The 121896-nt window shown below is 36.8% G+C and overlaps 7 protein-coding genes across 8 annotated transcripts; 3 read left to right on the top strand and 4 right to left on the bottom strand.

Annotated features, from left to right (window-relative positions):
- Nucleotides 1–10394: 10394 nt before the first annotated feature.
- Nucleotides 10395–27754, top strand: LOC134740609 (facilitated trehalose transporter Tret1-like). Its single transcript, XM_063673144.1, has 7 exons — nt 10395–10527; nt 18282–18417; nt 20257–20485; nt 20703–20859; nt 25829–26218; nt 26568–26854; nt 27172–27754. The coding sequence occupies exons 1-7, from the start codon at nt 10462–10464 to the stop codon at nt 27476–27478; spliced, it is 1572 nt and encodes a 523-aa protein (XP_063529214.1). The 5' UTR covers nt 10395–10461; the 3' UTR covers nt 27479–27754.
- A 787-nt stretch (nt 27755–28541) lies between these two features.
- On the top strand, nt 28542–30302 carry LOC134748309 (uncharacterized). The gene is made up of 3 exons (XM_063683068.1): nt 28542–28586; nt 29733–29874; nt 30130–30302. Exons 1-3 carry the CDS (start codon nt 28554–28556, stop codon nt 30300–30302), a joined length of 348 nt encoding a protein of 115 aa, XP_063539138.1. The 5' UTR covers nt 28542–28553.
- Nucleotides 30303–48150: 17848 nt separating this feature from the next.
- On the top strand, nt 48151–61716 carry LOC134740632 (facilitated trehalose transporter Tret1-like). Its single transcript, XM_063673177.1, has 8 exons — nt 48151–48446; nt 50013–50148; nt 55930–56158; nt 58073–58229; nt 58509–58729; nt 59326–59497; nt 59828–60114; nt 61128–61716. Exons 1-8 carry the CDS (start codon nt 48375–48377, stop codon nt 61402–61404), a joined length of 1551 nt encoding a protein of 516 aa, XP_063529247.1. The 5' UTR covers nt 48151–48374; the 3' UTR covers nt 61405–61716.
- Nucleotides 61579–69895, bottom strand: LOC134740592 (antichymotrypsin-2-like). Its single transcript, XM_063673122.1, has 7 exons — nt 69737–69895; nt 68750–69444; nt 67523–67696; nt 66555–66771; nt 64025–64239; nt 63045–63227; nt 61579–62347 (listed from the first exon to the last, which is right to left on the bottom strand). The coding sequence occupies exons 1-7, from the start codon at nt 69747–69749 to the stop codon at nt 62066–62068; spliced, it is 1779 nt and encodes a 592-aa protein (XP_063529192.1). The 5' UTR covers nt 69750–69895; the 3' UTR covers nt 61579–62065.
- Nucleotides 69896–71141: 1246 nt separating this feature from the next.
- Nucleotides 71142–76544, bottom strand: LOC134740674 (uncharacterized). Its single transcript, XM_063673227.1, has 5 exons — nt 75843–76544; nt 75563–75702; nt 74984–75217; nt 73380–73618; nt 71142–72452 (listed from the first exon to the last, which is right to left on the bottom strand). Exons 1-5 carry the CDS (start codon nt 76453–76455, stop codon nt 72254–72256), a joined length of 1425 nt encoding a protein of 474 aa, XP_063529297.1. The 5' UTR covers nt 76456–76544; the 3' UTR covers nt 71142–72253.
- Nucleotides 76545–77744: 1200 nt separating this feature from the next.
- LOC134740620 (ovalbumin-related protein Y) lies at nt 77745–98858 on the bottom strand. Of its 2 annotated transcripts, none has more exons than XM_063673165.1 (8): nt 98724–98858; nt 98172–98223; nt 83027–83145; nt 82045–82756; nt 81349–81554; nt 79177–79362; nt 78630–78768; nt 77745–77931 (listed from the first exon to the last, which is right to left on the bottom strand). In XM_063673165.1, exons 2-8 carry the CDS (start codon nt 98185–98187, stop codon nt 77756–77758), a joined length of 1554 nt encoding a protein of 517 aa, XP_063529235.1. In that variant the 5' UTR covers nt 98188–98223; nt 98724–98858; the 3' UTR covers nt 77745–77755. The 2 variants fall into 2 exon arrangements, with proteins under 2 accessions (XP_063529235.1, XP_063529226.1); XM_063673156.1 differs by having other exon boundaries at nt 98733–98850.
- A 4955-nt stretch (nt 98859–103813) lies between these two features.
- Nucleotides 103814–121579, bottom strand: LOC134748323 (uncharacterized). Its single transcript, XM_063683092.1, has 14 exons — nt 121307–121579; nt 116437–116654; nt 115150–115332; nt 114479–114692; nt 113570–113781; nt 112677–112856; nt 112177–112327; nt 111685–111859; nt 109605–109627; nt 108310–108587; nt 107557–107770; nt 106959–107173; nt 105321–105506; nt 103814–104184 (listed from the first exon to the last, which is right to left on the bottom strand). The coding sequence occupies exons 1-14, from the start codon at nt 121338–121340 to the stop codon at nt 103843–103845; spliced, it is 2625 nt and encodes an 874-aa protein (XP_063539162.1). The 5' UTR covers nt 121341–121579; the 3' UTR covers nt 103814–103842.
- Nucleotides 121580–121896: the final 317 nt, after the last annotated feature.

Here is a 121896-nt window from a genome sequence, read left to right on the forward strand (position 1 = left end):
AAGCGGATTAGATGAATGAAACAGTACAGATGTAGTGCATAATGTAGTTTTCTATCGACAGCCGTTTAGTAAACTGTTCTATAACCGAACAAACAATTTTAAATTAGTCTTTACGAGCTGATGTGGTGCAGAAATATTAATATTTTAGGTGATTTTTTTCTCCAGGCTTCAAATTTCAAATTAAAACCATGTTTTTGTTTGCTTCGCGTCCAACAAGCTTCGATCCCTCGTAATACCATCTAGGTTATTATTATCGCATTGTAAATGAACATTTCACTGGGCTATCGGACACCGATATCGAGCAGACTGATACGGTGACACGTGACAGCAGATATAACGGTGAATATTAGTGTCTCGTTAGATTTATCAAGTATGGACCCTCAAAATTCTAAAATTAGTTATTCAACAAGGTTAAACAGGACAAGGAGCTGAAAACGAGCATCCTGTTATTCGCTCGTAAACAATTTTGACAAACTGGTAGTCAATTGCATATACAAACACATGAGTGTGAGTGGGCGGGACCTTTGATTCGGGAGCACGTGGACGTGGCACGTGAGGCGTACGCGCACTGCTATCGACCTAGCTTGCTAACTATCTATTCACAAAACATTTCGTCTAGAAAGGTGGGCCTGTTCCTAGTATAGCTTGACCTAAAAATTCTTTACGACTGTGTACAATTTGGTAGTCCGACTTACACCGGCCCAACTGTGGTTATTCAGTAAGCCTAAGCTTTGAAAAGTGCTGCACACTAGCGTACTTAGGGGAAGTGAAGATAATACGGACCACTTAAGGAAATATCAATGTATAAAAATGAAAAACATCATTATTCTCCTTTCTTTGACGTTATATAGGTAATTAAGCATTTATTAAATCAAACTTATTATTAAGTAACACTTCAGTCAAATCACAGATAGATAAGATATTGGGTGATTTCCAAAACCCTCGATTTGGTCCATTTTGCCCACACGTGAAGGTAAAACGAACCAGACTCAAAGGCAAGATATGGCACATATAACATAAGAACAAATAAAAAAAATCTCTACATCTTCATCATTGTCTTCCACACCGCCACAACTACAGTAAAGCTGCCCATAAATAACATGTGGGGCACTGAATCCAGCCTTCTGTTGATTCATAAATAAATGAGAATTATAATTATATTGTTATGTCGCTATAGAAACATCGCACGTCTTCTTCATCTGCGCTAGACGAGTCATTGCTTTTCTTTTCAGTGCTCTTTTTTGCAATTTTACCTTTCTATTTTCTTTTTGAGTATTTGCTGCTTTCGCTTCTTTCCAGTAAAAATATTTCAACTTTTTCAATGGCATTTTTCATGTCCTCCTCACACTAAGATTGTCTGTCGGACATCGGACTTTCTTTTGTAGTTGTTAACCAAATAAAATGAAAACAACTATATAAATATCGAATTTCATAAATTAAATTACAGATTAAAAGTATTGAAGGAAAAACGGACCACGTGGTCCATTTTGCCCGTTCCGTTTTGCGTTTTCGGTAGGCAGGTAAACAATAAATTATTTTGAGGTTAAGATTAATCAGAACCTTGCTTATTTTATCGTTAATATTAAGCAAAATAAACAATAACTCAAAAACCCTGATATTGTTAACGTAATAAAAGTGAAGGTTGATCAAAACATGCTGTTTTTACATCAAAATACACAAAAATAAACTTACTTAGATAAAAACTTACCCACAGGGTCCGTTATACCTTCCGTTCCCCTAGTTGGTTTGCCTTCAACTGTGTTACTTGTTTAGTATAAAAATGATTTAGATGACCATTTGTAATAAACATTTAATTATAATAATAATAAATAAATAAATAATTTCTTTATTCAGATACGGTGTTCCAAATTTGTTAGTTTGTTACTTAAAAGCTAGGATATTTATATTAAAACTATTTTTTATTACACACTAATTTAAAAAATATATATCCCCTGAATGGGGGTTTATAAGTGAGGACATCCAATGTCTTTGTAAAAGACTGTCTGGCCTGTCCGCTAACATATTTAGTATGCTGTTGGCACTCCCCTGTATTCTGCTTCTGATGGATTATACTAGACAAGGTCTTAATGATAGCTAATAAAGTGTGAAGTTTTGTCGGTGAGATTCTTTTCTCTTTCTACTCGAAAGTACCTACCTACTTGTTTGTTACCTATTATTACAAATACAAATAGCAAAATACACTTTATGTCGAAAATGTCTACTAAAAAGTCCATCCATCGGATAGCAACGTGTTTTTTAAAGTGAAACTTTTATTCTATCGCCCCAAATTTTTTGGTCCGTCTTTAGCATGTCGCATTACAGAATTACAGCATTAGTAAAATTCCACTTTATTTTTAGTACTTAGAGTAAAGTTCATAGTCTAACTAAATAAGTTTCATTATCGGACTAAGGTTACAATACTTAATTCACGAAGGCTGATATTTGCTTGTCATTTCATACAACATTTTAAGGACTGTAGTCCTTATTAACCTTAAATACGGTAAAGTTTTACGTCAAACTGTCTATCTGTCAAATTCTACGGTGAATGGCAAATAGTCATATCATAATAAGAAATTACAGTCACATACGACTTTTTGTTTTCGAACGTCACGGACGTCACGATTCCGTCAAACGTAGATTGAACACCTCGAAAACCTCAGTTGGTATAACGTGACCGCGAGATCCTTTTCATCCTATGCGTAATCGGAGAGCTTACTTATACCGGTTTCTTTAGTCCTTGACTCGCGTATGATAAGTAAGCTATACTTATTAATAACTACCTAATTACAGATAACAGCGCTATTCCATTCCGTGTTGAGTAGCTGAATTACATTGGCGTTGGGCAAGCTTTTGTAAGATAATTAAAGAGGTTATTTATTAAAAGTTAAGATTAAAAACGCGACTTTAATACCCTAAATCGAATAATTTTCCGAAAATTTTTAGTTAAATGCCTACAATCCGAAAAAAGTTTCACTTGCATCGTGGTTTCATAAAACCACACAATAACTTTTTTATTTCCGTTAATTTCAAAGGTGCAATCCTGAGCTTAAATCATGTAACTTTCTCAAAGACTCCGGTATTCTAAGTAACTCCATTTCGGAGATAATCAATTATTTTTTCTGATAAGGCCCCTACGAGAGTGTACACTTGCCTTAGGGCCTGTTTACATATTGATTAGTGTTTAGTACGAATTCATACATTTGGTACTAAGCTTAAGTAGGTATTACTATCTCGGAGGATCGATATTCGAATTGATATTGATATGTCACAGTTTTCAATTATTTGGTTGAGTTAAATGTAATGCCCGTGTGCTGTATGCAACATTTAACTAAATATATGTTTTCTAATTAACTATGCCATTTAGTTTTCTTAAACTAAGTAGGTACGTTTACCCCAAAAGTTAACGGAATTCAATAAAAACAAGGTTTATAAGTAAGTATTTGATGTTTCAAAAGTACAAGCGGCCTGCTAGTGATGGGCGAGCGGAAAGTTTCCTTTATGGGAAACTTTCGGTAACGTAATTTACTGAGAATATTTGCGCAATATGCTCCTGACGTGAAAAATAGGGAAATTTTCATTTTTTGATGATTATATTGCACTTTTCTTAGTGAGTAGAGCTGTTAGAGCTGAGCTGTCAGAACTGAGAGAGCTGTGAGAGTTAATTAGTAATATTACAAATGAAAAATATAATACATACCTAAAAGGGTTTCTAGCTTAGGGATAGGAATATTTTAAAAATTTAAATTTAATAGAAAAATTAACGTACATAAATTTGTGCCCCATCATTCAATAGGGTTTTAAAAATGATTTCAAGGTATTTAAGATCATTTTTTGCTTAAATAAATACTTTGTGAGATAATCGAACTGAATCAACAGTTTCCTAGAATTTTTCATTATTTTTCTAGCTAAACTCTATTTGTTTTGCTTTCTTATACTTGTATAAAATTTAAGAATATTAAAAAAAACTAAGGAAACGTGTGTACAAGAAGAGCGTATGTTCTAAAGAAACTTACGGTAGTTATGCCCTTTTGACGGTACCACTATTGTACCAAAAAAAAGTTTGTAGGTAACTAGGGATATTATGTGACTTCAACAATGAACTTTCGAAGAAACCAGTCTCATCGAGGGGACTAATTGATGCATTCACATGCAGTTATAATTTGATTGAACAAAACTCTAGCACTTAAATATATGCCAATCACTAAAATGCATTTTTTTGCGAGAAACAACATACAGAAATGTTATTTATACATCATATTTCCAAAATAAAACATAAATTACCATGGAAATTTCCCTGCAATTTATGAGAATTTTACGGCAATTTATGGAAAATTACGAAATATTCATGAAATTCAAGTGAAATGATCCTAGTTTCAAAGTAAGGATAAGGAACCTTGTATTTCTAAAATATTTCATCATTAGATCAAATCTAGGTTTTATACAAAAATCACGAGCTTTTAGATAAATTGCCAGTTTTGGGAATGTTTCCGTAACATTACCGAGAATATTCTCTCAATCGGAAATATTCTCGGCAATTTCCCAACACTACCTGACCTCAAACCTGACCTGGTCTGGCAAACGATAGAAATTGATAGAAAACGCCAATTGACTCTTAAATTTATAAATTTAATATGGAAATAGTCACATAAGTTTCGTAGCATCTGTCATTCCTACATTTTTAGGGTTTCGTACCCAAAGGGTAAAAACGGGACCCTATTACTAAGACTACACTGTCCGTCTGTCTGTCACCTGTCACCAGGCTGTGTCTCATGAACCGTGATAGCTAGACAGTTAAAACTTTCACAGATGATGATTTGGCGTTTGCAAAATACCAATGACATTAAATGGGTTTCCTTAGTGTAGGTGTCTGTGTTTAAAAGTAGTCAACGCTTCCTAAAACCAACTAAAACCTTAACAAGTGTCCCTATGTAGATGAGCTAAGATTTAGGTCATATTAAATTAGGCACCGCTCTCTCGGTATCGTTGTAAAGTAACAGTTTTAGATTAGCAGTTTACAAGTAACAGGTATATTTTGTATTTACTTGCACTAACTAGTATGGAATATCTTAAAGATGTGCGATTAAAGTAGGTATATATATCTAACAACATAGCAGCATCATATAAGTATCGAGACGCTTCACGCTGGCTATTGAAGAAAAAATAGGCCTATTCTGTTCATATACGCCCCGCCATACATGAGATATTGAAAAGAAAATATTCAGTTTGAGAAATGCATATATTATTAATTAACTTACCAACGCAAAATAGACTTTAGGATCATATTTTACATTGAGAACGCGTTGCATCTTTTGCAATTTTGGACACAATTAGAGCGCAGTCACCGATTTTACAAAAAAATTGCCGCGGAAAAAATAAAGATCTGTATTCAAAGTAAAGGTACGGTACGGTTAAAATACGTTTTGGAAAAATAATTAACTAATATATACGTTATATAAATACGTTCATATTGACTTGGCTAAAATCTTCGAACATTTAATTAGGTATCAGGGTGCGTTGGTTTTCTTCCGAGCTTTCGCAAACTCGGGGACACGATTTTTTCATCACATTGTACCCAACGTGAAACTTTAGTATTTAATTAATGCTTGATGAATGAATAGCACTGTTGCTGCTTTCAATGGGGTTGGCCGGTCGAAATAATTAGCAGATGGCGCCTGCATAGTTTGTCCTGTCAATCCCATGTCAATCCCTAGAATTGTGCCAATTTTTTGTTTTTTTAATGCCCTGGATGCCAGCCCTTTAAGCCAAATCTCATAGAAAAAGGGGCAAGTTATGATGGCGCCATCGCTGCAAACCTTTGACAGTTGCCAACGCCATTCGTCCTCGTATATGCCATCTCTCGACGAGTAGCTAAATTAACACAATCGTACTCGTCGTGAACGTGATTTCCACTGAGGGGAGAGTCAAGTAACCGGTTATTTTAGTCTACGCTATTGCCGTTAGATGTCATAAAAAATATTCATTCAATTTGTATTGTATTTATCGGATCGTTAAAAAATCTCACAAAATACTCAACTTTAGTACGTCTATTTGCAATACTGACATACCGAATGGTAGTTATTCAAATATTAATATAATTATCTTAATCACCTGCGATGCGGCTACCTAGTAATATGTAGGCAATACCTAGTAATATGGGCTAACTAGGCAAGTACTAACATATTCCATTGCACAGGTTTGAGTAATTATTCCTTTACAATTACTTCAATAACGTCATCTTAATTACAAGCAGTTAAGAATACCTTAATGACATATTCTTAGAATCTTCATTTAACTACGATAAAACGAAAACTGCATACTTAACCAAAACAAACCAATCATCAGAACTGGAACTTGCGTAACATATTGTCGTTCTAATTGTCATCGTTTTTTAATTGTTTTAATTAAATTTTCATCTTCGGATGGTAATTAGGTCGGAGCACCAGTAGCCGGCAGTCATCGCGCGACAACCGTGACCACCGCCGCGAGCGGCCCGGGAAACAACGTGATAAAAAAAAACGTTAAACCAGTACAGAAAATAAAGTGAATCTTTTAAAACCCTGTGAAATAAGAGCAGATTATATAAAGGTTGGGAACTCTTGACACATTTTGTCAAAAAATACTAAGCTTCTGGTCAACACTTTTAAGTTATTTATACATAATATTAATTATGGTAAATCTAACCATCTTTCTTGCGTTAATTTAGTATGATTTTCAAAATTACTAATGTAAATTGTTGTGAATTGTGATTGACTGATTGTTGATTGAGAGACCCTGGTCACTTTAACCTGGTAATGCTAAAAAAATTCATCGCGACTACTTACTTACTAACTTTTCTGTTCCGATTTCAATATCATAATAATATAATTGAGAAGTCCGATTTTAGGTCTATTGTTAAATGATTTATATCATGCTTAAGACATGTCACGAGATAAAAAAAACATGTGTATATTATACAGGGTGGCTTTAAAATAAGTGCATTCCCGTTGTCAGGGAGGTTTTGGGATCATAGCATCATTATACTGAGCAACTTTTACTATGGGACCAACCACGAAATCGCGAAAAAAAAATTTACCCTCCCATAGGACCAGCTAAAATGTATGAAGGAGCCAAATTCTTTTTCGCGATTTTGAGGTTGGTTCCTTAGTAAAAGTTGCTTAGTATAATCCCAAAACCTCCCTGGCAACGGGAATGCAGTTATCTGTCAGTCATATATATGTGTGTGTGTATGTGTGTGTGTGTGTGATAGAGTACGTATGTGTATTCTGTATGTATTTATTTTTGTATTTGTAATAGCCTTCCTAAGCGGGCTTAAGTACTCTATCTTTATTTTCTTCAATCAGTGTGCAAATTTGCAGTTTAGGCTCTAGAGTGTAAAATAATTTAATGCAAATTGTGAGCCATTTCTTCATGTTAGCTAGTGAATTTAGCTGATATTGTATGATAAATATCTATTTAAAAGCATTATTTTGCATTACATTGAATTTGTAAAGCGTATATTTTTTCTGCCCAAGGTAATAATTTCGTATTATACTGTTGTACATTTGGTAGCAAAGTTTGTTTGTCTCGCGTGCCCTAAAACAACGCAACGCTCAAGATTCCACTACATGAACCTACGCTCGTGCATGATTCAATTTTCGAAACCCACGATTAGTTTGCTCACATCTCAGTCTCAATTATAATAACCACGAGAGGTAAACTACAACATGGGCAAATTGTATAATGCTTGTATAATGATTATAATGAATATTTTGAGCTTAATAATAATTAGGATTGTGTTGACGAATATGTACATAATATATAAAACCAGTAAAATATTTTTTCCTTTATTTAAGCTTCAATTGGCGCCATCGTTATATAATGCTAGAATGCTACCGGTCATAATTAATGGTTTTTTAATCGACCGTAGAGGAGATACGAAAAAATGCGGCCAAGTGCGAGTCGGACTCGGACTAGCGCTCCGAGTTTCCTGCACGTCCTCTTACTTACTATAACATTATTTTTCAAGCGTTTGTTTAATTGAGCTCAGACTCTAAGATCCCAAAATGTACTTATGGAAAACCTGTGACAATTCAATATTATTATGATATCAAGCTGATCTATTGTTAGAGACCGAAACTGTGATAAACCAACGCCTTTGGGTTTGTTTAGATCACTTTTAAAAGAAAAGTACAGTCGGCGATAAAAGCTTGTATCAAAAATGAAATTTTTGGCAAATGACAGTCAACACTTTAGGTTGTCTGAAAGAGATCACTCTTTAGCGATAAGATGGCCTGCTGCCTATCATAGTTTAATTTATGCGCTTAATTTGTATGTACTGTTTCTTTTGTTATTTGTGTGCATTCAAAAAGTTTCGTATATGCTGTATTGTAAATGGTAAGAGTTCTTTCCCACTTATCTACGTCCAGTTTTTTGCGGGTACGGTTTCTTGCACTTACTAGTTCCCACCCTTTAGAAAGCATCACGTGATCACCGATCACCCGTCATATCATGTCCGTCATAGAAAACGAATACTCGGACGCGTCGGCCCGGACCTGGGCCGTACTAGCATACGCCATCCTTTAGGAACCACAAAGCCAATATGTTGATGCTCTATTAACCTTTTATTTTAATGCTAAGGTGCTCGGCGTGCTTTCAATAGCCTTGTATTTTTATATTTTTTTTGTAAACTTATCTAGTATTTTATTTTTGATTGTATGAACATGCCGTACATCTCACTCACTACATGTAGAAATACAGATCAATGATTCTTATATGGATAAGGTAAGATTAATACGAGTAAATAACCTAGGGAGTAAATACTTAACTGCCGCTTAAAATCCCTTAACATATATTAGGGGACTCTTATGTTGAACTATTTATATGTATATTTTGGTAGTATCATAAAAAGTATACTTAGGTAGGTATTGCATATTCAGATTTTTGTCTTATTGGTCATAAAATAAGTGCATGGCCTACCTCAACTGGCTATCATTAAGACATAATAATCACTTGTCGTCTTTATATTTTTTTTGTTAATGATGTACCTGGATACAAAATCAATTAAAACCTATTTTAAACCGGCTCTTCCAAAATTACTCATTGTATGATAACGAATTAATCAACAAAGACATTAAAGGGACGCTTTGTAAAATTACTTGTTGTTTGATTATTTAAAAAAAATTAAAATAGTCATTCCTAAAACCTATCTTAGATATTTATTTCTTATTTATTACCCTAAAACACTTTGTTTATTCATAAAACTTTACGGGCCTGATTTAGTTAAATTATGTTTTATCTCTTTCTTACAAATACATAAGTCAAAATGACAGATAAAGACAAACGATTCATAGCTAATTCAGGCCAGTAACGCGTTTATGAATAACGCCATAACAATATTAAAATTGTAAACTCCCAGAATAATCAGCTTTCATATCTATCGTAAAGTCTAGACAGATTAGATACATTTTCCTACCTAGTTTATTTTGATAACTAATATTTACGCACTAGAATAACAACGCATTTTTTACTTTGCTTTAGATAACTAATCCCTTGCTGTAGGCACAGAATATATAATAGCTCTTACGCTGCCTGTAGGTAGGCCTAATACCTACTTCGGTTAAAGGGACTTCATAAAAGTAATATTTTGTATACAATCTACAGCTTTTAGTATCAGAATCTTTTTATTTATTAAAAAAACATGTAGGTAAATAATTATAAGTCTACAAATAAACTACAATTAACTAAACTAAAACTACTATAAAACTAAAAATCTAAATCTAAAATGGGCCCCCGTGGCATGGTGCCGAGGATGCTGGCAGCATTTTTTCGCTGGATCGCTATGCTCAAGCGTTGGGCGAGGAAGCTGCCAGCTCTCTTATCCCCGATCCCATTCACCAGCCGTTTCGCCAATTGCCGGTATAGGCCCTGTGCTGCGGGGCCCCACGGACCAAGAGTCTCGAAACGAAGTTGTTGGTGTCGAGACTCCCGTATTTGCGCCTTTATTATTATCAGGCGACTAAGGCCCATAGATACTTTACAAACCTTACAAACTAACATATACATTCAATAATAAAAATCTTAAAAGCTAAAAAAACTACAGTAGAAACTTTCCGATCGCACGTCGCAGACGGGTATAGCTACCATTTAAATACGGAATTAATTTATGGACCAATAGTTATAAAATAATTTAACAGGTTTGACCGAGAACCACAAAGATGCTCGATAAAAAATCATTATTAATAAGACAACGCATGTTTAAATTAATGACATAAGTATTTTTAAAAGTGTCAGAAGCGCCCGCCTTAAGTTTGTTAAGTATTGCAAATACAGCCTAGATTATTGTAATTGTTCGGTAAACTTGTCGAGTGTGCAATAAAGTATTATGTTTAGTATATGTTGTTTAGTTGCACATAGAATAAGTTAGACGTTGTTAAAAGTGTGCAAGATTTGGTGTGAAGTGTCGTGTGTGGCACAGCGAAAAAAATGACACAAACACAGATAAGGGAAAACAAAGCTCCGATCAGCAGGACGAGAGTTGTCGCCTCACAGGTGTGTATGTGTAGATGTTAAATATTTATATTTGCATAATTTAAAATGTTTTATATTATGCAAAAATAAATACCTATTATTCTATTAAATTGCGTGGGTTTACGTAACACGATGATCGTGGATAAAACGCTTTGCATTTTTGCACATCTAATATGAAGGGATGGAAAATGAAATCATAATCTACCAAGTACGTGTAGCACGCATAATGTATGGTTCCGTTTCTGCAAAGAAAATAAAAATAATAAAGCAAAAAAGCAGGCATTGACGGCACTTTAGCCAGGGAGGGTGTCGATAGGTAACCGATCGTCTTCAAAATCAGTTTCGTTGATATTTGCAAAGATATATTATGTAACTCCGTATAAGATGAGTAGTCTAAGAAAAAAACGGGCCCTGGAAAATCAAAAAAAATTTATGCTCAAACAGATGGCGCCATACCTTTGACCTATACTCGTGTAGATGGCGTTGGGGACACCGTTTGAAATTTAACAATTTTAACACTTATCAGTGAAAGAACATGGGTCAAAGTCATATGGTGTTATAAAAAAAATAAAAAATAACAAAATCCTTTATCCATATATACATTGTTTGATATTTATTTTTATGTTTAGTTTTAATCATGTGGCAGCTGGCAGTACTTTTACTGTGACTACAAAATTTACTATGACAATAACGTTAATAACCCTTTATACACTCTATTCTCTTTGATATTAGTATTTTTTAAACATTCCTTACAATATTGTTAATATAGAAGGTTATGAATTTATTGAACAAGTACGTAATGTAAATGAACATTATTTCCTACGTACCATAAAAAGAAGAAAGTGGCCCCTCTTTTTCTAAATTATGTTAAATTTAATAAAAGTTTGATCGTGTTTTTTTTCTACAGTGTAAAAAACACAACACAAAATATTTTAAATAAAATATTTTACATGATTCCTAGTTCTAGTTTGTAGCCGTTCATAGCGAGCCCTCTAATTAGATACTTACTTAGCCTGACCTATAGTTGTGGCGAACTTATTTTTTAAAGGATGTCAATGTCATGTCAAAAACTGCAGTCAGATAATTTTCCGTAAATATTTATTTATTGAATTCAAATGAGATTTTAACAGTTTATTGTGTGCATATTTTCATAAAAGAACGTCATGGATAGCAACGTTTCGATCTTCAGTGATTCTTTAAAGTACTACAGCTATTAGTGGTTATATGGTGGCGATGAATGGTGTCATCATCATCAATCACTATTGAGTGATTTGTGGTTCGTAATTACGGAGTGCAGTATGGTCTAGTATTGATATGGTGATAGCTCCGAGGAAGATAGCTTCCACCAGGTACAATGTTGTTCCATCAGAAGTACAAAAAGAAAAACAAAGCATGGACGACAGATTTCAATGCAAATACGATAATGATATCATAGCATTTGCGAAGATACTGTGGTTTCATCTACAATTATGGTTCGTAATTACGGAGTGCAGTATGGTCTAGTTGATATGGTGACAGTTCCGAGGAAGATAGCTTCCACCTGGTGCAATGTTATTCCATCAGAAGTACAAAAAGAAAAACAAAGCATGGACGACAGATTTTAATGCAAATAAGATAATGATATCATAGCATTTGCGAAGATACTGTGATCTACAATTATGGTGTTTCCCCTCTAGTGGTAATACACCGCATTAACATACTACCTTGCTTTTTGCATGCAACCGCGTAAGTTGACTAACCAGACTGTTTCCCAGCCGCGCTTCATCATACATGAATGACGCTTATTGTGTACAGTGACTGCCGTGTGTTTTTATTATCGTTAATAATAATTATAATTTTAGGTATCTACTATATTTACAATAACTTTTATATGCCACCTGTACAAAACCTTTTAAATGCCGCCCCTAACCCGACGCCTGCACCAATCCCGACCGATTGCCCTTACTGCCCCCAAAGCCGCCAATTTAAGGGACAAAAAGGTCTGAACATCCACATCAGCCGTGTCCACGCTGACTTGGCCATCGAGAACAGGCCGTCTGTATGTCCCAATCCCAACTTGATAGTAAACCCCGTAGGAGCAACGATCTCGGCAACTACCCCTGATCCAACTTCAAAATTAGAAGATTTACCTGCCCTAAAAGCTAATGTGCGTGTACTGAAACATATACCCAAGGGAGCCAGGAACCTTGCCGCTGGTAAGCTTTGCGATATAATAGGCAACTGTTTACGTACAAACTGTGTTGAAGATTGGTTTTCCTTTCTCTCATTTTCATTCTCAGCCCTAAGAGTACCTGAGAGCGAGGGAAGCAAATCTTTGACAACCAAAGTAAAGGAAAATATCGTGACTATCAACAGTATCAACAGTTCAATCAATTCAATCATATATTTCCCTGAATGCATAAACCATAAATTACGCCCGAAATACAGAACTATTGAAACTAAAGTCCATGACGGTGATTTCAGGGGCGCAGTCCGTATACTTCTGTCCGACTCTGCACTAGCCCCTTCAAATGAGGCCACACTTACCACACTACATGAAAAGCATCCCTCACCCTCAAGACAACTTCATTTACCTCCTGAACCAAACCGTAATAGCGCCTTTCTATCGGTGACCGTAGCTGACGTATCCAAAGCGCTGAACTCTTTCTATAATGGCTCCGCAGCTGGATTAGACGGTTTGCGCCCACAACATCTCAAAGAACTCACTTCACAATCTGCGGGTAATAATGGAATTAGATTATTAGAGTCCTTAACCGACATGTGCAATTTCTTATTAAAGGGTATGCTTAACCTCCAAGTAAGGCCCTACCTATATGGCGCAAATTTATGTGCGTTATTAAAGAAGGATGGTGGCATAAGGCCCATAGCGGTGGGTACTGTTATCCGACGTCTCACTGCCAAATTGTGCTGTTACGCTGTCAGGGATGATATATCAAAATACCTGCAGCCAAAGCAGATTGGATTTGGGACAGCTAGAGGTTGTGAGGCAGCAATTCATGCCACTCGGTCTTTTGTTTTAAAAAATGAAAACACAGACAACGCACTCATCAAAATTGACCTTAAAAACGCATTCAACTGTGTCGAAAGAGACAGCATATTAAAGGAGGTCCTCGACCTGGCACCACGTCTCTACCCTTTTTTATATCAGTGCTATTCTGATGCCACTAATCTTTACTTTAAAGATAATACAGTGTTGTCCCAAATCGGAGCCCAACAGGGCGATCCTTTAGGGCCTCTGCTCTTTTGCTTGGCCATACATAAGTCCATCATTACATTAAATTCTCCGCTCAATGTATGGTACCTTGACGACGGAGTCATCGGCGGAAGACCCGAGGCAATAATCGAAGACCTGAAGAACCTCATACCCGCTTTCAAAGAACTTGGGCTAGAAGTAAATCCCACGAAGTGCGAGCTCTTCTCCTGTGGGTCAATGTCTGAATCCTCCTCTTTGGCTCTGCAATCATTCTTGCCGGGAATCAAAAGAGTTGACAAAGCAGCTCTCTCTCTATTAGGTGCGCCCATCTTCCCCGAGGGTGTTCGTGCCGCCCTTCGAACTAAAAAGGATGCTCTTGTGGCAGCTCGGAACCACTTGACCAATCTTTCATCTCACGTGTCTATGACACTACTACGTCATTGCTTCGCCACACCCCGGATGACCTACATCTTAAGGACATCTCCCTCATGGCTATTCCCTGAAACAGCAAAAGAAATAGATCAAGAGTTGAAGTCGACCCTACAACTCATTCTAAACGTCGATCTAACCGACATACAGTGGATCCAGGCGACCCTTCCCATACGATATGGCGGCCTTGGAATTCGTCGCGTCGAAGACATAGGACTCATTGCCTTTTTAGCATCTGTGAATGGAACTGTGGATCTTGTCACTCGAATATTAGCTCTTAATGGTGGCAACTCCCCGGTTCCATTTATCTCAGAAGCCATGGCAAAGTGGTCCACATCTACGCCGGGCGACGCACGGCCTGACGACCCCGCCGTACAAAGACAATGGGACGACATCTGGAGCAGAGGTGTGTATAACTCGTTGATTTCTGGCGCCTCGGGTGTCGATCTCGCGCGCCTTAAAGCTCTTGCACAGCCAGAGTCAGGGGCCTGGATGCATGCACTGCCCTCACCCCAGCTTGGTACATTGCTAGATAACGACTCCTTAAGAATAGCAGTGGCACTCCGATTGGGGACCAGTGTGTGCGAGGCTCATCGCTGCAGATGCGGAGCAATGGTAGAAGCCAACGGACACCATGGTTTGAGCTGCCAAAGGTGCGCGGGGCGATTTCCTAGGCACCAATCCATCAACGAGTTAATACGAAGGGCAATGGTGTCGGCTAGCGTGCCATGCATATTGGAGCCCCCTGGCTTGAGCCGTACGGACGGGAAAAGGCCGGACGGACTGACCTTGATTCCATGGCGGGGGGGGCGTTGTCTCTTGTGGGACGCGACTTGTGTAAGCACCTTTGCCGCGTCCCACCTGAGGCAAACCTCACGGTGTGCTGGCTCGGCGGCGGAATCCGCCGCTAAGCTAAAGCACACCAAATACTCCGCCCTGGAATCAAGCTATGACTTCGTGCCGGTGGCAATAGAAACCGCGGGGCCCTGGGGCTCTGAGGCTCGGCGTCTGATTGGTGAACTGGGGAGGCGTCTACGGGAGAGGGGCTGCGACCCCCGCTCTGGATCGTACCTGGTTCAACAGATCTCAATTGCAGTGCAGCGAGGGAATGCTGCAGGCATCATGGGGACTTTTGAGCCGGGTACGATGCAGGGTGGAGGCGCATATTAGACCTTTAGTTTATTAGTTTTAGATTATTAGTTTTAATTATTGTTTGTAAATGGATTATATTGGTTAAATTAAATGTTAATTATTAATATTTCAGGGAAAATACAAAACCGCTTGTGAACCTGACCTGAATACAATGTGGAATTATCGCTCGAATAACTTGTACGGTTAATTTTTTTAAACTAATGTTGATGTAATGAACAAGATTCGTCAGTTTTATAGCTTTGAGTTTGCGTTATAATTTGCTGTATGCTGTAAAGTTTTGGTGGGTAATTTATTCTATTGAATATTTAAACATTTTAAACTTATCAATAGACCATCAATGGTTTCCTACAACATATATAAATATTTTCCGACTAAACTAGTTTAATACCATACGCAGCAGGTATAATTCCAGATTCAATTCAGCCTAATTTATAAGAATTATCGTAAGTTATTTTACATTTTCCTAAAAGGCGTTTGGTACGTTACCTACCATCAACTGCAAAAAAGGTGCAAAAACAATATTTGTATTGGTTATTAATTTGTTTAAGAGATTCAAAAGCCTGAATTTAACATAATTTATTTGTAATAACGAAATTTGGCGTTTTTTCCATTACGTCACGGGAAAATGTTTTTAAATAAAAAAGTTCAGGTCAAAGCAGGTAGCCAATAAACCTTGTTTTGTTTGTTATTTGTTTTGTTTGTTGTTGTTTCGTGTTTTGTTTTGTTGTGTTGTTGTTGTTTTTGTTTTGTTGTTGTTGCCTTAGTAAAACTAAAAATGAAAATGTATAAAAATACCAAAATATGCATATATATACCGGGTGTTTCCTGTAACAGGAGCAATAAATTAAGGTGTGGCTGTACTCCTCAAACTGACCAACATTAGTTCAGCAACTCCACCCACCCCCGAGGCACCTTTTTTCATTATCTTACACGGAGTTAGGTAGATATATTTATCTATCTTAAGACGTTATTAAACCTGGTGTACACATAATCAAGACAAGATTATTGTAGGTACATTGCTTGCATCGTGATTGCATCCATCCGAAAGCTGTTATATCAGCCTCCAGAGACGTATTTCCTCCACTTATCATTATTTGTCTAATGGGCATAAATGGGTTAATAGTACAATCTACAAAGGCCATTTATAGATGTGAAATGGTAGAAGGTCCAGAGGTCAATGCTCCATCAATTCCGTTCAATTTAGCAGTGTATTGACAGATGATGCCTAACACTCTTGCCTAATAAAACATTAGTTTTACCTTCAAAGCGACTTAACTCTCGTGCTATAGCATATTGATAACAAACCAGACTTCTACTATCAGAAATAAAAACGAGAGAAACGTAGGACATCAGTAATATAATTTCAATATCAGGTAAATAAAAAAGCAAGAAAATTAAAAATTACATTAGTCACTTATTCTGGGAATGCTCCCGGTACTGAGTTTGTATGGCGAGAACCAGGAATTCCCGGTTCCGGTACTGTATTTATATAGAAAACCAGTACCGGGAGCACTCCCTCTGCCGAGTTACGGTCATAGCGCTACGTCGTAGCCGATAACATGAGTTTCCCGGTGTGTAGCGGAAATGCTTCGTAGAGGCAAAACGACAACGTGTCGTGATTAGCGCTGAATGGGTTGCATCTCTTGTAACATCATCCGAATGACTAGGTTTTACCAAAGAGTCTAGAGACAAATGTTAAGATAAGTACGGAGACCACCATATAACAGATTTGTAAAAATTAAACGCATTCACTGGGTCATTAACCAAATATGTAAATGTTGTCAACCTAACTAGTTTTAAAATCGGTAATTGAATAGGTAGTAAAAAGTTTGTAGTTATATTGAAAATCAATTACAAAAGCGTCCATCAAATCAATCGCTGCCCGCGCTTAACGCCCTAGGAACTAATGGACGCTGCTTTAGTCACTAACCGTTCGTAGGCCCTTACGTATGAAATACATAAATCTAAAATGTATATTCTACAAAAATGCGACGTATTTAGACATCATATTAAATTTGTATTGCTCTTAAAAGTATTTCATTATATATATTTAACCATAGTAGCATCTAGACAAAGAAAAACAAAATAGGTAAGTACCTACTGCATTGTACTTACAAAACTAATATAAAGCGATGCGTATAACATACGCAAAACTACAAGAATAATTATTTCAGACTTGTCACACATGCTTCCGTAAACAAATAAAAAATAAGTAAATAAATAATTCATTCATTTAAGTAAGTTTCCCTTTACCTATTAAATTGTTGGTTTATGTATTTGTAACTTCCCTAATTAGGGCAAAGAAGCCCTTGATCTGACAACCAGTTGGCGAACCGGTCGCGAGTCTGTCCATTGCCTTGGGTCTATTAATTGACCTCTGATATATTAATCGGTTTTCTGTTTGATGCATACCAATTGTTTTGTAATTTAATCACAATGAAACATTCACTGTTAATAGGTTCATCAGAGCCGAAGAGAAAGTTTAACATTACCTCATTGAGCTCATCGCCCTTATATGTCGTAGATGAATTATGATATTAATGAGTTAATCACCAATGAATCGGTCATCGGTCTTTAAACTCTTTCAATTACGCTTCAAAAAACAATGAATGCCACCTTTTTATTTAAACAATGGTTTAGGTACATCGCTCAAGAAGAATATGGAGCAAGCCATGCAGAATTGGCAATTTTTTCGCTCTAAAAGCATTTAAATGTATTGGCTATAAACTTTAAAATTTGTATTTTTATGTTTTACGCGCCGGATATTAAATTAATTTGTTTGTTGCTTAGTCATGCAAAACAGCTCATTGGATTTGGATCTTAGCACACTGGTTACTGACGAGATTAAACTTGTAATAAGATATATAGGTACTCAGGATACTTTTATCCTGGATGGCACCACGAAAAAGGGTGCCATCCAGGCAGGCTAGTATTAGCAGGGAAGTGTAAGTCCGCGAACGTGGCGTGGTTTATTAAAAATATACTCGTATTTGTATTCCAGGTTTTAGCATGCCTGGCGCTGGATCTGCTACTGGTGGGGCTCGGCATGTCTATCAGCTTCGTGACAATGGTGCTGCCAGAAGTACTGGACGCCAAGGAGGGGCTCTCTATCAACGAGAAACAAGCCTCATGGTTTGGTAAGACTCTACTTCTACTCCACCTATAAATCGGCCAAGAGCATGTCGGGCCACGCTCAATGTAGGGTTTCGTAATTACTATTCTGTCAGAATAGGCTAAGCGGGAGCTATTAGTTTTGAAGCAAAGAACCTGTTACAATAATTACAGCGATCGACAAAATTATCACCTAACGCAAACAAAAAGTGAACCGCAAACTAATCCAGATTATCCATTGATTAGGTAACTTGAGTCCAATATTATGTTTGAGTGCGCACAGTAGGTATTCTTGGGTGTCAGTTCGCTTCCGGCAGAGAAGCCATGTCAGTGTCTTCTACGCTTGGCCTGGTTCGGACCAGACCTCGAATATCTAATGAAACCAAACGCTACTGTAAGCGCCACAGAGAAGTTAATATGATTTCAAACCTTGACAAATATATTTAGTTCAAATTACACCTAAGAAGATAATTAGGTAGTAACTTTTCTCACATGTTCTTACAAAATCCTACACTTTCAATGATCAAACACTATTTAGGGTCGGTTTCACCAAACCGTTTGTTATCGTCAAAACGTTCACTATTTTTTGTATGGGAAGTTTCATAGTTCACTGTTCAGTGACGTTGATCAGTTTGTCAAATGCGATGGGTGCCACTGGCCCTTATTTACCTAATAATTGGGGACATGTAGGTAGGTATTGCTTTTCTACTTGTTTACATACAATTTATAATAATTAGTGACAGAGTGTGACAGTTAAGTAAAAAGATAAAGTTATTGTCTGGAGCACTGACTGCCCGTGCCCGTGGCCTATAGGTCAATACTCTTTTAATTGATAACTGAGAAATATTTTTGCTACGTAAGATTTGCACTCTCGGATTGTGAGTAAAGTCTATTGTATTTTATGTCCTGATCGTATTGATGGTAAATGCTCACAGACCTCCTCAACACTAGATGTACCACATAAGACAATCGAGGTCACCTCACATAAGCGTTCCTATACAAATTTAGTATGGGAGTGCGATCGCTTATTTCAGTTGCGCCCTACTCATGTAATTTAAAAAATATGTACAGTCGCCATCAGATATATCGGAGCGGCCAAGGTGCTCAAATATAACTGAACACGCGCTTAACGCCTTAACAATAGAGGCGTGTTCATATATTTGTGAGCACCTTGGCCGCTCCGGTATATCTGATGGCGACTGTACAATACGAGAATTAAGGTTTGGTGGTAGGGTTAACCTGGGTTGTTATAGTAGGTACATACCTATACAATGTTGTAGAATATGACTCAGTTTTGCTGCTCGAATCGTAGCAATTTACAAGTAGGTACGTAGGTAAACTTGTGGTGACCTCGTGCCAGTGGCGGATTAGGCACGTGGCAAAAGTAGCAAATGCCACGGGCCCCGTCCGCTTGGCGTCCCCGCGCACCTACGCATTGTGGCTGTAAAAAACCTACGTTTCACTTCATTCACTTCGTCCGAAAAATTTAAAACAATCCATGGGCCCCATGATAGAATTTGCTACAGACCCCGCGCTGGCTTAATCACTGCATCGTGCTCTGTGTAAACGTTTCATAATGCGGTGTCTGTGTAGTCTGTGTAAATAAATACTTGATCTAGCTTGTTTGCAATACCCTAATGATACTGAAAATGAACAGTTTTCCTTTCCAATTCCGTTCCGATTCCGATGAGTGCAAAAAACGTTACGAATGAAACCAAGGAGACAATAAACAATAACACCGTATTTTGTCTACTTACACTACACTACTTGTGCTGCACGTGACGACAAATTTTAGTTGCCTTGTGAAATATACTCTAAACTTTAAGTAAAAATATCTTAAATGCATATTATTCTAAATCTTTCAGGTGGAATGGCATTCCTCTGCCAGCCGCTCGGTAGTATATTCTCCGGACCGCTCCTGGACCATTTCGGACGAAAAAAGGCCCTATTCCTGGTTAACATACCTCACCTTGTCGCGTGGCTGCTCATGTACTACGCCTGGGATGTGCCCTCGTTGTTTATTGCGAATGCGTTGTTGGGCATCGGTACGGGCATCATGGAAGCTCCGTCCATTACATACGTCGGTGAAGTTAGGTGAGAGACAAATACATATATCTTTTTCTAAAAAGCCGCTTGCTTGTCGCTTTTTGATTTTTTTGCCATTCATTTACGCGTGTATCATTCACGTACCTATTTAATAGTGGTGTTCGACACGCCAAGTACTAAATATAACTTGTGTTTAGGAGCACTTTTTTGTCATACGAAATTATATTCCAGGAGCCATTTCAACATAAACATTTTATATTTGCAGCGACTCGTCAGTAAGGGGGATCCTGACGACGCTGACCAACAGTTTCACGTCGACCGGCATGTTTCTGTCCTACCTCCTTGGTACAGTGCTGCCGTGGCGGCAGGCGGCGCTCGTGTCGCTCGCTGTACCACTTACCACCATGCTGGTCGTGCTGTTTGTAAGTATACTGTAAATACAGTGTCTCGTCAGTCAGTCAGTCATATTGACCGGTATATTCCTGTCCTACTTGCTTGGTACGGTGCTGCGGTGGCGGCAGGCGGCGCTCGTGTCGCTTGTAATACCACTAACAACCACGCTGGTCGTGCTGTTTCTACGTATACTGTAGAAGTCAGTAAGGATAATCCTTTCTTTTTTTTTTCGTATGCCTGAGCACGGTCGCATTTTTATCGCCTGTCACCATACCTGTCACGTTCTAACAAGTATGTAAGTGCGAAAGTGACAGGCATAGTGAACAGGCGATAAAATTACAACCATGCTGCCACCGCTGACCTCGTCTGATTACCTTGATTTATTATAGCCATACAAAAAAAAAGGATAATCCAGACAACGTTGACAACAGCTTTACATCGACCGGCATGTTTCTGTCCTACCTTCTGAGCACAATGCTACTCTACTTTGCAGAAGCAAGCACGAGGTTCTACATCAGGTACTAGAGAGACTATGCGGGAAAGTTTAGAAATGAACTACATACTTATTTCTGCAGAAAATTTTCTAATTATATATACGTATAATTCATATACAACTTTTTTTAACAACGTAAAACAAAAATAATATAAATACTTTTTTAGGGTTCCGTTTCCGTTTACCAAAAGGTTAAAAACGGGACCCTATTACTAAGACTCCGATGTCCGTTCGTCTGTCTGTCTGTCTGTCCGTCTGTCACCAGACTGTATCTCATGTACCGTGATAGCTAGACAGTTGAAATTTTTACAGATGATGTATTTCTGTTGCCGCTGTAACAACAAATATTAAAAACAGAATAAAATAAACAAACGTGATTTTTTTGCAGTTTTTTCGTAATTGTACGTAACCCTTCGTGCGCGAATCCGACTTGCACTTGGCCGGTTTTTTTATAAGAGAAAGAGAAATTTTACAAAAAACTAAGATGTTTATCCTATTATGTACTTACTCAAAAACGTCGTGTTTAACTTGAAGATGCGCGTGATATTACTTATTAAGAGCAACGGCATTAATCAGCTGCAGGCTGAGCATGGTCGCATTTTTATCGCCTGTCACCATACCTGTCACGTTCTAACAAGTATGTAAGTGCGAAAGTGACAGGCATAGTGAACAGGCGATAAAATTACAACCAACCTCGTCTGATTACCTTGATTTATTAATCAATCACGTAAATAACTCAGTGTCACATTGCATTACACTATTAGGAATTTACTAACTATGATAGTAAAAGTAGTAAGGTGTATTGGGGTCACTTCGAATACGGATAGTTTTGAATATTTCTAATTCTACTAAACCAGAAGCACTTTGGCAAACTTTGGCAACTGCAACATTTACCCACACATCTTGCTTCCTGTTGCTACAGTACAGTAGACATAATTGCTTCTAGCTTAGTAGATATTTTTAATTTTCAGAATTATTCCGCATTCGAATTTATCCCTATGCACGTCACGTCTAAGTTATTTTTCTTAAGCTCGAATATAACAAAACCCACTAAGGTATTTGTCACATTATTTTATGTAACTTCATCATTTACTATTTACCGACCACCTGGCATCTTACATGCTACATCTTAAACGTTGTCTATTATTAAATCGCACTGAAAGCTACTCTCACCTATCAGGTCAGGTAGTACGTCATGGAGATTTAGGTTCGGATCTTTCTTTTTGACATTGGCTTCATACATTACTTACATTATGTAGTTGTATGTTCGTGTAATACTAACTCTATGGACAACAGTCTGAAATAAAGGATTTATAGTTTGACAAGCTATTTCCGTCAGTAGAAAATGGAGGCAAATTAAAAAAAAATGTATAGTAGGCGCGAGGGGTTGCCTTCCCAGAGAAAATTTGAATTTACCACCTTTTTCTACAGACAAAGTGGTTTGCCAGAGTACATTAGGTACTTATTATCAGGCATCGTAAACTGCGAGAGAAATCCATTGAAATGAGGTACTTTGACTTGACAACTACCCTAGTACTACAATGGATTTTGCTCGCAGTTTACGATGCCTGCTTATTATTATTTGAATGTCTTACCTAACCATATCTCGGGACCATGGGGTCCCGGACCTTTGGGAGGCGTGCGGGGGCTAAAGCCAACATCGCAATAATAGGCCCTTTATTATTATTAGCATTAGCCAAACTTTTGGTTTTCTACTTATAATCAGCCTAATTGGCGCCTGCCTTTATACAAATTCAGACGATAAGATATACATTGCAAAAGAAAATACGATTTTCTTTCTATACGACTCGTATAGGGTATACACGGTGTTTTTTTTAACTCCGTTAACTTCGGGTATGGCTATGTACATTTAAGAAAAATTGAATGGTATAGTAAATTTATTTATTTTTTCTATAATAGTAGTTTATGTGACTGCTACATAATGAAAGGCACTAAAACTCGAGTGTGGGATTATGAAACCTAAGAGGATAGAGCGGTACTGTCATAGTAAATTTTGTAACCACATTAAATTCACTACCATCTATCGACACACAATTAAAATTAAAAATGAAGATGTATAAAATACGATAAAATGTATTTATTATATATGGATAAATGATTTTTTTTATTTGCAATAATTATTTTTTATGATTTTGACCCATGCTCTTTCACTGATATGCGTTAAAATTGTTAATAACAAACGAAACCGTTAGCGCTATCTATCCGAGAGTAGGCCAAAGGAAGTGGCGCCATCTGATCGAGAATCAAATTTTCTTGATTTTCGAGGCACGGTTTTTCCTTAGACTGTATCCATCTATTACGGAGTTATATCTATCTTTGATGAAACGAACGAAGTGAGTTTCATAGTAGAATCACACGAAACTTTCTATGATATATTCACTAACTTCATATTACAGCCGACATTGGGGCATAGTTGTTCTCTGGCGGAATTCGCGGATATGAGGTGGCGTCTCCGAAATATCTTCGCACGTTTTACATGAAACTTTTGCTAGGAGTTACTTTAAAAACAACAAAACAAATTATTTTTTACTTACAAACTATACAATGTAATAATGTAAACAGGCCTTCGAAATATCTTCGCACGTTTTACACGAAACTTTTGCTAGGAGTTACTTTAAAAACAACAAAACAAATTATTTTTTACTTACAAACTATACAATGTAATAACGTAAACAGGCCTTAAAGCAAGTGTACACACTCGTAGGGGCCTTATCAGATAAAAACAGGGACCGGCCCGCTATCCCTTATCGGGGTTTTATAAGGGTATTGCATAAGGCTTAACTCACCATACCCTTTGCCAGACGAAACCCTTTGTTTTGCTTTTAAAAACTCTTATATAAAGCTACCACATTTGAGTAATCGGTAGCCCAAATACCCTTACAAAACCCTTATCATCCGCTCACCAACACCTTACATATTGCTTATAAGGGTTAGCCTTATAAAGGGCTTCCATTTTAGCATATAAGCGTGCTAATTTAAATCGTCTACCTTGTTCATAAAGCACACATTACTCCGAATCCGAGCGATCGTCGGCGGCGACGGCGGCGTTCTTTGACTAGGCACGTATTTTCTTTCCTTTTCATACACTACCGTAGATATATACTAATCCTGTCTCTTTCACGCAAAGGGAAACCTTTATAAAAAGCGCTTAAACATAAGGGTAACCCTTATTAGGAGCTAGCCTTATTTTTGGTTAGCTTTTCGATAAGGGTTAGTCAAAGGTAAGGGTATGAATGGGCTTGCAGTTCAAAAGGGAAAGTCTTTCAATGTGTTAGCCTTGTTTAAGTGTCACCCATTGAAAGGGTTTTATCGCGGAAAGGGTTGTCCGGTCCCTGGATAAAAATAAATCATTGATTTGCTGGGACGTCAGTTAGCCGCGAGTGCCGCGACCACGACCAGTGAAACCTGTGTCGAAACGTCGGTAAATAAAGGTAACAAAATAAATTCGCGATAGACCAGTTTGTAAATGTGATATGTAATATGCGTTCAAAACGCGAAAGTTTTAAATGTTATAAATCATTGATTATCTCCAAAATGGTCAATTGACCGAAGCGTAGCGAAGGTCTACGGTTTGACTCGGGCATTTTGCTTTTGTATGTCCGGATGTTCTCCTCTACAAGGTCGCAATTCTCAACCGATTCTCGTGAAATTTTGTGACCAAATTCTAATATTAAATAGATTTTTGGAAATGAAGATGGATTTCAAATTTATGAAGATTGGGGTTTACAGATTTTAGAAAAAACATAGGTACCCACAGGATGCGAGAAAAAGGTCATTTTTGACAAACTTTTTTGACGTGAAACGTAAGGTGCACGCACGTCTTTAAAAACCCGTAGCTCGGATCGAAAACCGATATTAAAGAAAAAGTGTTATGGCGCGGTGGCGGTATATTATGAATGGTTTCGATATTAGTGTATCAACGAAAGTAGCCATTACGTGCTGCTGACATAGATGGCGCTGATTCTGCGCTAGAAACGACGCATTCGGAGCTGAAGTGACCCCTATTTGCACTGTTTATTTATTGATTACTTATCAGTCCATTAATCGATTTCGATACAATTATTGCTATATTTTGCAGTCTTTACACAATTTTGATGAAGTGTGACTGTCTCTACTGTTGAGTGTAAATATATTTCGAATTAGACGTCATATTTTTGTTGCATGCGTAAATATCAACACGTCTTAGAAAATGTTTGAGTTTTGGATACGATGGTGATAATTCGCAAATTGTGCACAATCACTTTTTGTGGTTAGTCGGCAGTACAGCACACATCCATCTTCTCCAGCTATGCTCGCGAGGTCTACAGCTCACGGAGCCACTAGTATAATCCAATAGTTAATTAGTTAGCGGTTTCTTTGATTAAGTTACTTAATTTAAGCTCAGGAATGCACCCTTGAAATTAACGGACTTTAAAAAACACCATGTCTATTAGCAGTAAATACAAAACTTTACTTATTACAATTCGGATGTTGTTGATTTTTAGGTACCCGAGACTCCGATATGGCTGCTTTCCAAGGGGAGGCAGAAAGAGGCCTTGCGGTCGCTCTGTCAGCTACGAGGATGGTGCAAGCCAGAAGATGTCCAGGAAGAATTCGACGAGCTCCTCAAATACAACGACGCTATCCACCAATGTGTCGTATGCCTTAAAGAAGACAAAACTGCCCATCCATGCGAACACATGACGGCGCCCCTCATTAAGAGGATTGTACTAAAATACAAGCACGTTTTTCTTGTGAAAGAGACTATGAGACCGTTCGCCCTAGTGATGTCATATTTCTTATTCTACCTGTTTAGCGGACTCATGCCAATCAGGCCGAATATGATTAATTTCTGCAAGGCCCTAGGGATGAAGTACGAGACAAAAACTATAGTGGTGAGTCTAATTAAATATAATATTTATAACTGTAGTTTTTAGTTTTAGTATATCCACTTATGGATGCTAGTTCTAAATTATTGGTTGCTACTCTTACTACTGTAACCAATATTTTTTTTTATTTAAGATTTCATAAACCTTAAAGTAGAATCCCTCATTTACGAATTAATTTTTAAATCAAAACTGATATGTCTAATACTACACTGGGGTGTGTAGCCCCTAAAATAATAAACAGTGGATAGGTTACATTTTGTAAAACATTTCCTTAGAAAATGTTAATTACTTCTATGAATTTCTGACTCAATAATTATCTGCGTATGTTATTGACAAATATATCATTTATTTTCAGGTTCTAGTCGGCGCAGTATTCATTGTCATGAACTTGCTATCAGCGGTAATAGTTAAATTAATTGGCAAACGCAAGCTGGTCATCGGCTCCCTGTCGGCAACAGCTCTTTGCAGTCTCTTCATCAGCATATACGCGGGGATAAACCTGCCGCGAGACCTCTTCTCCTACGAACCTCACACGTTCCCCGAGGCGACGGACACTCTCCCAGTAGTGCTCTTCATGATGCTAGTGTGCTTCACAAGTCTGGGAATACCTTGGGTGGTGCTTTCTGAAGTATTTCCATTCAGGTATGTATTTCATACTATTTAGCGCTACTATTTGATTATAATGATTATTTGTTATTTGATTGTAAATATGCAGTAGTTAAGATTCGTATTTTACTAGTAGTGTTTGGTATTTGGCTCCAGAACAATTGTTTCTATACCTAATAAGAAAATCCAGTTTCATAAAACTTAACACAACTGAGTCGCAAAAATTAAGTAAACACAAACGTACATTACAAAATTTACCTTCTACCTATTTGGAGAGCATAATAATGATAATGGAAATGTAAAAACAATTTCTATTAATAATCTTTATTAATTAATTTGTATTTGGTTTTCAGGAGTCGCGGAATGGCGACGGGTTTGGCTGCAGCGTTGAGTTATGTCATTCTCTTCGTTGCAACTAAGACTAACTACAACATAGAGTCAGCATTTCATCTCAGTGGGGCATTTACAATTTATGCCATATTTGGCTTCCTTGGTAGTATGTATCTATATTTCTACCTACCAGAAACAGAAAACAAGACATTGGTAGAAATAGAAGCCTTTTACAAGGGAAATCGAAAGATTTTCGCTGATGACTTTTTGATTAATGCTTTCAAAAAGAAGTCAAGTAATGATGCTAATGCTCCTATGCTAGTCAATTAAAAATTTAGAAAATGTTAGTTTAATAATTTAGGATAATTATATGTAACCATATTGTTTAGTTCAAGAAATTGTATGAGGCATAATGTGTCAAATGTCGATATGATAAAATAAAATGTTTTGGTTGAGTTATTATTTAGTGTTTTTTAAAGTTAAGGTTAACCTTGACCGGAGCGAGTGGTGTTTTTTATTTACACCTTTGTTTTAATGCACGAAACACATTTTGTATCAAACTACTCAATACACTGTCCTTTATCATCCCGGCTGGCTTACATCCATGTTATGAATGGGTTATTATTAAGTATGTATTTTTATACTGGCTATTAGGCCCATCTCTTATGTAATCAAAGCTGAGTTAATTAAAAACCTGAGCTATGAAACCTTGTTTTATTGGGAAGGAGATTGGATTGGATCAGTCCAATCTCCTGGATCAATCAAAATATGTCGAGTTTGGCCTGGTAGTGACCGGCCAAACTCGACATATTTTGGTTAACTACCTCTATTACGCTATTACGATCATCTTCTAGAGATGCCAAGTTCATAATAAATAGAATTTCGTTTTATTTTTATTTATCTTTAGATTTGGCGAATAAAAAACCTGCATACTTATTTATTAGTTAGATTTATTTACACCGACAAAACATGTTATGTTTTTATTGTTATAGCCGGCTTTACTAGGCACATAGCCATAAAAAGCATTTCAAAACTTAGGCGCGTGCGTGTTGTTGTATTGCGTGCGAATACAATGTGTCGGTTTATTGTGATATCTTAGCCGAAAATAATTGATTCTTTTAAATAATCATCACAATAATAATCATATAGGATTAAGGGGGCATAAAAACATAATGCAACCGATAGCAGGATTTTTATTGTATTAAGTTAGGTAAAAAAGGCTTCATCGAAAGTTCAGTACCAGAAGGATTTGAATGATTATTATGATACAGATACAGAGGATAACTCTTAGTAAGTAAAGATATTTTACACATTCATGCCGAATTTTGTCTTGAGGATTATTTATTGATTTCGTATCAAAATATATTTATTATTCAAAACAAACATTATTACATTTTCAGCCTTAATGATTATTCGCTGGGCTTCGACTCACTTAAAAGTAAATATCAAATACAAAATACATTGAAAAGTAACTACACCCGTTACCAATTATAGTGATTACTTACATTAAACCTACTGTGCCTATTCAGAACCTTTAGTCACCAAACCTAAAATAAATATTTACTCTGTTAGCAGAATATAATTATGTATAGTATAAGCACCTAATCCTAATGAAATACACAAAATGCAAAAGGCATGTGCACCCCGATGGCGTGCATGTGCGCAATCTTTATGAGAGAAGGAGGCGATCAGAATCTGACGCACCGAGCGAACAAACAAAGGGAAAGAATAAAGATAAAGAACAAAGTGCATAAATCCACAAAACCAACGCATTTGACTATATGAAGTAATAGGGTCCCGTTTTACCGTTTGGGTACGGAACCCTAAAAAAGAAAGAAGAAGAAAATAAATGTATCCATAGAATAATAATCCAAAATGTTAAATATTCTGTCCGACTAAAGGCTAAAAATAAATAAAAAACCGGCCAAGTGCGAGTCGGACTCGCGCACCGAGGGTTCCATACTTTTTTGATATAAATTTCAATTTAACCTCTACGCGTTCATTTAAAATTATTAAAAATATTTTTATTATATGATGTAACTAAAAATTTACGATTTTCGCAATTTTTCATTTATCTGTGCTATAAGACGTTGCTTCGTACCAAATTTCAAGATTCTGAGTTCACGGGAAGTACCTTGTAGGTTTTGATTCCCTTGCGAGTGTCGAAAATTTGCGGAAATTTGCGGCATAAACGGTTGTATCTTTTGATTGCGTTGGCTTAGAAGTTTGATTTTTTCACAGCTCCAAGGGACAGTAGACCAGAGTATTTGATATAAATTTCATCTTGATACCTCCCCACGTTCCTGAGAAAAAGGGTCTTGACAGACAGACAGACGGACGGACGGACAACAAAGTGATTCTATAAGGGTTCCGTTTTTTCCTTTCGAGGTACGGAACCCTAAAAATAAATATTTGAGAGACGGCACACCGTTTGCGTGATATGTGCGTGCACGACTCCAGTTTTCCACGCACACGTGCATATCAACGCAAGCATTCCAGCTAAAGGGATAAACTCATATTCGCCTGACTTGCTTTCTGGTAACTGATTGGCTCATAAAACATATTAAACCTTTGGATTGCCAAGGACGAACAAGACTATTGCGCACTGGCGATGACATGCACGCACGACGGTGCGCCGGTGTACGGCATCGCGCCGGACAACCGCACCGCACGCCTCTTTCTCGACACTTGCGACGTTCACGAATATAATTGTGACCACAAAACGAGTAAGAAACGTCTACTTTATAAATTATAATAAGTACCTTATATTGTCAAGATTGTGATATGTATACAACATCATCTGGCAAAGTCACACTACGCCACTTTTATGATTATTCAAACGTTCATTAGTACAACTGTGACCATACCACGTTTTCTTCTTCAGGCACTGGCCGTTTCGATTAGTTAATCTTTGTTGTACTTATGAAATATTAATATTAATTCGAATCCTATATGGGTTAACCTTTGTCTTAACTGCACAGATTACAGGCCGTGCATCGAACACCCAGTCACAGAAATCTCAACTCGTGCAGTCAGAGATTCGGACACAGAAGAATTGTTGAAAATGAAGTTGTCGACATCGTCAAATAGTCCAAACAAAATAGCAACGATAAATGCCAAGCGTCGACGAAAAAAAATACAGGGTTTCTCATAACTACAAAACTTAATAAAAACAAGATTAGAAAGGGATAAAATATTAACATCCAGGAAAAACACTTGTTGGTAAAGCCCAATGTATGATTAAGATTTAGTCAAGAACAAAACTTATTTGATTACATTTACATAATGAAATCCAATTTAACTTTAGTATTTTATTTAATTAATAGGTTGTTAACCTAACCTCGAAGAACAGTTTTTTAATGAAGTTTACATAGTTCTTAGGTATTACAATGGATTCTAATGATATTTTGTTAATTCAGCAAAAAATAATGTAATTAATGAACATGAAGACACTTAATATTGTCTTCGGTTACCGCGATAGTTACTCATGAAATAAAACTATGAAAACGGATTATATCGCGTATATTGAATTTGAACGGGTGACCCGTTGACCACGAACGCTGTAAAGAGTTCGAAACGTCGGGATGTATTATAAATTCAATATACGCGATATAATCCGTTTTCATAGTTTTATTTCATGAAGACACTTATTTCAAAATATGTGTCGACACGCCAAATATTGGTTGATATTTGTACTTAGCGTAGAGCTTTTACCTATACTGTTTAAAAAGTATTTTATAATTTACTTGCCTCTTTCCCGTAGGTACCTACTCCTCCTTAATGCTTTCATATTACATACTTAATGTTAATACCTAGAAAGCGACTGCCAGGGAAATCAGGCCTTATCGGTATTAATCTGATTTTCTCCCTTCTCCTCTAAAAGCAACCGCTAAATATCAAATTATATAAAGTATTACATAACCTTACCTAACCTAACACCTAACAAGCTACTAGAATCTCTCCATGAAGCCATAGCTACACTTACACCAAAATCAAGAAATACATGACGATAGGTTAAATACCTAAACTTTAATGAAGATACAGGGTTATCATTGGACAAACCCTGAAATCCCATGTAGGGTTACTTCTCAGGAATGCTCTAACGATATTTTTTTTTATTAGAACAAAAGAAAAACAAATGTTTTTCAAACAAAAATTAATTCCAATGATCGACAACAAAAAGAAACATACAAAATGTGCGGCAATGATGACATTTGTCAAAAGTCAGAATCTTATTAATGTCATAAATAAAAAAGATAATCAATAAGGTCGAAGAACGTTTCATACTATTTATTACCTCAGGAGCTATTAACACATACAGGCTGCTCCAAAGTAAAAAATCCTAATTTGTTAATTTCTTCGTAACCGCTACACCGGTTGTTATGATACTTTGTATACTGATTCTAAATACCCTAATGCATATGTACATTTCGGCTTTGTCCGATGGCTAAGGACACCCTGTATAAACACTGTATTATTGAAACCTGCCACAAAAAGTGGTGGTATTGTTCTCAATCTATAAATAAGTAGGTACCTATGTTAGAACATGCTGAAATCGGTTCATGTACTTAGTGCACCCATTACAAAAGAAAAAAAATAAAGGCAAATTATTATTTTTTCTCCTTTTTTCTCTCCTAGGTTAAACTTAAGTTAACCAGAAGAAACTGTCAAAAATGCGTTTCAAAAATCCAGACAGCATTCATAATAATTTTAATTCACACTATGCCATTTTAAAATAGTAGGCGTAAGGCCGTCGAATAAATATTTACGACTCAAATACTTATTTATTCCAGATTGTATTTTTAGTTCGTTTTTATTGCTCACTACATTTTTTGAGAAAATAATTTCACAATTTTTATCCCAAAGTAGTATGCTGTTCATCAATGAACGCTGATTAGAAATGCTTTATTTTTAACCGACTTCAATTTCATAGAAGGAGGAGGTTCTGTATTCGGTTGTGGCTATTTTTTTTTTTATGTATGTTTCGTTATCTTTTGCTCATATACATTCTATACTATCCCGAGATGCATTAGAGACAAACGAACGTACTTAATATGAAAAACATTTGTGCAGCAGAAAATGATACAGACTTTTATTACCAGTAAGTACTTACAGGGAATGAAAATTCTACTAAGTTAGGTCAGTGTTATTAGGTATTAAAAAAATTAAAGGTTTATTTCAATAAATAAAATAAAATAAACTGACGTACGAGTATCAGCTTAAACTGAATAAAATAACTACTAATAAGCAGTGAATAGAGTAAGTAGTTATTGAATTGTCCTGAGCCTACTTGCTAAGTATGACAAAATATCATGTCAGAATAAAACTCCTAGCACCTTGCACCATCCCACTAACCCGGGGTTAAGAGGGAAGAATAGCTTTGCGATCTTAACGAAATAATGGTTCTTTTTCTATGAAATTTCCATTTCGGGAGAAAACGGTTTCCAAATCTTAACAAATCACTTTGATTTTGATGTCGATCGCTTCAGCATTAAATACTCTAGGTTAGGTATAGGTTTCGTTTTTTCTTTGAAACGGAAAACCTTTAAACCTAGTTTTTCATTGTGTCAATAACATACTAAAAATTAGGGACAATGAAAAATATTTAGAAGTGGCAAAACATTTTCTCTTTTTGTATGGACGAGTACGTGGTCCCTCTTAACCGGTTAAACCGTTAACCCAGTATCAAATTGTAGGTACTGGTAAACATGGTAACTCCAGGTTTAACCGGTTAAACCTGGGTTAGTGGGATGGTGCAAGTGGCGCTTAGTATTTTTTTACTGTATTAAATTCAGTCCCTACACCTACACCAAACGTATTCCTCGTTTTTTTCAGCCATGACCATTTGGAGTTGGATTCAGGCGCATGTGTTAAACGTAAATATTTAATTATTAATACTTTATTTACCCTTCGGAAATTAAAATATATTATGTACCACCACCATCTAATTCTCATCAAACGTGCTCTCACTTCTCCCTTCTATGGTAAACCGATGTCAAATATAACGAATATGTTGACCAACCAAACCATATTTTTGTCCCGACTAGTGCGATCAAAATGTTTAGTTCTTCCAGACTCTTCTACATAGCCAAAGTAAAATGTATATCGTGTCTTCTATAGGAAGATCACTGCTCACTGGCACAGTCGTGTCTGCATGACGGCGCCGAGGCTCGCGGCGTCGACGGCGATGGCCGCACCGTCCGCCTCTTCCTCGACGCCTGCGACCTGCACGAGTACAACTGCGACCACGGCACAAGTAGGATTCCCCACATACCTAATTATATTGTCCCGTCAAGGTCATGGACCGCTGCTCGCGAACGTACGTCTGTGTGCATGATTGTACTTACGTTTGGCTAAGCCCAAATACCTTTCGCCAAATTTCACTTCCTAACAAACATCGCAAGAATAGTTTCATTTCCCAAATGAATCCTAGGCAAAGTTACGCTTTGGTCAAATTATCGTTTGGCATGATTTCACTTTGTCAAATGTTACTAAGGCAAAAACTTACTTAGCAAACGTTTTATATTGGCTAATATTATATTCCAAAAAGATGTTTGATCAAATTGTCACTTCGCAAATTTGGTAAATAGGCATCTGTTAGAATTTTGAATTTATATATTATTTCTACTCAGAATCAGTAGCTATTACCATTTTTACTGACAAAAAATATCCCCAAGTTTTTGGTCTATTTCAGTACAAGCTTCTATGATCATAACATAACGGACAAGCAAAAATTGTATGAACTTTTGGGGACACCGATTTCTCGTATTAGGGTCGAAAGAGCTCGTGATCCTGACTGGAAATAATTTAAAAATTCACGATTCTTAAATATAGGTTGTGGGTTATTTTTATTAATAAAGTCATAGTACAGTACAGTACTAAAAAAAATATGTTTTTATTTAATTTTCAATCATCAAAATGTCGAAACCATACCAGTTAGACGCTTGATAGGAACAAATGGCAGTTCTGCAAACGTGAACCAACACACATAAACACAGAATAACTAATACATAAATACATTTCAAAATTAAAACTTCATACTTATATATGTAGTACAAATGTTATCGTGGGCTGGTTCACGTTTGCAGAATTCCAATATGCAGATATTAAACTATATGGGAATTCCAAGTGTAAAATGGAAAAACGGCAGATATATAATAAATTGCATAAATAAATAACTGTTTCTATAACTCAGTACCAAAAAGTGCTCACTATATTTTTTTATCAAAATAATGGTAGAAACATGTATTTGCAGCAATAAAGTCATAGTAAAATGTAGTACCAAAAATATTTACTATGTTTTTTTTACCATCAGAATGTCAAAACTCAATTTAATTAAGCGGTTATTAGATCCACACTGGCCAACGGAGCCCGAACTCGGGCTCGATGTCAAGCCCGATCATTTTTTGCAAGGGTCGTTTCTACAGTTGTGCCGTTCCCGGTAACATTCCCCATTTTGTATGGGGAATGTTACCGAGCGAGAAATTTCCCCATACAAAATGGCTCGGCTCGGCACAACTCTAGTCGTTTCCGATTCGCGAAATATTGAAATATCAGACGGAGTGTGAATGCTAAATAAATAGCCAAATTATTAATGATTTAAATTCTGTTTTTCTTGCTCTCAACTCTTAGATATGTTAATTGTATATAACTTGTGTACATATTGCATGTTGTGAGAGATTTTAGATTTAGGTGTATATTTTGCATGCTGCTATTCAGCTAAATGTGTGATACCTTTTGTCAAAGAAAGATACAACTCCGTAATAGATGGATACAGTCTAAGGAAAAAACGTGCCTCGAAAATCAAGAAAATTTGATTCTCGTTCAGAGGGCGCTACTAGTTTTGGCCTACAGTCGTATAGATGGCGTTGACGGTTTCGTTTGTTATTTAACAATTTTAACGCATATCAGTGAAAGAACATGGGTCAAAATCATCAAAATAATTAATGCAAATAAAAAAAATCATTTATCTATATTTAAATATATTTTATCGTATTTTTACAAATCTTCAATTTTAGTTTTAAAGTGTGTCGACAGATGACAGTGAATTTACTGGGGTTACAAAATTTACTATGACAGTACCGCTCTAGCTTTTGTTAACCGCATTTAACGCAAATAAAGAGCTTACATACTTACTTAAAAAACACTGCGATTATGGCGCAATGAGCACAATTTAATTTAAGATTCGTCACATATCAACCGAGTTTAGTAGGGAAAAGTTAAATAAATCATTGGTCCTTTTTTTAGTTAGGTATAGGTTATTTGTGTTAATGCTTGATATTATTTCTTTGCAGATTTCCAATTAATAACTGTAACAAGCCCGTGTACAGAAGATGAAGTTACGGAGAATATGGAAACGGTTACAGAAAATACAGAAATTGTACATTTACAGGACTCGAATCAGTAGACTCCAGACGCGGATGATTATAATTCCATGAAATTGCCACGCGATGATAACAATGTTGCCGAAGAGGGTCCACAGGATATTCAAAAATTAGACTTAAAAGAATCGTATTACAAATGAATTAAAAACAAGAACGCTATTCAAAAGCGTCTTCGCTGACCGACCGAGCGAATCGCAGTCATTTCGCAGTAATTACCTGATTTCGGCAAAGCTATGTTTGCTCAGTTTGTTTACTTAGTTTGGTGAATTTCATTCTATGCGTGTCGTACGAAGTACGAACATAGTGGGTGGTTATACTGGGTGCCTAGACTGCCTAGTCAACATGCGTTTACGCTCCGTAGCGAACGAAACGCAACTGTCTCTGTCGTACTAATATGGAGGAGTAACAGAGACGAGAGATGACTACGCTACGCTACGGAGTACAGAGCGTCAACGATTGGCACGTTGGCTAGGCACCTTCTATTACATACTACACAGTTCTTCACACCGAAACGAAACTATTGGACCGATTTCGTTAAACGGGGAGATTAATCACTTCCAAAAAGGAGCTATTTCTCTATATGAAAAAAAGTATAAGACGTAGTCGAGTCAGTTTTTAAGCTTTTCGAGTTAATATTAAATTTTAACTAAAAGTTTAAAAATTTATATTAATTAATAATTATTAGATTTTATTTTACCGCGTTGTCAGTGTTTGATTTATATATCCAAGACAAATTGCAGCTTTCTAGCACTAACGATCACGGAGCAAAGCCTCGGATGGACAGGCAGGCAGACGAACATGGCGAAACTCAAAGGATTCCTAATAGTTGACTATACGGAACTATAAACAGAAAATTTTACTTCAATAACGATAATATAAATTTTTATATGTTATATATATATTTTATATACCTCTATGTGCTAGCAACATATATGTTTGAAGTCGGTGCCAAGGTGAATGTATAATATTTTATTTTTACGTTTATGAAGTCTGTTCTTCTTTTTTTAAGGTACCTAATTTAATTTGTTAATTTTTTATTAGAAAAACATACCAAAACTAAGTAAATAATTTATTTACTTGTATCTTAAATAATATTATGTAGATTAGGTACGAAGGCATCTATCCAACAACCTTGTTTTAATTTATTATCTCATTAATTAATAACATGTTAGTGAAAGTATTCAACTAATAATAGATATGTATATATTTTGAATAAATTGCCAGTCACACAATTTTTGTGGTTGTGAGACCTCCATTGTTTTACATGTAACTTTTTAAAGGAATTCTTTATTTTTTATTTTATAGGATTGTAAGCATATGTAAAAGGCATGCACCACAACACTTTGCTGAAACAAGAAATGAATTTCAACGGCGACTAATTTTGTGTAGCCGGAACGAGGGGGCTCATTTCAAACAATTTATCAGTTAAATAATTTAAGTGTAACAAATTGATAGTAAAATAAAGTTAATGTTAGATTTAACGATCATTTTTATTTTTTAGACCAAAATAAATGTTTGTTAGAGAAATTTTATCCTGAATAATAATACTATCGATTAGTATAATAAAATAGGGAGTGTTTGTTTTTTTAATTTTAGTTGGTTCGAGTCCCGGGCGAGGCAAGCGAGTCTTAGAAAATCTTTGAATGCAGTTTTGTTTCTTTTTAAAAATAAAGGAATGTCTCCTTTAAGTAAAATGAGCCAGCTTAAGGATTAAAGGTAGTTTCCCTCCAGGGCCCGATTTATCTTTCCACACTGTATATTATACAGGATGACCTTAGCCATTGGACAAACCCTGAAATCCTCAGGACAGGTTACTCCTCAGGAATGCTCTAACGTTAATATTTTTTTAATAAGATAAGAACAAAAGATAAAAAAAATAATTGCCAAACAAAAGTTATTTTCAATAATCGACAACAAAAAGAAACATACTCTATTGGCAGTGCTTTTGACAATTTGTTCGAAAATATGCGGCAATGATGACATTTGTCAAAAGTCAGAATCTTATTAGTTTCAAAAATAAAAAAGATAATCAAAAAGGTCGAGAAAGTTTCATACAATTTATTACCTCAGGATCGAGCTAAAATACTAACACATAATATACAGGCTGCTCTAAAGCAAAAAATCGTAATTTACACCAGCTGTTATGATACTTTGTATACTGTTTCTAAATACCCTAATGCATATGTACCTACATTTCTACTTTGTCCAATGGCTAGGGATACACTGTATACCCTCTTGCTCACTGAAATTTCAGGCTTCTATCCGCAATTCAGATACAGGGGATCGGAAAATGTCCTGAATAGTGTTCTAGAAAGCGGGTAAAATTCATGACTCATACAAAACTCAAACCTGTTTTTTTTTTGCCTACATCATACAACATACAACATATTGATGCTTGTGCTTCGCTGACACTTGATTAAATACATATTTAATTTAGTGTATAGAGCACCATCTCTCGGTTATATGTTTAAGTAACCGTCCAGTTAATTGAATAACATGTCTGTATTTGCAGTATCGCGTTGACGCGGAGATAGCGTATAGTATGGCTTGAGAGTTCCAGCAAATGACAGCAGATGCCGTTATTAGGGCTGTGCTGTGCGCTGTACAGTCAAGGGCATAAATATATATACATTTCCAAAGTTTCAAAAATATGTGTTACACCTTTTAGTATGTGTACCTACCATTATGTTGTATGTAATAAATATAGTAGATCGTTAAAGGCACCCATTTCTGTCGAGGTAGTTTGGCGCTCGAACGCAATGGTGCCTTTCACCCGAGTTAAACACTACTTTTCATATCGAATGCGAGGAAACCAAACATTTATTTACACTTTCGACTAAAACACCCAGACTTTTAACCAACTGTGGAAATTCTCCGCTCTCGGGTCGCTCGGGAGGGGCCGCAGTCATCGCAGCACCATATTCGCGGCGTTCGAGGGGAGCCCGCGATATCGCGGCACCATAGTCGCGGTGCACAGTCGCTGTCCGCGTAGGGGATGCGACATGCGCGCGAGGGGCTTCAGCTTCCAGACCCCTGAAAATATTATTATTAATTAATTATATAATGTATTTTCATGATTAAAGGCAGCTTTAGACTTACGGGGCGGGCCCACGGCGTTCGCGTTCGCAACGAGATCGCCCACGTAGGACACTTCTATAGGTATGAAAGGATTGATTCACCCGGCGCCGCATCGCTTCGCTTCGCTTTCGCGTATTGTTCGCCTACGTAGTACGCTGTGTAAGTAACATTTCAAGACATTGTTGTCACATTTATCTTAATTCTTATTTTAATTGTTTAATTGGGTAGGTAAAGTTTTTTGAAGATAGGCAAATTATATTTTTATCCGATAGTATGCAGCTCTTTCATTTTTATTTCGTATTATTTATTAAATATATTTTTTTAAGTGACCGAGATGACGTTTGTGAAATTTAATAGCAGATCAGGCACTGCAATGCCTGTGCACGTGATTTAATTGATGAGATAGAAAAAAAAACGATGTCAAGTCAACTGTCAGTGTCACTTAGCTGTCATTGCCGAAAAATAACCTCAGAATAATAACTAAAGCATATTCTGATGCGATTTAGTGTTATCATATGGTTATCATTGAGATTTTCGACGACCTCAGCACGAGCCACGGACTTCTGATTCCCCACGACATCTGCGAGTATTTGAACAAAGATTAAATCTACTTTCGACAACTTGGCACTGCATATTGGACGTTTTCTTGCCTTCACGACGACCCGACCCTTGCGCAGACCCTGGACTGAGTTTTGCAAGAAGGATGAGCGAGTTTATGCGAGCAGATTGTACAAACTTGACCCACATGGACCTAGTTATGATTTTAAATTATTATCATAACAGTGATAAGCACAATGCCGCCGAAATTAGAGGAGCGAAGGCCCTCCTGTACGTATCAGTGAAATACATACATTAAACATTTTGGTATTTATATTTTACCTGCAATGTTTAGTCTACATATACACCTTAAACCTTAACTTCATTCATTTTTTATTGTTTTAGGCATCAAGGAACGGATATGTGGAAAATAATGTAGGCTATGTCGAAATAAAAAGAAGCAACACAGAATGTATTCTTCGGGCTAAAGTTGTACCGGAGACCAAATTAAGAAAAAAAAAATTTTTATATTGTGACCGTTCACTTAGACGAAAAAAATTATATTGTCAATGATGCATCATTTGATAGTGAGGATTGCCCTGCATCAGCTGGTAAATAAAGTCTTATAATAAGTGCCCAAAGGCACACAGAATCGGTTATCGAGACACCCCGAGACAGGCCGAGAACGAGTGTGTACAGCCCACATTAAGGTTTTGTGTAACCCGTGCGAAGCCGGGGCGCTATAAATGTTTATTTAATTTTACCCATTTACCAAAAATCCTAGATCTTATAAAGGAATACCTAGTGCCTAAATGCCTGAATCTCAGAATGTATTTTTTTTTTCAAACTTCAAATCATTGTAGTGTAGTGATACCTAAATCTTTAATTAGGGGAGAGTGGGTCACAGTGAATTACTTTTTCAGACGGTTAATAAAGTGAATATTAAGTACTATAATAACCTACGTTTTATTCTTGTTCTTCATTTCTACAAAATATTTAGATTTGTATTAAAATGGCCCTTGTTTGACGCAGGTATGTACATACCTTACCGTTCGAAAAATGGGCCCCTGGTATTTGTGTGTTGAGCAATCGTTATTTGTTTTACAAGGGGGCAAAGTTGTTGTTTAAAGTGGAATTTTGAGCGTAGCAAGGGTTTCAAAGCACGAGGATTAAACAAATTTTGCCCCCGAGTGAAACACAAAAATTTTCACCACACCAACCCGAAGAAAATATTAACCATCAAACAAGACCAAATCCAAATGATCATTCAAAATCATCATTTAAAAGTCAATTCCACCAGCTAACCTAAGGAAGCAACTCAAAATTTGCATCTGATTACTTTGCCCCACATGTGGATAAAGTACAACTTTCTCATCAGTTTTTGAATAATCAAGAGAGATATTGTTCCTGACTCATGGGTGTTTTCTATGTATATGAGTATGTATTATCTATATTGGTATGTTGTATATTGTCTCCTAGTACCCTTAGTACAGTCGTCATCAGATATATCGGAGCGGCCGATGTGCTCAAAAATATCTGAACACATACCCTCACGCCTTGCAATAAAGATGTGCTCAGATATTTGTGAGAACTTTAGCCGGTCTGATATATCTGATGGCGACTGTACTTACAAACTTTTCTTAGTTTGGGGCTAGGTCGATCTTCGTGTTTCGTGTAGGATGTCCCCTAATACTTATTATATGATTTATTTGATAAGTGTTTGTTTATTATAAAAGGATATTCATTTGTGGATTTATATAATAAAACGAGACAAAAATTACTTGATTTTTATTATACTGCTTTGCAAGTTTACTAGAGCACATGCTATCAAAACGGCTTCATCTACATACTTGACATGATTATGGTTTACAGTCGAGTGAGGTTCCAAGAATGCGGATTCCCTCAACCGCCGTATGACATGTTCCATGTGTACCCGCAAGCTGGCGATCACTTTGGTTTGTATTACCTCGGCTTTGGAAGGTGTCTCTTTCGAAGTAACAGTTGCAAGCAGTTTCCTGAAACGATAAAACTTTTGTTCAATAACATTTAAAAATGTTTACTTATTAACCTTAAGATCAATACTGTCACTAACACAAAATGATCCAAGGTGGTTGTGAGTAAATTAATAACACAAGCCTTAAAGAACTTGTTTAAAGTGATTTTAAGTTTTTAAACAGCATTCCTTAAACTGCAGCTAGAGGGTTATGATTTTAGACAGTAGTAGCAATGTGTAAAAAATATGTAATATTTGACAAATGAAGAATAATGATGTTAACGAAAGAACACGGCAACTTTGTAGCCAAAAAGGACCTACATTAAAGACTACAATCATCTACTATGGGAAATTTTCTATGAAAAGGGACCTTATTGTCGATGGCGCTTACGCCGCACAGCGTCGCGCGGCATTGTATTTTTATCGGAGCTTCGTTTATAATGGCGTAAGCGCCATCGACAATAAGGTCCCTTTTTATAGAAAATACCACATATGTAGATTATTATAAACAATACTTACATTGATATGGTCCTCACATACATATAAGTTGCGTTTTGGGCAATATATCTCTAATGCTTGGCACCAAATCGCTTGTAAAGACTTTGGTATGCTTAAATAAGCCGACGTGGTAAAGTCTCGTCTGCGCTTCTTACACGACGGCACAAAACACTGAAGTTCATCCCTGTAATATTGTAGATCCATTCGTGCGTTTTCAGATTCTGGTTCCATGGTGTCTGTGATCTTTATTTACTAATTTATCAGTCCAAGGGTCAGCGCAGGGGTCGGGTCGTCGTAAGGGAAGAAAACGTTGTCCAATAAGCAGTGCCAAGTTGTCGAAAGTAGATTCAATCTTTGTCCAAATACTCGCAGATGTCGTGGTGAATCAGAAGTCCTTGGGTCGTGCTGAGGTCGTCAAAAATCTCAATGATAACACTAAATCGCAAAACGCAAGGTAACAGAAAGGTTGGGCCGTTATTTTTATTTTTTCGGCAATGACAGCTAAGGCTAAGTGACACTGACGCTGACAGTTGTCATCGTTTTTTTTTCTATCTCATCAATTAAATCACGTGCACAGGCATTAGTGCGATCTGCTGTTAAATTTCACAAGCGTCATCTCGGTCACTTAAAAATATATATTTAATAAATAATACGAAATAAAAATAAAAGAGCTGCATTTCCGTGATCGTTATGACGAATACTATCGGATAAAAATATAATTTGCCTATCTTCAAAAAACTTTACCTACCCAATTGTTACTCATCCTACAGCATATTTACAAAAGAATTTTCTATCTGTAAATCTGACTTAAGACAGATAAGACTTATCATTTGTTTTGATGCAAGACGTAAAGGAGAATAAAGGTTTCAAATACCTACTTTAAATAATTATCTAAAGAATGGAGTTTAGTAAATTTTATGTAACTATATCTGCCAATTTCACTTTAAGAGTTTATTGTACCTACATCATTTGGGAAACGAACTGATACTCTTCTAATTAACTTAACAACCACCGCAAGGAAACTTGCTTTTACGTAAACTCATCGCATCGAAATCGGTCCATCCGTTTGAGAGTTACGATGCCACAGACAGACACACAGGCATTAGTGTCAATCATATAGGTAACACCTCTTTTTAGACTAATTTTACGGTTTCACTCACGCTTTTTGCTTTTGCTTTAATGTTAGTAGGTAGGTAATATCTCTCACGATATCTTATACCCTTAAACGAGCAATTCTTGTATATATCTATGAATGAATGAGTATAAACATATATTTCTATATATTTCGGGGATCTCGGAAACGGCTCTAACAATTTCGAATATGTCGCTCGGGGGCGAAAAATCGATCTAGCTAGGTTTTATTTCTAGAAATGTTTCTTTTTTGCGTCGGGGGGGGGGGTGAGTAATGTATGATAAAACTATCATTCCGAGATGTGGGAATCACCCGTATCTAACCATAAATAATGACTCAGGCTAGGTCCGGGCCCGGGCCGAGGTTTCCGGCACTTATTTTTCTATGACAGGTGATCAGTGATCCCATGATGCTTTCTATAGAAAACTGAAGTGTCGGGCGCCCCAGCCCGGGCCCGGACCGTTGTAACGTGAGTCATTCTTAATTGTCATAAGTACCTATATACGATCTACTGATGACTGACAACAAGCAATACAAGCATATTATAACAATAAGGTATGTGTCATAATGAAAAGAACAAACATCCGTGGGTGAAACACATCGTATGAGTATTCATATATGTATTTCCCCAAAACAATTAGGTCATTTCGGTTAACAAGAATAGTAATAATAAAACATACTGTTCAACTTAAGTAGTAGTTTAGTGCTAAGTAGCAGTTTTTGGTACTACAAATAACTGCAAATAATATGAATAAAATATTGTAAAGAAAACTCACTAGTTACCTACTCATATATTAAATACGAATAGGCAACTGTATTTTAATTACGCCAAAATTTAGACTCGTCACTCGTTTATATCCCCCAATTTATAATATCTATTCCCAACAGCTATATTCCTTATCGTATTTATTTATTTAAATTTTGTTTCAAACAACTAGACCCATATTACAAATACCTTATAAACTAACATACATAAAAACATTTCATTAAATTAAGCAATTAACACTATTTATAACGGCGCGCGGCGTGGCTCTAATGTAAATTAAGCAATTAACACTATTTATAACGGCGCGCGGCGTGGCTCTAATGTAAATTTGTGTCTAAAACAATACTTTGAACACTATCTTGTATTATCGAAATAAAATGTGTAAAAATAGTTTTCTGTTACCTACTAAAATATATATAGTCATACTTGTTATGAACAAAATGCTGCACTTCATGATAAAAGCAAGCCGCTTTGCACAGTGATAGTAGGGACCAAACTGAGCGATTTGACCCGCAGCAGCGGCAGTTTCACCCCTTAGGAACAGAGATGGCGCCACTTCTTTAAAAAATATTTCAAAAAATTCTACAAGCTAAACCAATGAACCGATTTAAATGTTTAATATCTCAAATGAAAGCGCATTATATACATTACTTTTAAAAAAATACTCAAAAAATATATACTGATTATTTTCGACAAAAAACGGCATCTTAAGTTTTTTTTTTTACTCGATTGATAGTTTTTAGTTGGTTTCTCAAAAAAAATGTATGGAACATGAATAGCTTAATACATGTATATATTACTGAATAAATAACAAGTATTATAAAAAGAACCCGACACCGATACCTCTCATACTTCACGAAATATAAAAGTTTTAATGTGAGTGTAAATTTCTTCAAAATATATTTCAAAAAATTCTACAAGTTTAACTATTTGACTGATTTCAATGTTTAATATCTCAAATAAAAGCTCATTATATACATTACTTATAGAAAAATACTCATAAAACATATACTGAACCCTTTTGGCAAAAAACGGCATCTTAAGTTTTTTTTTTACTCGATTGATAGTTTTTACTTGATTTCTTAAAAAAAATATTATGGAACATGAATAGTTTAATAAATATATATATAGTACTGAGTATATAAAAGTATTACAAATAAACCCGACACCGATACCTTTCATTCTTCACGAAATATTTAAGTTCAATTATGCACGTTCTTACAAATAAATTCTTTAAAAGAAATCTTCAACCGCAGTAAGTGCACTGATTTTAATATGAAATGTGTCAGATGAAAAGAAATCACCCAATTTATTTTAATAAATAAAAAATTAATAAATAATACTGAATAAAGTTTTTTCCTGGTGCTGAATTACAAAAAAATATAACAAATCTAAAATTAGGAATTATTTTTATTTAAAGTGACTACATTTGTAAACAAAAAACTTAAATGTCCTCTTCGGGTTCACCGGTAGATGTAGAACTGAAAAAAAAAAGTCGTTTTGAGAAGTACTCGTACCATTTCAATACTACAAAATCACCGATCATACATGAACTGGTTGCTGTAGATTACTGTTGGATAATTTTTGTGCCTGAAGATTTACTGTTGAATTATTTTTGTGCCTAGTTGATTACCATTAAACCTATAATTTTGTGCCAGACCTATAATCAGTGGTCAGCATGCAAAATAACTCTGGATTGAAAATTACATTAACTTACTTTTGATTTGTACAGGCACCTTTGCATGATTTACACTGGGCTGTGCATGCTAAGCTGACGCGACGACACTCACAACGCATAGTTTCGCAGCCAGATTTGCAGCCACAATGGTCCAAGAGGCTTAATTGAAACCAAATCGCTGAAACTGCCGACCATTCCAGAGTCCAACTCTCTTTTTCCTCAGTCCATCCCCAAGAAGATGGATATGGTATGGAAACTTCTGGTTTCATAGCGTTTCCCCAAATATGGCCCGCTTGGTAAGCCGCTCGAAGTGCATGTTTATAGAGAGCAGCTGATGTAGGTGGCAGGCTTGTCACAAGCTTGTTTTTTGAAGCAAACAAATATTTGTGAACTTCATTTACGTTTATGTGTTCCGTTTGGCCAAACAATAAGACAAATCTAGGGTTACTTTATACTAAAATTAAAATATGTAGTTACACACCTGACAACTGACAAAATCAAAAACTTAAAAGTTGACATACTCCTATTTTCCCGTCTTTTTATAGTGGCCAGAAAAAGGCAGCTTGATCTGAACGAATTCTTCCAGTACGAAAACCAAATTTGTCCACCTTCGTTGTCAGTCAATGGAGGGCGTCGTTCAGGGAACAAATCTGATTTGGCCGAGAAATTAGAACCTGCCAACCCTGCCACCTACATCAGCTGCTCTCTATAAACATGCACTTCGAGCAGCTTACCAAGAGGGCCATATATGGGGAAACGCTGTGAAACCAGAAGTTTCCATACCATGTACATCTTTTTGGGGATGGACTGAGGAAAAAGAGAGTTGGATTCCGGAATGGTCGGCAGTTTCAGCGATTTGGTTTCAATTAAGCCTCTTGGACCATTGTGGCTGCAAATCTGGCTGCGAAACTATGCATTGTGGGTGTCGTCGCGTCAGCTGGCCATCCACAGCCCAGTGTAAATCATGCAAATGTGGCTGTACAAATCAAAAGTAAGTTAATGTAATTTTCATTCCAGGGTTATTTTGCATGCTGACCACTAATTATAGGTCTGGCACAAAATTATAGGTTTAATGGTTATCAACTAGGCACAAAAATAATTCAACAGTAATCTACAGCAACCAGTTCATGTATGATCAGTGATTTTGTAGTATTGGAATGGTACGAGTACTTAACAAAACGACTTTTCTTTTTCAGTTTTACATCTACCGGTGAACCATATAATTTGACATCACCTAATAATAATTAGTTGCCCCATTATTTTTGTATTTAATACACTGACAATTATCTGATTCAATTCGGCTTATATGTATAGAAACTTTACTACTAAATTGACCTACTTTTATATTATACACATAGATTTAAGATTAGATCCTAAGTATGCATGTAATATTGCTATGCCCCCACGGGGTCCATGTGGAACTACCAAGAATTTGTTATACCTATAAAACCATGGTTGCAATAAATAAATATGAAATATGAACCCAAAGAGGACATTTAAGTTTTTTGTTTACAAATGTAGTCACTTTAAATAAAAATAATTCCTAATTTTAGATTTGTTATATTTTTTTGTAATTCACCACCAGGAAAAAACTTTATTCAGTTTTTATTTATATTTTTTTATTTATTAAAATAAATTGGGTGATTTCTTTTCATATGAAACATTTCATATTAAAATCAGTGCACTTACTGCGATTGAAGATTTCTTTTAAAGGATTTATTTGTAAGAACGTGCATAATTGAACTTAAATATTTCGTGAAGAATGAAAGGTATCGGTGTCGGGTTTTTTTGTAATACTTTTATATACTTAGTACTATATATATATATTTATTAAACTATTCATGTTCCATAATATTTTTTTTAAGAAATCAAGTAAAAACTATCAATCGAGTAAAAAAAAAACTTAAGATGCCGTTTTTTGCCAAAAGGGTTCAGTATATGTTTTATGAGTATTTTTCTATAAGTAATGTATATAATGAGCTTTTATTTGAGATATTAAACATTGAAATCAGTCAAATAGTTAAACTTGTAGAATTTTTTGAAATATATTTTGAAGAAATTTACACTCACATTAAAACTTTTATATTTCGTGAAGTATGAGAGGTATCGGTGTCGGGTTCTTTTTATAATACTTGTTATTTATTCAGTAATATATACATGTATTAAGCTATTCATGTTCCATACATTTTTTTTTGTCGAAAATAATCAGTATATATTTTTTGAGTATTTTTTTAAAAGTAATGTATATAATGAGCTTTCATTTGAGATATTAAACATTTAAATCGGTTCATTGGTTTAGCTTGTAGAATTTTTTGAAATATTTTTTAAAGAAGTGGCGCCATCTCTGTTCCTAAGGGGTGAAACTTGCGCTGCTGCGGGTCAAATCACTCAGTTTGGTCCCTACTAGCACTGTGCAAAGCGGCTTGCTTTTATCATGAAGTGCAGCATCCGGGCAAAAAATGGCCATAACAAGTATGACTAATAGTTGGATAGGTCTTTTTTAAACGAATAGGTGTCTTTAACTACAATTTTTTCATAAAGTGAATATTTTCAGAGCAGCCCCGTTTAAGGCAGCCTATTGCGACGGACGGGTAACTACTCTACGGAACTCTACAATGAGCATGGCCCGACATGCTCTTGGCCGGTTTTTTTTATTATACCAAATTACTTCACATGTCTTTGTAGCTATACTTACATGCTGAAAGTGAACGTGGACTAAATAATTATGATATTAGATCATTCAACATCCGACATGCTTTAGTAAACAACGTAAACAATGCTTTCAGGTGAATGGGTAAAATTCCCGTCTTAGGTTTTATGTCTGCAATAGTTAGGTACAGTATCTTGATTGTATTCATTTAACACTGGCTAACAGTAGTGAAACAACAACATCAACAACCTATTTAATCTTATGGTTCAGCGTAAAACTTCATTCCAACAGCGCCGGGCTACAGTGAACGCGTGTCTTGCTCGCGTTCCATCTAAAATTAATCTTTTCTACTTACCTTCAAGCTTTAACTACTATGACAAAGTGTTTATCATTTATTAACACATTTGGGATAAATGTACTTTGAATTTTATTATTGATAGTACATTAAAAGTATTTTATTTATTTATTTATTTAAATCAGTCAAATATATATTTAGTTGTGTGAATTACAATGGTGCACAAGTTAAAAATTGAATCTGCGGAAGGACCGGCAATAAGTCAATTGAGATCAGTCACATCGCAGGTATTAGTTGACCAATTGTTTATTTATTTTGAGTGATAATTATCTACGCAAGGCTATGTATAAATAAATAAATACAGTTAAACTAAGAAGGGACATTTTAATTCGGTCTGGGAAAAAGATTTTCTTGTCAAAAACATAAAAAATACCCAGTTGTGTTTGGTTTATGAGTGGTCTTGAAGTTATCCATTGTAATTACATTTTCTGCCAAACTGACAAAACATTTCAAAATGGCTGACGAATGTTTGAAATGTCACCGTAGTATTTAAGAATGATTTCGCTCGAAATTTAGTTTTTTCTTCGCAAGTGTGATGAAAAACATTGTGTGTAAGTCTGGGGGTAAGAAATGTAATAATATTGTTACTCAAGTCTTTAATTCCCTCCAGCCCTAATAAGACTCTCGTGCAATATTTCACTTACCCCCCACGTTGCACAATGTACCTACTATTGTTATACAAGGGTGCAAAGTACGAGCAAGAGAAAGGATTCTATAAAAATTTAATCCTGAACGTAGAGTGTCTCAACACACGAGAAGTAAAATACATTTGCACCCGTGTGTAACACAAAATTTTTCACCTGACTATAGCGAGAAAAGTGCAACATGCAAAAAGACAGCTCATAAAAAAATAAGACTTTATTTGTACACATTATAATCATCATCAGGTTAAATATAATCATCAATATCATCATCAATATAGTATAACATTATGTAAAATTTTTGTTGACATTGTTGACATTTCTGACGATGCGTTTTGAAATTGTATCGACTCAACTTGTGCGTTCTGAATTATATTCAGCACAAAATGTGAACCAGTTTAAAAATAAATTAGACAAGCATAACATTATATCTAATACTTGTTCATGACAACTATATATCTTTATGATTATAGTTAACAGTGTGTTTTAGACCTTGAGGGGAAATTACGTTTACAATGCATGTGCTCGAAAAGTGCGTTTCCTACGGAGCCATATCATGCGGAAAGTACTACTTTTCCGCACTAGTGCTTTTCGTTTTCAATTTTTTTTACAGTACATATGGTGCTACTTTCTCGCACTAGTGCGTTTTGTTTTCAATTTTTTAATAATTAAACTTATTTGCCATTATATGTTTTTTTTTATTTACTCGCACAATGCATAGTAAAACATTGTATGATACACGTGCGTAAAGATGATCTCGTATTCCTTTATACACTCGTCAGAAATCATACACTTTCCGCACTTGTTGCATAAATAGCTATTTTCGTGCAGGTATATTATACTGTTAAATCGTACTATACCTACAAACAGCTGTTGCTGTTGCTCCTAACTGTACATCGGTGGACCTTATAACAAAAGGCATAAGGTCCAACCGATGTACAGTTAACAGTGTGGGCTATGGTACTAAAAAAGTGACGTACTCGGAAAGTGACGTCCTCAGAATGTGACGAACTCAGAAAGTGACGTCCTAAGAAAGTGACCTACTCCGCCCGAACCATCTTCGTAAACTCCCTTGATGAAAACTAGTGTTCACTAATTATTCAAAATTAATTTCAGTTAAAACGTAATAGCAACATTTCTATGAATTTCCAGGTGGTAGCATGCATGTCTCCATATCTGCTGCTGTTGGACCTGGGCATGGCCATCAGCTTCTCAACTATCGCTGTGCCTGATCTCCTGAACGCTTCGGAAGGCCTTTCTTTAGATAAACGTCAGGCTTCATGGTTCGGTAAGTTTTCGAGGCCACGTCTTCGATGCTTCTTATCCGCCAAGACGAGCAAAGCGAAGCGCAAGGGCACTACCTACCTTTTCTCGAAGCGCTTCGTCGTTTTTTGAACCCTCATAACTTGGGTTTGGATTACACCAGATAAACAAAATTCTCGGAATATGATGCCAATAGTGGTAAAGCAAAAACAAATTCAATTGCATAGCTCTTATACTTTAGATTTTATTCATATCTAAAAAAATCCGTTTTCTTCACTCATTCACTCACTTACTAACTGATGATCATCAAAATTTTTAGGGTACTTCTTGAAGTCCTAGGAAGCTGAAATTTGGTATGTAATGTCTTAGTACACAAACAACAACAAAGTTCAAAAACTTTAAATTTGGTATGTAGGTAGTTTTTGTTATGGAGAATGATATAGAATGGTTTTCAACCCCAAAATCACCCTGTAAGGGTGAAAAGGGGGTGGAAAAGGGCGATAGGGGGAAAAGGGGGTTGAAGTTTGTAAGGGAAATCAGTAAAAAGCAGATTGTATAAAAGACGCCCCTACGCCATATACGAAATTTCAGGATTATTTGTAGTAAATTACCCCCAACCCTTTAAATTAGGGGATGGAAAGATGAAAATATGAAAGCAACTTACACAAAGAAGTGAAATCCCACCAAAAACATCTCACGTAAAATGTTGCCAAGATGGTTTCCATGAGGCTCGCACTGTCAAAAAGTTATCAGATCTTTTGTAGAGCCAAGCTTTTAACTCTACAGGCCCTAACTTCACAAACTCTACACTCTACCTCTACCTCTACCTTAGTTAAAATATGTAGCTTGGCCGTTTTGTTACAAAAAAAAATATTTATAGTCAATACATTTTTCACCTTAAGCCCATGTGACGGTCGTGAAACGGCCAAGCCACATATTTTGACTAAGGTGTATTTCTAAGCCAAAAAACTCTTCGGAAACCGAAAGAACCATTTAAAAACCATAACATTAGTTCAGTTGCCATAACTATTCGTAAAATACTAAATAAGATTCAAGCTCCATGTGGCGTCACTCGTTTTAGTAGGAGATACGTTATATATGGTCGACCTTCACCCATACGTCTGACGGATGAAACTTATATTTTATGAAAGAAAATATGTTCCTGTACATAAATAAATAGGGTTGCCTAAAGAAATATGGTCAAGGCTATTTTTAATAAATTTTTGAAATTTTTTTTTTCTTCAAATTTCACCGATTTGTCTGACGAACGGAATAAGTTACAATGGAAAGTATACAACTTCTACAACATGAATAAATTAGGTTGCCTATGTTTTTCCGGTCACTATTATGAGGTTGCCGTGTTTAAACAGGTGAGTTAAAATCGATAATTGCACCCATCTGTCTGACGCTTGAATTATATATCAAAATAATGGTAATTTTATTGCGAATATAATGGTATAGGGTTGCCTGCAAAAATCCGGTCACAAATAAGGGTTGCCAGACTTTTAAAGAAAATAAGAAGGAAAGACTTTAAACGGCTTAACTGATCACGATTGTTTTAACTATTTTCGAATGTGTTTATTAATCACTATTTTTGTGATTTTTTCATAATTTTTGGATCAATGGTTCAAAAGTTAGAAGGAAAAACCCTTTTTTTTCTACATAATTATTTCCGAAATGATTGACTATCAAAAAATGTTGTTCAAAGAGCCCTATTTATTTTGAAACGACATATCCAACGACAGGGACGACGTTCCCCAGAAGCGACGCGGATGCGAAGGATGCAAATAATGCTAGGGCGTTCCCCCGAAGCGACGGCAAAGGCAGCAAAGGCGTCCTTCGACTAGCAACCTGGAATGTGGGCTCAATGACCAGCAGAGGCTTAGAATTAAGCGAAGTCCTTTCTCGACGTTGCATCGACGCCTGTTGTGTGCAGGAAACCAGATGGCGGGGATCAAAATCAAAATTAATCGGGAACGGGTATAAACTCATTTACTATGGAACCGAGGCCAAGAGGAACGGTGTGGGTGTCGTACTTTCGGAGGAACTAAGCAATAGACTAGTAGACATACAGAGAATTAGCGATAGACTGATATCGGTTAAAATCACGCTCGACAGACAACCAGTTTTTAACATTATTTCTGCATATGCACCACAGACAAACTGTACGGCCGGGGAAAAGGAGAAGTTCTGGGACGATTTGTTAACATTAATAAATAGTATACCAATAGAAGAATCAATACATGTAGGAGCTGATCTTAATGGGCATGTCGGTAGACAGAATGTAGACTACCAAAGGTGGCACGGCGGATTTGGATACGGAACCCCCAATGAAGATGGAGCGAGAATTCTAGAGCTCTGTGCTGGATGCGACCTTGCAATCATAAATACATTTTACAAAAAGAACGACGCTCACCTCATAACATACGTGAGTGGTAGAAACTCAACACAAATAGATTTTTCACTTTGTAGACGAAAACATTTAGGCCTATATAAAGACGGTAAAGTAATACCGGGGGAAGCTCTAACTGCCCAACTTAGACTATTAGTTACAGTATATAAACTTCCCAACACGCTAAAACCCAATCGAAACCTGGTGCCAAAATTGAAATGGAAAAACCTACATGAACCGTGCGGTGAGTCCTTAATAAAAGATCTGGCGGAGAAAACAAGTTCAATGTGCATGGAACAAGCTACTGCGAATGAAATGTGGAACGAGTTTGAGCTATTTTGTAGAGCCAGCGCCGAGAAGCATCTTGGAAGAATGAAACCCAAGAAAGGACCATTCAAAGAGACCACCTGTTGGCAAGACAGTGTCCAAAATGCAGTTTCAGAAAAGAAAAAGCAATTCAAACTGTGGCAGTCAACACAAGATCAATTTGATAGAGAAAACTATAAGGCAGCAAAAAAGAAAGCGAAGAAAGAAGTCGCAATAGCGCGTACCAAAGCGACCAGTAAACTATATGAAAATTTAGAGTCAGCAAAAACAGTATATATAAATACATAAAGTGGCAAGAATAAGAAACAATAACACTAAAGATTTTAACAAAGTAAAATATATAACAGACAGTAACAATAAGCTTCTTACATCAGATGATGCCATTAGGGCGAGATGGGTAGAATATTATCAACACCTACTCAATATCACCCATCCAAGAGAGTCGCACATTGACAAACCTAAACCCGTGTATGGACCGCTACCTGCTGTAACGCCTCAAGAACTTAAAAAAGCCATCATTCAGATGAAAAACAACAGGGCAACAGGGCCAGATGAGATTCCAGCTGAGGTGTGGAAACAGCTACGGGAACCGGGCATGATTTGGTTGTATGAACTGTTCAACAAACTAATTGCAGGTTCATGTATTCCTGACTCTTGGCGTAACAGTTTCTTGATGCCGTTTTACAAAGGCAAGGGTGACATTAGAGACTGCAACAACTACAGAGCTATAAAACTAATGTCACACACTTTCAAAATTTGGGAGAGAATCATCAACAATAGATTACTGGAGGTCATAAAGCTTACACCCAACCAATGTGGTTTTGTAGCCGAGAAAAGTACTTCGGATGCAATTCAGACCATCAGAATCCTGCTGGAGAAATCGCGGGTATGTGGCACTAATCTACATATGATTTTTATAGATTTAGAAAAGGCCTTCGACCATGTGCCACGGGACCTTATCTGGGACGCACTTAGAGCACAAAATGTCCCTGAACAATATGTAGCGTTTATACAGGATATGTATAGAGGTGTCACAACTCAGGTGGTTAGCCCAGCAGGAACTTGCGGCAAGTTTGAAATCACGGTTGGAGTTCATCAAGGTTCAGCGCTAAGCCCCCTTCTGTTTAATGTCACCATGGACTACCTTACTAAGAAATGCCAGAAACTTGTGCCATGGAGTATATTGTACGCAGATGACGTTGCTTTGATATCGGACTCTGTGGAAGACCTGCAAAGCGACTTCAACAGTTGGTTAAGAACGCTCGAAAATAATGGTCTTAAAATCAGTCGCAAAAAAACGGAGCATATGTCGTGTATATTCGATGGCCAGACGGACGTAAACAACATAAAATTCCACATCGATGACTCACTCATTCCGACAGTGGACCATTTCAAATATTTGGGTTCGATTATTAGCAGCGACGGTTAAATCGACCGAGATGTAACCCACAGAACAACTACGGGGTGGATGAAGTGGAGACAACTCACAGGCGTAATGTGTGACAAGAAGATGCCCATCAAACTCAAGGGAAAACTTTATAAAACAGCAATAAGACCCGCTATACTATATGGTACCGAGTGTTGGGCATCCAATAAACAGCAGCTGTCTAAGCTACACACGACAGAAATGCGCATGTTACGCTGGTCAGCGGGTATCCACATCAGAGGGAGTTATAAGATCGCGCCCATAATCGACAAGGTCGACGCCGCGTACGATGGTATGGACATGTACTCCGCCGCCCAATACGAGTACCATATGGTACGAGCTGCCCTGAGCATACCCAGGACGGCCCGCCACCTGGTTGACGACGGTCCAGAAGGACCTAAAAGAGATAGGAATAGACAACACCGTAGCCCAAAACCGGGAACAGTGGAAAATGCAGACAAGGAGAGCCGACCCCAGATGATGGGACAAGGCTTAGGACAAGAAGACATATCCAAGGACACCCCACACCATAGGGTTGAAACGATAAAAAAATTGTCACACACATTTTGTTCCTTTCAAAGCGTTTATTTCCGAAAATATTCACTTTATCAAATAAAAATTTCTAAAACCCCTATTTATTTTAAAAGACCTATCCAACGACATCCCACATCATAGGGTTGAAACGAAACCAAAAATCCTTACATACATTTTGTTTCTTTCGAGGTGATTATTTCCGAAAATATTCACTTTATCAACAATTGATTTTTGAAAACCCCTATTCATTTTAAAAGACCTATCCAACAATATCGGTGAAATTTGAAGAAAAAAAATTATTTTCAATATTTTATTAAAAATAGCCTTGACCATATTTCATTAGGCAACCCTATTTATTTATGTTCAGGAACATATTTTCTTTCATAAAATATAAGTTTCATCCGTCAGACGTATGGGTGAAGGTCGACCATATATAAGGTATCTTAGACTATTTGCATGGCATGACATCTTCTTACCCTGCCGTTATGGAAATTGGAGAATTGTGAGTTTTTTGGTTCATTCACACACACTAGCCACAATACTCCGTCCGTTAGTAAACTGAATAAGCTTTGTTTCTGTAAAATATATTTTTTAGGAAAATCGATCGGTTTTCTTATAAAATACGTATTTTAAAATACCACGGTGATATTATGCGCCAAATTTGACACCCATGGTAAGTAATAGGGGCCTTTACCTTACTTTTATATAGTTTGGCAAGAGTCTGTAGAACATAGGCAGAGATAATCATACTTTTTCTTATGCTGGTATTATAATCCCAAGAAGCGGCATGAGTATATTTTTAGGGTCCGTACCCAAAGGGTAAAAACGGGACCCTATTACTAAGACTCCGCTGTCCGTCCGTCTGTCCGTCTGTCTGTCTGTCTGTCACCAGGCTGTATCTCATGAACCGTGATAGCTAGACAGTTGAAATTTTCACAGATGATGTATTTCTGTTGCCGCTATAACAACAAATACTAAAAACAGAATAATATAAATATTTAAATGGGGCTCCCATACAACAAACGTGATTTTTTGCTGTTTTTTTCCGTAATGGTACAGAACCCTTCGTGCGCGAGTCCGACTCGCACTTGGCCGGTTTTTTAAATCTATTGTTACTGAATTTACAGGTAGCGTAGCTTTCCTAGCGCAGCCTATCGGAGCACTTCTCTCCGGTCCCATGGTGGATTACTGCGGTCGCAAGAGGGCCAACTTCATCGCCAACCTGCCTCATGTGTGCGCGTGGCTCCTAATGTTCTTCTGCTGGAACCTGCCCACGCTTTTCCTGGCTAATATCCTGCTTGGATTTGGCACTGGAGTCATGGAAGCGCCTATCAATTCCTACGTCGGAGAAGTAAGGTAAGAAAAGTCACGTTGAGGGAAATATGAGCAAGACAATGCTATGAGTAAAAGTCGGACTCGCGCACAAAGGGTTCCGTACCATTACGCAAAAAAAAACGGCAAAAAAATCACGTTTGTTGTATGGGATTTTATTCTGCTTTTAGTATTTATTGTTATAGCGGCAACAGAAATACATCATCTGTGAAAATTTCAACTCTAACTATCACGGTTCATGAGTTACAGCCTGGTGACAGACGGACAGACAGACGGCGAAGTTTTAGTAATACGGTCCCATTTTTACCCTTTGGGTACGGAACCCTAAAAAAGAACAAAACCACTTGCTTGCATTTGGCCATTATACACGACTTTATTGTTTTGTACCACTCATCAAAAACCGGTACTGAGATTTTTCGTACTCATCTGCTAAGTGGCATTTTCGGTAAATTGTTACCTACTTTAAATTGGAAAACATGTGCCGTCTAATGAATTAAATGACTATTGATATTTGTTATATTAGCCATCGTCATCAAGTAGTACGTAGCAACCAGTCGGTATGATATTAGTGTATTACGTCCCACGTGTATTAGGGCCCACTGATTATCAGTCCGCGGGACGTTATCAGCCTGTCAGTTAGAACAAAAGTTTGACAGTTCCGAACAACTGACAGGCCGATATCGTCCGGCGGACTGGTAATCAGTGGGCCCCTTAAGAGTCCCCGGCGAGCTCGGTGGTCCATACAAACGTAGTTACGCTCTCATTTTAAAAATCTTGAATTAGCTAAATTGCTCTGAAACTTTGTAAGTACTTTCAATAGGATAAGGTCTAGGTCTGTAATTAGTTTATGTAGAAATAAAACTATGAAAAACGGATTATATCGCGTATATTGAATTTATAATACATCCCGACGTTTCGAACTCTTTACAGCGTTCGTGGTCAACGGGTGACTCATAGTTTTTCATAGTTTTATTTCATGAGTAACTATCGCGGTAACCGAAGACAATATTAGTTTATGTAGCTTCAGATAGCATAGTAAAAAAAATACAGCGAATTTAAGTTTTTTTATACAAAACTTGTTTTTGCTCTATTTCGTTTGTTTTATATACTATAGCTATACGCAAAGGTGCCCATCACGCTGGATTGCGATAGACAGCCTCTGCATCAGGAATGACCCGGAACAAGGGGCAAGACCTCTCTCCCTCGAACGCTGCCCCAATTCGCCCAAGAAAAATGAGTACGAAACTTCGTTTGTATGTATAGGTGAAATTTGGCCGAGCTTGCCGGGGATCTTAATTGCGTGTCAAATATCCCTTACATCACTATTGTTTTAGGTCAATGTTACTTGATCCATTGCCTACTATTTCGTAACGCCAAATAAATCATATCTATATGTAGATATCAACAATAATAGACAGAAACTTTCCATAGAAGATATGGATTTACTATTTTTTTATATAAGATTGTAGAAAGTTAAATAAGACATCTCTTTAACATGGTAGATTACATAATAGAGTACCTATGCATTGTTTAGAATTCACAATTTCCACTTAAAAGTAATTGTCAATTACTTACAAGGTGTGAACATGACGAAAATGCACATGAGCATTAATCTGGCACCTGCCCCACCCCTCCTTACCCTCGTACCTACTCAATTGCACCCCCCTGGCACCTTAGGGGATGAATTCCGGAATAAAAAGTATCCTATTCTTTTCCTAATTTATAAACTATACGCGTGCCAAAATTTTAATAATCCGTTATATGTAGAGAAACAAACATCCAAATACACAAACTTTCGCTTTTATAATATTCGTTCCTATTAAGATGATTATGGCTTTAAAAAAATACGGAAACAAAAAGAGATAGCTACGAAAATATCAACAGCCACCATTACATTTTTACTTTACTAAGCTACAATTTGACCATTATTGTCTACAGCGAGCCAACCATTCGTGGAGCCCTATGCACTCTCTCGCAGATGTTTACGTCCGTCGGTGTGTTCGTGATGTACTTCCTGGGCACCGTGGTGGACTGGCGCAGGGCCGCGCTCATCTGCCTCGTCGCACCCGTTCTTTCCATGCTTTTAATTCTGTTGGTATGTAACCAGTTGCTAAGAACAGTGGTCGCGCCAGCGGCAATTTTGAAGTTGATGTAATTTATATAAATTAGGCACCATTACCGTCATGAGTAATTATAAAGAAATTAAGTCAGTACCTACTTAGATACCTCAGCTACAAATGTCTTTTAGTATCTTAGGAACCTACTATTTAGTACTAGTACTACTACTATTTCATGTATAGAATAGTTACTGCTTTTTAGAAAGCAATACGTTTCTTCGATGCAGATCATCCTTAACGCAAATAAACTGTTTCAGGTACCCGACACACCAGTCTGGCTGCTGGTCCATAGACGTGAGAAGGAAGCCCTCAAGTCACTGTGCTATCTTCGTGGTTGGACTACACCCGAGAACGTTCGCGAGGAGTTTGATGACCTCGTCGTCTACTCTAAGACTTTACAGCAATGCGTCATCTGCCAACAAACTAACGATAAGATGCCAACTGACTGTGAACATGACAAAATGAATATTGTTCACAGGTTAGTGAAAAAAAGGAATTAGTGGAATGTCATTTTGTCCTCATATTAAAAGGGCCAATAGGGCTTAACTATCTTACAGAATAAGGGTCGGTTGCACCAAACTGTTTGTCATCGTTAAAGAGTTCGCTAAATTTTATTGTATGGAAAGTTTCATAGTAAACCGCCGCGGCGCGCCGGGTGACGTTGATCAGTCCGTCAAGTGCGGATGGTGCAACTGGCACTAAGAAAACAGCGCAGAACAGCACAGCAAAATAACATATTATTCTTAAATACCTTACATAGGTAGCAAGTAAGCAGTGTTGTATGGCTGTTGACGGTAATCGTCGACAGGGTCGGCTATGCGTTGTGTTGATTTGTCAACCTATGCATTCAACATGTAAATCCTAGTAGTCATCGTCAACGCATACATCATACATGTAATATCTCTGGTGGTTCAGGCGTCCATAGGCTACGGTAACTGCTTACCATCAGGCGGGCCGTATGCTTGATTGCCACCGACGTGGTATAAAAAAAAATTCGCATCCGCTTGTTTGTCAACATCGTACGATGGAGTAAACCAAAATGATGAAAATATTTAAGTGCCTCTTTGTTTACAGGTTCATACTGAAATTTAGATACGTAATGTTGTGCAAGGAGACTCTCCGACCACTACTTCTCGTCTTGTTATACTTCACATTCCTGGTGATGAGCGGATTGGTCCCCATCAGACCAAACATGGTCAATGTATGTTCAGCCCTTGGAATGGCAGACGATGGAAAGGACATTATGGTATGAGTTATTTACTCTATTAAATACAAGCGTCGCAAACTCGCAATTAACATATTTTTTACACAGGCAATGTGCGACATAAAATATGAAAAATAGCACGTAGTTGGTACATTGCACTGTACATTTTCCACGCTTGCGTCAGTTGCGGCTCATAAGAATAAGTTACAGTTGTTACGGCAATTTAACCATTATCATGACAATGGCTTACATTTGAATGCTGACATTGCTGACTAAAATAATGCGAATAAGGTTTCGGTTTAACAACCTTTTGCATCTGTGTAATGGGAATCTTAATGATTGTGGCTAATTTGTCATACCATTTTTCCTCAGCTTATGGTTGGCATACTTACCCTGGCCACTAGCATCGTGACGATTGGGTTCATCAAAATCTTCGGCAAACGCAAACTGGCACTTTTCGCCATGCTCGGCGCTGCCATCTCCTGCGCAGCTCTCAGCGCCTACGCTAAGAACAACGTACAAGATTCCGTCTTCTCCTATGACACTGATACGTTTCCTGACACAAAGAGCTATGTGCCGCTCGTGTTGTTTTATATGATCGCTATCTTTAACGGATTTGGAGTACCATGGGTGCTGCTTGGAGAAGTGTTTCCATTTAGGTAAAATTACTTTTCGGTAACTTAATTATTATATGGTTTGTAGCATTTAAAGTTAAAATCTTTTTTTGAATATTTGTCATTCTCTTAACTAGACGAGGGCAATACTTTGTTCTCATATGTTTCAATCATTTTCTTAATGGTGTCAATCTACGTGAGGTACGGATCTTACCACATCGGCCACATAAATGGTATAACATCATAACGCTTAAGCGAAGCGCGTCGGCAATGTATTTTAGTATAATTGAATTTTTTTGTTATTTGTAAGTGTTTTTGAGAAAAGTACCTACTGTACCTACTTACATGACATACCTCGGCCGGGATATTATCTTGGCATTTTTGCTTTACTTCGCTCGGCCCTTTATTTCACATCACACTCAGCCGCCAAGTCCCTATCATAGATTAGTATAGAGCGGTACTGTCATAGTAAATTTTGTAACCCCAGTAAATTCACTGCCATCTGTCGACACACTTTAAAACTAAAAATAAATATTTATAAAAATACGATAAAATGTATTTAAATATGGATAAATGATTTTTTTATTTGCACTAATTATTTTTATATGATTTTGACCCATGTTCTTTCACTGGTATGCGTTAAAATTATAAATAACAAACGAAACAGTCAACGCCCTCTATACGAGTGTAGGCCAAAACTAGTGGCGCCATCTGATCGAGAATCAAATTTTCGTGATTTTCGAGGCACGTTTTTTCCTTCGACTGTATCCATCTATTACGGAGTTATATCTATCTTTGGTATATGTTATTACTGTAAGTCCCTATGTCCCGGCAAGTCTCGGCCTTTGTAGTAATTTAATAATAAGGTTAAAGTTCGATGGTTGTAACAGATACTTATAATATAACTGAGTGGTGCGGCTCTTGGCCGAGTATTTTATGTGGAAGCTGAGTCTGTGCGAGTTATATAGCGTGTGACAACAAATCATTAGCTATCTACTTACACGTCGATAGCTAGGTTTGTAAATATTACTAAAAACATGTTTATGTCGTTGTTACAGGAGCCGTGCTACCGCTCAAGGCATAGCGGCGGCGTTAAACTACGTAGTGACCTTCATTGCTACTAAAACATTCATCGACTTGGAGACAAGCACGCATCTATGGGGCACCTATGCCGTATATGCTGCCTTCAGCTTTCTAGGAACTATATATTTATACTTCTTTTTACCAGAAACAGAGGGAAAGAGTTTGCAGGAAATTGAATCATATTACAATGGCAAACTGAAAACCTTCGCCGATGATCCCTTCATCAACCTATTTAAGAGATTCAAGAGATAGTATTTTTGTTTTAAAGTTATTTATTCCAATGATTGCAGAGATCAAGACTTAATATAACCAGTGAACCTAATGAGGCTATATAAAGAATTATTTGTTCTCTCTCCCGAGCTCATCTTGAAGCTTGTGCCAAGTATAATATTTATATATATTTTCGAGCATCCTTAATATTTAAGCATGTATACGAGTATAGTGACGATTCCAGAACTAAAGAAACACGTACGGATAGAATGCAAACGAAACCAAGTTAAACCAAAACCAATGATTATGAAATATTCGAGTTGAAAATTACAGCTTTTATCTTTTTAACTAGAATCCTGAGTTTAATTTTCTCATAACATCTTAACTCGATTTCCATGATATACCTACGCATGTTGACATAAAAGATTCGTTATTAACGTACTTACATAACACCTATCTTTAAGATATAAACATTTGTGAACTATTTATTTTAATTTGTATATAAATTTAAACCTATAATTATTGTATATTTATAAAAAATTACGAGCATTTCAGACCGTAAGTAGGTAACATTACTACGAGCCAATCTATTACATTGTAGATAATTTCAGTCATTTCTACATGACTCGTAAAGAAAATTGCCTACAACTCAAATTTGTTTAGCCTAACCTAATCACGTTACAAAAATCGGCAAGATGTGATTTTAATGTGAAGGGTCTTCAATCTTGGTCATGAACAAAGGCACATTTAGCTGATTATCCCACAGCACAGCTAAAAACGGCCGATCTGCCCTAAACACAACGGACGGGTTGTCGAATGACAAAGCTACGACTGCAACCACTGTAGATGCGGCGGCGGTGGCGCCGATTTCGTCTATTGACATCATGGCAGAATGAACCGCTGAGGAGACTTGGGGCGAGGTGGCGCGGTACAGGCCGATGTGGCTGAGTTCCGATGCTGGGGAAAACATCTTTGTGATTCCCATCTGAAAATATCATGCCTTTTAAATCCTCTTTTGTGTTAAATATCATAATTAAAATCGCGGTAGGGATCTACTTGTTCATAAGTCGTAACACAGAGAATTTAGAATAGAGGCGTATTGTCTAAGTAAATTTTGTAGCCACAGTATAGTACCTATAGTATAGGCCAAGGGTATGGCGCCATCTTTTCGAGCGATGGCGCCATACCTTTGGCCTATACTCGTCTAGATGGCGACACCTTTTGATATTAACAAATTTAACACATATCAGTATCAGTGAAAGAACAATGATCAAAGTCAAATGTCGTTCTAAAAGTATTAATCATGTGTCGAAAGATGGCAGTAAATTTACTGTGGCTACAGAATTTACTTTGACAATACGCCTCTATCCGAAATAACCGGAGCTAACTGCCAAGAGAGTTTGTATGAAACTCGAGCGAGAAGAACCACCTTCAGGTACATTCCGTACCAACAAAAAGAACTCATGTGCTCCTCCTAACGACAAGTGAGTGCGAACGACATGCCTGCCGCGGGTACCTGTACCTGGTCTACTTGATCTACCTACTTTGCAACTTCATACAACTTACAACCAAAAACAAAAATTGTGGCTGTCAGTCGTCCAACGTGGACGGCGTGTTGTTAACCAGACTGTAGCGTAAGTAAAGCCAAACAAGTCTAAATTAAGTTCTTTGGGTAGACTTACCGTCGCGAAAATCGGTTGCAGATTAGCATTACTACGAACAGTGAACTTTGGTATTTCGAGAAGAACGTCCTGGCGCCGTAGGTTCTGGTAGTTTGCTAGAGTTTCCCCGTCGAGCGACGTCAACACAGCGGATACGTCGGCGCCAGGAACGGGCAGCAACATGACTAGGGAATATTCATTTTTCTGGAAATACATTCATTATCAAATGATTATTATTTGCATACAAACAGTTTTTTCGACATACCTACTATATAAATGAATATTAGGGGACATATTACACATACTAACTTAGCCCCAAACTAAGCAAGCTTATACTATGTGCAGCGGTGCTAGGCGACGATATACATGCTTAAGGGGCCCGCTGATTATCAGTCCGCCTGTCAGTTAGAACAAAAAGTTGACAGTTCCGAACAACTGACAGGCTGATATAGACCGGCGGACTGATAATCAGTGGGCCCCTTTATATAGATAAATACATAGGTACTTATATACATAGAAAACACCCATGACTCAGAAACAAATATTTGGGTAAATAAATGCCCTTACCGGGATTCGAACCCAAGACCATCGGCTTCACGGGCAGGGTCACTACCCACTAGGCCAGACCTGTCGTTGACGATATAATTTGTTACATTTAAGGCTTAAACATAAACTTTAAGCTAGCATAAGTGATGTTCCTAGCGCTATGACGGCTTTTTGTAACGGCTCTCTTTGGAAGCCTGGCGCCTACTTGGTAATCTAATCCCAAAAATTGGTACAAGCACTTTACGTAACTTTTACGAAAGCGATTGAATTCTATCTCACCTTCCAACCCAGATGGAAAATTAGGCCACAGGCCAGTTTCTTCGAACTACCAGTACATAAATGCTCATGCTCAAGTTTTACCGATATAGAACTTTACGCTTTAAGTGACTCATCAAGACTTCCTTTTAACATCACCAGATAGTAACTTAGCATGCAATCTCAAAGAATGTCCTTACCTCAAAAGGTAAAACGATAACATTAGCTTTATTAGCCTTATCTAAACCAGCCCTGAAGCCACTTCGCAGCGTCATGAACGGAACAGATTTTATGTTTCCATTGCTCAGATTAAAGTCCTGTAGTGTCGTTTCTGATGGTTTGAAAAGGGTCTCCCATATACCCTTGAAGTATATTGCATTGGCAAGCACGAGTTGAGTGTTAACACCGATGGAATCTGAAACATTTAAGGATTATTCAATTGAAACAGATGTCATATACGAAAGAAAATGTGACCAAGGCCTCCTGTGCTGAGATCGAACCGAACTAGCTCGTCTTCTGCATTCACGGCAGACGACATAACCGCTAGACCACCAGAACCACAGCGATTCTTAATCGAAATTTAAGGGTTGATTAGTTTATGTGGCAAAAGGTGATGTAAAATATTGTCTTTAGCACCTACAGTGAATCTTTACAACTATTTTCTGAAGGGTAGCATATCAAACTGAAGAGCTAAATGGGACTATATAAATGTAATATAGTAAATCCCACCAAAAACATTGAGAGAATGCCAAATTCGTTAACGATTTCGCTAGTAAAAGAAGTGAGATCTAATGGAAACTAAGTTCTTTCAAAGCGCCTTATTGCATAAAATTATTTGTTGTGTTATTTGCTTCTCAATAGTGCGACATCTCGGAGAAAAAGAACACATTTTGATCATGAGTGAGTGAGTGTCACACAGTGGTAAAAATAGTGATTATCAGACGTCAAAATCTTTTGTATTTGAAATTCAGGATTTGGTAACAAAATACTTATAATTATAAGGTGGTCTAACAAGACTCGTATAATTGCAATTGTGTAGGTTAAAGGATGACTCACGTTAGGTCCGTGTCCGGGCCGGAGCTTCCGGCGCTTCGTTTTCTATGGATAGCATCACGTGATCACCTGTCATGTCATAGAAAAGTAAGCGCCGGAAGCTCCGGCTCGGACACGGCCCGGTCTAACGTGAGTCATACTTAAAGTGGTCCGAAACGGTTCGTGTAATATAAACCCATGGCCGGTGTGTCGCCTTTTCTGCTTTGCGGACTTGGCTGACACACTAACGTGTGTCCAGATATTTTACCCTCCAAGGCATAAATGGATGGTTTAAAGTTACAAAAACAAGCTATGCTTTCGGCGGATGTTTGGTAGGTAGAAAATCAAAAAAGTACAAGTAAAAAAATTAAATTAGACAGTGATATGGGTACATATATACGAGTATTTCTAAGCGTTCGGGCGCGCTCGGCTCGTGGTCTGCGCTAAGCGGCAATTTAAGTAGGTTATCACAGCCGTTACTCGACAATACTTTGTACTTTGATAAAACTCGGATAGGAATTACTGAATTAGCTATCAAATATCGTATATTTTTATTTACACTACGGTGTTTTTTAATGTAATGGCCGCATTGAGAGCGCCGTATTATGAACATTCGATAAAGATCGTTGTAGGTGTTGGTATGCGTTAGGTAAGGCACCATTATTCGTGACTTTTCGCTATCGATTTTATTAGGTAGTGAGAATTCTGTAGTGTATATGTCGCAGGCAAATTGTAAGAATCCGCCGTTTACAAACGGCGTCGTCAATTTACAAACGTTCTCACGTTTGTAAATTGCCAAAGGCAAATTGTTAGTGCGCTCAATAGTGTCAACGTAAACGTGATGGTTGTCTGAGGGTGACCATATTATGGTTTGCTGTTTTATAAATTTCTATTAACTTTTCAATCACTCCACCATCCTCACGCGCGTTTACATTTCCTATTTCTAGGCGGTTTGCCCTCCGGGCATCTGGAGCTACCTAACGAGCCTAACCTACTTTTCCCCAAAGTGTAATGTTTTCACGGACGTCACACTAAATCAGTAGGTAGGTAGGTTAGGTTCCTTAGGTGGCTTCAGATGCCCGAAGGGCAAACCGCCCAGAAATAGTCTAGTTAAGTTGTGAAGGAAATGTTTTTTGAAAGAAACAGTCCGAAGAACTCCAGATATGATGGACACCCCAGCGTTTTTCATAGTTTTGATGTTTTCAACCAAAATGCCGCAGCAAATTACAAACGGCGCTGTTAATATCATAAGGTATTTTACAAAATGCCTGCGACATATAGATCGTTTCATTCACGAAGAAGCGTCCTTTGGGTCGTATTGTCATGCTATTAAAAGTTATTTTTGTAACTCACAAAAATAATTGTAATCTGAGCATCATCGTGAATGACACGATGCAATTCAATATTCAATATCCAAGAAAGAAATTGCATTAAATATTTCTAAAGGCGCCCTCATTTCATCTGACTATCGTAGTTTGTTTAATTACTGAGCATGTAGGTAAACATATTTTCAACTTATAGCATTATGGCTGTGATTAAACAAGGATTTATTTGACTGTATATAGTGTTGTTAGAGACCGTGCCTATGAGTAGTCACGAGTCCACGAAAGAAAGAGTACACGAGTGTTATTTTCGTGCTAACGTTGCTTTATTAAGTCTAAGGAAGTTGTCAAAACCAAAGCATATATTATTTCTTACCTGGTGATACCAGCCTGTCAATTTGGTTGTTTGTCTTGCTAGCAATCCAAGAGTTTATCTTCTGAGCAGCAGCATTCGGGTTATTAAAGCTGATTCTTGATACTTCGCTGCCAAAGTTTTGAAAGGCAAAATTCTTGAAATCACGACCAAGCTCGAATGAATCAGCTGCGAAAATACTGCTCGCAGATCGCAAAATGTTCCTTTCGGCACCTCGCTTCTGTAAACGTTAAGGGCCCTCCACACTCATGCGCGAATCGCTGATTAGCGATTTAGGCTCCACACTCGCGTTCGCGGCTTCGCGCCGTGATTCGCGCATGAGTGTGGAGGGCCCTTTTAGTTAGCCTTTGTAAGCAACAATACAATACGGTACAAATCCTCTTTATTGCACTACCTCAAAATAAATATACAGAGAACACACATAATACATAAAGGAAAAGGTAAACAACAGGCGGTCTTATCACTAATGAGTAATAACTTCCAGACAACCTTAAGGTACTGGAGTAATGAAAATGTTAAACTAAAAACTAGATTGGAAAAAATAGCAGTAAAAAACGTAACAAATAAATCTACAACAATAAGAAAACATTATACAAATATAATTATAGTAAACTAAATACTACATACTTACATATATTTATAACATACGTGTAACCACAATTTCACATTACCTACGTCTGTAAAGATAATCATTGTAAGAACCTAATTAATTTTGTTGTGTAAGAATTTACTGACAAAATTTTAAGCTCAACCCGATAGGTACGATAGGTAAATTATTAGGCAATGCTACAGTTAAGGATGACTCACGTTAGCCCGGGCCGTGACCGGGCCGGAGCTTCCGGCGCACAGGTGATCACGTGATGCTTTCCATAGAAAACGAAGCGCCGGAAGCTCCGGCCCGGTCACGGCCCGAACTAACGTGAGTCATCCTTTATCCATAAACAGGCATTATGTAAATACGTATTCCTTACCCGGAACTCAGTATTCATAAGTCGAAACGCTTCTGCTGACTTCGCCGGAGACAATCTCAATGCATTTGAGACCTGTTCTTGAGTCACGCCCGTGGCGCCAGCTTGCAGGAGAGCCAGCATATTTACCACAGACATTGGGGAAACCACAACGTTTGATTGATTTCCTCTTGCACTCTGAAACGGTCAAATCGAGAAATTATCAAAATTACCTTTATAAAAATATGATTGAATCCTTTATTAGGTACACAATTATTTGTGATTTCTCCAATATGTTTTTGTTTCATTCGTTCCTAAAAATGAAATATTTTAATCGAATTTCAATTATCATAACTTATTCATTAGAATTGTAAACAAAACTGTTGTTGTAGTGTTTTTTAGGGTTCCATGCCAAAAAGCTACAAAAGGAACCCTTAAGGATAACTCACGTTAGACCGGGCCGTGACCGGGCCGGAGCTTCCGGCGCTTACTTTTCTATGACATGACAGGTGATCACGTGATGTTTTCCATAGAAAACGAAGTGCCGGAAGCTCCGGCCCGGTCTAACGTGAGTCATCCTTTATGGTGCGACTCTGTCCGTCTGTCTGTCTGTCACATTGCTAAATATCTCGAGAACTACTGACGCTATCGATTTGAAATTTGGAATAGTTATGAACAGCGCTAACCTTAACACATTGGAAGTGTATTTTTTAATTTTTTTTATTAATTATAAAAATGCCCAATATAAAGGGGGGGGGCAAAAAGTCAAAGTCTAGTTACTAGGTCGAGTGGGATATCATTTGAAAGAGCTCGAATTTATTATCAAAAAACATTTTCTAATTTAATTTGCAATTTAAGCCCATTTGCGGGTGTTTGTTTTACGAGTTGAAACGTCTATTATATAAGATTACACTAAAAATACCTTCTTTCAAATAAAACAAAAATTGTTGAAATGGGTTCACATGATAAAATTCTTTGAAAAACCATCATGCATACACACACCTCGCGCAAATTAGTTAGCCGATTTGCCGATAGATAGCGCTGTACACAATTACGCTTAGTATACTTCTGGTCAAGTCTTTCGTGATTCTATTTAAATGAGAAAATTCAAAGTTTGTACGGAACCCTCGGTGCGCGAGTTAAACGAGTGCGAGACTTGACCGGTTTTTTTATTTATATTAATGACTACGAACAGTAATTACGATTGTCTCAAACGTCTTAATTGTCAGTAAAAAATGCAACAAAGCTTACCTTCATCATAAAAATACCAACATGTGAGATAACCGCAGATGCAAGTTTTATATCCTGCGTCAAATTCACCTGCTGAGAACTTTGAGATAGAGGAACGACGTCGTCGGGTCGAGTTGTGTATCTGTTGTCACCACTAACGATGTTTGATTGCATTACATTTTGCTTGGAATAATAATCTTGACTTGATTGCAAGGGCGGTGCAAGTTCAATGCTTTGTTCAAACTGGTAGTTCGAATTTTGGTTCAAATTCGGATTAAATTGATTTTGGTTTTGAACATTATTCTGATTTACTGGCAGATTCAAATAGTTATACTGGTTCTGCAAATTATTTGTTTGTCTCTGTAAGTTTTCGTTTTGATTAATTGTTTGGTAGTGATTCTGTAAGTTACCATTTTGAATTACTGGTTTAATTACGGTCTTGAATCCTTCGTCCTGTTTCTTACCATTTCTTGTGTTTCGTTGTGCTTGTTGATCAACTCGCAAGTGACTGTCATTAAGGGACTGCGTCTGCGCTTGTTGTAAGCTGACTTTTGCATCGTCACTACTTAGATTCACGTTATTAATATTATAATTCCTGGGCAAGTTATCTTCGAAAAATAACTGTTCAGATCCAGGTTCATATTTATTGGAAGTCCGTGTCGGTTTTAGACTTTGAGAATCTATTCTTATTGTCAAGCAGACTATTGTCAATAAAACTGAAACAATACAAGTATGGAATACAAGTTATGGAAAATTGTATATTCGGTATAACTTGGTATAACTAAACGCAGATTAGAAGAACTCCATTAGGAACGTTGTTTCGTGTAAGAAGTATATTTTTGCACTTTAAATCGATGGCAATGTCGTGAAATGCCTTGTGTATGCACAGTACTTATAAATAACGGTACCTTACGATCCACTCACAGTCCTCACAGAGGTAAACAAACGTCGGCCTAAACCTTACAGCAGTTAAACATATAGGTACATATAACCTAAACTTTTACTTACTCTGAAACCTCATGTTGTTTTAAACTGTTTTCTTTGTAGTTTCACAGTCTCACTAAACAGGTATTGAAAATTTATTATCAATAATTATATTGAGTTTTAATTTGGTAGAATATTTTTTTTTATTTTGTCACTGCGCTACATGACCGGTCTCTAAGAGATCTCGGGATGGACTATAAAATAAACAAGACAATTAATTCTGACGAGTGCGTCATCGTGGTGAAGTTTTTTAAATGGAATTTACTTTAATGTCAGCAAGGTGCTTTTTTCTATGACACAGTAATGCTATAATATCGCATTATCAACTTAGCTTCCACTACCAATCAGGTTTCCGTTATGGATTTTCCTCTTAGCCGGTTTTTTGTTTCCTTGTTGTTCGTATTGCATTCAATTATTTATATTTTTCGAAATAGGAATTACGTCAGAAGGGATTGGAAGTATAACAGTTTCTGCAGAATAACAACACCTATTCTATATTTTGGATTCGATTCAGTACATCTGTTTTTGTACGAGCGCATGGGAATGTATGTTTTTTTAAATAATAGGTATAGGAGGCAAACGAGCAGACGAATCGTCGGTATTTAGGAATACGCTACCCAGGTAGCAAAATGACGTCAGCGACGTCATAATTACGGCATTATTACGTCATAATTACGGCATTATTACGTCATAATGACGTTGCTGACGTCATAATGACGTATAAATGCTACTGGGGTACCTACTACCTACATATTAATAAACGTTGGTGTAGGTTCAGTGAGGTTCGAAATTGCAATTTCGGACCTCACTGTACTTTCAATAAACAATTTAGGTAAAGGTTGTATGAGGTTATGTATGAAATGGGAAGTTAATATCGAAATGGAAATTGTACAACAAATCCATTTAAAGCTAAATTTTAACTGCTTATATATATAAAGAAAAAAAACGTACGTACTTGGAAAGTAAAATTCTCAAGAGCAGAAACGTATCACTTTCTACACACTTCTTAGAACAACAATGACCCACATTTAGAGCATGATAAACGAATAGTTTATCACTTTTATTCCGGAATGCATGACCCAAGGGTGTGCAATGTTGGTTGCATTTTAGTATGGGAGGAGGAGATGGGGTCATCAGTTAAACGACTTTTACGCGGATGATTATCTACGAAGTCGCATTCGCAGAGACTACAGATAGGTACTGGTTTAGCTGTATTGTCCATGTGTTTGGATAAATATTAAGTACTCTAAGAATAAGTTAAATTACTTTCTATGAAAATATTTTAATTTGTGTTACTGCGAGTAGACATACTAAATACTATTTAAATTACAAATCGAAATAAATATCATATTCGAAGGAAAAAATTACCAATGCCTCCAGTCATTTCGATGAAGTAGGTACCCAGTTAATAAAAGTATACGTTGTCTCCTTAAAATATTTAATCACATGCAAATTTTTATATAAATTACGTTAAAATGTTTTAAAAGTACCTATTATTCAGCATACCTTTAAAAATTTAAATATCTGTCAAAGTCTAGTCAAAGGTCCCACTTTGTCGCTTACCATAAGGACGAGATTTGCTTGTACATATCTTTATACGAGTAACCTGTCAAAATGTCCTTATTGGCAAGCTACAAAGTGGGACTTTTTGCTTGGAAACGACACATATGTTCCTAATTAAAGCGGGTTAAAAAATTAAACTCAGTCCGATCAATGACAATACTTCGGTGTTTGTTGTGAAAAGGTCAAAAATTAAAATTTATCATAAGTCAAAAACTTGAAACTAACCTAGACTAATTTGGAGTTATTTACAGATGATAAGTCAGATTAGGCAAGTATTTACATATAAATATTATTTACCTAAGCACATTATAATTCGGTGAAACAATGTGTTTTTTGCTCGCCAATTTTCGCTCTGTAATAAAATTGTATTTAAATTCTTAACATTAACTAGTGACGTCATATAATTGACGTAATATAATTTAATTTATTCTTACATTTATAATTTCATATGTCATTAATGTCATTAATTGCCTAGTTGCTAATCAATCAAAGTCCAATTGTACATGTATACTTAATTACTTACAATTAGACTATTAATACTAAGGGATTGTGCATTACGTACGAGTTTAAGATTTTAAAATTAATATATTTGTTTAAGTACCTACGCAAAATGAAAAAAAAAAACAAAAACAAACCGCACCTGTATACTTTGAACTTTCAAACAACTACCCAACTCTAACTATTAAAATTACATTATAACATGTTTTTTACATAAATAAGGAAATGTGGACTATATAACAAATTGATGAATATTGCTAGCTTGAAAACATTACGTACCAACCAACGCAATCCCTCTTTTTCTCTCAATTCCCTAAGAATTTAAACAAGCATTTTAAAATACCTGTGAATGCTCTGTTATGTATGTATCTTGATATTAATAAAATTATAGGTACTTTTAAGTATAAATTACTGTCCTTAATATTTATAGTGTCCAGGTGCAGTTCGTTTCCTGCCTAAATATTTGTTCAAAAGGTGCTCCTAGTGTGTGTCCGAGCTCGCTGTCATGAGCTCGTTGGTCCCTCTCACGAGGGTCTGCGCGATGTACTTGGGCGGCATTCCATACTGCTCGAATATGAACTTGTAGCTATAGTCCTTCGCACCCACCAGGCGCACCGCGTGGCGAAGAATGGTGCACGTGTGTGATATGTTCCCGGCCTTTCTCTCTGCAGCTACGTATCTACATAAATCGAAAGGAAGAATAGAACGGTAAGGTTGACAGTTAAGACTCATTGCCTATAACACAACTAAATTATATACGAGTACCTAGCTTAAGTTTAATGTCCTATCTAAGTAGTCAGTTGTGACAAAATAGCCCTTTTTCTAAAGATTGCCACCATGAGACTAATGGGATACCCTCGTTTTCCATAATTACACTTGCACTAATTTCATTTGCCATAACGACCTTTCACGCGAGCATTCTGTTTGCGGTAAACTGGATCCTGCAGAAAGCCGTATCCCGCAAAAAACTGGACGTCAGTGGGAAATAGTAGATTGTGTCACAAGGGAGCAAAATGACATATTTACGGCGAGGGCGTACAATTGAATCCTAAACGAAGCGAAGGATTCTATAATAGAATCCTGAGCGTAGCGAGGGATTCTAACATAGAATCCTGAGCGTAGTGAGGGATTCAAGTGTTAACGCCCAAGGTGAAAATAATTTTGCTACCATGTGGCACATACTGCTTTTCACATCACCTATGAGGAAATTACATTAATATATCACTTTATTTACATACAAGATATATTCAGTTACGTAAACGAAATTAATAACTAGCTTAAATCTAACATACATACATATATAAGGTTTCATATGAAATTATGGCAAATAAGATAAGAGCAAATGACATAATTGATGTCATTAGTAATCCTAACATTCCTAAGTTTCCAAACCTAACCGAAGCATTGGTAAAACTGAAATTGCCCGCTATTGGCGATTTTATGTGAAATAGTCGGTTGTGAGAGTAAGTACCATAAGGGGGATTCCCTCACGAGTTGGATTTACCCGGACATGCATTAATATGAATAATATGCAATATTATTCATATTTTTTTCTCTAATTATACCTTTAGATTAACATGATAGAAAAATATTAGTTCCGACTTACGCTGGACACCTCTGCAGTCGCGGTATCAGCTCCTTTTTCTTGAGCAACAACAAAGCATTTATTATAGAAGCCGCGGCGACCACGGACGGGTACTCGGGGCAAAGTCTCTTGTTAACCATCATCCCGCAGAGGCAGAGGAACGTGGTGGCCGCTTCGATCTCGCCAGGCCGTTCTTTGTTGCACCACCAAGCGAAGTAACCGATGTAGTCTTGGGGCACTATTGGTTGGCGCGGAAATTTCTGTAGTAAACAATCACATGTATAAGTATAGTATGTATAGTATGTGTTTAAAGAATACATAACTATAACAAACTGATTAAAATCAAGTAAGGTATGTTGGGTTGAGAATTGGGATAAGTGCGGATCGGAGTTTGTAAGTGTGAATAACCAATTTTTTATCAAGCTATTTTTTTGCGAGCGATACTACAAATGTGCCATTTTCAACCAAAAGGGTACTTCTTGTCGCTTGTCAGTAAGGCGCTATTTCCATATAGCTTCAATTAGAAATCAACCTTATCGACAACCGACAACGTGGTACCTTTTAATTGAAAACGTCACAAATATTTATATTAAAGGAAAAATGAAAATGTACCGCTTCCGGCAAGACTAGAACTTGAGACCTTTCGGCACACCGGTCCGATCGGTCTTACCCAAACTACGGAAGTTTACCAGAAGCGTGCGATTCTTTCCATTCCTTCCTTTTTGTTTTTACACGCTGCATATTTAATAAAATATAAATAAAAATTAAATTTTTCATATAAATAAATGAATAATGAAAAAGGGTACAATAAGTGTCTTAAAATAAACCGAGGAAAAAGTAAAACTAAATGACAACAAATACAATATTACCCCTCACTCTGATTATCCCCCGGACCAAATAAATAAGTTGTTTTAATATAAGTATATAAATTTGATGTCGTGTTTAATATTAAACTTTCCTAGTTATTTTTACTATCAAAATAGTTATTTACGATACAAGTATGGAAAGTAGGAAATTCGCAACGAGTAGTGAATTGGTGACACATAAATTAAACCACGACCAAAGGGAGTGTTTTAAATCGACATGAGTTGCGAATTACCCATTCGCACGTGTATTGTACAACGTTTTACAGTACATATGGCCCTTTTTTCCACATATTAGGCACGGAAAGTTCTTATTCCCGCACTAGTGCGTGAAAGTAGCACCATATGTACAGTCAAGTGTAAAAGTAAAAATATGTGTGCACTCATCATACTCAAAAATATATTCCATAGCTCTTATGTCAGCGAATTAAGAACTATGGGACACACATATTTATAAGTTGTAAGTATTCACCCATATTTTTATACTTGACTGTACTGTAATAGTTCTTTACGATACAAGTGCGGAAAGTAGCAAATTCACAACGAGTGGTGATAAATTAAAACACGACCGAAGGGAATATTTTAAGTCGACACGTGTTGCGCATTAACGCATTACCTATTCGCACGTGTATTGTACAACGTTTTGCAGTACATATGGCCCTTTAAATTTTCAACATAGGCACGGAAAGTGTTTATTTCGCACTAGTGCGGGAAAGTAGCACCATATGTACTGAAAAAATATAAACAATAGATACCACATACCAATCTATGCAATATGACTCTTTCCGCCTCGAACAGCCTCTGCTTCGTGAAGGCATGATTTGCGTATTTGACAAGCTTGGATGCAGGTGTGAGCGGCCCGTGGAGCTTGGACGCGGTCCAGTAGGCGCCCGCGGCCACCAGCTGCATGTTCTCCAGCGTCACGTTGCCCGTGGCCAGCACCGCGTCCAGGTACCACACCGCGGTCTGAATGGTGGCCGGGTTGCCGTCTATGCCCTAAGTTTAATTCAAATGTCAATAAGAAAAATCACTATGACCAGACTATGACACTTAATTCGAACTATTTTACTCTTTAAACAAATACGGAGTTATATTTTATAAAACGAAACACTTATGGAATACTATAAAGGATGACTAACGTTAGAAAGGCCCGGGTCCGGGCCGAGGCATCAGACACTTTGTTTTCTATAGAAAGCATCATGTGATCACCGGTCGCCTGTCACAGAAAATAAAGTGTCGGTTGCCTCGGCCCGGACCCGGGCCGTTCTAGCGTGAGTCATCCTTAAGTGTTTCGAGAACATCATTCTCTGTGGATAGGAAATAATACTACATGGTACATACGTTAATTTTCATCAGCCAGTTGATAACGCACGCTCTCGTCTCACTCCTAACCCGTGGGAGAGCCACTGGTTTCGTTTCGGCTTGTTGAAGGTATGATAGAATTTCACCATTATCCATGCTAGCCATGTATGATTTTTGTACTGTTAATTAAATGACACAAGACTTGAATAGTAATTCAACCATTAACATTACCTAACATTTACAAAAGACATAAATAAGAAATAGTAACATTGTTAGTATTGTCATAGGATAAATTATAATAGTACGTATTGTTACATACATAAATCAGGTGATTGCATCCTCTCAGAAACTGTTTGATTGAAATTCAGTCTCCGTTTCGCTTTGTCATTTTGCCTTTCCCGATTTTCCAGTGGTGTTAAACATTGTAACTCCCTACTATGAGGTCTTTTCAAGCTTCGCTTTATATTTTTAACCCTGGCTGGAACTAATGTGTTAAGAGCCGGGGTACTTGCTGATATCCGCTTCTTATTAGCAAGGCCATCTTTATCAGTGAAATATTTTTCATTTGTATCATTTTCCTCATCACTGCTAACACTCTGCTCTGAAATTCTTCTATCATCTTGGCAACCAACAGAATTGTAGTCGAAATCTTTTTGCCCCCGTCGCATTGTTACGAATTTAGCGTTAAATTGAAAAGGACTGTTTGGTCTATTGATAACGCTTTTGTTTTTTACATTGCTTGGGCCAGCCATGCATAACAAATTTAAAGAGGGCACTTTATGATCGAGTCTATTAGGGCCCGATAAAGTATTCAACGGCGGTCTCTCGCTTAATTTCTTCAGCAAGTGGGGTGGCAGAGGTGGCAGAGGTGCCAAGGGCAAAGGAATCCTTGATTTCAATTTTACATTTTCTTTGTCTTGATTTTTATCCATTATTAGGCACTTCACTAAAGTTTATCTTATTCTTGTATAATTCTTTTATCTTTTTGCACTTGGACACGACCAGCGCGACCGTTAATATGTTTAAGCTGAAGATTAATTATGCCGGGTAGGTACATAAAAATCTCACAACGGGTATGAACTACCCTCCTATACTTATCTTACAAAGAAAGGTATAGTCAGGTATGCCTGGATCGTATGGCTAAATATTTTTTTGTCACTTATTTTGGCAATTATATTTCGTCACTTCATTCTTCAGGTATAAATTTATATTAACCATGTAGTTTCCCAATTGTACAGGTAGCATCGCACACATTTAAGAGTTTATGTTTTGATTAAAACTGCCAAAGCAATTTCCGGCTACTTCCGGTTACCGGCTCGCTGGCTCACCGGCGTTCCGCAGTTCATTCTTTATTTGCTTTTTTAAATAACGATCTTCGTTTCGTACTATGGCGCGGCACATAGGTATATTTTTTAAGAAATAATTATGTTGTGTTATAGTCGTTATCTTAGAGCCGAGGGAGGCTATTTTTATTTGGTTTTAGATATAAAATATATTCGAATTTCTAATATCCAATTATGTGTGACAGAATCAATTTTACTCACACCTTACCCACAGTACGGTACTGTGTTGTAGTGAATCTGATTGAAATTCCCAAACTTAAGCTTGATAAAATCTCTTGTTGTATGTAATTACATGAAATAAAGAAAGTGGTGCCCTGAGATTGCGTTGAAAGTGACTCATATAATTTCGATCGAACTTCACTTCAAGAAGTTTGTTTGATCATCAAATATAGTTTATTATTGAGAAGATCATTACATTTTTAACATCAACCTGAAGTATGAATTTTTTTTTTTGGAACAGCCAATACGGACGGATATGAATCTAGAGTTATGTACGATGTCATATATAGGTATATTTGTTTTTAAAAGTAGGTATTTGATTTAATTCAAAAGTCTGTGGGGTATAGGTACATAAAAAATTAACTTTATTTCAATAAAAATAAATATAATCTTAATCACGATCACAACTGTCATTAAAATAAATAATGCCTTAATCTAATGACTTAAACCTACGCTGTGTACTTTCAATTATCAAATGCTTCTGGTTTACTTTCTCATAGATTTAAGATTAAAGACAATTAAATTCACAGCAAAACATCATGCTCCAAATTGAAAAAAAGAGGTTGTACAAAAACAAACAGTCAACTGACTAACGGCTTAATGCTCCCGAATTGTACTCGAATATAGTGATAGAAAAATTAAGTCTTTTGTTTCTTAAAAAAAATCTTGTTTAAATTTCGAACGGCGTCGGTGCTTCAGGGTCTATGACTTTCCCAGCAATAACAACCAAGTTGTCGAGGCGATCGATGATGAAGAACATGAAGGGTCGGTCGACGCTGAAGCGGCGTGGTTCCTTGATGCCGGACAATGGGATGTTCTTAAGAGACTCCTGGACTGCGTTAGATGCTGAAAAAATAAATGTAAATGTAACAAAAGGTTATGCGTGGTCACTTTGTGTATAATACTTCAAGATCAGATTAGTAAGCTTCCTAACTAATTGTACGATATATGTTGACTCAATGGAAACTATGAGTATCCATGCTTTAGCTAAAATCGAAAACTTAATTGTTTTGTGTGTAGTTGAATGACACCTACAATTACTTTGTACCAAAGATAGATATAACTCCGTAATAGATGGATACAGTCTAAGGAAAAAACGTGCCTCGAAAATCAAGAAAATTTGATTCTCGATCAGAGGACGCTACTAGCTTTGGCCTACTGTCGTATAGATGGCGTTGACGGTTTCATTTGTAATTTAACAATTTTGTTATTTAGCATATCAGTAAAAGAACATGGATCAAAATCATAAAAATAATTAATGCAAATAAAAAAAAACATTTATCCATATTTAAATACATTTTATCGTATTTTTATAAATCTTCATTTTTAGTTTTAAGGTGTGTCGATAGATGGCAGTGAATTTACTGGGGTTACAAAATTTACTATGACAGTACCGCTCTATCTTATTATATCCTCTTTGCTTTGTACACAAACAAATATTAAATTAATTTATTCTACAACAGTCGAAGGAACAAGATAGCATTCGTGCGAGCGAGGGAATTTACGTACGCCAAAGCTGATAAGGCTTGCAAGGATCTACATACCTGATAATTGTGACGCGGAAGTGTCCGCGTTGTCGACGCGAACCGCTACGTGCTGCACCAGCTCCTGCACGAATAGTCCCTCCGCTGAAGAAACACCAGACAGCTCGGCGTCGCGGCTGAAGATGCTGCTCACTCCGAACTGCAATATCAATTTATAAAAATAAATTATGACTCGCTCCAAAAAAATATCCATTCGTTCCGACAAGTATTAATTAATATTGTATATGTATAGTAGTGTTAAGTAAGTATTAAGTAATTATTATGGTTGGCATGGTGGATCGATGGAGGACGGGGTAGTGGAGATCGACACGCTGGGTGGACATTGTAAAGAAGGCCTGACAGGGATTTACACAGGCGCCTATTATTAGGAAGGCGGAAAATCGTGCAGAATGGAAAGGAACCTTGGTGCACAAAATAACGACCTCATGTGGCTGCGACACTTGCGGCCCTCAGTCATGAGGAAACGAGGAAGAAGGAATTGTTATTCAACAAAAGTACCAGGACGTTGCGACCACCCTCGACCCTCGGTTAATAAACTACTCAGTACCTTAGCTAAGGCTGCAACTGGCTTTGTAGTGGTCTCCACGTAGAATGTGGGCAGAGAGACCTGCAGCTCCTCGTCGCGCAAGCTGTCCTGGATGTCTTCGAGCGGCGCCGCGGGCAGGTCCGCCGTCAGCCGCGACAGACCGTCGCGGGTGCGAGGCAACACGATCAGCAAGGAGTAGCGACCGCCCTGGAAGGTGGGTTAGTAATTAGTTTGTTAATTATATATCGAATGTAAATAATTCTGTTTGTTATCATTTTATTATCACGTACTCTGAACAATAAATAATTAAAGTATCGTCGCCTAGCGGCCATAGTACAAGCTTTGCTTAGTTTGGGGCTAAGTTGATCTGTGTAAGATGTCCGCTAATATTTATTTATTTTATTTATTTAAAGCTAATGCAAAAAAAAATGCTGTAAGTTAAACACCTAATTTGCATTATCTCCAATAAAACTAAGGTAAATTTCTAAATAGTATTTTATACAATCGTGATAAGACAGCTTTTCAGTCGAGTACTCTGTGTTTTGCAGTGTGGCCTAAGTAAGGTACAAACAGCAACACTCTTAACTGTCCATCGGTGGACCTTATGCCTTTTGTAATAAGGTTTAGCAATGGACAGTTAACAGTGTGGGGTGTGGGCGATGGTACGAGATTAAAAAGCTTGATTATATCTCTATTGTACACAATACTGAACTGATAAAAAAAAACTACTTTACAACCTAAATAGGTAAAGCCGTACCACAAATATATGATCATGCGCCATGTTGCGGAATTTAATTGGAACTAATTTCTTACACTAATTTTAATGATAGGTTGTCACAGTTGTCAGTGTCATGGTGGCGGTTTACTTGAATAATGCTTAAGTGTTGAATATTAAAAAATTCCCAAAACTATACATAGTCAGGAGCGGAACATTGTTAATAATGTAAAATGTAAATAATAAACTGCTGGAAAAGAACAGTTCGGGAAATTAAACTATTTCGCTACGAAACATTTCCAAATTAATATCAGAGCTGACAGGTAAACAAATCAAAATGTCATTATAGTCTAGTTATACGACTTAGTTATTGTAGTGTTATGTTATGTTATGTTATACAAGCGAGGAATCACAGTAACAAAAATGACTGAGTTTGCAAAATATTTACTTTGCTTTGGAGAGGATCAATCTTGTTAATTGACAATGTAGCAGAACCTATGTAAGGTTACGGAATGTATACCTGCCTAGTAACATGATGACCATCATCATCATCATCATCATGGTGGCCTTTTGGTGATCAAATTTTGGATGTAGGCCTCTTCCCTTGAATGGAGTAAAATGAGATGAAATTAAAAAAAAAAACTCTGCTATAGAGCTGAGCTGAACTGATGGTGTGGTATACCATCCTGTGCACGTTGGCCGACCGGTGGGACTCGCCGTGGCTGAAGCTCTGGATGCAGCTACATGCCCCATTATGTATGAATCTGTTTTAGTGTTATGTTTGTACTAACCCTGGATTTAAGTATTAGTAATGTATGTTACTAACATACATTATGGACTTTTGTTCGAATTAAACTATTATTTGATTGATTGATTGGTTGGCTAATAGTAGTCACACCATTTGGTATGTTACGACTAATTTCTAGGTAAATCGGAGGCATCGATTACGCGGATAACGAGAGAAGGTTGTACCTCCTGAGGTCTTATGCTGCCAAAGAAAAGCAAACCAACAACAAAAAAGAAGACGCAATGAGATGATTTTGACCTATGTGTGATACGTACGAATGACATGAATTTTATATGGCAAAAAATAAAAGTATATAAGTCAAACGAGTTGCCAATCCACATTGTTCAGACTATACTGAACTGTTGCCATATGTATAAAGGAGAATTAAATAATAGTGCCCTCTTGACAATGATCATATATTCCTGGTCAGGCTTTAAGTATCTGTCTCAACGAGGTTTTTTTAGTAAAAATAATGTTGATGCCTTTTGTTCTATTCTTTAATTTGTTCTCTAGACCGAAGTCATTATAGTTGTGTCGGGACTGTCGGGAGCCCATAGTGACATGTATGTTATTATATGTAGTTTGGTACTTATACGAAATCTTAATTCAACCATTAAAGTCGACGAGTAGAAAAAAAATAATTAAAAATCAAATGACCTTTAGAAAGAATCAAATCAAATATCACACTCACATCATAAGGCAGGTCAATAGCTGAACTGTCGAGACCAGGAAGAGAGCCAGTTTTGAAGATGCCCTTAGTACACATCATCTGCACTTGCTTTTTCTCACTGTTGGACGTGTAGAACATAGCTGGCTCGACCTTTAGGAAAGGTTGTTTCCACGCGCCGCGGAAATACATCCCGTTGAAGATGAGCATCAGAGAGTTTGATGATGAAGCTGGAAATAATAAAGATACGGTTTTTTTCTGAAAGTAATTTAGTGTTCAAAAATATTTCAATACTATTTTACATGCTTCTATAATTTATTTTACGAGTAATTTGCGAAAATACTGCTTTTCTGTTTTGATATTTTTATAAAACTCCTGTAACTTAAATCCTATGTCAGCAAATACCTATGTCAACATTAGTGACTCAATTTTTTTTTCCTAAACTGAATCCAATATTTTGTATAAAGGATGACTCACGTTAGACCGGGCCGGAGCTTCCGGCGCTTCGTTTTCTATGGAAAGCATCACGTGATCACCTGTCATGTCATAGAAAAGTAAGCGACGGTCGCTCCGGCCCGGACACGGCCCGGTCTAACGTGAGTCATCCTAAAGGACATCAAGGAGGTCATCTTAAAAGCTATTCAGTTATCGATCTAGATTCTAGTCCATTGGAAATATTTAGTTTCAAACTATTAAAAAATTCTGGGTAATATTACTTACTTTTTCCTGATTTCTTTCCAACAGTATTAACAGATATACTTGAGGCAATATCGGATTTTTCCTGTAAAACCTGGTGGTGGCTATTCGCATGATTTCTAGCCTCGACAGCAACCATAGTTTCTTCTTCTTCTCCAGACTCGTCCTTTTTAGGATAAGTTTTAACAAGCTTTATTTTTTCTTTAATATTCTTCGCGGGCTTGTACTCAATTTGAGATATGTCCACTTTCTCAGGTTTATCTTCAACAGCAAAAGAAATAAACTTCTCACCAGATTCTTTAGGTGGAACAAGATCTACAATTTCCTCGTTCTTGTTACTTTCTTCAGCTTTTTTGTCGGAGATTTCAATTGTTTCATCATCATCAGTTTCAGTAGGTTTGAAGTGGTCTACGTCATTATACCTTTCTACGGATCTAACATCTGTAAGGTAATAATCTTCTAATATCTTCTTGTAGTCATCGTTGATTGTGTAATTTTTGTAGATGTAGAAATAGTTCTTTAATTCAGGTTGGTTGTATTTGTACTCGTGAGTATTCTTCAGTCTTTCCATAATGAATCGATATGTTTTTCTAATAAGGTTCGGGTCGTCTGGAAGGTGGAGGGCAGATACGAGTTGTTCCCTTGTCTGGCCCGTCGCGCCTTCGGCAAGTATGGCAAGGATAGCAGAGTAACCAAGTGGCGAGAATGCTATGTTCTTGTTATCATCGATGTAACCCTGAAATCATAAGAGGTTGATGTTCAATTTCAATACAAACCATTCTTAAGAACAAGCGTATAGGTAACGAAAAGCTTCACAATATAAAGTTTCCAATAAATATCTACAACTATGACAATAAACATAACTTGAAGCCAAATACATATTATGATTTATAATTAATGTGTAAATTCAGCTTCACTGTCAATAACTGTTTATTTGGGATAAGACTCTTTTCTCTTTGCGGCAATTGCGATTTATAAACAATATCAAGGATATTGAATGTTTTACCTGGAATATGGCAGTGGATAGTTGGTTGGTGGCTTCCCCGACGAAGCCGGTGGTCTTGGGCGGGGCTCGGCCGCGCCGCACCCACCGCGCGTTGTTCAGACCCACCGCGAGGCATAACACTGTAAATTACGAAAAGTGTGACGTTTCAAGTTGTTTCAAGTAGGGTTGTACCTACATGACTGAAAAATTCAGAGGCGGAAGTTAAAGTACCCTTGAGGTAAATATGCAATAAGATAATTAGGTTTTTATATAACTCTCAATTTCAAATTTAACAACCCTACCAAAAATCTGGTGAGTTAAAGTAAAAAAAACGGACAAGTGCAAGTCGGACTCGCCCACCGAGGGTTCCGTCCAAATTTTTATTATTTGTTGTTATAGCCGCAACAGAAATACATTATCTGTGAAAATTTCAACTGTCTATCACGGTTCATGATATACAGCCTTGGTGACAGACAGACAGACGGACAGTGGAGTCTTAGTAATAGGGTCCCGTTTTTACCATTTGGGTACGGAACCCTAAAAAACAATAAAGCCTATTGGGTTTTAAATCTATTACCTTCGCCAAAAATTCAAGAAATAACTGTAAAACACAATTTCGCCATTTACGTACAGTCAAGTGTAAAAATATGGGTGCATATAACTTACTCAAAAATATGTCCTGTAGTTCGTAATTCGCTGACATAAGAGCTATGGGACATATTTTTTTGAGTATGATGTGTGCACCCATATTTTTACACTTGACTGTACTTAAGAGGAGGGAAATTTTTCAGACTCATTGAGGTTTAATTTTAGGTATAGGGTATACTGTTTTCGAGTAAAATAGTAAATTTCTCGTATCTTTAAGACACGAACATAGTAAGGCCTAAAGCGATTTATTACTAATTTACTACTAATTAATAATAATATCCCTCTGTTGTGAAGATACCAAATATTGCTTTTTATATAAGTTCAACGTTAAAACAATTAAAAACTGTCAAAATATACGATTATTTTGCAGGCCTTAATACCCTGCTAGTGTTGAATAAGGTACAAAATAGTACTTATATAAAACTTGTATTTTTCAAGTGTCGTAATATCTTTATAGCACAATCGGATTAAGTAATGTTGCCTTACACCATATTTTCATAGAGAACGTATATTTAGAGTAAAACGCAAATTTCTCCAGGATGGTACACATTTTCCAAGATGGCTGCGATTACTCGAGGTCCCCAAATGTCAAATAGTGTGGACATGAAAAAGAGACCTTTAATTAACATACATACCAAATTTCATATCTTTGGAAGGATTTCGAGGTGAGACTTAATCCGATTGTGCTATTACAACAATTTGGGATATGAAGACACTTAAACAAATGAGGAACCTATATTGAGTGAGTTTTACATAATATCCTGTTTATTAGTTTTAAAGATATTTCATTGTAATATTTATTTAAAAGAAAAAACCTTAATAACATTAAATATTATCCTGTGGCCCCACACTAGGCTATATGCCTGTCACGTGGTAGTCGGATTCGCAAATTACAACCAAAGGTTAAGTAAAAAACTAGGTGACATTAATAGAAGTAATAATTAAAGAAATTAACTAATTTAAAGAAAGAAAAATTAAAGAAAAAGTATGTGTGTGTGTGTGTGTGTGTGTGTGTTGGGTGCATGTACATAGATTGTTAGCATACGTAAGTGATTAGGTGACGACCTTCAGCAGCATTTCAGTCTGACTGTAGTTAAGACTTTTCAATCAGTTCTTAATTACGAATTTTGCTTCAAGAGGAGACTTTTTAGATATGTTGCAGGCCTTTACCACTGTATTGTAAATATACATGCAGGGAGTTAGGCAAACGCCTCGCGAATGCGGATTTTGTGATGGGAGTAGGAAATTTGAATTTTGAATTACGGATTAGGGTAAGATATTCTCCGGAATTTATAGTTTTTCGATGCACGTGAGTTGCAACTCGTAGGATCAATAATTGCCTCACACTAAGAACATCCGCGTCTTTATAAAGGGTGACCGTTGAAAACCACCGAGGCTTCCCAAGCATGACCTTGAGCACAAACCTTTGGGCCCTTTCGAGAGGCAGTAGTGCAGAGCTAGTGGAGCCACCCCATACGCCAATGCAGTAAGACAGGATGGATTCGCATATCGAAGTGTATGCAATTTTAAGCAATTCCCTCGTAGCAGAATTTCGTAGCAGCTTCATAATAAATATCACCTTTCTGACTCTAGTAGACAATATTTCGATGTGCTTTTTGAAATTAAGATTTTCATCAAGCGTAACGCCCAGATACTTTACGGCCAATTACTAACCACACCGAAAACTCTACTCGAGTGACTGGCTGAATCGTCGTCTGCATTGGCACGAGAAAACTTGAGATATGGCCGTGAGCTGGGGGCAGAAGAAGCCGTTTTATGAAAGCATAAGTATTTTGTTTTTGAAATATTAAGTGAGAGCAGGTTGTTAGCGAACCACTTGGTAATCACAGACAAACCTGTCTCCGCTACCGCAAAGCATCGTTCCCAGGCCACATCGTGAAACAGCAGAGCAGTATCGTCTGCGTAGCAGATAATTTCTGCCTAGCTGACGGGCAGAGAAATTAAGTCATTGAGGTAGATCAGAAATTAGGGTGGGACCGAGGATGCTTCCCTGCGGCACACCGAAGGTTATCGGAGCTGAGTTACTGACTAAAGTGCCAAGTCTTACACACTGCTGCCGGTTTGTAAGGTAGCTTTTGAACCAGTTCCATGCGATACCGCGAATGCCTAACAGTTCAAGCTTCCTTAGCAATATCGGTATTGAGACAGTATCAAATGCCTTAGCCAGATCTAAGAAAATTCCCACGCAGGATTCTCCTCTATCAAGATAGGAAGACACAAGGTTAACCAGTAAGGTGGCGGCTTGTTCAGAAGATCTGTTTTTCCGAAAACCATATTGTCTTTGGGAGAGCAGGTGTTCTGATTCAAGGAAATTGATTAGTTGATTATTAATAATCTTTTCCAGCATTTTAGATAGACTGCTGAGAAGAGAAATAGGGCGATAATTCCCGGGGCAGCTCTTGTCACCTCCTTTATGAACGGGAACCACTGCAGCTACTTTCCAACACTCCGGAAAAGAGCCCGATGAAATGCTGAGGTTAAAAATATGTACGAGTGGTTTGACGATATAGTTTTTTAGATTTTTTAAGATACGAGTGTTTATTTTGTCAGGGTTTAAGGACATGATTAATTTCTCTACTTCAGTATCGTCGGTAGGATTTAAAAAAATAGATCTAAGAGGGGAGTTGGTTAAAGCTACTTCAGTCGCAAGTGACATCTCACTCGTGTTTTTATCAGAGAGTATAACATTTGCTAGGTTTTTGCCCACTGATGAGAAAAATGCATTGGTGTGATTGAGAGAGTCAGAAAAGTTAGGCTTGATGGTGGCTAGTTCATTGTTGGCCTTATATGCCTCTCTTACCTTAGGTGATGTTAAAAGCAGTAGGTATGTGTCACATGGTAGCAAAACTATTTCCACCTTGGGCGTTAACACTTGAATCCCTAAGTTCAGGATTCAATGTTAGAATCCCTCGCTACGCTCAGGATTCAATTATAGAAAACTTCGCTTCGTTCAGGATTCAATGTACGCCTACGCCGTAAATATATCATTTTGCTCTCTTGCTTGCTTTAAAAAAACAAAAATAGCGATTTACTCTTACAGACTGAGACTATATTTTATCCAAGAAGAGGTAATTCCTGAAATACCTACTTTATTATGTCCAAAGTATTATACTATACATACACTACAACCATAATACTATCATAACATTAAACACACTTTAAACTCAGTCAAACATAAAAATCTGGTATAATAAAATTAAAATAGCCGCTAAAACTCGCTGGATTGCAGGTCGAGTCTATATCTGTGTCGTTTTTTTGAATCCTCGTAACTTTGGTTTGGATTATACCAGAAAAACAAAATTCTCGGGATATGATGTCAATAGTGAACTTATTAAGCATAAACAATTTCAATTGCATAGCTCTTATACTTTAGATTTTATTCATATTTAACAAACCCCGATTTCGTCATTGATTCACTCACTCACTCACTCACTGATGATCATAACCTTTAGTGTACTTGCTGAAATCCTATAAAGCTGAAATTTGGTATGTAAGATAGTCTTAGTACACAAACAACAAAAAAATTCAAATACTTAAAACTTTTAGCCCCCTAAGGGGGTGAAAATATGTAGATAGTTTTTGTTATGGGGAAGGATAACCGCAAAATCACCCCGTAAGGGTGAGAAGGGGGTGGAAAAGGGCGTTAGAGGGGGAAAGGGGGTTGAAGTTTGTAAGGGGAATCAGTTTAAAGCAGATTGTATAAAAGATGCCCCCAGATACGTATTTCAGAATTTTTAATAGTAAATTACGCCCTTTAAATAAGGAGATGGAAGATTGTCATATGTATAATAAGCAACTTACAAAAATAACTGAAATCCCACCACGATGAAGGCTCGCACTGTCAAAAAGTTATCAGATCTCTTGTAGAGCTTCTAACTCTACAAGCCCTAACTTAAACAAACCTTAGACCTTAATTATAATAATAAAATGTGAATGTGGCTCTAGCGACTAAACGGTGACTGCCTTTTTCGCTGATAATGCTCTACGCAGCGTTAAACTTACCGTTTCTCACGTATGTAATGTAAGATCAAGTATAGTACTTAAACTTATTACGGAGTAAGGTAAAATGGTCCTACTTTGCTCTAATATTAGCTCCACTTTAAGGAAATCACTACACAGTATAAAACAAAGTCGCTTTCCGCTGTCTGTCTGTCCCTATGTATGCTTAGATCTTTAAAACTACGCAACGGATTTTGATGCGGTTTTCACCTATCAATAGAGTAATTCTTGAGGAAGGTTTAAATGTATAATTTGTAAAGGTTTTGTGTAACCCGTGCGAAGCCGGGGCGGGCCGCTAGTTTTGAATAATTTTTAAACTGTTAATTATTAAATATTCAGACGAATTGAATATTAAGAACTACATCTTATGTAACATATTTTATCGGTAAATCAACTTTACGAAATAATGCTTTATATAAAAAGAAGCTATGAATAAGGAGCACAAAATACCCATTGTTTGGGGTATTTTTGCTCCTACCTATAGTTTACTTAGGGGTGCAAAGTTACCCCGTTGTGCGCCAAATTAATAGGCCCCGCCAACAAAACAGAGATTAATTTAATGACTAACGTAGCAATTCAATATATATATGCAGAAATATTATGTTTGAATATATTAGACGTTGTCCTTTTTTTTAATTGGAGCATAGTTACCCACCAACGAGCAAAGTGGGACCATTTTACGGTAGCTATAAATCTGGCTATAACAATTATTATTATATGCAAAACTGTAACCTTATTTACTCATCTGCTTTCGTCTTTTGGATATTAGAAAATGTCATTATTATAATACATATCTAGAGATATTACTTATTCTGTGCTACAGATGCCAGCCCTAGTTGTAAATATCGCTCAAAAGTCGTGAGATGATCGCAGATAATATGCTACGGTAATGGCGAACTGGAGCATGGTATCTGTAGGTTAACTTAGAATCACTTACAGTCAAACTAAACGAAAATTTGCCGTTCTTTGAACTAGAATTTCTAGTGATTATTATAATCTACTGTCATCTGTAAGAGATTTGAAAACTACTGGCTCTTAGGCAAAGGTGGAGTTTAACCCCAAAAGTAAGTAACTCACAGACAATTATATAAACTTGTTTTTTTTGCATGCCGAGTAAAGTTAATATGACTACGAATTCTCCGTTTATATGATAAGTGCTATATTGAAATAAAACGGCGCGGTCGTATATCGCAAAACAATAATACCAGTTGGAATTTACAAGTTGACTAATAGGTAGTTTGCAATTTTAATAAGGCAAGTTTTTTTTTACAAACTATTATATATTCTATACGATTTGAGCTCTTAATAGGTTCGTAAAATACGGTTTGAGATTGAGGTGGTTATGTTAATTCATCTTTTTGAAGCAAATTTGCAATGTAATTTTACTTAACCCTTCAAGTGGCAGGTCGCCGGCTCGTGGTCGATTAAGTCAACGCGAATTTATTTTGTTACCTTTATTTACCGACGTTTCGACACAGGTTTCACTGGTCGTAGTCGCGAATAAAGGTAACACAATAAATTCGCAATAGACCCGACTTTAAATGCGATTTAATATAAAAATATATGATTTAATATTAGTATGTCTCACAACAGTTTAAATTCGATTTAATGTAAGTCATTTAAATTTAACTTTGATTAATAGGCTATTTGACTAATTTTTGAAAATGGTTTAAAAATTATTGTTTATGACTTAATAATTACACTACATTGATATTTTCGTGAAATTTCCTGTAATAAATATAAAAAAACAATGTTAGTTTATTTATTTTGGACGCGCCTTAAACGCTGTTTTTGCAAAGGGGCTAATCACGTGACACGTCACTCACAAGTAAACTCAGTCAATGACCTTAGTTACTCTTATTTATGGTTATGTGCATTGAATTCATTATTTCACTGTAAAATGGTATATAAATGGTGTATAGTGCCGCAACAATGTTCAAGTACGACTATAAAAAATCCAGACAAATCGTTTGTTTCCATTCCAACGAACCCCAAAAAAAGAAAAATGTGGTTAAAACTAGCGCAAAGAGACCCAAAGAGCATTTTAGCGCATACAAATGTTTTTATGTGTGAAAACCACTTCGATGCTTACATTTATTTAACTGTAAATATGGTAAAACTATGAAAACGGATTATAACGCGTATATTGAATTTATAATACATCCCAACGTTTCGAACCCTTTACAGTGTTCGTGGTCAACGGGTGACTGAGGAAAAATTACAAAGATATAATCCGTTTTCATAGTTTTATTTCATGAGTAACTATCGCGGTAACCGAAGACAATATTATGTAAATATGGTAATTAAAGCAGCGGATTTCGTTGTATTTAACGAAACAAGATCTAGGTATTTAATGTTTTACTACATAACCTCATAACTCATAACATAGCTCTTTCAGCATTAGTAGGTAGTTAGTAGCATACTTTTTCTTTTAAACTAGTGCAGTATGGAGATACTATTCTCGTCATCGTATTCTATATATATATATATATATATATATATATATATATATATATCGTCGTCGTATTCGTATCATCAAAATCGAAATGTTCGTAAATAAACAATCTTTACGTAGGTATACTCACACAGCTGTTTTTACATTTCTAAGTTCCGCAGCATAGTAATCCGGATTATCTTTAAAGAAAAGTGCAACCAATAATGCGTCTATGTCTGGTAGGTTGCCGCTATCAGCTTTCACATATTTCGGCTCCATTTTGAGATTCTTATGAATATTGTGCCACTAAATATACGGATAAATCGGAATATATCAGAAAACTGTGGAACAATAACTAAAATTAACTAAATACAAATAAAACAGTTAAAACACTCAAGACAATCAAGAATGTTTACCCGCGTGTGACGTCATCCGAGCGTTGACCAATCACAGAGCGTTCACGTCCCTGATGAAATTTCAAAAAATAATAAATTTTCTTTCGTTTATTTTCCAAAAAATAAACAATTTACATTCAAATAGTGAAATATACTTTATTAGTTTATTCTCTTTCAGGATGACAGCAATTCGTTATATATTTTTAATGTTGTCAAATACCATAGGGTATTTGTGGTAAAATCAAAATTCCAACTACTAAAAAATTACGTTGCCACTTGAAGGGTTATCCTAGTCCTAGATAATAAACCAACTAATAGGTGGTTCCTTTTTAAGCGCATGATAAATTAAAAATAATTTGACAAGGAGGTATATATGTACCTATTGGTAATAAATAATAATGTTAAACCGACACCTATCTTCTGAAATTTGTTATGAAGAATTAAAAATGAATTTCATTTGGCAATATACTTACATAATTCTTATCCCTACTACTACTAAATCCGCTTAGTGTCAATGTGTCTATAAATTTATCTATGTACACCTCCGAGAAAACAAGTTTATTAGTGAATTAGTCTTAAATGCCGTTCAGTATTCTCAGGTTAACCAATTATTTAGCACATCGTCCGCTAAACCCACACAACACGGCAATAAAGAATTAACGAGATCTCGATATAACTGTCTCGATCATTAGGTGCCTAGTGGGTCGAGCTAGCGGTACCGATGCGAATGGTGCAGTGCAGCTGCAATGCAATGCCTCTTTAACCTCAAAAAATATATAACAATAGGACACAAAACACGCAGATTTCTAGTGCAGTTCCTGCATGTTTTTGTTTAAACTACCTATTCAATTTCTAGTTAGGACTTTGGGACCTCACACCCATTTAGACATTTTTTACATGGCGGATATTTCCCAAAAATGTCCCTACCTACACATATTAAATGATACAATTGTTTAAAAAATATATGGACATAAAAATTTTATAAACATCTAGGTATTATCTACCAAAAAGGTATAAAAATTGCTTTATTCCATTCCTTGCATTACCTTATTTAAGTTATTACATATAATAATAATATAATTATTTATTCAGATAACTAGGATCCATTACGGTTAGGTACACGGTGACTTAAAATCTATTGTTAATATTTAAAATACTAAATTAATTAATTTAATGAAATAAAAATACATATGTTAATTTTAAGTTTATTATGTCAATATTATACTTATTCCAATTTAATATACTTATACATGCATTACAGATTTTAGTAATCGTTTTGTAAATTATTGTTTTTAATTTATTTAATGTTTTTAATCTATTGTTTTGAATTTAACGAAACTGCTGACATACGATTGTAATTTAATAATTTTGAATGTAATTTTGATTGTCAAGGTTATTTTTCATATTCAATTATTCATAATGTAAGAAACCGACCAAGTGCGAGTCGGACTCGCGCACCGAGGGTTCTGTACATTACATAATTTTAAAAATGTATTTTTTATGTGAAACGTGAGTGAAAGGTAAATTGCGGTTTACGATTTATGACGTATTAAAAAAAACTATTTACCAGATCTCGTTCAAACCAATTTTTGGTGGAAGTTTGCATGGTAATGTACATCATATATTTTTTCAGTTTTATCATTCTCTTATTTTAGAAGTTACAGGGGGGGGACTCATTTTATCACTTTGGAAGTGTCTCTCGCGCAAGCTATTCAGTTTAGAAAAAATATATATTAGAAACCTCAATATCATTTTTAAAGACCTATCCATAGATAGGCCACATTTTGAGTTTCAGTTCCAAGTATGGGGGACCCCCAAAATTTATTGTCTTTTTTTTGTGTGTGAAAATCTTAATGCGGTTCACAGAACACATCTACTTACCAAGTTTCAACAGTATAGTTTTTATAGTTTCAGAGAAAAGTGGCTGTGACATACGGACGGACAGACAGACAGACATGACGAATCTATAAGGGTTCCGTTTTTTGCCATTTGACTACGGAGCCCTAAAAACTGACAATCACAATATAAATTCATAAGAATTTACCATGTGTCATTTTAAGTGCAATTGTACATTGTGAGATAAATAAATCATATCATATCATATCATATTTCACGTAATACTTATTTTCTTAATATTTATATTTAATTAATTTTAATGTAAGGACCGCTTGATGTAGCGGTGAAACAGGTATGATAAATGCCAAATTCAATTTTATTCATGCAAATCGGTAATTCAGGTGTAGCTGCATAAATGCATTAGACCATTTAGACCTTTTATGAACTGATTTTCTGTTTTACGGCCCATTTCTCGGCTTCATCTAAGCCAATGTAATTGAATTTCATACTATTATTATAAACAAGAAGCATCTTTTTTAAACCAATAAATGCAGTAGAACCTCTTCCGACCTGCACCAACGCAGTACAATAACAACTGAACAAAGCATTAGAAAGCAATACGAGGTTTAATAGCCCACGAGATTGCAGCGGCTGCCATCAGGCACGCACCAGCCAGTCACGCTTGCTCAGAGCAACGGTTCTTGGATAAAGCTGGACTTCCGAGCAAAGCGGCTCTGTCGCAACAGCCGCATCGTCAGAGCCGCTGCGTCAGTGTCGCAGCGGTAACTGTAGCTGACGCAGATTAGCTTCCATCGGCGCGACTCCGGCGACAGTCGCGGTTGTTATTCCATACGGTGCAGGCGTGTATAATATGATGAACCGATCAATTATGAAATTATTATTAGAAGAAGATGACGATCTTCTGCTTCGTTACTATTATAATATGGAGCGAAGCCTACCCAACTCAATTTTCAAAAGTATCTTCTTGATAAAAAACCATCTCCAACCATCTTGATAAATAACTACGAGAACAATCAAAATTTCAGGAGCTTTTGTCAGTTTAATAAAAAACAGTTTTATTTTATTTTATCAATGGTACATAAAGAACTTGCGCCAAAAACATCAAGAAACATCGCACGGCCGCAGCGCTATCACTGAGCGATACTGACGCTGCGACAGTGACGTTGCGGTCGGAAGTAAGTTCATACATTTCCATACTGCATAATACTATCGCTCTGTCGCCGCGTCAGTGTCGCTTCGTTAGTGACGCCGGAGCCGCTTTGCTTTGAAGTCTACCTTAAGGTATTATAATGCATGTACCTACTTATCTTAAGCAAGGGGGGAAAACAAGGCAGTATTCCTCGGCAGTTTAAGTACCTAAGTATCCTAAATCCTTTCTTGATAAAAAAAAACCTTGCTTCACTATCTCGTTTCACCTTTGAAATAAACTAGAAGTAGGAAAGGTAGGCTCTAAGTAAAGCAAAAGCGCAGGCGGTGAACGCACTTGGCTGACCCTGTGCTATTGTACTCTCACGGATGCAACGGTACCGACAGACCAACATGTACCGCTTTCTTCATTTTATTACTTAACTAGTACACTAATTTTTGTTGTTCATATTCTTATAGGTATTTTATCCATAAGATTAAATATTTAAAATTAAGAAAAATATAGCAAAGGCATTAGGGATACATAAATATAGATTTCTGTTTGTATTTCAATTGTAATACTTACAAGCTAAAGGGGTGGTTCGCCTTAAATCGATCACTATCATAAATTAGGTCCCAGTTCTCTCTGGTCATTTGATTCGATTGAATCAACTAGAGACTGAATCATTATTCTGTCCTAACTATCACATAGAAAATTTATAATGCTTGTGATTGTCATGTACCTATAGTATGAATTTTCTCAAATGATTTTTACGCCTCACACTCTAATCTGTTAAACAAAAGCCTTTGTTTCTTTTGTTCAGCGGTTACCAATGCTACCGCTACTGACTGAACGGGAACAAACTCGTTTAAAAATACATTTTACCTTCTTATTTATATGGTTCAAATGTATGTAGCAGCTCTGTATTCTGAGGCCACACAGGCAAGTCAACCGATCGTTCTTCATTATCCAAATCACAGAATATACTTATAATAGTACTAGGTACAGAGGATTCACTCCCTAACAGAACGCGACTACTACGCGCAAGGGGGCGCAAACGCGTGCAGGCGTCCGTTCCATAGCGGTGTGCGGCAATTACTATGGCAAAACCTCAAAATTGAGGCTGCCGCAGGTACTTGTAGCGACGCGACGAAATCGCGGAGTGAGACACGCCTGCCCAAACTCGATATCTCAGAATGATCTGTTACATTTTGAACTTTAATACTACCACGATAGTTGCTTTTTAACGACATGGTTGCTTTGACACACGCTCGGCACGCGACTTTTGTTTAACGGATTAGGGTCTGAGGCCTAAAAATCATTTGAGAAAGTTCATACTATACCTACAATAACATTATAAAATATTACTGAACTAAAAATTGTTATCGATAAAATTTTGGGTGTAAAAATAAAGTATAATGTTCGTGTGCATTTTAAAATGTTCCTGCAGACCGTACGCAGCGATCGAGCGCATACCGCCTGAGAAAGCAATCTCGGGGTCTAGTACAAGTACTTACCACCCGCGCGAGGCTGTACGGGACCGGGACCGTTCCACTCCGATCCGTACTGCAGCAAGGAACAAAATAAACTTGGCCGTTAATAATCTTTTACCTCACCAGCTGGTAAAGGCTCTCTTGGTAGTTCAAAAACTGATAAGAAAGTTGCATTTTATTCACATTTGTGGCAAATAATCAAATGCAAATTTTAGTTGTTTTCTTATGATTGCTGGTAGAATTCACTTTTAAATGATAATTTTAAATGATAAATATTTAATCAAATTCATTTTGAATAGACTTGCTTTGATTTTGTTTATTATTTTATAGTTAGTAAGTTGAATTTTTTTGTGTTTCACTCGGTGCCAAAATTTCTTTAACTCTCGTGCCTTAAAACCCTCGCAACGCTCAAGATTCCATTTTTCGAATCACTCGCTACGCTCGTGGTTCAATTTTGGAATCTTTCGCTTGCTCGGGTATCAATATTAGCACGAGAAGTTAAACAACAACTTTGCCCCCTTGTAAAACAAATAACTAGTTGTAGGTATATTTGTAAGTGTGTGAGATTATAGTCTGTATCTTTAGGTAAGTATTTAAATGAATGTAAACAAACCACAATTAGATATTTTATTGAGCAAGTAAATTCTTCAAGTCAGTTAAATTTACCTCGATGTGCGAAAACTTACAGAAGTTTTACCACGATATATTACTTACTCAACGTATCAACGAAGCTGCTATAATCGTGCTAGTTTGTTAATAGGAATATATCAGGATGATTTGATTAATTACTAGTAATTTTGTTTTGAAATAGTATATGCTATTACTTCGCCCTAGTAAACGACTTAAAACGAGATCGAATATTTAGCCATTTGAGGGTGGATGAAAACATTAATTAAACACGATTCAATAAAAATTGGTTAAACCCAGAACGATGAGGAACGAAGATCCAGGCAGTTTTTCTATTTGGTTGGTTAACTGATAAATATTTCAAGTACCCGAAAATGTAAAAACACATTGTTTACATTTATTTAACTACCTAAAGATACAGACATAGTAACAGTTTTTCCCCAATTTATTTTCTTTCGTTCTATAAACTATATGATAATAAGTGATGTCCCTGCCAAGGAAAATAATTTTTTTACGCAGGGTATGTCATGGATTTGGGGTGTGTTAAAACACTATTGAATTTTATAGTACGTATCAAAGTAGCGAGGATTTAATACTACCATGAAATACACACAATACAAGAAAGTTAAATGGATTTAATACTACCATGAAATACACACAATACAAGAAAGTTAAATGGATTTAGTAAAACTTGAGAAAGTTAGAAACCTCAGTAAGCATTTTCACTTTATACGTACTCGTTATGTTTCTACACGAACATTAATACTGGTTTTATTATAATGAAACCACGTATTACACTTTAACGATATCCTGTGCAATGTCACGAGGTGCATAAGGGATGTAAGAAACCACTTTCAAATTCAAATCAAGTACTTACAACTTGTTATCGTCTGACGTACATACTTACCATACAATCTAATACATAAATGTATAGATATAGATTTATGATATAAGTCATATAACTGAGTTACATCTATTTACAATAAATGTATCTATTTTTTTAAATCTTTAATCAACAAAACCCAAATTGAGCGGTATGTGTGCTAGTTATGAGCTTTTAAAAAAATTGCTTCGTGATTTTCTTATCCATAAGCACTTAGCATCATGTTCGTTAGAAGCACGTGTCAGATCCTCTTTTAATTTAAATGTTGTGATTTGATAAAATTCTCAACAACCCGACCATGCTTCTCAAGATGAGCTCACACGACCTTAGCTTAGGTAACTTCCATAAATAGACTCGTATCGTATTAAGTGTGCTTCACTGCCAGCGAATCAATTTGACTAAGTCTGAAAATATAAATAAGGTTTTTCGTACATATGTGACAAAATACCTTCTCAAGCGGGAGCCAAGCAATAAATGACTAAAATAGGGTCAATATCAACGACCATATAAATGTAAATACATACCAATACATATCAATGTATGATCTGTACTTAATCATATACCTCTAAAAGGTACAGATCTACCGCAATAACAACTAGTATTCTAACAAGCAGATCGTATAAGCATTTAAATTCTTGTTTCGAGGTATTTATCCCGTTAGCAGGGTTCGTCCAGCGTTACAGTATTAGGTATATAAGTAAATATCAAAGTTGGTATCAGAAGATATGATGAATTTGTTATGAATATGCTTCGCATGGTTCATAATAATGAATGCGCCCCTAACGAGAAGCAGTTAGCCAAATTTTATTAGCACGTCGGTATACTTATTCTGTATTCGATCGAACTACCATCTGTAGCTAACGCAGTGCCGTTACCCGTAAGCGTAACAATCGTTTAACGTTGACATTAATAATTTGTTCGCTACTACCTATACCTAATACTTCGTTTTTTAGCATTAGGAAGAAGGTAAGGTCAACCGGGTTAAATGCGTCCTTCTAAACGGAATAATTTAGAACTAGGTATTGCAACCCTCTCTTTTCGTAGTGTGGGTACCGTTAATAAAATAAAAATATCTAGTTTATTATATTACTATACGTAGATATACTAAGTTTAGTTGATCGATTTGCATTACTTACTATAAAAATGATTGTTTTCTTTTACCATATTTGGAATTTATTTTTACTTGCAATATTCGTACGCAACTTAACAAAGTATGTGCATATTATGTAAATTGAATTGAATTCAAAGTCTGGCCGCAATTTTATAGTGAAACTGCCCCTGGCTAAAGTGTATACCTTTCTTAGGTGCGTTTATTTGTCTTGTTATAAGATATCGTTTTACCAAATTCCAAGCCTAGAATCCCCTTGGTTTGGCTAGAAGTTAAAAAAAATGGTTTTATTTTTTGTAGCTAAACTAGTTTGAGTTTGTTAGAATCGTTTGTTGGGAGTGGGTACATGATTCTTGAAAGAAAATTACAGTCGGAGATAAAATATATATACCTATATCATCATTAAAAAAAAAATTTTTGACCAAAAAAATCTGCTGTGCGATCACTGACATATAAAAACTGTGTACCTATGACGTAGGAAGTCGTTTGTTTTGTGTCTTTTACTTGGTATATACAATATGAGTAAAAGGTTAATAAAATAATTCTGTGCATGTGTTTAATATTTGAAAACTCACCAAATAGTATTCGCATTATGAAGAACTGTGATAGTTGTGATACGTCCTAGCCCTGAAAAAAAATAATATCGTTATTTCATACTATTCACAAAATACAGCTAGGTACAGAATGAACTCTTGATTAAAAAATATGGCACCCTTAATAAGCCATTCTGACATTCGAAGCATAACAGACTACCTCAAAAACCTGGAGTAGCTTTTTATTTATTTAGGAAAAAAAGAAGCATCGATTAAGATTCAGACAGGATCCGGTTTGAGAAAAATATTTTAAAACAAGTTCGCTACATAATTTAGCTTTTCTGATTTTCGTGTTCTTCGCCGAACTATCGAGAACCTACGTAAATTTATATATCTAGATATAGGTATACTAGGCAGATAACTTATCTATCTCTTTTTTTTATAATTAGCTAACACACATTCTATTGTTTTCTGGGAACTAGTTGTTCAACTGTTTTAGTAGAAAATATACATATATATTAAATCCGTTAATTCGAACAAACCTGACCTACATAATTTAACTCGACGTGATTGGCCAGCATTCAAAATACTTACACCACTGACCACTTGGAACACAAACGCACCACTCTTTCAGTCCAACAAAATCACAATTTTTTATATTATTTTTTAAACGTCAAAATGCGCGGGAATCGTGCAGCCGCGCCCGGAGCGTGCTCAATCGAGAATGACGTGCACGGAAGCTGGTACACTCCGTTTTATATATATGTATAGACGTTTAACAGTTATGTTTGTGTTGGCTTTAAAGTCTTTAGAGCTGGCACAGCTATGTAATACTAAAAAAACCGACCAAGTGCGAGTCGGACTCGCGCACCGAGGGTTCCGTTCTTTTTAGTATTTGTTGTTATAGCGGCAACAGAAATACATCATCTGTGAAAATTTCAACTGTCTAGCTATCACGGTTCATGAGATACAGCCTGGTGACAGACAAGCGGACAGACGGATAGACGGACAGCGGAGTCTTAGTAATAGGGTCCCGTTTTTACCCTTTGGGTACGGAACCCTAAAAAGTGTTAATAATATTTACCTAATAAATATCATAATCATAAAATTTAACTTGAACTTTTGTTTTATGTCACTCCTCGCCAGGTGCTTCATCAACTACAAGTTTATACAGTAGGTAAACTATAGGGTATTAAATTACCGCGTTAATAACCGGTGTTTCAAAAAACACCTGGCAAGATTTATATTTTATTTCATTAGTACACCTCATGGTAATCATTCCAGTTTAACATGATTATAATTATAACTTGGATTGGATGCGAAAAAAATAGCTATTTTGAAAGCGTATTAATCGCCATGTCTAAACTTTTAATGTATATTATATATTGCATGCAAAATCGCATAAAAATGCAAAACAACGGAGAACTGGCGCCGAAAGCCAAAAAAACTGTCCTTGTTGATACGCAACTAAATAAAAATGGGTTAACTCTTAATTAAATTAAACAACTAAGCAGTTCGTTAGTGATTGTCTTGTGATCTGTGGTTATTGGGAATTAAGTTCAATTAATTAAATAACTAAGTAGGTACCACTTTACAGCTTTTCTGGGTCAAAGCAAAAACAAGAAAACAAGTAAACAAGTATTTGTAAATAACTTTATAGATATCTCTTAGATTTTTTTTTATTTTTTTTCTAAATTAGTTTATTATAATTTAGGATGACAGCAATTCGTTATACAATTAACTTTCTTAGTTTTAATTAACAATCAATTTGGTTATAACAGTCAATCTTTCATACTCTAAAAATTATACTAAATTACATTAAATTAAATCAAATACCTCTTAGATTGATATATACCTAATGAAGAATAGAGAATTTCTCTTGTGATGAAAAATACCATTACTTAGCCGTAGCCAAATGGCAAAAAACGGAACCCCTAATGCATTCGTCATGTCTGTCTGTCTGTCCGTTCGTCCGATACTGTTGAAGCTTGGTAATATAAGTAGTATTCTTAGGTATTCTGTGAACCGCATTAAGATTTTCACACAACATATCGAGAACAATTTTTTTTTCAGTTATGGACTTGAAACTTCGTGGTTTAAGAAAGACAAATTTCATGCGTTGTATAATTATTAACAAATAACTGTCCCTATTGATATCTTTTGTTGCTCATGTAGAATATATAACCACCAACATGCAAATCCAGTACCTATCATTTCAGAGTTATTGAGGAAAATCGTTAAAACCTGTTAAAATTGTCAAATCTTCCGTCGCAAGTTTCGCACGCCGCGCCGTATTTTTTATTCCTTTCTAATTTGCTGGGTTTACGCACTAGGGTCGGGGGGGGGGGGGAAGGTAAGGTTGGTGGTGGTGGGTGGGATCGGGACTTTCGAAGGATTGGGGGTAGAGGTTGAGAAAATAAATAACGCATCTGACGAATAAAGAAGGAGGCTCCTTGAATTTTTTTGAGTCAATAAAAATGTAAATGATTTAAACTGAATAAAAAGTGAAAATCCTTAAATTAATACGGTTATTAATATGGTTACAAACTCGACGGAATAACCTGTCCGACGGCTAGTTTTCACTGTACTCCTATAAATTGCATGTTTCCTGTTTTCTCTATCTGCTGTTATTAAATCTAATGATATATGGAGTAATCTAAGCGTATTTATTTTGTAAACGAGACCCAAATATTAATATTTTTTAACTTAGCTTTTTTAAGTTCCTCGTAAATGCTCTATTCATTCTTCAAAAAGGAATAACAAAGTTGCATTTTATCCACAAGAGTGGCAAAGTAATTTAATGCAAGTTTTGAGTTGTTTCCTCTTGTTGGCTAGGGGAATATTAGTTATTTGTTTTACAAGGCATTTTTTTTTTAAATATTGATAATGATACCCGAGCAAGCGGAAGATTCGAAAAGCGGAGAATTTTGAGCGTTGCGAGCAATGCGGAGGTTTCAAGGAACGAGGGTTAAACAAATTTTGCCACCGAGCGAAACACAAAATTTTTCATCACACCAACGCGAGGAAAATACTACCTGTAAAATATCAAACAAAAACAAACCAAATCAAATCTAACTGAACGTTATTAAATATTTATTTAAAAGCCAATTCTACCAGCCAACATAATGAAAAAACTCAAAATTTGCATTCGATTACTTTGCCATATACCTATACATGTGGATAAAACTTCATAAAACGCAACTTTCTCATTCGTTTTAGAACAATCAAGAGAGCCTTTACCAGCTGGTGTGGTGAAATAGTTATTTGTTATACAAGGGTGCAAAGTTGTATTTTACCCGCGAGTGTGGAATTGAAACACGAGCAAGCGAAAGGATTCCATAGTTGAACCACGAGCGAAGCGAGTGGTACTAAAATAGAATCCTGAGCGTAGCGAGTGTTTCAACACACAAGAAGTAAAATACATTTGCACCCGTGTCTAACACAAAACTTTTCCCCTCACTATAGCGAAGAAAGTGCAACATCCACAGGCGTTAGATCATCTTCATCACTGGAATCACTTATTTTTGTACGATATTATAACAGAAAACACTGGAAATTCTGATTTTTACGTGAGTCGGTGAGAAGTGTTTTAAGTAAAAAATTTGTTGACAATGTTGACATTTCTGTTCTGACGTATGAAATGTCAACGATGCGTTTTGAAATTACATCGACTCAACTTGTGCGTTCAGAATTATATTTAACATCATTATAAAAAAACAAACGTTTGTTATGGAATTTTAAGGTTTATGACTTAAAATTATTAAATAAAGCTAAATTTGGTATTTTTTATTAGATTCTCAAACCATTTATTTAATGATAATTAATATCGAACGAACCATTATTATGAGCGTTTTACGTTTTGTTATCTGTCAAGCTACTTAAACATGCTCCATTCAAGGTCAAATTACTTTCCCCACTAGTGGATAAAATGCGTTTTTCCCCGCTTGTTTTAAAGGATAAAAGACGGCTTTCCGAGCTAGTGAGGGGAAAAAATTAAACCCAATTCGTTTGATGATTTTTACAATAAACTGCATTTGTCCACAGTCGCTCTTTTGGGCATGGTGCTGGGTGCCTTCGGGCAGCTGTGTGGCTGCCAGCCCGACCCGATGGGTCCGCTGTGCGCCAGCGATGGTATCACGTATAAAACAGCGTGTGCGAGATGAACTGCAAGACCGGGGGCAAAGAATAACTAATAGTAGCCGCGGGCAGCGGTGTTTACAAGGTCCGCGATGGAGCGTGCCTGTAACGCAGTCAGATGATTAATGATCCTGAGATATTGCTTCAGCTGTTGGTGAACCTTAAAAAAAATAAACATAATCGTAAGTATGTGAGAAGCGAAAAACTAGTTGGCCATATAATGTTCGACTCATCTAGCCAATGCAAAGTCAACACAGGGTTATGTTATATCCTACCTTGATCACAAAAATGATCGAAACTGAAACCTCAGTCCAATTTAAGCATAGTACGCTAAAAGTTTTCGGGTTCCATACGTACCTTTTTATACAGCAAATTTGAAACAAAATATATACATTATATAGGTATTGTATTACCAGCAAACTGTTGTGTCTACATTGGTTAAGCTTTACATTGTCTTCGTCGGACTCAAATAGATTTTGAAATAATCACCAACTGTTAAAACAATGGCCTACATAGCCCTGCAGTCAAAGAAAAAGAAAGCAGTCCATCAGAAATATATTCGCGTCCTGCAGTTAGAATACTTACTAGATTTCCTGTATGTTCACTTACCCTACCTAAAAATATATTTTTATAAATTTTTACTTCTAAACTATGTAGCGGCTCACTTAATACACCTCTACGTTCCAAATTTTACGTTCGTTAAAATATATATGTTAATTTCCGAGTAAAATGGCTGTGACATACGGACAGACAGATAAACGGAGACGGACGGACAGACGGTCATGATGAAACTTTAAGGGTTCCGTTTTTGCTTTTTTGGCTATGGAACCCTAAAAATGAAGGTGCGTATAGTGAATATAATATGTAATATGTGTATCGTTGATGTCTGTAATAGAAGGTGTATTATAGTTAACTTGTAACGCCCTAATATTGCCCACTGATTTTTACCAGTACAACCAGGCAATGCAGAGCAGCTTACTGCGAACTGTTAGGAAGTAGCTACTCCACGTACAGCAAGCTGCAAAAGTGCATACCCACGTTATGAATGAATTCCATTCATAAAGTGGGTATGTACTTTTACAGCTGTGTGTACCTAAGTCCTTAATGCTCTTGGAGAAATCCAATTGTTTAAGGTGGAACAGGGCGCCTGACTCTAGCTTGTCTTAGCCAGTTAGCTGGAGGCTTAGCCGAGATGACAATCGTAAATCGACAAACGCCAAGCGAAAAGATAAATGCGAAAAGGATGACAGATGCTACGAAAAGTCACGTGATCATTTCCATACATAATTTCACTTTTAATCATTTAATCATTGCAATCAATTGTTACTTAGCTATGCCCCCAGGTACCGGGTAAGGGAAAGACAAATACACCATTTTGTACATATATATTTAAGGACTCAGTTTTATTTATTAATATGTGACATAGGTAGTTATACAATCGTTCTAAAACGAAACATACTTACTCATAAAATTATACAAGGGAGGGACCGTAAGCAGATTCGTTTTTTATAAGCACGTCGCAGGATTAAAACTAAAAAATATTGTACTATACGTAGTCATAAAATACAATATTATTTTAAAAGCGGGTCCCGAAACTAGTCCGACTGCTTTTAACAACGTTGTTCTCTGAATTCCTTTTCGGTGCCACATATTCATGTGGCTGTTCAATTTTTCCTTCAAAAAGAACCAAACCCAAATTATTGTCCTTTATAAAGAACACAAAAGGTTTGTCCACCACAAGTTGCACACTCCCCTCTATTAAAGGCACGACAAGGGCAGCGGAGGCTGCAGCGGCCACTGTTCCATCCTCGTCAACGGATATGTACACCCTGTGGTAGAGGTGGTTTATTTGGGCGGGGCCACCCTCGATGATTCCAGACAGGTTGGATTGTGACGAGAAGAGGGTTGTGATTCGCATCTGTAATTAAGAATTAATAACTTAGCAGGCCCCGTTTTTATTAAATACCTTCAGAAATATTTTCGGAGTCAAACAGCACTCATCATTTGAATTATTGTATAGGTACTTTTTTTTCCAATAAAAGTATGGGACCTACATATCCATACTAATACTATAAATGCGAAAGTCTGTCTGTTTGTCTGTGTGTTCCATCTTCACGCTTAAACCATAACCGCTGAATCGATTTAGATGAAATTTGGCATAGAGATAGGTTGAGTCCCTGAGAAGGACATAGGATAGTTTTTATCCCGAAAATCATCCCTTATGAAAGTAAAAAGCGGGGTGGAATTGAGATAATTAATGAAGTGTCTGCTAATTTGTGTGCATAATATGCTCAAATTGAATAATTGCTATAAGATTTTCTCCAGGCGCTATTCTTACTCTAGCTGGGGTTACTAAGTCCACGCAGACGAAGTCGCGGGCAAAAGCTAGTAGCTTATATTATAAGTATTAAGTTCGCCATATGTTTTACGGCGAATGGCTTACGTTTGAAGCAACCCGTTGTTACCGCTTTGTTTGTAAAGAAAATTTCTAAAATTCCGAATATTCTCGTGATTTTATACTCGTAGTCATGACAAATGTGTCTAACTAACTCCATGGTCCCCATGCAGATTTAGTTTCAACAGCAACAAACAATTTACTCTAACCAAGCAATTGCTATGGAACCAATTTGTTTCTCATCGAATTTCAAACCTGTGTCAGATTTTTTATTTCTTATGAATTTTCATTTTAATTTTTATTAAAATAAGTAGGTTTTTTTGCGATAATACCGTCTGTTGTTACTATTTTCTTTTATTGAGTTGTGCAATAAAGAGTATTTGTATTTGTATTTAAGCGTAGGAATTTATGTTTTTTTTGACGGTGTCAGTTATTTTCTTAGACAATCCGTGTCAGCTTTTTTGAAATAGTCGTGACCCAACTTTTCCGGATCTCTACGCTCTTCTGTGACCAATTTAGTATTTTCAGTTTTATAAACTTTGGAGCAACTACATATACTTTCAAAAATAAATAAAAAAACGTTTAACAGCACAATGCGCCCCTGGTTGTCAATAAAGCATCACTTCGTTCGATCTATAATATGACCTCAATTTACTTACACTCCTAAGTGGTCCGACCATGTCCTCGCTATAGTCCACGGTGAACCTCGGCAGTGAGAGTTGCACGTGAGACGGTTCCATCATCTTGCAGATCTGTGGCAGGCTCATGTAGGGCAAGTCCCTTATCAGACCTGCCAAGCCATCGTGATCTTGCGGGACCAATAACACCATAGAATAACGGCCACCCTGGAAATTAAAAATATATTTACAGTATGGACGTATAAAGTAGTGTTTGTATTGTTATTGTTACATCTGATTAAGCAATTCAGCGAATTATTGTGTAAATAAGCAAGACCATAAAGTTGATGGTCTTTGAAATGGATTTGGTATAAACGGAATATCATTTACTTTTAATAGAATACACCTTTAAATTATTTTACATTACGGAAAAATTAACCGGTATTATTGATATCGATTAGGACAAAGACTGTGACTTAATTTCTTACAAATCTATTTAGATAACTGCTTAAGGTAGGTACATTTACTACACTTATTTGCGCCCATTACATATGTAGCATAACAAGTTAATTCCTATCATTCCATTCCTATAATTCCTATTAATCATTATATTCATTATAGTATTATCCTTTGATTATAATAATTTCCTTATCACGTCATTAGTTTCTGGCTCCTATAATAATAAAATATTAAAGACCTACAAGGAAAACTCTTCGTCTTACTGTCCCACTCAGGATTTTCCCGTCGTGCGTCATTCATAAGACATAATTTTGATGATTAAAATATTTATGACTATACAGTGTGGAAAAAATTTATGGACCCTGAAGGGAAAGTGCCTTAAGTTAGCTCGTTAAAAATAAAAAAATGCATACAAAGATTTTTTTAAATTAGCTTGTCTCGCCCGGGAATCGAGCCGACTAAAAAAACCAAAAAATAAACACTCGCTATTTTATTCTAATAGTCGACACAGTTAATGTTAATGATAACATTTCTCTAAGAAAAATTAGGTCTTACACTCGTCTGCCGTACAAAATATCCATAAAATCGAATATTTAGTACTCAAGAATATCTTTAGACAAGCAAAATCGAAAAGAAAAATGAAAAATCTTTGAATGCAGTTTTGTTCATTTATAAAAATAAAAGAATGTTTCCTTTGAAAAGAATGAGCTAACTTAAGGTTTTAAGGCACTTTCCCTCCAGGGCCCATAATTTTTTTCCACCCTGTATACATACACATACTTAAATAATCCAACGTCAACTTCTATACCAACACAAAGTAACATGAGGCGGTTATGATATGCAATACTGGAGCAAGTAAAATCCATTAAGTATATCATGTAACGCGTCTCTTTAAACGTCGCTCAATTTAAACTAGAACTCTCGCTACAACATACTTAGACCCAAATCATCGAGCATTGAGGTACTTATTCTTCAAAATGGATTTGAAGTATACTGCCAAAATTGAGGTGTATGTAAAGATTCTCACCTCATAAGGCAATAAACAGCATGAGCCCTGATGTTGTCAAAGAACAGCATAATCGAGTTGGACTGATATCCATCATGCGACTTGTTTCTTGCAGGTGGCTTAGTCGCGGAAGCAGGCAGAAGAGACAAGCGCTCTTGAAATTTAAGTATACAAACTGTCGATCTATGGGGGTATCTTCTAGATTAAGTACATACCTCATAAGGCAATTCAACTGCATGAGCCCTCAAGTTGTCAACGAACGCGTAGTTGAGCTCAGTACTGATCTCCATCATAGCGACTTGTTTCTTGCAGGAGCCCTGGACGCGAAAGCAGGCAGACCTTGTTAGGCTGCGGTCGAAGGCGTGCTGCCAGGCACTCTTGAAGTAAAGAGCGTTGATAAGGAGCACGTCGGATGATGGGGGGATGTGGGCTGGAATCGAGAATCAAAAAATTAAAATAACGTCACGGAAAGCTGCACAATGAAGTCGTATTGATTCATGCGAGATCGCATTCAAGCAAGTGAGATGCCAATGCATTGTCACGAGAAACATATTGCGGGTAAGATAACATCCATAACCAAGAGCATTTAAGTTAAATTGATTTTACGCCAATTTAAAAATACAAAAACATTGTGTTGTAATACAAATAAATAGGAGAATTACTTAGAATTATAACGACTGCCTCTTTACCTACAGGTAGGTAACTAAAATAATCTTAAGTTTTTGTTATATTTATTTACGGGCAGGTTCTTGTAATCAAAACAAATGTTAACTTTTATTAATTACGAAACTTAAGGTATTTACTTGGACATACCAGGTTCTATTAAGGATCTTATTAGCCCCCTTGTCTGGTTGCCGACCCAGTCGTTTACGGTGGCAGCAGAGCCTACCGGATCCAGAAAATTCAAACTGACAACTTTAGTAAGGTATACTTTTTCTATGACCTTCTCATACTCTTTCTTTAGTTTAAATTTGTTCGATACGAAGACGCCATTGGCATTTTGAAGCTTGGCTGCAGTATTATTAAACTGTAACGTGAAATATAGATTTAATGTTGTTCAAAAACAATAGTATATTGTGTCACAAGGGAGCAAAATGACATATTTACGGCGAGGGCGTACATTGAATCCTGAACGAAGCAAAAGATTCTATAATTGAATCCTGAGCGTAGCGAGGGATTCTAAAATAGAATCTTGAGCGTAGTGAGGGATTCAAGCGATATCGCCCAAGGTGGAAATAATTTTGCTACCATGTGACACATACTGTTTTTCACATCACTTATGAGGAAATTATTATATTCCAAAATATGATTTACCTAAAAAAAATAGTATGCGAAAAAGAAAAAAAATCGTGTCCTAGAACAGAAAAGTGCCACTTTGTTCCCTCCTAGCAGGGAAGAAAAGTGCCACTTTGATCCCTCCTAGCGGGGAAGAATAAGTCTTTTTTCGAATAGGTGATGTGAAAATATAATTAACTAACCAAGGATCGTTATAGATTGGGTCAGAATTCTTAGCAGGCATCACAGGTACCTAAAGTTTGTTACTTTTTCGTTCGTTAAATTTCTTACTTGTAAAGCTGATAAATAGACATTCAGCTGTTCTCTAAACTCATTTCTATTCGGTGGCAATCGTAAGGAGCTTCTTATTTCAGCTTCAGTGTTGCCACTGGCTCCTTCAAGAAGCATGGCAAGTGTCGATTTGATGCTGACCGGCGAGACCACCACATTGCCACTTCGTTCTTCAGTTGTATATCTAAGGAGATCTGTGTCGAAGTAGTTTAAACGAGTATTGTCTGGTTTCTTGTTATCCATGCACTCGAAACTTTGAAAGCAGGATAAAAAAACACCTGAAAAACAGAAATGTTAGTGATCTCCCTTTTTAGGGTTCCGTACCCAAAGGGTAAAAACGGGACCCTATTACTAAGACTCCGCTGTCCGCCTGTCCGTCTGTCCGTCCGTCTGTCCGTCTGTCCGTCTGTCTATCACCAGGCTGTATCTCATGATCCGTGATAGCTAGACAGTTGAAATTTGCACAGATGATGTATTTCTGTTGCCGCTATAACAACAAATACTAAAAACAGAATAATATAAATATTTAAATGGGGTGTGTACGGAACCCTTCGTGCGCGAGTCCGACTCGCACTTGGCCGGTTTTTTGTAAACCAACGTGACGGCACTGAACCATTCAATCATAACAGGTATAAACTTCACTGATGGAAGACGAAGAATATATTTAAAAAAAATACAACATATATATATATATATATATATATTTAACATGATCATTACTTAGGGACCGAAATAAATATCTATGTAGTTAAAGATTTTAGCATAATCGTGCATAGTGGATATCGCTAATGTTGTTTTTGCTCGACATTAGTAAATAATGAATAATATTTTTTTTAAGAAGGCAAAGTTGATGCTTAATTCCATGTGCTAAAACGCGAAAGATTTAAAAAAAGGTTCTCAAAGTGGAATCTCGAGCGTTGCGAGGGTTGCAAAAGGTTTAAACTTTGCTGCCGAGTGAAACAAACATTTTCACCACACAAATGTATCTTATTAAATATTTATCATTCAAAACCATCACTTAAAAGTCGATTCCACCAGCCAATTATGAGGAAACAACTCAAAATTTGCATCTAATTACTTTGCCACTCTTGTGGATAAAATGCTACTTTCTCATTAGTTTTTGAAGAATAACGAGCTAGTGTGGTGGAATAAAGATGTACCTATAATTCGAAACAAGAGCTCTTATTAATGATGCCTTGTTATAGGTAACCGGAACGACTTTATTTAATAGAAACGGGTTTATAGATGAGGAAGGTCAGAATAAGAATTACCTAAGTAAGATTAGGTATTATTGCCGGTTGTAGGTATCTGGTATCTACTGCAAAAAGTACAAAATGCTCATAACATAAAGTTAAAATAAAACTTACCGCACAAAATAACACGATTCATGGTGTATCGGTTCCTCTAATTACGCAACAAATTGAAAAAACCTAATTTTAGCATAAGGTAGACGAGTTTTAAATTGAATATGTCATCGTTCGTAAAAAAATAATGTTCCTACACACAACCATACACCAACACAAACAGTACTAGACTATAGTGTGACCTGTGTGACAAACAAAACAAATCTGACAATCACATTAAGCTTCGTGATTCATTCGTAACCTGTCGGCGGTTGTTATAACCGGCAATATATTTCGTTCTCATTCGAGCAAGTGATAGTGATTCGGGTCTGTAAATTGGACCTGGGATTGGATAAGCTTACGCAGCGAACTACGTAGGCGAACAACACGCGAACCGTGCATTCGCGGCGAACGCGAAGCGGCGCGCAGGGCTCGGAACCGTTTTTGAAGTAAAACGTCGGTAACTCAGATTTTTTTTCTGACGGAAGTAACGCTCTGTAGTGACACACGCACAATAGGACACACGTCAAAGTGCCAACATAGCGATATACGTCATCGTCAAAAAAGTTTTAGGTACTTTTAGTGATATACTTTTTTTTTTGTAAAACCCGAAATAGCCCAATATGAATTTTAATTATTTTATGCTCTTTACGTAGGACTGAATCATGTATTTAGGTAACAACTTCGGATTATTGTTTCATTCAAAATGAAATAATGAACCAAAGAACGAAAAAGAACGTAATAACCGGTATCGCCGCCGCGTCGCGCCGCTTCGCGTTCGCATTTTGTTCGCCCGTAATACGCTGCGTTAGGTTAGACACCAATATCACTGGTACAATACAAGCCGCCAAATATAAACCTAACGCGAAAGCGCGAGTCTACTTGTCTGTGTATGCTAAGGATCCTAAATTTTTAGTCATCTTTTTCGAGAACGATTTTTTCTGCTCTACCGACGTTTGAATTTGAATCCACGATTTTTGACCACTCACACATATATATGAATGGTTGGTTTTCAAAACGTTAACCAACGAATGTTTAGGCCCGCTTGCACCATCCTATCCCACTAACCCGGGGTTAAGCGGTTGAACCGTTAACCCAGTGTCAAATTGTACTGGTAATAATGGTGCAGTTCAGCAGTGGTTTTGTGAATGGATCACATTATTCTAAAAGGTAATTGAGAATTGTCCTTGGGCCGATATAGTTGTCCTTTGTCCCATCGAGCCTGTTTCATGAGATAATAAGCGGAGTCCATGTATAAAGCGCCCTCCACACTCCACAATGGCGTTCGCGGCTTCGCGCCGCGATTCGCGCACGAGTGTGGAGCGGGCTTAACAAATGAGGTAGATGGAGGGGGAAATTAGAGCAAATCGTATACATTATACTAAAGTAAGGACGCTAGCCCGAACATTGACCAGTCGGTACATCGACCCATTGCTGTCTCGCTTGCACAGTGTCATTGACCGCCGGTATCATGGGCGGGACAGCTATATAATTACGCGCGTGCGATAGACATAGGAACATGCGTATCAATGTACCAAATTGTTCGTGCCTTGCGTACTTACTTTAAGCTTTGTTTTATTTTCCGGAATCATAATACTCGTAAGTAGATATTTATAAGATGGCACTTATCAATATCTGTGATAAAACTTAACTTAGTCAATATTTGATTTATTATAAAAAATGACTTATTACATGGAACTGACAGTTACATACGCATCATAACATAGTTTATTTCACTTGTGCTTGTGTATAATGTTATTTATTTTATTTTATTTATTATTAGTTTCTAATGCTTCTATTGAGTAAATATGTGAATCACACATGGAAACTGTTGTTTCATATTTTATCACATCAACTGTTCATACAGTCCGTAGATATATAACAAAAGGCGCAGTCTAAGATCTATTGAGTATCTACTCAAAAAAAGCCCAACCGACATAAAAATGGACATTTTAAGAAGGAAACACACGATTTATTTCGATTTTGAACTACGTTAAAAATGTTTTTACTTATACATAAAGTGTAAGGTTACGCGCTGGGCGTGTGCGCTTTGAACTCCGCGGTGGTCGCGAGAGGGTCCGACACCCGCCCAGTGAACAGCAGTTGTCTCGTGGCTTCATCTTCTATGAAGAACAGGAATGGTCGGTTGGCGATCACCTCTACCGCGCTGTATTCATCCTCGCCAAACTTGTTTACTAGCGATATCTCTGCAATTAAAACATAAGGTAAATTTAATAAAGAAATTGAATTTCATTAAAGTTTCAAAAGTCCTATACCGTGGACCACGGAATTCATGCTCCGAGCGTTTTGTTCGCCTGAGGCGTTAGAGCAGCAGGCCTGAGTCTATGCAGCCAACAGCAGTTGCCACAGAAAACAACGCACAAGCGGCACAAGTCATCATTTAGCAATACAGTGATGACCGTAAGAAATAGGCATGTAAGTTTTTTAAGCTATTTTCTACTGCCAAAATCAGCTGGCCGATATACTAGTAGTCCTTAAAGTAAGTATCGAAACGATTTGGAACCTGTGACAGAGTAAGCAACGCTTCCCAGCTCGTTGACTTCGATGCCGGAGCGCTGCAGAACCTTGGAGATCTTCAGCCGGTTCTGCGCGGACTGCCCTCTCGCCAGGCCGGGGAAGGACGCCGTGTCTTCAAACGCTTGCCGAATGCCCAACTGAAACAACGATAGTCTTGATTGATAGATGTTGTAGATATAAAAGTCTTTCCTATTGATTTCGACTACATACTTTTATTTTAACCGATTTAGAAGCGTAACAGGTTGCCTTTTAGGCTACCAGAGCATTGGTTTCCTATAGATGTAACCCACAATATCAAAACTAGTCCTTTCACTTTGACATACAGAAGAAGAATTTGAGAAGTATAACATTTAAAACTTTCGCGGTTTAAACACATATTAAATCACATTTAGAAACGGGTCTATCGCGAATAAATTCGCGATAGACCCGTTTCTAAATGTGATTTAATTTGAGAAGTGCCAAATAAATACAATTAATTGTTCTTACGTCTCTCAAGACTCCGTCCAAAATGGAGGTGAAGTCGAACTTGAATTTCGGCAGCGTGACGTCGACCGTGCGCTCGGCGAGGTACAGCATCTCCGTGCGCAGGTCGCTCAGCGAGTCCATTATGCGGGGGAGGCCCTTCAGGGAGTTCGGCACTACTATGTACATGGAGAACTTTTTACCCTGAAAGAAACATTTTACTCAGAAAACGAAGATTTAGCTTAGGCTATCGTGATACTTGCCGTTACAGAGGGTAGAAACACAACTCAACGGAGCAGGCTAATTGAAACGAGAAAAATATTCACTTGCCAAATGTAGGATCATATAGGTAACAATAACACATTGCAGTTTTATACTTTGTATGCTATAGGTATATTTACACCGCAACAGGTAATATGGTCAATGACCTTATTTATAAAAGGTCAATGGATCCAATATAAATGATTATGATAGTCGCATTCCGAAATTCGACCTAATAAAATAACCATCAATTGTAGGATATACAATAGGTACTTCAAACTTCAAATATCTTTATTGCCACTATGTTACATTTACATGGAATATAGACCCTGTAAGGACACAGCACTGCAATTGAATCTTATACCTACATAAGCAATTAAGCATATACAATTTAACCTTATACATAAGCACATATACATAAGCATTGCACAGACATTCGAATAAATTATAGTATTGGGCAGTTTCAACTACTACTATTTATTCCGGGATGTATCACCAAAAAACTCTTGCAGTGAATAGTAACTCTTATCCAATAAGTATTTTTGTAAAATGGCCTCAAATGATTTTGGATTTCCTATTGATTTGATTTCATGTGGTATACTTTTGAAGCTAATGTTTAGAGGTAACAGAAATGTGTAAATTCTCAAAACGCTTACCAAATATGGCATCCTCAAAATCTTTGCGTCGTACTTCGTTGACTCTGCATAGTAAAACTTTTCCTTTACATTCATGAAGGGCACTTGTTTTTGTACAGTCGGTGTCACGTAGAAAGCCCTGGTTTTGGTGGTGTTCGGGTGGAACTGGTGCTTCCAGGTGCCCTTGAAGAACAGGGTCGTAAGGACCAGGACTATACTGCCTTTCACCTCGTCTAAAAATAAAACATACGAAACAGTAAATGACAAGTCCCAGCGTTTTTAAGCTGATAAAGCGGTATAGGTAATCAAGACCCATAAAGACGCAGTGCATACTGTTCATTGTCAGTGTCTATTGTGGCATACCATGCACCTAGCGTGGGTGTGTGGGCTATTACCTACTGGGTTTTCGCCACAATTTGTCGGAGTACCTACAGGTTCACTATTTAGCAAGGATCAAAACTTCATCAATTTAAATTCCATCCTATATTGTTATCGTCATCTTCAGAGACACTGGACAGTTAGAACAGTTCATAACTGACTGGACATATCTAAGACTAACGTTCTCAGTAAATCTATCTACGTAAATTCATCTAGAATTTTTGACTAATAGGGTATGCCACTAAGGTAATTCTACGTTGGTCAATGACATCACTCACTTTTTAGTGTCACATAAATAAATAAAGTAAACTAGTGGCTCTGTGAGCGGTAGACCTCATAGAATCTACAAAAAACCTATTTAATCATTGAACCAGCTCACAAGTTTTCACAAGAATCGGTTGAGGTGTAGAGGAGAACATCCGGACATAAGTACAAAGCATTTTTTCCCAAGCTGATACGGAGACATTCGCTAACGTTCGGTCAATAAATAAGTACACTTCAAGCAAGTACCCATATAAACATAGCAAAATACAAACGAAATTAAAGCCTTACCTTCATCGATTAGATTAGGAATATTCCCATGCGTGAGATTAGAGACCCATCCGTTGATTTGGGCCGCAGTTTCCGCGGGGAAGCGGAAGTCCACCTTCTTCAGCTCAGTTTTGTAGAACTCCTCAGCAATCGAAGAGAAACGCTGTCTCTCAGACACTGTGCTGTCTACGTAGATTCTACTGCCAACGTTTAGGGTGTAGTTTGGATTTGTTAGCTGGAAAAATATAATGTCATTTTAAACCATTATTGTTTCACTACTGGACATATTTTATTTGACTAAATATTTTAACGCCGGGTTACCTTTTCAAACCAGCAAAATATCTTGCTTGAGTACCATAGTAGGTACAAGAGGCATAAAGAAAGATAGGAACTAAAGATTCGTTAAGCATCAAAAGGCAGTGAAAAATATTATGGCCACAGATTAAACTTTCTAGATGGCGCTGTAAGGTCTAATGTTTGATACCTAATCACATTTAGTTCGACGTTGGTATGACGCCGCACAGCGCCATCTACTTGAGCTGTTACATTTGCAGCAACAATGGTCTTAGTATATAATAAGAATAATATATTGATATATAAGTTCATAAAATATCCCAATAATAAATAGGAGTAAGTTATACGCTTCCATACACATTGTCGCAGTAAATAAGAACTAAAGTGATTCTACGAACCTGCAGAGAAGATATGATGGAGGAGAACTTAGACCGAACAACGGTTCTATTTACGTCAAACCCTAGTACCGAGGCCAACTGGGCTTGTGTGGGGCCTGTCGCTGCTTCAGTTAAGATGGCCAGTGCTAGTTTCAAGCCTAAAGGCGAAAGTAGGAAGTTCTCCTCTGAATATGCCGCTATGCGCTGAAATAGAAGGCAGAACTTAAAACAAAGGATAAAGGATAACATGAATGTAAATAAATGCTCTTATTATGTATGGAGGTATGGAATCGCTTAGTTGTACTTGTCCTGTAAATTTCATACGCCAGCCTCTGTCAAAATAGTAAGTTAAATTGTTTCGATCATAGCACGACGCCTTAGCGTTGAATTGACCGTTCTTTTCCTGTCATGTCTGTGATTGATTTGACTGGTCAAAATACCAAGACTAAGTGAGGGTTTTACGTCTAGAAATTAGTCAGACTTGTAACTCAATAGTTACAGTTACAGGAGTATAGGATTGTGAGATAAAACTCGTGGTGAACGGAACTATCGACGTATCTATATATGTATCTAGTAGTGGCCGTGCCTCCATAGAACTCGATGCTCATGGGCTTTACTAATTTTCAGACAGTTGAGCTCTTTTCCTACAGCTCATGGCATCTTATTGACATGGTGGCATTGGTGGCATTGCTAAATAGTTACTTAAGCTTTTAAATAAGTAGGTAGGTGTTCTTAACACTTTCTTTATAGCATCTACGCGCATTAAAAGGCTGAAAAATATCATGGAACAGCGTTCTTTATTAGCGTTCCAGTTCTAAGGTGTAAAGAAAGGCTCTCTTGATTGTTCAAAAACTGATGATAGTTGCATTTTATCCACATATGTGGTAAAGTAATCAAATGCAAATTTTGAGTTATTTTCTTATCTTGGCTGGTAGAATTGACTTTTAAATGATGATTTTGAATGATAAATATTTAATAACATTCATTTTGAATTGATTTTGCTTGATATTTTACAGTTAGTTTTTCCTTGTGTTGGTGTGGTGAAAAATGTTGTGTTTCATTCGGTGGCAAAATTGGTTTAACCCTCGTGCCTTAAAACCGTCGCAACGCAAGATCGCAACTCGCTACGCTCGTGGTTCAATTTTGGAATCTTTCGCTTGCTCGGGTATCAATATTAGCACGAGAGGTTAAACAACAACTTTGCCCCTTGTAAAACAAATAACTATTATTATTTACCTACTCTCGGACATTTCATTTTAAGCTACCGTAGCTGTTATCATTAGCAGATATGATACATGCAAAACTAACCTTAGTAACCGTCCAATCAAACGAGTCGTAGTCAGCCGCTGACGGCACATAATAATCGTCGGAGTCCCAATAGTCATGGTCCACCAGGGTCTCACTGGTTCCCGGTGTTGGCTTGCCCGGTTGGACGGCGGGGAGAGGGACAGCGTAGCCCGCTGGGGTCCCGAATACACTTTGGAGTATTTGTTGGTCGGGAACATGGTCGCATTGTGAGAGTGGAGCTGGAAAAGGAATATGTTCACAACGTTTTTACATTACTATTTACTAAGTACCTAAAATTTAGGTTCGTGGCCATTTAATGTTTATTAATCAAAAGACTACAGTGATGGTGATTTATCAGTATAAATGCGTTTAATTTGTGCAATTGATAGTTATTTGTTTTACAAGGGGGAAAAGTTGTTGTTTAACCGCTCGTACTAATATTGATACCCGAGCAAGCGAAAGATTCCAAAATTGAACCACGAGCGTAGCGAGTGGTTCGAGAGGTGGAATCTAGAGCGTTGCAAGGGTTTCAAGGCACGAGGCCCGAGGGTTAAACAAAATTTGCCTCCGAGTGAAATATATATTTTTTTATTACACCAACGCGAGGAAAATACTAACTATGAAATAGGTACCAAAAAAGTCAAACCAAATCAAATCGAAATTAACATAATAAAAAAATATCATTCAAAATCATCATTTAAAAGTCAATTCTACCAGCTAACAACTCAAAATTTGCATCTGATTACTTTGCCCCACATGTGGATAAAATTCAACTTTCTCATTCATTTTTGAACAACCAGGAGGGCCGTTGGTGTGGTGAAAATAATTTATCATTAGGTAATATGCTAATATGTGTATTATAATTTTATGTCTATATAATGTTGTATTAAATATAAATAGGATGCAAACGAAAAACTCAACCGTTGTCCGGAATGTTTATAATTAGAAGCTCCAACTGTTTTTAAACTGTTTAGTGAAGGTGGTTCTTTTTTGTTAGGGTTCCATACCCAAAGGGTAAAAACGGGACCCCTATCACTAAGACTCCGCTGTCCGTCCGTCTGTCTGTCTGTCACCAGATTGTATCAATTTGTATCTCATGAACCGTGATAGCTAGAAAGATGATGTATTTCTGTTGCCAAACTGTATTGTTGATGTATTGTTGTTGTTATTGTTGTGTTGTTGTTGTTTTTAGTATTTGTTCTATAAACAACAAATACTAAAAACAGAATAAAATAAATATTTAATTGGGGCTCCCATACAGCAAACGTGATTTTTTGCCGTTTTTTGCGTAATGGTACGGAACCCTTCGTGCGCGAGTCCGATCCCACTTGGCCAGTTTTTTATTTTAAGAATTTTTGTTATTGGAGTATAGGTACAATGGTATTTTAATGACATAGAGGACATATTTATTATGTCTCGACCACTTGGGACTAATATTATTTCAAGTAAAGAAGCAAAATTACGATGACTGCCCGTAAATATTTTATTATTCTCAGGAAGATGAGATCGGATATTATCCTCTAAAGTCGGATATTATTTACAATGGATATGTACAAAACCAGTTTCACACTAATTATGGTTATAGCATAGTGCGGTTTGTAACATAGCGTCCAAACGTAAAATATAATAATTACGTAGGTACCTACCTACTGTAAGAAATAGGTCGTATGGTACTTATTTGCGTCAAGCTCTTCAACCTTTCGACCTGAAGTTGATACTGTTAATCGTGTAGGTATTCACTATACTACAAATATTAGTCATATAGGTACATATATTTAAGCAAATCTAATTATATGGATCGTAGTTCGTAGTACTTGTTTGCACACAGCTAGTGATGTGCCGTGGGAATTTTCCCAGAACAAGGTTTTTTTTTATGAAATAGGAGGCAAACGAGCAGACGGATCACCTGATGGTAAGCGATTACCGCCGCCCATGTACACCCGCAACACCAGAGGGGTTGTAAGTGCGTTGCCGGCCTTTAAGATGGGAATACGCTCTTTTCTTGAAGGTTTGAAGGTCATATCGGTCCGGAAATACCGCAGGCGACAGTTCATTCCACAGTTTAGCTGTGCGAGGCAGGAAGTTTCTAGAGAAACGCAGTTGAGGACTGCCAACCATCTAAGTGGTGAGGATGGTAATGTTGTCGCGTAGGGCGATGGCGAAAAGAAGCGGCAGGGATTAATCCGAACAATTCCTCGGAGCACTCCCCGTTATACACGCGATAGAAAATGCAGAGCGAGGCCACATCTCTACGCAGCGCCAAGGAGTCAAGCCGTTCCGAAATACGCTGGCAGTCGACAATTCGAGTCGCTCTTCGCTGGATGCGGTCCAGAGGGAGAAGCTGGTATTGGGGTGCCCCTGCCCATAGATGAGAACAGTATTCCATGTGTGGGCGAACCTGCACTATATACAGCTGTAGGCGGTGGGCCGGCGTGAAATACTGTCTCGATCTGTTGAGCACACCGAGCTTTTTTGAGGCTAATTTGGCCTTACCCTCTAAATGGCCGCGGAACTGGACTTCACTCGAAATGTCGACGCCGAGGATTCCGATACTGGCTGCGGCAGTCAGGGGAGTGCTCTCAAAACGAGGTGACACGACAAACTAACTTTTTTGCGGTAAACGCGCAAACCTGTGTCTTGGCAGGGTTAAAACGGACTAAGTTTAGTCGACCCTATTCAGAGATTTCTTTTAGGGAAGTCTCAATTTCAGACACAAGTTTGTTCCGGCTCTCGATGACGTTTTCCCGAGAGATATTGGTGCGGCCGGTGTAAGAGGCATCACCCGTACTATCATCAGCATAACAATGAATTCCGCTGATTTGCAGCATGTCATTGATATGCAGAAGGAATAGCGTGGGTGATAGCACACAGCCTTGGGGGACACCAGCATTCACAGACATGGAGTCTGAGCATTCACCGTCAACTACGACCTTTATGCTTCTGTCTGCTAGAAAGCTACTAATATTCCCTTATGGGAAAGTCCTGGGAAATTTCCCCTGTTCCCGGGAATATTCCCTAAACAAGGGAAGTTCCAAGTCTCGAAACCGCGCGTTAAATCTGCCCTTGCTAAACGGTTTAAAGCATTTCTGTTTCCACACATATACAACAAATTACTCAAAACCTGTAATATTAAAGATTGTAGGTAAAGTCAAGCCAAAATTCAAATCCAGGCTCTTCTGGTATCCTGGAGTTATGACGAATGTGAAGAAATTTTGAAAGTTGTAAGGTAATAGTAGGCCGAAACGTTAATGCAATTAACCATTAACCAGTACAAATTGAACCGTAAACTGTAACGGTTTACGGTTCAATTTGTACTGGTTAATGGTTAATTGCAATTAACGTTCGGCCAACACTGAGATAGTAATTTCGGTTTGTATCTGATCCCAAGAGAACAAATTCCCTCGTAGGGCTACATTTGCTTGCTACGATTTAATGCGTGCGCACACACACACATCATTCACATACACACACATACACGCACACGCACACACACACACACACACACGCACGCACGCACGCGCACACACACACACACACACACACACACACACACACACACACACACACACCTTACCCTCATGCTTACGCAATTTAAATAGATACAGTGTAATAGGCATTCATATACATATACTCGTATATATAAAAAGTTTTATGTCAAATTTGATATACCTATTTAAGTACATATCTTTAAACTGGTAACCACGATACAGGCTTTGCGTAGTGTGGAGACCACCGTTAATCTTAGCCTTTAATATTAAGATTTTTCATTTCTCATGCTCTGAAAGAGGGTCATTGTTGTTCTAAAAAGTGTGCAGAAAATGATACGCGTCTGCACTAGAGCATTTTACGTTCGAAGTACGATTTTTTTAATTTTATTAGGATAAGCAATTGAAATTTGAGTTTAAATGGATTTGTTATACAATTTCTATTCTGATATTTGACTGTCCATTCCACAAATAACGATACTTTTACATAAATTGTTAACTGAAAGTGCCCTTAAGAAATACTATAAAAATGTATACTTAGTCATGTTTTAAAGAAAACACATGCATTTTACTTTCCCCGTATTCGAAATGAAAAGTAGAGTGTTTAACTTTGGTGAAAGGCATAAAAACACCTCGGCAGAAATTAGTGCCTTTCATCCCTTGGTTAACAATCTACTATTAAACCTTTACTGTAAAAGAATATCCCGTTGTTAACTGGAAATAAATATTTTATTATTATTATTAATATTGAAACAAAGAAGAAGTTAATTAAAATAGTATAACTATGCACAATTTCAAAATTCCCCTAATTTCCCTTCATAAGGGAAATTTCCCGGGAACGTTGCCGGGAATAATCCCACCTAGGGTATTTTCCCGGGAACGGCACATCACTACACACAGCGTCTTCAAGCATTAAGCGTTATCGCGTTGTTAAACTAAAATTCGTATTTAAACACGCCACAAGAAAAAACAACGCAGCCAAAACTGAAGATGTGATACTACTACTGATTGGAATCATAGTTACTAATGATTCAGACCAATTTGAGTAACATAACAAGTTTATACACACATAAACTCTTTAATGTACTAATGTCACTGTAGGGAAATTTGCATACAAAGCTAGCCCATTTTATATAGTACTTATACCCAGCTATTTTCTTCCGAGCCACTGTTCACTCCTTGACCCTTCCTTCCTGTCCTTAAGTGTACTTGCGGCCACGGACTTGTGTTATTTAAGTAGATAGGCTACTTAGGTACATACTTTTAACACCGACCCTTGACTGCTTAGAAACAGAAAGGAGAAGTGTTAGTGGACATTCTGAATCATATTTTGAGTCACAAACGTTACAATCAAGAAACTATGTGAGCATATACAATCATTACGAGAGCACGATAAACAAACTTACCGACAAAAAGTATTAAACACAGCATTAAAGTCATCTCGTCAAACAAGGAAAACCATAAGACAAATAGTTAAGTTCAAGGTTCAGATTCGTTAGCGACTAGTACGATTTTATATTTAGAAACACTTCTTTTACAACACTTAATAAAAACACTATATCGTCGATTGCTATGTATAAATGAGCATATTGTTTTGTTTTATACGGAACGTGTGGACATGATAAAGTGCAGACCACGACTGAGCTTGATGACCAGGAGGAGCGTATAATAACGACCGGTTCGTTGGGTTTGTTGACGTGACTTTAACGGACGTATTCATCACCCTTTTATAATATCCTTTTTTCTACTCCAGCACTCTTATGTCGATTAAATGACTGCTAGTGAGATCGAAATCAACTTCATAAGAAGCGCCGCGCGCGGGGCCCCGGCGCAGCTAGTGTTCTTATAGGGTCGTTTGCACCAAATCGTCTGTCACCGTTAAAGCGTTCGCGCGTTCGCAAAATTTTATTGTGTGGAAAGTTTCAAAGGTAGATCTCTGCTGCGTGACGTTAATCAGTCTGTTAACTGTGGTTGGTGCAACTGGCCCTTAGGATCC

Source organism: Cydia strobilella, chromosome 1 (assembly GCF_947568885.1).
Source record: "Cydia strobilella chromosome 1, ilCydStro3.1, whole genome shotgun sequence".
Taxonomy (NCBI): domain Eukaryota; kingdom Metazoa; phylum Arthropoda; class Insecta; order Lepidoptera; family Tortricidae; genus Cydia; species Cydia strobilella.

What these genes read in the sequence shown, in the direction of transcription:
- LOC134740609 (XM_063673144.1), top strand. Translation starts at nt 10,462, where the DNA reads ATGACACAAACACAGATAAGGGAAAACAAAGCTCCGATCAGCAGGACG. An exon ending in ACGAGACAAAAACTATAGTG is followed by an intron (nt 26,219 to 26,567) that starts GTGAGTCTAATT and finishes ATTTATTTTCAG; the next exon opens with GTTCTAGTCGGCGCAGTATT. An exon ending in TCTGAAGTATTTCCATTCAG is followed by an intron (nt 26,855 to 27,171) that starts GTATGTATTTCA and finishes TTTGGTTTTCAG; the next exon opens with GAGTCGCGGAATGGCGACGG.
- LOC134748309 (XM_063683068.1), top strand. Translation starts at nt 28,554, where the DNA reads ATGATTATTCGCTGGGCTTCGACTCACTTAAAA. An exon ending in GGGCTTCGACTCACTTAAAA is followed by an intron (nt 28,587 to 29,732) that starts GTAAATATCAAA and finishes TGGATTGCCAAG; the next exon opens with GACGAACAAGACTATTGCGC. An exon ending in TAATTGTGACCACAAAACGA is followed by an intron (nt 29,875 to 30,129) that starts GTAAGAAACGTC and finishes TTAACTGCACAG; the next exon opens with ATTACAGGCCGTGCATCGAA.
- LOC134740632 (XM_063673177.1), top strand. Translation starts at nt 48,375, where the DNA reads ATGGTGCACAAGTTAAAAATTGAATCTGCGGAAGGACCGGCAATAAGT. An exon ending in AAAATGAATATTGTTCACAG is followed by an intron (nt 58,730 to 59,325) that starts GTTAGTGAAAAA and finishes CTTTGTTTACAG; the next exon opens with GTTCATACTGAAATTTAGAT. An exon ending in GGAGAAGTGTTTCCATTTAG is followed by an intron (nt 60,115 to 61,127) that starts GTAAAATTACTT and finishes TCGTTGTTACAG; the next exon opens with GAGCCGTGCTACCGCTCAAG.
- LOC134740592 (XM_063673122.1), bottom strand. An exon ending in TGACAGGCTGGTATCACCAG is followed by an intron (nt 64,240 to 66,554) that starts GTAAGAAATAAT and finishes TAAATGTTTCAG; the next exon opens with ATTCCATCGGTGTTAACACT. An exon ending in TGCAACCGATTTTCGCGACG is followed by an intron (nt 62,348 to 63,044) that starts GTAAGTCTACCC and finishes TGATATTTTCAG; the next exon opens with ATGGGAATCACAAAGATGTT.
- LOC134740674 (XM_063673227.1), bottom strand. Translation starts at nt 76,455, where the DNA reads ATGGATAAAAATCAAGACAAAGAAAATGTAAAATTGAAATCAAGGATT. An exon ending in GATGCAATCACCTGATTTAT is followed by an intron (nt 75,703 to 75,842) that starts GTATGTAACAAT and finishes TTTAATTAACAG; the next exon opens with TACAAAAATCATACATGGCT. An exon ending in ACTGGCTGATGAAAATTAAC is followed by an intron (nt 75,218 to 75,562) that starts GTATGTACCATG and finishes AATTAAACTTAG; the next exon opens with GGCATAGACGGCAACCCGGC.
- LOC134740620 (XM_063673165.1), bottom strand. An exon ending in CTATTGACCTGCCTTATGAT is followed by an intron (nt 79,363 to 81,348) that starts GTGAGTGTGATA and finishes CCCACCTTCCAG; the next exon opens with GGCGGTCGCTACTCCTTGCT. An exon ending in CAGTTGCAGCCTTAGCTAAG is followed by an intron (nt 78,769 to 79,176) that starts GTACTGAGTAGT and finishes TTGATATTGCAG; the next exon opens with TTCGGAGTGAGCAGCATCTT.
- LOC134748323 (XM_063683092.1), bottom strand. Translation starts at nt 121,340, where the DNA reads ATGACTTTAATGCTGTGTTTAATACTTTTTGTCG. An exon ending in AAGATCCTTAATAGAACCTG is followed by an intron (nt 107,174 to 107,556) that starts GTATGTCCAAGT and finishes TCTCGATTCCAG; the next exon opens with CCCACATCCCCCCATCATCC. An exon ending in TGGTCGGACCACTTAGGAGT is followed by an intron (nt 104,185 to 105,320) that starts GTAAGTAAATTG and finishes TCTTAATTACAG; the next exon opens with ATGCGAATCACAACCCTCTT.